The sequence below is a fragment of the Bombina bombina genome, unplaced genomic scaffold (genome assembly GCF_027579735.1).
Source record: "Bombina bombina isolate aBomBom1 unplaced genomic scaffold, aBomBom1.pri scaffold_695, whole genome shotgun sequence".
NCBI lineage: Eukaryota > Metazoa > Chordata > Amphibia > Anura > Bombinatoridae > Bombina > Bombina bombina.
Genome location: NW_026510701.1, coordinates 36,256 through 180,434, shown reverse-complemented (window position 1 = coordinate 180,434; position 144,179 = coordinate 36,256). Strand labels below are relative to the sequence as shown.

General features: G+C 37.3%; 1 protein-coding gene across 1 annotated transcript; it reads left to right on the top strand.

Annotated features, from left to right (window-relative positions):
- Positions 1 to 29,915: 29,915 nt before the first annotated feature.
- On the top strand, positions 29,916 to 131,556 carry LOC128643326 (claudin-15-like). The gene is made up of 5 exons (XM_053696260.1): positions 29,916 to 30,132; positions 67,047 to 67,211; positions 76,553 to 76,634; positions 125,543 to 125,656; positions 131,197 to 131,556. Exons 1-5 carry the CDS (start codon positions 29,916 to 29,918, stop codon positions 131,288 to 131,290), a joined length of 672 nt encoding a protein of 223 aa, XP_053552235.1. The 3' UTR covers positions 131,291 to 131,556.
- Positions 131,557 to 144,179: the final 12,623 nt, after the last annotated feature.

Genomic DNA, 144,179 nt, shown 5'->3' with positions numbered 1-144,179 from the left:
ACTGAGGTATACCTCATCCAGCTTTCTCCTGTTTGTGCAAAGGATCTTTTCATATGCAGAGGAAGGGGGAGGGTCTGCTATTTTTGCTATATAGCCACTTTCAGTGGGTGTTCCAGCTAGCCTTTTCAACAGAGCTAAACTGGGAGTAAGTTTAAAAACAGTTTTATACTGGATTTTTATATCAGTATCTGTGCATATTATTATTTATAGTAGTGTATTTTACATGGAGTTATATGAAAATTGGTGTATACTCTCCCTTTTTACTTCCTCTCACCTAGATTACGAGTTTTGCGCTATACCGGAACGCAATATAATGAGCGGTCCCATACTCTCCATAGCGCTGCCATTACTAATTACTGAAAAGCCTCCTTGTGCTGTGCGTTATGGTGCGTTAAGCTCCATACCGCACAAAAGTCAAGGGCTGAGTTTACGTGCTTGCACACGCTTTCCCCCGTAGGGTTATGGCGAGCTCCATAACCTGTCCGCCTGCTCTAAGGAGGCGGACAGACATCGCCGCAATTCAACCCGATCAAATTGATCGGGTTGATTGACACCCCCTGCTAGCAGCCAGTTGGCCGCGAATCTGTTGTGGGTGGCGTTGCACCAGCAGTTCACAAGAGCTGCTGGTGCAATGCTGAATGCGGAGAGCATGATCCGCAATGTCGGATCATGTCCGACAGGCCTTTCATAAATAGGCCCCATAGACATCACTGGGGAGAGAGTGTTAGAAAAAACTAGCACCTGCGATCGCTGAATGGAGATCACTGTAACGCAACCCCATTGATGTCTAAGGGGAAAAGAAAGTTACGTTTAAACCTAACACCCTTACATAAACCCCAAGTCTAAACACCCCTAATCCGCCGCCACCCGACATTGACGACACTAATAAAAGTTTTTAACCCCTATTCCGCCGCTCCCTAACATCCCTGACACTAATAAAAGTTCATAACCCCTATTTCCCCGCTCCCCGACATCGCCAAAACTAATAAAAGTTATTAACCCCTATTCCGCTGCTCCAAGACATCGCCGTCATTAATAAAAGTTATTAACCCCTATTCCGCTGCTCCCTTACATCGCGACACTAATGAAAGTTATTAACCCCTAATCTGCCGCCCCCAACATCGTCGACACCTAAATAAACCTATTAACCCCTAAACTGCCGGCCCCCAACATAGCCAACACTATAATAAAGTATTAACCCCTAACCCTCCAGCCCCCCACATCGTAACTACTAAACTAAACCTATTAACCCCTAAATTTCCGCCCCCCACATCGCAAAACACTAAATTAAAATATGAACCCCTAAACCTAACACCCCCCTAACTTTAAATTAAAATTACAATATTACGGGGCGGAGCTAGCTCTTGGACTGAACGGTCGCATATTTCAACAGCTCGGACTATACTATAGGTAAAAAACAAACTTTGCGACCGTTCAAGCCCAAAGGTTCTATCATTATCATGGGTCAGAATGATCAGTAAGCTTTGATATTCTATATTGGTAAATCTGGAAGGGGAGAAATTTGTCAGGAGGGACCTTGCGACATTACAGTGTATCCAGCCTTCAGCGATTCTTAGGAGCGGCCATTTTTGATCCCACGCGGTACCTGAAGTGAAGCAGGGAACTGACCACTGTCCTCCCCTATATCTTTACCTTCGGTCCCAACTACACTGCCTTATGATGGATGTCACAGAGGTTATTAAAGTGGAGATACAGAACTTTCTACAAAGCTGCCGCGCCGTGTTGGAGCACACATTTACTATGGCGTCCCAGTAGGCAGAAGTATTATCTACAGGACATGATGCTACTGTACCCGTCTCCACAGCTACTCACAGAGATGGTGACGCTTTGGGGCCCCGGCGATCACCGCTTACCTGGCATGACTTACAACATGCTTTGGAGACGGAGGTCAAGAAGGTTACAGGCGGCATGAGTGAGTCGGCCGAGGGAGGCGAGGAGCCCGCAGCAGGGCGCTCAAATGACACGGAGGCTGTTGAGACTCATCACAGCGCATACACTTGGGACATGAGAGATGCAATCTTTGCGGCACTATGTGGGGCTAGTAAGTCAGGTATATTAGAGCTCATGACTTGGACCGCTTTCAAGAGGAAGGCGACATTCCCCTCTGTGGCCCGTATCGGCTTGAAGGAACAGCATCAAACAGTTCAGATCGGCAGAACGGCAGTTTGGGACAGTCCGTGCCCATTATTATTTGAACTCCCTTTTCAGCTAGACGATAATATCCAGCTGGGCTCGTATGCCACATTCCAGAATTTTTCCATTGTTTGTGTGGTGGTGTTAACTGTCACTGGAATTGGTTAAACAGAGACAAATCTAATACTCTAACGCCACTTATGGAACTATAGTCATCTTTTGTTTCAATGAGAGACTATCTTAGCATCAGTTGTGTTAAGCTGCACATTCTATTTTTCTTTACCCTGTTGTGTTTTCAATTTCGAGTTATGTTGCTTTTAAGTTGGTTAACTATATGAGTTCAGCTGTTTGCAATGCCATATGTTTACAAACCCCTGCTCTTTACTGATCCCCATATACCTTTTGCAGTTGTGTATTATAGCACAATCCACATATCCAAGGCACTTATTAGCCAATTTTAAGTGAAAAACGCTGTTGCTTTATGTGTATGTACTCCAATGTTGGTGCTGTTGTATAATACTACTGGACCTAGGTATAGAACATTATAGAGATATTTTTTTACTCATTCTGCTGGGCTACCTGCGGCCGAGGTGACCCAGCAAATACACCATTTATGTATATATGTATACTTTAGGGCATTTTACATACAAAACTGAAATATAGTCTCTTAGATCATCTATGTTAGGGTAAAAAATAGTAGTATGCTGATCTCTACTTAAGATAGAGGTCTATATCCCAATGTTGTAGATATAAACACTATGGTAGGCTCCAATATTAACCTATTATTAACCGACTTAGCTATCTGCTAGGAAAACTACTGAGCTGAGGATATTTAAGTGTTGACCACGCACGGTAAGATGTTAGACCTTGATGCTATATACCTGTCTGTAATTGCTTATATGGCCTAGGTGTTTGCAAATTATTACCTAAAGTATGTTTCAAACATTTATGAATATGCTTATACTGTGCTTTGTATGATTAGTACTGTATAGGGGAGAAACATATACTTTCTTATATCTGTAAAGGTTCTTTAATTACTATTTGCACTGAATTGCTAAAATGGCTTTATTTGTTCTGATTGGTTGCTAATGCACCAGCTAGGTTAGACGTATATTAAAGCTTATGAGGATTTGTTGAAATATGCTTATATATTTACTGCAAAAAGCTAAATTCCTACTCTAGTATCTAACTCACAACATTAATAGTAATTGAGAATAGTTTGTTTGTTCATAATAGAAATTAAAGTATTATATTTTTATTGTGACAGATAAATATTAGACTATCTATTCATATCTCCACGTGCTCATAGTTATTAGAATTCTGGCTCCGCCCTCCCTCAGACCTCGTTTACTGAGTAAACATAGGAACGTAAATTCCCTAGAATTTCCCCCAATTATTTATTGTATAGTTGTTGCAATATAGCGGCTTTGGATATTCCCCACCCCTAATCCTTCTCTATGGCTAAACTAAATTGGATAGTACTATTCCCAAGTGTTTATATTTCTCATGGGTTTTTTTTTTCTTCTCTAGTCCAAAAGTGACTATCTACTAGTCTGGGAAATAATGTGTCATAGACACAAAAGAGGTCAGCAATCCAATACACACGACCTGTTTATATATTTTCAAACACATGCGTTTATTCTTTTTCCTTCATTATAGTTATGGTTGATAAACCTTTTTATAATATATGTACATGTTTACAGTCTGAAGGACCCAAAAAGGGCCCTATATGTCGTTAATCTAAAAAACATGAGGTCAGTATTTCTGTTTCTTAACCACACAGGAAGCATTACAATTTTATATATTATCTTTGATTATTGGTTCTATAACACCTATTGTTTTTTAAATGTAAATTACCATTAATGATTCAAAATATGGCTTGTCCTGCTTATTGTATTGGCAGCGTTGTATACTTTTGACAATTGCCCTTACGGGTTAAGGGCCTATATCTGTGGTTACTATGCTCTGTACTATTTTATTATTTGCCTCAATAAAAATGTTTAAAAAAAAAAAAAATTACAATATTACTATCTTTAAAAAATTAAAAACTTACCTGTGAAATAAAAAAAACCTTAGTATAAACTATAAATTAACTTAACATAACTATTCTAGTAAAATAAAAAAACTACCAATTAAAAACTAAATTACAAAAAATAAAAAACTCTACGAAAATAATAAACAAAATTATCACAAATAAAAACAATTACACCTAATCTAATAATCTAATCTCCCTACAATAAACTGCCAATAGCCCTTAAAAGTTCCTTTTGTAGGGCATTGCCCTAAGCTAAACAGCTCTTTTACCTCAAGTCCCCCTAAAAGTAACCCCCCAACCAACCCCCCAAATTAAAAAAAACAAACTCTAAAAAATTCTAAACTACCAATTGACCCTAAAGGGGCATTTGTATGGGCATTGCCCTTAAAAGGGCATTCAGCTCTTTTACTGCCCAAAGAAGTGCATTCAGCTCTTTTACAATTGCCCAAAGCCCTAATCTAAAAATACAAAAAAAGACCCACCCAAAAAAATAAAATAAAAAAAAATAACACTAACCCCATAAAATCTACTCACAATTCCTGAAGTCCGGACATCCATCTTAATCCAGGCAGCGAGTAGTCTTCATCCAGGCGGCGACACCTTCATCCATCTCGGGGACGTCTTCTATCTTCATCCCGGCGGCGGGGAGCTATCCTGGACAGCAAAGATATCCTGCGCGGAGCGTTCTCTTCATACGGTCACCGCCGTACACTGAAGTTGATTGCATTGTAGCCGTTTCAAAATGACGTACCTTGCATTCCTATTGGCTGATTTGATTCTTCAAATTGAAATCAGCCAATAGGATGAGAGCTTCCGAAATCCTATTGGCTGTTCAAAACAGCCAATAGGGTTAGAGCTACTGAAATCCTATTGGCTGTTTAACCTGTAATACAGGCGCTATGAAAATCCAGCACTTAAATGTAATTTTTTTGAGTGCGGAATGGTCATTGCATTACAGGCTAAAATGCTTGCATTATATCTATACCACTGCAACTAGTAATATGCGTTCCCGGCCATTCAACGCACAATGGCCAATTTTTCAGCGGTATAGCTATACGGCAAAACTCATAATTTAGCCATCTATCAGTTAAACATGCTATACTTGCGGGCATGTACTTTACTCTGACCATCATGTCGCAGCATAACAGGGCACACACAGTCATGTTCACCACTGCTAATGTGAAGGGTCTCAATGTTCCACAAAAAAGAAACTTAATCCTGACTGATTTATGCAAACAAAAAAGCATAATTCTCTTACAGAAGACACACTTTAAAAAGGGCAAAGAACCTAAACAAATGCATCACAAATACCCATCAGCTTACTTTTCCTCGGGCCCCACTAAAAAAATGGGGTATGTATACTTATTAGAGCAGATATTCCCTTCCAGATGTTACACATAGAATGAGAAACCAAGGGCAAAATACTTATACTGACTAGCCTTTATACGGAAGACCTATAACTATAGTCAACGTATACTTCCCTAACCAGGCACAAAAAGCGTTCATGCGCCAGGTTTCAAACAAAATAATAGACAATAAAAAAGGCTTGCTATTGATAGGGGGGGGGGCGATCTAAACACTCTGCTAAATCCTGACATTGACACACATGGAGGAACTTCTTCCATCCCCAAGAGGGACATAAAAAGTATCAACAATCAACGCTGCGACCTTACACTACTAGACGCATAGTGCGTATTATATCCATCTAAAAGGGACTACACTTTTTATTTGCATCCACATAACACCTACTCATGCATCGACTACATACTGACTGATGCACTATGTCTTGCCTTAATAAAACATATACATATCCACTCTAACACTTGGTCAGACCATGCCCCAGTATCATGCTTGCTAATATTGTCCGACAAACCTATATCCCTTTTCCAGTGGCGACTGGATGACTCACTTGTGGATCAGCCGGTGGTTGGGGCGGACATAGAAAAGGCATTGACTGAATATTTCCAAATTAACGATAAAACCGAAACAAAATATTCCAACATCTGGGAGGCACACAAATGTGTGATTAGGGGGGGAATACTTAAAGCATAAGGCTAACATCAATAAGCAGAATAGATTAAAATATGAAACCCTTGTGCAGGAAGTACAAACCTTAGAACAATCCCACAAAAGTACACCTAAAAATATCCTGATTTTGAATAGCCTCACGGAGGTCAGAACGGAATTAAATAAATACCTCAAACATCACCAACAGAAACAAGCATTCATACTATGACAACGTTACCATGAGCAAGGTAACAAGTCAGGAAGACTATTAGCCAGAACCATAAAACGTAAACAACTCAAACAACTAGTATTCCTCTCTCTACAACCTGAAAGGAGGCACATCATACCCACAGGTAGATGAAGCAAAATTAAGACATATCACACAATACCTAGAAAAGGTAAATACCCCTAAGTTAACGGAAGAACAGTCAACAAAATTAGACCTGCCCATTGAAAGTAAAGAAATAATAAATGCAATACACAACCTACCAATAGGAAAGAGTCCAGGCCCTGATGGCTATTGAGCCAAATACTACAAAAAATATGGACAAATCTTGACACCTAAATTACTAATATTATTCAACTCCTTAGAAAACACCGGGGGTTTCAGCAAAGCAATGCTAGAGGCGTACATCGCAGTTTTGCCAAAGCCTGGCAAACCTCCAGATGTGCCACAAAACTTCCGTCCTGTTTCCCTGCTGAATACGGACGTGTAGATATTCGCAAAAATATTGGCTGAAAGATTAAACCCACTACTTGGTACTCTGATCTCCCGCAATCAGGTGGGATTTGTCCCAGGCAGGGAGGCCAGGGATAATACCCTAAAAGTAATACAACCGACAACATATGCTCAGAATAACAATATACCGGTGTCCCTCATCATTACGGACGCCGAGAAAGCCTTCGACAGGGTGGACTGGGATTTCCTAAGGGCCACCCTGTTGAAGATAAATATCGGAAAGGCTTTCATAGACAAGGTGAATACAATATTAAAGTGAATACAATATTATCCGAGCCCTTTGAGATAAAAAAATGACACTAGGCAAGGATGTCCTCTGTCCCCCATCCTCTTCGCGATCTCAATCGAAATCCTGGCCCAGAAAATCAGACTAGACCACCACATCAGGGGCATTAAAACCATAGAGTTGGAATACAAGTTGGCGATGTACGCCGACGACATATTACTCATCATAACTGACATAGAGAACTCTCTTCCTCCCTTACTCAGTACTATCACAGAATACGGTATCCATTCAAATTTTCACTTAAATCTTGCCAAGTCAGAGATTCTAAACCTGATGCAGGTGATTGACAACATTAAAAGAACATGCCCCTTACAGATACAACATTCTCACCTTAAATACTTAGGGATACTACTGACGGGAGACTTTACAACACTGTTCACAGAAAACTATAAGACCCTACAAACCAATATCGTTCAGGACCTATCATGCTGGAAAAGCAAACCGATCTCATGGATTGGTACAATCCATGTAATCAATATGATTGTTCTACCCAGAATACTTTATCTATTTCAGACATTGCTAATACCACTACACAAGGACTTCCTAGCTCAACTACAAAAATGTATAGATCAATTTATATGGGGTGGGATAAAACCAAGAGTGTCTAGACAGACCCTGCTCAGATCAAGGGATATGGGGGGGCTGGGCGTGCCGGACTTAATAAGATACAGACTAACCACCATCATTCAGAGACAAATAGATTGGAGCCACAACTCCGTTGACAAACAATGGATACAGCTGGACAGAGAATTGTTCCAGGTAAACAATATGAGTTGGCTGGGGTGGATGCAACCAGACCACAGACCCCTATTGCCCAGACCTACCCCATAGTCAGATCATTTTTTGTCCAATGGGACAAGCTATTAGCGACAAGTACCCATGTCTCATCCAGACCAGCCCCACTGACTCCACTACGTAATAACCCTGACATATCATTTATAACTCCCCTAAAATACACAGCACACTACGACTCGCAATTACCAAAACACACCTGGAAAAACATTACAGATCAGAGTACGCTGCTCACACAACAGAACTTCAAGATAACGAGGAGGGAATGGCCTCCTCATGGCTCACGTATATGCAGCTGTCACATTATTTACGCACACACAAACAAACAAATCCACAACCTCGTCAGACCCTTAACGAGATTTGAGGTCCTGTGTACCACCCCTATCGCTCCCAGACACACAATTTCATCCCTATATGGGATTCTAATGGAAACAGGGCCGGGCTCCCTCCCTTCATACAGTTATAAGTGGCAAATAGATTTGGGTACAGACATTACCACCACAGAATGGAACAAAATTTTCGCCCACCATAAAAAAGCCTTGGTATCCGCAAGAATTCAGGAAATTAAATATAAGTTCCTATGTAGATGGTACATAACCCCCAGAGATTACAAAAAAATTACAGACATGCCAGCAGCAGGTGTTGGCGAGCCTGTGGGGAGTCCGTGAACTTGCTGCACATATGGTGGACATGCCCTAAACTAGGCAGATTTTGGGACAATGTAATTACACAAATAAATACAACCTTGTCATCACAAATTCCACTCTCCCCTGGTATCCTATTATTCCACAAGTTACCGAACCTGCAAGATGAAATTAAAACCACACTGCTTTATGTTATGATAAACAGCGCAAAAATCCTGATTCCCTAGAGATGGAAATCTCAAGAGACACCTACACTAGCTATATGGAAGACCCAAGTAGACAACCTATTAGCCTTAGAGAGGTATCACTTTTTCCAGATTGGAAAGAGTGGCACCCATAAGCTGATGCTGATGAGATGGAACGCCACTAAAAATAATTGAAGTAGTATGCCTGTATATGCCTTCTTGCTAAGGCAGAAATGTAAAACTGCACACCTTTAAAATCTCCTTTAACCCTCCCACACCACTTCTTTCCTCGCCTCACCCTTCCACTCCTCTCTTTCCCTCCCTCCACACTCTCCCCCCCTGTTTACAACATTAAGCAACTATATGCAACAACTTGCGGGGCGGTAAAATGAAAAGATGGCACGGTCACTGGTTGTCAATATTCCCTCATCCATATTACCACTTAAACCATCATCCAAATACTCCTTTTTTTCTGTTTTGTTGTTTCACTACAACAGTATACAAAGTCCCAAGGTATGTTTATATGTTACTATACGTTATATCTGTGTTATAGCCCCATTCAGTATGACTAGAGGAGGCCATTCTCCTAAAAGAAACGGATTTTACACACATCTTTGGACTTTTTGCACGCCACATTGAGATATATGGACTGCACTGTGTACAATTCCATTTGTTAAGGTTATATACAAATGGATTACTGTGTTGCAACACAGACTGAGCTCTTACTCTGTATAGTGATTTTTCAAAGATTTTCAATAAAAATTTTGAAAACAAAAAAAAACATGCTATACTTTCTTCTTCCTGCTTTTATCTCATCCTCCCTCCTTAAAGTCACAGCTCCTCCTTTCACAAACAGCACTCAAGACTATTTATATCTCTCCTTCTCTTGTATCCTCTCCCCACTACAACAAACTTGACCTCCTATCTCACATCACTCAGCCAACCACTCCACTCCACTCCACTAATAATAAGCTTAGACACAGAAGACACAATCCCATCTTCTTTCTCTTACCATCTTTCTTCTCCTTGCAGCTGGGGATGTCTCACCTAGCCCAGGTCCACCCTCTGCCTCTTTCTGCTCACTACCATGACTGACACCTCCAAAACATTGCCCGCGTAACCCTCTCAATCTCATTAACTGCACTTCTGTTAATACCCCACAATTCTCTTGTGCACTTTAAATGCACACACTGTATTAGACATGTGCATGGCAAAAAAATTGCTTTGTTTCGTTTTGTTTTAGTTAGTTAAATAAATCATTTCATTTCAGAAAATTAGTTAAGTTAAAAAAATAATTTGGTTTTTGCAAATGAGTTATGTTAAGGTAAATCGTTTTTCAGATCCATTTGTTATTTCGGATCCATTTGTTATTTCGGATCCATTCTTTATTTATATTCATTATTTTATTCTAAAGTTTACAATAGAATAATTAATATGAATAAAGACAATTTAACTTAACATAAGAAATATGCCGATACCAAACGATCTAAACCATCGTTTCCTGACATCGCCAAAAACGAAATAAAAAGTTATTAACCTCTAAACCGCCACCCCCCCCCACATCGCCAAAACTAGCTAACCTATTAACCTCTAAACCACTGCCCCCCACATTGCCAACACTAAATAAAAACCTATTAACCTCTAAACCGCCGCCCCACATCCCCAACACTAACTAAACCTATTAACCTTTAAACCGCTGCCCCCCACATCGCAAACACTAAATAAAATTATAAACCTCTAAACCGCCGGCCGCCCAAAACGCAAACACAAAGTAAAATTATTAACCTCTAAACCGCTGCCCCCCCACATCGCAACTAGCTAAATTAAACTATTAACCCCTAAACCTAACACTAACCTAAAACTTTAACATAATTAAAATACACCTAAAATAAAGTTACAATTATTAACTAATTTAAAAATAAATACAAACTTACCTGTGAAATAAAAATAAAACCTAAGCTAGTTACAATATTACTATTTACTAACTACCTAGTTAAAATAAATACAAACTTACCTGTGAAATAAAAATAAAACCTTAAATTAAAGGGACAATAAACACAATTTTCTTCTTTCGTTATTCAGATAGAGCTTGCAATTTTAAGCAACTTTCTAATTTACTCCTATTATCAATTTTTTTTTGTTCACTTGCTATCTTTATTTGAAAAAGAAGGTATCTAAGCTTCTTTTTTGGTTCAGAACTCTGGACAGCACTTATTTTATTGGTGGATGAATTTATCCACCAATCAGCAAGAACAACCCAGGTTGTTCACCAAAAATGGGCCGGCATCTAAACTTAGATTCTTGCATTTCAAATAAATATTCCAAGATAATGAAGAAAATTTGATAATAGGAGTAAATTAGAAAGTTGCTTAAAATGTCATGCTCTATCTAAATCACGAAAGAAAAATATTTGGGTTCAGTGTCCCTTTAAACAAAAAAAAAACCTAACATTTTTTGTTTAAAAAAAATATACTAATACAAAAAATAAAAAACCTAATGTTACAAAAAATAATGCAAACCAGTAAATTGAAGGGATCTTTACATCAAAATACAGTAATAATGTTAGTTGATTTAATCAGAGGTGCAGACCCTATAAAGCTAAATTATTTTATAAAGTAGAGAAAGAAAATACAAGGATCAGTATTCCTTATATATAAAAAGATAGGGATTGCAGCACACTCAAAAAACAGAATTATTTCCAAATGGAAAAATCTATTTATATTGTTGCACGTGTAAGACTCATAATAACACTACCAGACCAACCATGTGATTTAAACCAAAATAAATGTATTAAATACAAAAATATATAGCCAAAAAAAGAGAGAAAAAAAAGAAAATAATCAAATACTATGAGAGACGTCTCTTTAAGGGGATAACAAACAAACAAAGGAGCTAGCTAATATATTCGTTTCAAAAGAGGAAACTTACAACACCTCCATCAGAGGGCAACCCCACAAACTTTTATAATGGATGTGTTGTCATGAATTCCAAGTGAGGATCTATGTAATAACCTCAGAAACTAAACAACATATATATTTAGTTCATATAGGTCCAATGCACATGCGAAAATGCAAGACACATTCACGGATTTGGTTATAGAATAACTAACTACAACATCTTAATCAGCGGACAACCCCAATATAAAGGGTATTGTTGTCATGATATAAATTTGTGAGGATCTATGTGGTAGCTATAATTATAAAAATATAGAAAGAGACACGAGCTGTAGTTAGACTATAAGGGCAACAAAACAATTTTGCAGATACAATGAATCAAAATGTGAAACACTGTGTTAAATCACTTGTTGCAAACGTCCAATTTGAAGTCCTTATGGTGCTTGGTATAGCATAATAGGCCCACAGTAATCCGGCCTTGAGGAGCTTATTCAAACCCCTTATGATTCGTTAGATTTGACTTCGGAAAGTAATTGCGTCAATCACTCACAGTCTCTTTCAATTGTAGTACAGTCCGTGAATCCCAAAGCTTAGCGGCACGTCAAGATGCCATCAGGCCACACATCACATTTTGATTCATTGTATCTGCAAAATTGTTTTGTTGCCCTTATAGTCTAACTACAGCTCATGTCTCATTCTGTATTGTTATAATTATAACTACCACATAGATCCTCACAAATTTATATCATGACAACAATACCCTTTATATTGGGGTTGTCCGCTGATCAAGATGTTGTGGTTAGTTATTCTATAACCAAATCCGTGAATGTGTCTTGCATTTTCGCATGTGCAATGGACCTATATGAACTAAATGTATATGTTGTTTAGTTTCTGAGGTTATTACATAGATCCTCACCTGGAATTCATGACAACACATCCCTTATAAAAGTTTGTGGGGTTGCCCTCTGATGGAGGTGTTGTAAGTTTCCTCTTTTGAAACGAATATATTTGCTAGCTCCTTTGTTTGTTTGTTATCCCCTTAAAGAGACGTCTCTCATAGTATTTGATTATTTAATTATTTTATTTTTTTTCCCCTTTTTTTGGCTATATATTTTTGTATTTAATACATGTATTTTGGTTTAAATCACATGGTTGGTCTGGTAGTGTTATTCATGGCCTCTATGAGTCTTACACATGCAGCAATATAAATAGATTTCTTTCATGTTATTGGCAAGAGTCCATGAGCTAGTGACGTATGGGATATACAATCCTACCAGGAGGGGCAAAGTTTCCCAAACCTCAAAATGCCTATAAATACACACCTCACCACACCCTATGGAGGTGGTGAAGTAAGTTTGTGCTAAGATTTCTACGTTGATATGCGCTTCTCAGCATTTTGAAGCCCGATTCCTCTCAGAGTGCAGCGAATGTCAGAGGGACGTGAAGAGTATCACCTATTAATTGCAACGGTTTTCCTAACGGGATCTTTTTCATAGGTTATCGGTCGTAGAGATTCATCTCCTACCTAATAAGCTTGAGGAGCTTATTCAAACCCCTTATGATTCGTTAGAAGATTTGACTTCGGAAAGTAATTGCGTCAATCACTCACAGTCTCTTTCAATTGTAGTACAGTCCGTGAATCCCAAAGCTTAGCGGCACGTCAAGATGCCATCAGGCCACACATCACATTTTGATTCATTGTATCTGCAAAATTGTTTTGTTGCCCTTATAGTCTAACTACAGCTCATGTCTCATTCTGTATTGTTATAATTATAACTACCACATAGATCCTCACAAATTTATATCATGACAACAATACCCTTTATATTGGGGTTGTCCGCTGATCAAGATGTTGTGGTTAGTTATTCTATAACCAAATCCGTGAATGTGTCTTGCATTTTCGCATGTGCATTGGACCTATATGAACTAAATGTATATGTTGTTTAGTTTCTGAGGTTATTACATAGATCCTCACCTGGAATTCATGACAACACATCCCTTATAAAAGTTTGTGGGGTTGCCCTCTGATGGAGGTGTTGTAAGTTTCCTCTTTTGAAACGAATATATTTGCTAGCTCCTTTGTTTGTTTGTTATCCCCTTAAAGAGACGTCTCTCATAGTATTTGATTATTTAATTATTTTATTTTTTTTCCCCTTTTTTTGGCTATATATTTTTGTATTTAATACATGTATTTTGGTTTAAATCACATGGTTGGTCTGGTAGTGTTATTCATGGCCTCTATGAGTCTTACACATGCAGCAATATAAATAGATTTCTTTCATGTTATTGGCAAGAGTCCATGAGCTAGTGACGTATGGGATATACAATCCTACCAGGAGGGGCAAAGTTTCCCAAACCTCAAAATGCCTATAAATACACACCTCACCACACCCTATGGAGGTGGTGAAGTAAGTTTGTGCTAAGATTTCTACGTTGATATGCGCTTCTCAGCATTTTGAAGCCTGATTCCTCTCAGAGTGCAGCGAATGTCAGAGGGACGTGAAGAGTATCACCTATTAATTGCAACGGTTTTCCTAACGGGATCTTTTTCATAGGTTATCGATCGTAGAGATTCATCTCCTACCTCCCTTTTCAGATCGACGATATACTCTCATATACCATTACCTCTACTGATAACTGTTTCAGTACTGGTTTGGCTATCTGCTATATGTGGATGGGTGTCTTTGGGTAAGTATGTTTTTATTACTTAAGACATCTCAGCTATGGTTTTGGCACTTTATGCATTTATATAAAGTTCTAAATATATGTATTGTACTTATATTTGCCATGAGTCAGGTTCATGTCTTTCCTTTTGCAGATTGTCAGTTTCATATTTGGGGAAAATTAATATTAAGAAATATTTTACTCTTACCTGGGGTTTAGTCTTCTTTCAATTGACTACTTTGTTTCAAATTGCGGGCTGACTTAGGTTTGCGGGTGCGCCAAATGCTACACTTTATCCGGCGTCGTGATTGACACAGAGGTTTCATTCAGGGATTGCGTCGATAGTGACGCGAGTTTGTCATTTCCGAACATGGCTGGCGCCAAAAAAAATGTAAGTTACGTTGTGCGTCATACTTGGCGCCAAACTTTTTCATTATTTATTTGCCTAATTGCTGTTTGCCTCTTATCTTTTTCTATGTCAGAGTGCTATGCTATTTGCATTTTTTCCCATACCTGAAACTGTCATATAAGGAAATTGATAATTTTGCTTTATATGTTGTTTTTTCTTTTACATTCTGCAAGATGTCTCAATCTGATCCTGCCTCAGAAGTATCTGTTGGAACTTTGCTGCCTGACATCGGTTCTTCCAAAGCTAAGTGCATTTGTTGTAAAATTGTGGAGATCATATCACCTAATGTCATTTGTATTAGTTGCCATGATAAACTTTTACATGCAGATAGTGTGTCCATCAGTAATAGTACATTGCCAGTTGCAGTTCCTTCAACTTCTAATGTACATGATATACCTATGAATTTTAAAGAATTTGTTACTGATTCTATTCAGAAGGCTTTGTCTGCATTTCCGCCTTCTAATAAGCGTAAGAGGTCTTTTAAAACTTCTCATAAAGTTGATGATATTTCAAATGAACGACAACATAATGAATTATCCACCTCTGATGAGGATCTATCTGATTCAGAAGATCCTTCCTCAGATATTGACACTGACAAATCTACTTATTTATTTAAAATGGAGTATATATGCGTTCTTTGTTAAAAGAAGTGTTAATTACTTTGGATATTGAGGAAGCTAGTCCTCTTGATATTAAAACCAGTAAACGTTTAAATTCTGTTTTTAAACCTCCTGTGGTTACTCCAGAGGTTTTTCCTATTCTTGATGCTATTTCTGATATGATTTCTAAGGAATGGAATAAGCCGGGTAGTCCTTTTAATCCTTCTGCAAGGTTTAAAAAATTGTATCCTTTACCAGCAATTTCAAAAGAGTTTTGGGAAAAGATCCCCAAAGTTGATGGGGCTATTTCTACTCTTGCTAAACGAACCACTATTCCTATGGAAGATAGTACTTCCTTTAAAGATCCTTTAGATAGGAAGCTTGAATCTTATCCAAGGAAAGCCTATTTATATTCAGGTCATCTTCTTAGGTGTGCAATTTCTTTGGCTAATGTTGCAGCTGCTTCAACTTTTTGGTTGGAGAATTTAGCGCAACAAGAATTGGATTCTGACTTATATAGCATTGTTCGTTTACTACAACATGCTAATCATTTTATTTGTGATGAGATTTTTTATATTATCAAAATTGATGTTTGATCCATGTCTTTAGCTAATTTGGCTAGAAGAGCTTTGTGGCTTAAATCTTGGAATGCTGATATGGCATCTAAGTCTAGATTACTATCTCTTTCTTTCCAAGGCAATAATTTATTTGGTTCTCAGTTGGATTCTATTATTTCAACTGTTACTGGGGGGAAGGGAGTTTTTTTGCCTCAGGATAAAAAAACCTAAGGGTAAATCTAAGGCTTCTAATTGTTTTCGTTCCTTTCGTCAAAATAAGGAACAAAAACCTAATCCTTCCCCCAAATAAACTGTTTCTAATTGGAAGCCTTCCTCAAATTGGAATAAATCTAAGCCTTTTAAGAAACCAAAGTCAGCCCCTAAGTCTGCATGAAGGTGCGGCCCTCATTTTGGTTGCAGCATGTCGGCACCTTCAGTCTCAGTCATTCCTTTCAGTGTCTATGTGCATAGAAGTTTTAGGCCTCATGACTGCAGCATTTGACAAGATTCCTTTTGCTTGTTTTCACATGAGACATCTCCAGCTTTGTATGCTGAATCAATGGTGCCAGGATTATACAAAGATATTACAATTAATATCCTTAAATCCCAATGTTCTACTCTCTCTGACGTGGTGGTTAAATCACCAGCGTTTAGTTCAAGGGGCCTCTTTCGTTCAGCCAACCTGGACTGTGATCACAACAGATGCAAGTCTTTCAGGTTGGGGAGCTGTCTGGGGATCTCTGACAGCACAAGGGGTTTGGAAATCTCAAGAGGTGAGATTACCAATCAATATTTTAGAACTCCGTGCAATTCTCAGAGCTCTTCAGTTTTGGCCTCTGTTGAAGAGAGAACCTTTCATTTGTTTACAGACAGACAATATTACAACAGTGGCATACGTCAATCATCAGGGTGGGACTCACAGTCCCCAAGCTATGAAAGAAGTATCTCGGATACTTGTTTGGGCGGAATCCAGATCCTGTCTAATTTCTGCGGTTCATATCCCAGGTGTAGACAATTGGGAGGCGGATTATCTCAGCCATCAGACTTTACATCCAGGGGAGTGGTCTCTCCATACGGATGTGTTTTCTCAGATTGTTCAGATGTGGGTTCATCCAGAAATAGATCTGATGGCTTCTCATCTAAACAAGAAACTTCCCAGATACCTGTCCAGGTCCAGGGATTCTCAGGCGGAAGCAGTGGATGTGCTGACACTTCCTTGGTGTTATCAACTTGCTTATATCTTCCCGCCTCTAGTTCTTCTTCCAAGAGTGATCTCCAAAATCATCATGGAACAATCATTTGTGTTGCTGGTGGCTCCAGCATGGCCCACAGGTTTTGGTATTGGGATCTTGTTTGGATGTCCAGTGGCCAACCTTGGTCACTTCCATTAAGGCCGGACCTACTGTCTCAAGGTCCATTTTCATCAGGATCTCAAATCATTAAATATGATGGTATGGAAATTGAATGCTTAGTGCTAAGTCATAGAGGTTTCTCTGACTCAGTAATTAATACTATGTTACAAGCTCGTAAATCTGTCTCTAGGAAGATTTATTATCGAGTTTGGAAGACTTACATTTCATGGTGTTCTTCTCATAAATTCTCTTGGCATTCTTTTAGAATTCCTAGAATTTTACAGTTTCTTCAGGATGGTTTGGATAAAGGTTTGTCTGCAAGTACTTTGAAGGGACAAATCTCTGCTCTTTCTGTTTTATTTCACAGAAAGATTGCTACTCTTCCTGATATTCACTGTTTCGTACAGGCTTTAGTTCGTATTAATCCTGTCATTAAATAAATTTCTCCTCCTTGGAGTCTTAATTTGGTTTTGAGGGCGTTACAGGCTCCTCCATTTGAGCCTATGCACTCTTTGGACATTAAACTACTTTCTTGGAAAGTGTTGTTCCGTTTGGCCATCTCTTCTGCTAGAAGAGTTTCTGAGCTTTCTGCTCTTTCTTGTGAATCTCCTTTTCTGATTTTTCATCAGGATAAGGCGGTTTTGCGGACTTCATTTAAGTTCTTACCTAAGGTTGTGAATTCTAACAACATTAGTAGAGAAATTGTTGTCCCTTCCTTGTGTCCTAATCCTAAGAATTCTATTATGTTGAAGCTACTAAAGATTTCAGAAAGACTTCTAGTCTATTTGTTATATTCTCTGGTTCTAGGAAAGGTCAGAAGGCTTCTGCTATTTCCTTGGCTTCTTGGTTAAAGCGTTTGATTCTTCAAGCTTATTTAGAGTTGGGTCAGGCCCCGCCTCAGAGAATTACAGCTCATTCTACTAGATCAGTCTCTACTTCGTGGGCTTTTAAGAATGAAGCTTCAGTTGATCAGATTTGCAAAGCGGCAACTTGGTCCTCTTTGCATACATTTACTAAATTCTATCGTTTTGATGTATTTGCTTCTTCAGAAGCAGTTTTTGGTAGAAAAGTTATTCAGGCAGCTGTTTCAGTTTGATTCTTCTGCTGATGTTTTAAGTTTTTCTTTTCTTCATGAGAATAACTTATATTTTGGGTTGTGGATTAATTTTTCAGCATATGGCTGTTGTTTATTTTTATCCCTCCCTCTCTAGTGACTCTTGCGTGGAGTTCCACATCTTGGGTATTTGATATCCCATACGTCACTAGCTCATGGACTCTTGCCAATTACATGAAAGAAAACATCATTTATGTAAGAACTTACCTGATAAAATTTCTTTCATATTGGCAAGAGTCCATGAGGCCCACCCTTTTTTATGGTGGTTATGATTTTTTTGTATAAAGCACAATTATTTCCAGATTCCTTTGTTGATGCTTTTTACTCCTTTCTTTATCACCCCACTACTTGGCTATTCGTTAAACTGAATTGTGGGTGTGGTGAGGGGTGTATTTATAGGCATTTTGAGGTTTGGGAAACTTTGCCCCTCCTGGTAGGATTGTATATCCCATACGTCACTAGCTCATGGACTCTTGCCAATATGAAAGAAATTAATTTATCAGGTAAGTTCTTACATAAATTATGTTTTTTCCATTTGGATATTGTTCTGTTTTTTTAGTGTGCTGAAATTCTTATCTTTTTATATATAAGGACTACTGATCCTTGTATTTTCTTTATAAAATAATTACAAAAAATAATACACACTAAAATTAAAAAAAAATTAAAAAATTACCATTACAAAAAACATAACAAATGAAATTATCCAAATTAATAAAAATTAGTCCTATTCTAATACCATGTTTAAAAAAAAAAAAACTACTACAAAATAAAAAAAACCCTAATCTATAATAAACTACCAATAGCCCTGAAAAGGGCCTTTTGTAGGTCATTGCCCTAAAGTTAACAGCTCTTTTGCCAAAAAATTAAAACAAATATCCCCTAACATTACAAACCCCACCCCCAACCCCCCAAAATAAAAAAAAAAACCTAACTAAAAAAAACTAATCTACCCATTGCCCTGAAAAGAGCATTTGTATGGGCATTGCCTTTAAAAGAGCATTCAGCTCTTTTACAGCCCATTAAAAATAAAAAAAGCCCTTATCTAAAAAAAAAAAAAAAAACCACCCAGAAAACCCCCCCAACACTAATAGCTTTATTTAGAGTTGGTGATGTGGGGGGGGGGGCGCGGCGGTTTAGAGGTTAATAGCTTTATTTTGCATTTTATTTAGTGTTGGCAACGTGGGGGGGGCCGGCGGTTTAGATGAACAATGAAAAATTCCGAATATGAATAAAGAATGGATCCAAAAATTCGGAAAAATATTTATTCGTTTTCGTGATTTTAGTTATGGTGCCGATTTGGAAATTCAGATTCATCCGAATCTCCGAATCCGCCAAAATTTGGCAGAAAACTAAATTTGGCTGAAACAAATTGCACATGTCTACTGTACGCATGCTTTGTAATTTTTCTTTCTCACAATCTTTTTTATAAGGCTTTCCTCTTGTACACATGTCTTTTTTTGCTATATTTAGTCTGAGAGTTCGGGGTCTCGAGAGTCTAGGGCTTATCAAATTTTAATCTGGTGTGTTCAAGAGTAGCTAGAAGAAGAATGAAAGGTGGTGAGGTGACTAAGATAAATAATAAGAGGGGAGAAATACAAAAGTCAATGAAAGAGAAAAATGTAAATGATTGAGACAGTCTGAAGATGGGAAATGAGATATACAATATATATATATATATATATATATATATATATATATATATATATATATATATATATATTTTATTGGAAAACCAAACACCAAGGAATAAAGAAAGGGTAATCATGGCAAGAGAGACAATTATCAGGAGTAGAATGTGAAATGGTGGAGTAGTTCAAAACAATGATCACAGATATGTCTGTGGTAGTTAATATATCTGTTATGTAATACAATGATTTAAATTATTAATAAAATAGCACCCCTTCAAGACGGTACATAGTAACAGTGTGTAAACCTATCAACTCTTGTAGAATGGTTCAAACAATAGAGTGCATGTCGGGAACACATTTACATTGTCCTTACAGAAATGAACTAACATAAAAAAAATAGAAGTCAAACTAAAAAAATTGAATTTGTTATATCTTGGATTGTACTCACCAGTGAGAGACACCCCTTCCTAAAGGACAAAATTGTCTACCCGCCCTTTTACCTCATTAAAGGTGATCCTCCTTGCTAACCCCTTCCTTTCTTAGTGACTGTCCAGCACAGAATGGAAAATTGCTGAGAATTATCTACAATAGGGTTTTTCCACCTCCATTTATCAGGACCTACTAAAAGGCCACATTTTCAGGATGTCTGATTGACAGCACAGGTGATATAATTAGCTTCCCAGCCATCGTGATTAGCTATCTTGTTCTAATTAAAAGTACAAATAATGATTTTGCATCTCAATGGGTCCAGAGAACTGGAGATTGAAAACTGTAATCTAGGTATATGAGCTAAAATATGGAATATTTTAAGTTTTACATATAATTACTAGTTTAGTTGGTTCCTCCAGCAAGACAAATATAAAGCAATGCAAAAACTTGGCAGGGAATTACAAAATGTGTGCGATCCGTGCCACTCTAAACCCCTTTTCACTCACGAGCAACAGTTAGCACACCACACATAATCTAGCCCTTAATATTGTTATTCCACTGAAAGAAAGTAGGTTTATGGTAAAACACCATAAAATGACTTCATGTAAAAGCTCAAAAATGTGCAGCATCAGATTGCTAAGATAGATCCTAAGCTGGGGTAATAGATCTTTTTGATAGATGGATGTAAGCTTGTTTCTGGAAAAAGAAGTATAATCAGAGCCTCTTGTGCTCATTTTATTCCTGTAATTGGACTTTCAAAGTAGAGGAATATTAATGTGGAGAACATCCCTCATTTATAAAAGGGGCGTTTCTTCTTTCAAATACATTCATGCCCTTTTAGCTGGCAGGAGCATACCATAGTAATTACCTTAAACTCATTTGGGTGTTATAGTGATTTGAAATAACTTGCTTTCCCACTATTCAGTTAAAGGGACACTCAGGTTTTATTAAATTTTCATGATTCAGATACAGCATGTAATTTTTAACAACTTTCCAATTTACTTCCATTAAAAAAAATGTGCACAGTAATTTATATTTACACTTTTTTTGAGTCACCAGCTCCTACTGAGCATGTGCAAGAACTCAAACTATACGTATATGCATTTGTGATTGGCTGATTGCTATCACATGGTACAGGGGGAGTGAAAATATACATAACTTTTAAATGTGTTAAAAAAGAATTTACTATTTATTTGAAATTCAGAGTAAATGCTATTGTATTGTCTTGTTATCTTGCATTTGTTGATTATGCAAATCTGCTGTGTTTACTGGTCCTTTAATTCAATAGTGCTTTTATAACAGTCATGTAAGTCATAGTAATAATAATAATTGCCTGACAGATGATGTAGAATTTGGCATTTGTGGAGCTCACTAGTAGTCATATTTGGGTGTGACACATATATGTATATAAAAACGTAAATAATATGTGGGGGGTCACAGGGAGATTTGGCAACATTTGGCCTGAAACGTTTTCCAGTTAACTAGCCATGGTTCTGCTAAGGGAATACACTCTCTTGACATTCTTTAGATGTTTATTTAATAGAAAAATTAATTAGTCAAATACAATTAAATCAATATGATTTGCCAACCATTTAACAGTGAATTAGACAGGCTGAGGCAGAAATACAGAACACATGGTGTATATTCTTAAGTTTCTTGAGTGATTTAATACTTTACTGATTTTACAGTGTAAAGGATAGGAATATACCATAATATGTTGTACAGTGCAGAACAGACTGAGTAGTGAGTTAGACTTTAATGTGGAAAGAGTCATAGACCGTAAGGAACTAACAACCTGAGGGAAAAATAGGTTCTTACAAATAACAAATGAGACTTTGGGGCCTATCTATCAAACTCTGAAAGGAGCTTGACGGCCCGTGTTTCTGGCGATTCTTCAGGCTCGCCAGAAACACCAGTTATGAAGCAGTGGTCTAAAGATGGCTGCTCTATAACCTGTCCGCCTGCTCTGAGCAGGCGGACAGACATCCCCGCAATTCAACCCGATCGAGTACGATCGGGTGGATTGACACCCCCCTGCTGGCGCCGATTCTGCAGGGGGCGGCGTTGCACCAGCAGCTCTTGTGAGCTGCTGATGCAATGCTGAATATGGAGAGCGTATTGCTCTCCGTATTCAACGAGGTCTGGCGGACCTGATCCGCACTGTCGGATCAGGTCCGCCAGACTTTGATAAATAGAGGCCATTGTGCATAACAGATATGCAGTATGTATTTATAAATGCTGCAGCCATATGAAGTCCCAATATAAAGTGCCCAGCATAGAGCTAGATTGCAAGTGGAGCGCTATTTATCGATTTCATGAAAGCAATATTAGCACTCTACTTTGTAATACTAGCACACGATAATGTGCGCTGATACTAAAAGTTCAGAGTAATGCAAGGCGACCTCGCATTCACATCGCTGGGAAGCATTGCACTCACAAGAGTGCTCTTCCACAGGCTCTTATGGGAGGTGCGTTATTTTGGGGGCATTTGGAGCAGATTTATAAAATTAACCAGAGCGCTAATTGCTACAACGAGCTTACGATAGCAATAACCATCCACTTGTAATGGCTGGTTAATTATCTTGCGATAATTTAGTGCTCCACTTGTAATCTGCCCATAGTGGAGGATATATTTCTCTTGTTGTTGGATTTGTAACTTGTGATCTGTTTCCAAACAGGCCTTGTCACATAACTAGACAGTAAAATAAACTATGACAGAAATTATTTACTTTGGAATTAGATCAGTCCAACTGGAAATCAATAATCTGTCAAATATTAATTGCTTTTACTGTTGCTGTTGTCATGCGAGGTTTAGTGAAGCTTAGTAAAGAAAATATATACAGTTGTTTCACTCTTCTTAATTAAATTCTGTAAGTTAAAAGATGAAGCTTAGTTACATATTGATTTTTGTTTGCTTATTTTTTGCTATTAGTAGAAAAACTGATTATTTACAGTCAAATAAGCAGGTTGGGAATATCACATACAGTATACCCATTAAAGAGACATTCTAATTAAAAAATGACATGCTCTTATTCATTTGAGCAAGTAATTTTTGCATTAATGACCCACAAAGGGGTTAATAAACACATAGATAAAGTCCTGGTTAATAGCAAGCATTGAAGCTTCCAAGCTGGAAACTGCTAGTGAATGGAGATTATTCAAAACTATAGGGCCCATTTATCAAGCACCGAATGTGGGCCCGTGTTTCTGGCGAATCTTCAGACTCGCCAGAAACAGCAGTTATGAAGCAGCGTTCTAAAGACCGCTGCTCCATAACCCTGTCCGCCTGCTCTGATGAGGCGGACAGGATTCGCCGGAAATCAACCCGATCGAGTACGATTGGGTTGATTGACACCTCCCTGCTGGCGGCCGTCAGCAGGGGGCGGCATCTTGTGAGCTGCTAGTACAATTTGAAATGCGGAGAGAGTATTGCTCTCCGCATTCAGCGAGGTCTTGCGGACCTGATCCGCACTGTCAGATCAGGTCCGCAAGACCTTTAATAAATAGGCCCCTGTGGCTCCTCTACTCAGAATAGGCAATGCTTGAAGCTCCCAAGTAGGACTTTATATATGTGTTTATTATTATCCTATCCATTCTACGACTAGAACAGATGGGGCACGAATTGTCCTCTATGACCTGATTATTTTTTTTTATAAACAAAAATAAAAAAATAATCTTCCAATTGTGTATATTAAAATTACTCCTATGTATATATGTATTATTCGAAACTACGGCTTCTAACTGGCTCACAAACATTGTTCTACTCAAGAGAGGCAATGCTTGAAGCTCCCAAGCAGGACTTTACATATGTGTTTATTATTATTATTATCCTATCCATTCTATAACTAGAACAGATGGGGCACAAATTGTCCTCTATGACCTGATTGTTTTTAACAAACAAAAATAAAAAAATAATCTTCCAAGTATGTATCTTAAAATTACTCCTATGTATATAAACTTAAACATATTTTATAAATGAATTACCAAGCACAAACATATCACAAGAACCACCAAGATATGTGTATCAATGATAAAATAATTTACACTAGAATATCTCAGATTAGTCATCAACTGTTTAAGGGGACAGGAAACCCATTTTTTTTCTTTTAATGATTTAGATAGAGAATACAATTTTAAACAACTTTCCAATTTATTTCTATTATGTATTTTGCTTCCTTCTCTTAGTATATTTTGTTGAAGAAACAGGAATCTACATGGGTGAGCCAATAACATGATGCATATATGTGCAGCCCCCAATCAGCAGTTCCTGAACCTATCTAGATATGCTTTTCATGTCCCTTTAGACTCTAAAAAATGGGGGAACAACCACCATTGAGCAATATGTCATATCAAAAACAGGAGCAATTTTATGAAATCCACTAACTCAAATAAAAAGTACGCTTCTTGATGCCCTCACATCAAACAGGATTTAAAGTGCGGGCAGAGAGGCCTAGTTATCAACGTGTCTACTTACCTGAATTCGCCGGCCCAATACGCCCGCCTAAGCTCTCCTCACATCGCCGCCGCAGACCTGAATAATCTCGCCAAAGTTATCAATAAAGCTGTCAAAAAGCCGCGCACCAAGTACGGGGCGATGAGCAGCGAACTGTGATAGATGTCATTCATCCGATCTCGCTGCTCTTCGGCTTTTTCCCAGCTTTATTGCTAGCCTGTCACTAAGCACCCACACTAAACTACACTGTTCTACCCCTATACCGGCGCCCCCAGAGCCCCCCGCAACTAAATAACGTTATTAACCCCTAAACCGCCGCTCCTAGACCCCGCCGCAACTATAATAAATGTATTAACCCCTAAACCGCCGCTCCCGGACCCCGCCGCCACCTACATTATACCTAGTAACCCCTATCCTGCCCCCCCTATACCGCCGCCACCTATAATAAATTTATTAACCCCTATCCTGCCCCCCCCACACCGCTGCCACTATAATAAAATTATTAACCCCTAAACCTAAGTCTAACCCTAACACCCCCCTTACTTAAATATTAATTAAATACATCTAAATATTATAACTCTTATTAACTAAATTAATCCTATTTAAAACTAAATACTTACCTTTAAAATAAACCCTAATATAGCTACAATATAAATAATAATTATATTGTAGCTATCTTAGGATTTATTTTTATTTTACAGGCAATTTATTTTAACTAGGTACAATAGCTATTAAATAGTTATTAACTAAATAGAATTAGTTAATAGAATGCGAGCTCAATCTGATTGGATCAGCCAATCAGATTGAACTTCAATCTGATTGGCTGATTAAATCAGCCAATCAGATTTTTCCTACCTTAATTCCGATTGGCTGATAGAATCCTATCAGCCAATCGGAATTCGAGGGACGCCATCTTGGATGACGTCACTTAAAGGAACCGTCATTCGTCGTTAGTCCGTCGGTAGAAGAGTATGGCTCTGCGTCGGCTCATCTGAAGATGGCTCTGCTCTGCTACGGATGGATGAAGATTGAAGACGCCGCCTGGATGATGACTTCAATAGGATGGAAGACCTCTTCAGCGCCCCTTGGATGATGACTTCAATCGGATGGAAGACTTCTTCACCGCCCCTTGGATGATGACTTCAATCGGATGGAAGACTTCTTCAGCGCCCCTTGGATGATGACTTTGGCCGCTGCGGATGTCCTCTTCTGTTCCATCGGTGGTCGGCTGGCTGAAGACGGCTAAAGGTAGGATGATCTTCAGGGGGATAGTGTTAGGTTTATTTAAGGGGGGTTTGGGTTAGAGTAGGGGTATGTGGGTGGTGGGTTTCAATGTTGGGGGGGTTGTATTTTTATTTTACAGGCAAAAGGCTGATTTCTTTGGGGCATGCCCCGCAAAAGGTCCTTTTAAGGTCTGGTAAGGTAATAGAGCTGTTAACTTTTTAATGTAGAATAGGGTAGGGCATTTTTTATTTTGGGGGGCTTTGTTATTTTATTAGGGGGCTTAGATTAGGTGTAAGTAGCTTAAAATTGTTGTAATATTTTTGAAATGTTTGTAACTTATTATTTTTTTTTTCTTTGTAACTTATTTTTTTTTATTTTTTGTACTTTAGTTAGTTTATTTAATTGTATTTAATTGTAGTTATTTGTAGGTAATTTATTTAATTAATTTAATGATAGTGTAGTGTTAGGTTTAATTGTAACTTAGGTTAGGATTTATTTTACAGGTAATTTTGTATTTCTTTTAGCTAGGTAGTTATTAAATAGTTAATAACTATTTAATAACTATTCTACCTAGTTAAAATAAATACAAAGTTACCTGTAAAATAAATATAAATCCTAAAATAGCTACAATGTAATTATTAATCACATTGTAGCTATCTTAGGGTTTATTTTACAGGTAAGTATTTAGTTTAAATAGGAACAATTTATTTAAGTATAGTGTACTGTTAGGTGTAATTGTAACTTAGGTTAGTTTTTATTTTACAGGTAAATATCTCTTTATTTTAACAAGGTAGCTATTAAATAGTTAATAACTATTTAATAGCTATTGTACCTATTTAAAATAAATTGAAATTTGCCTGTAAAAATAAATAAATCCTAAGATAGCTACAATATAATTATTATTTATATTGTAGCTATATTAGGGTTTATTTTAAAGGTAAGTATTTAGTTTTAAATAGGATTAATTTAGTTAATAAGAGTTATAATATTTAGATGTATTTAATTAATATTTAAGTTAGGGGGGTGTTAGGGTTAGGGTTAGACTTAGGTTTAGGGGTTAATAATTTTATTATAGTAGCGACGGTGTAGGGGGGGCAGGATAGGGGTTAATAAATTTATCATAGTGGTGGCGGTGTAGGGGGGGCAGGATAGGGGTTAATAGGTATTATGTAGGTAGAGGCGGGGTCCGGGAGCGGCGGTTTAGGGGTTAATCAGTTTATTAAAGTGGCGGTGGGTTAATCAGTTTATTAGAGTGGCGGCAGTGTGTGGGGGGGGGGCAGGATAGGGGTTAATAAATTTATTATAGTGGCGGCGGTGTAGAGGGGGCAGGATAGGGGTTAATAGGTATTATGTAGGTGGTGGCGGGTTCCGGGAGTGGCGGTTTAGGGGTTAATCAGTTTATTAAAGTGGCGGTGGGCTCCGGGAGCGGCGATTTAGGGGGTAATAAATTTATTTAGTTGCGGCGGTGTAGGGGGGGGCAGATTAGGGGTGTTTAGACTCGGGGTACATGTTAGGGTGTTAGGTGTAGACAGCTCCCATTGGAATCAATGGGATGTCGGGCAGCAGCGAACACGAACTTTTGCTATGGTCAGACTCCCAATGATTCCTATGGGATCCACCACCTCCAGGGCGGCGGATTGAAAACCAGGTACGCTGGGCCGGAAAAGTGCAGAGCGTACCTGCTAGTTTTTTGATAACTAGCAAAAGTAGTCAGATTGTGCTGAACTTGTGTTCGGAACATCTGGAGTGACGTAAGAATCGATCTGTGCCGGACTGAGTTAGGTGGATCAAAGCTTACGTCACTAAATTCTACTTTTGCCGGGCTGTAGTGCTTGATAACTACAGCGAATCAGCCTCGCCACAAATACACTGCGGAATTCCAGTGTATTTGAGGTTGACGGCTTGATAACTAGGGGCCAGAGTGTAATCACAGAACTCAAAATATTACTGAGGGACAGAAGTGTGAAGTGAGTGAGAGAGAAAGACAGATAGGGAGAAGAGAAAAAGACAAACAGAAAGAAAGAGACAGGAGGTAAGCAAGATAAACAGCGGGGCCCTAAAAGGGTCGCCACTAAAAATTCTGTGGCCCCTCACTAAACCATTGGTCGCACCCCCCCCCCCCCCCATTTGATCTGTGAAATTTGTGGCCAGGTGTCTAAAATGTGACTCAAATGTGTGCACACTTTAATCTTGATTGTTGTCAAACCTAAAAATGCAGTAATGCACAGATAGTCCAGTATGTTGTATATACCTGTATGTGTTTTATTTCCATACAGTATGTGATGTACAGGGTTTACTAACCCTGCAACATTCACCAGTTTGTCACAGAAAGGGTTAACCAACCCATATGAAAAAATATTATACATATGTAAAAGATTCTACATTATCCATAGAATATATCTATATTTTTACAGAATGTATAATACTTTTTAATAATTATCATTAATATTTTTTAATAGTTTATATTTAATTTTTCAAGAATGTGTATTGAAGTTAGCAATTCTTCACATTAGCTAACCCGACTGCGTTAGACCTAAATTACGGACCCAATGAGCGTTACACATATTTTACATTCCTTTGTTTTTTACATACAAAATAATTTTATTTATATTATTAAATATATATTTCTATATATATTTGGTACTGTTAATATAAAATAGATATCTATACCTATATATCTATAGTAATAGATATATAGGTTTTAGATATATAGGTATATACACATATATATAGAAATATGCATTTAAAATGAAAAGTTCATTGTTCTAGAAGTGATGAACATTGGAATGTTAAATATGTACAGTAAATATACAGTGAAACACATAAATAGATAAATACATGTATACACACATATATACATATATATACTGTATATATATATATATTTAAATATATAAATACACATATTTAGACATATCTATGTATGAATATATATTTTAAAGCCTTTTGCAGACCTTTTTTTTTTCAAACACCTTATACCATATATCCCTTATAACTTTTTTTATATATATTTTTTTATAAATATTTTTTTTAGATACTGTTTATATGAGTATAACTGTACTTTTAGGTTTATTTATGTTGTGTTCAATGCATTTTTTTTATGTTGACAGCTTGGACTATTTTGCCGTCTTGCTCAACATTGCGCCGGCACTTTCAATCATCAGGGCGATGGAGAGTGCTGCAAAACAAAACTGACTACAAATAAGAATGCTCTGGGTTTTGTTTCCTCAAAAACTAAAGAACATTCAGACAACCCTAAAAAAAAGCTATAATATTTTTGTTGTACTACACATTGCCACTTATCTGGGGCGGTGTGTGGTTGTATTGTGAGTCCCATATAATATATTTGACACCCCTTAAATAATTCTATATAATTAGGGTCAAGAGCCTTACATTGAAATAGTACCAATTTTATTTGATGGGATGTTCTACAAATCAAGCATTTGCATACACATAGTCCTTATGCATGGGTGTTGGCAACTAGTGTGCTTTAGATACAACATATTGATGATATTGCTCATTTATAGTGTATAAATGAACATACAGCATTTATCTAATGGTAATTACTGTCTCGTATTAATGATATGCATATAAAAGCTTATCATATATGGTATTGTTATGTCTCAGAGCAAAGAGCAAAGGTGGAATGACACTATCTAACAGGAAAGCCCATGATGGAATGTCAGTACTTTTAATTGAAAAATCTTTAGTTGAGTTTGCTTAAACATTTCTGATCACTGGGCTGGTAGAATGTCTGCAGCGTTGGAAATCACTGGAGTTCTAATGAGTTTGGCTGGAAGTGCAATTACTGGAGTAGCTTTGACACACAATGAATGGAAGGTATCCACTGTGCTTGGTAGTGTTATCACATCCTCCAACTTGTATGAGAACCTATGGAAGAGCTGTGCATCAGACAGTACTGGAGTTACCAATTGCAGGGACTTCGATTCCATGCTAGCTTTACCGGGTGCGTCTGCTAATTTCCAACTGTATGCTCAGGTTATCAATTAATACATCTGGTGCAAGAATTTTCTGAAAAACACACTTTTCAAATATGTGTGTGCTGTGTTATACACAAATGAATGTATTTTGGCTATGTGAATGTGTGTGTGTGTTTGGTGTGGGGGGAAGGATTCTCTATGTTTCTGTTAAATATTATATATATATATATATATATATATATATATATATATATATATATATATATATATATATATATATATATATATATATATATATATATACACATATATATATATATATATATTCCATTTATTGTAGAGGTAGGTACACATGTTCCATTTATAGTAGGGGTAGTTTAACCACCAGTAATCTTATTATCTTTCATGATTCAGATAGAAAATGCAATTTTATGCAACTTTCTAATTTACTCCTATCATCAGATTTTCTCCGTTCTCTTTGTATCTTTATTTGAAAAAGCAGGAATGTAAGCTTAGAGCCTGACCATTTTTGGTTCAGTACCCTGGGTAGCACATTTAGCCACCAATCAGCAAGCGCAACCAAGGTGCTGAACTAAAAATGGGCTGGCTCCTAATCTTACTTTCCTGCTTTTTCAAATAAAGATACCAAGAGATCGAAGAACCCAGGCTTATATTCCTGCTTTTCAAATAAAGAAAACATTTGGGTTTCATATCCCTTTAATAAAGCATGACACAGAGATTTCAATGGGCATATAAAATTGTGCATTTCTAAGCTAGCGCACTTCTGAATGATGAATGCTCAGAGCAGGCAGACAGGGTTATGGAGCAGCGATCTTTAGGCTTGATAAATGGACCTCAGTGACTTTAATTTTACTATACAATTTCCAAATATATTTTTGTTTTAATTTTATTGTTGCACAGATAGGTGTTCAATGGCAAGTGTTTCTTCAAATTATCATAATTTTAAATATAGCACTGTAACTGCAGTGTGTCCAGTCCTTTCCAAAAATATTAATCAAATTAGTTCTCCATTTTTAAGAATGACGAGAGAGGGAGAGAAATGAGAAAGACAAACATATTAAAGTCAGCTTCATTTGTTTTTTATTACCCTGAAAGATTATTAAGCGTAAGGTATGCTGTGAATTAAAACCTATTTCTTTATAATATGAGATTCATAAATTTGAAATTTAGAAGACTTAAATGGGGGATTACAATATATTTTGCACATAATTGTTGCTCTAAGAAATATCTAAGGAAGATCATTTGCATACAGAACTTGTTAGTGGACAGATTTCATCTGTGTCTAAGATGCACAAATGATCTAAAATGATGTCATTATGAAATGGGATTTGCAATAAACTTGATCATAAACCAAGACAGCTTAGAGTAACACACAAGGGGTGTATGGCTGATCTACCTTAGGGTAGAACCCAGGCAGGTAAAAGACCCATAGCACTTTAAATATTGTGTCACAGAAGTCTGGGTTTGGCATACGCTGTCTGCATTTATCATTGCACCAGCAGTTCTTGTGAACTGCTGGTGCAATGCCACCCCCTGCAGATTTGCGGCCAATCAACCGCTAGCAGGGGGTGTCATTCAACACGATCGTATTCGATCGGGTTGATTTCTGTCTGCCGCCTCAGAGCAGGCGGGCAAGTTATGGAGCATGATAAATATGAAGTATTGAAATGGAATAGATTGCAAAATATATGTGCACGTATATGGTATATGCTTTGTGATGTAGAGTAGCTTGACAAAATTATAAGGAAGTCACAGAATGTCCTATATAGTACGGTCTAGCCTATTTTATTTTACTCACGTCAAATACAATATAAACTAAGAAGTCAGCCAACTATCACAAAAAGAAAAGTTATGGACCCCTGCAACATAAATGCATCTCAGTATAGTTAACTTTGAAATAAATAACCTGCCAAAAATATAAAACAATTCCCCATATATTTTAAAAAAATATCAAATACTTACCTCCTACTAAAATATGGCAGCCACTATTGGACCACTGAATGCATGATAAAGAAAATCTATGGGGAGATGTGGGGAGTATGTACACTACTAATACTAAATAGAAATTGAGTAATAGGGATAATGACTATGTGTAAAACTTATATAATAGGTTATCTGAAATATGGAAAAGGAGAAAAATTGGAGGGACACTTTTGGACCTAGTACACAAAATGCTATTGAGTGATAGGGATAAAGAGTTTAGTGCATATAAAGATTACATGAAAGGCTATGAAAAAGCTAGACTTCCAACCTAATATTGAGAAGTTGATTGATAAATGAAAAACTAGTGAGGGTGAGAGTAAAAACTGAAGAGCCACTATGAATTATTTACAGAACATTGCAATGTTAGTAATACTGATCAATTAGACCTCCCATTTCTCACTATTGTCAAAGGAACTAGACAGCAAAGGTGATACTATATAAGCACTCAAATGAGACTCTAGACGTATATTGAAACTGGGGTATTAACATCATAGAAGACTTAAAACATAAAACTTTATTAGAACAAAATTAAAACAATGGGTAAATTAAAACTAAATTGCTAGCAGCAATAAACCCTGGTTATGTATACCGGCTGTAATAAGAAAGTCGCGGAGTGATTAGTAATTATACCAGCTAGTAAATATAAGCAAATTGGCTTTATTTATTGCAAGATCCACTATAGTAGATGGACAGATGACAATATTGAGTATCTATCACTGAATAGTCATTTCCTATAGTATAGTAGTAAATCAATCCTCTAAGAGTAGAGTTATTGTTTAATGAACGAAATAGAGGTGTTACGTGATGTTCATTGTAGTACCTCACAAATTGGTTTATTCACCAGGCTGATGTCACTTATTATTTATTGTGTGACTAGACATAGGTAATACTGGCCTATATTAGGTGTAAATTACACTATTGCCAATGGTCTATATGGATATTAAATTATCACTATATATTCAGCCCACTTCTGTATAAGTTAATGTGAGGTTTCTATGGTTATGAGTTCAAATGATCTATTAGCAGATTTTCTGTAGTGAAGGTCTTTATAAACGTCCTGTTAATAACATTCATTATATTCCACTTAAATATTTGTTAGGCTGTGCCACCATACAATAACATTATCCGTGGTAGATAAATAATGCACCTATCGTTTCTAAAGTACTTGATATTATTGCTAATTAAAGAGCAATATTAAATGCGACCATAAAGTCACTATTACCCAACAGCCCTATCAGTATAATAATAGTAGTAAATAGATCCTCTTAATATGTATTTATGGCTGTTACTAATGAACAGACTGAAGGTAATGGATAATATTCACTTTAATATCCCATAAAATAACTGAATCCTCTTGCTGATATGGATTGTTACATTAGTGTAAATAGGTACTGATAATATTGCTATGTGCTCAGTGTTATGATACACTGTTGCCACCAGTTGCCGTATTAAATTATCGATACATGGGGGGAACTTCCGGGCAGCAGCCATGACTGGTCGCACTTCTGCAAGCTGCTCCAGCTTTCCTGTATCATCAATCAGATATCACCCTTTATAAGAAGCATCTAATACGGAGCTTGGCATATTTAAATTACACTAAAGAAAACCTATCCACTGAGATCACTTTTGCTGGGATTGCAGTTGGCTTCAGAGCCTGGAGCTAATTTAAAGCTGTGGCCTACAACATCAGCCACGTGTAATAACCCCCCAGCAGGACGCTCTCCAGCTCCTGTCGTTAGTTAGAAGTGTGAGTACATCCACACCATCCTATTCAATGTGCTGAATTACCGATTGTTATAGAGTACCAACATGGACATGAAGGGTGCCACTACTTTTTTAAGAGCGCTGAACAATCTTCTCTCGGATCACCATGCTGCTCTAGAAGAAACACTAACTACAGCATTTAAACCTGGAGTTCTCAAAGTACCCCAACAAACTACAACAACCAGGCCTGTTTTGGCGATGCATCTAAGCGGTAGCGCTTTGGGGCCCTGGTGCTACATACCTACCCTGGCTGAAAAGGATAAGGCATCCGCTATCACGGGTCCAGTAACAGGTGATGGGGCGATTGCAGAAGTGAAAACCGACCGAGCTATCATCAGAGACGCAACCTGTGCAGGGATTAGTAAAAACGGAATAGCAGCGGTCCAATCAAAGGAAAGCATACACAAGAGAGCCCCTGCTGAGCACTCGTCCCGGGACCGGGAAGACATATGGCCAAGACCACAGTGCCCCTCAGTGACTTTGCAGCTTTCAGCGATCCCTCTGTGTACAGATCAGCTGGTGTTTAAGTGGGTCATTATCTGGAAGCAGGGATGCTGCCCTTCGGCCATCATATACTTACGGCTCATACTTTTGGTGATCCTGCAACTGGCTGGTAACATTGACTTTTACAGGGGGACTCGCACTGGAGTTGGTTAAATTCAGACCTTGCCACGAGTAAACAGACCCAAGTTAAATACTTTATTTTTATTTACAGTTCCGGTTGAGAATTCCTTTGTCACAACCCTTTATGCTAATAATGTGTGATACAATCTACATCTCTTAGAGGTCCTTTGACCCTGTTATTGTTTTACCTCTAAAGTCACATAGGTTTTGTATTCTCCCTAATTGTACTCTTGCTTGTATGGGTATGAAGTTCCACATAGCATGCTTATCCTGACATAGAGACTCCTCCACAAAACCTTAATCAATTACAACTTGCTATCTTAAACTATAATTATGTTTGATTTCAATGTGTTTCACTACCCTTTTCTCTCCCCTATTGTAAAAACCGGCAAGTTTTTTTTTTAACTATCAAACTTTCAGGGAGTACTTCATAAACAAAGCTTAAATGTATATTAAGCAGGGTTTAGTTAAAATTTTTATATATAATTACAGGACAAACAAATATATTTATAACGTTTCTGATGCATAGCCCATAGTTACATTTTCTATATTCTGATGTTTGCAACTTTTATAACTATTTTGTGCCTACCAGTTTGAGTCCTTATAAAGCAATTGGAGCAACAACTGAAGATAACTATCTTACAATGACCTGCTGGTTATAGCAATAGAAGTTGAATGTGTATTTAATGTATTCTCTGCAGGTCAAATATAGCAATGTACCCAAGCCGGGATAAAATTTATATATGTGTTTATATAGCATCTACTAGATTGAGATTTGAAAAGAGAGATAAAGTAGCGAACCAAGGATATTGGATGTAAATATAACTAGTTGCAGAAATTTAACCCCTTTCTATATATATTTGCAGGTCAAATATATTTACTCTCTTTCACCTTGAAGTAACAATTTTGCCAATGTTTTTTCTTAATCTGGTTTCCTGAGTTGCATCTGAAAGCACCTATCTCTTTTTTCCTATTAGCATGTCCTGGGTCTCGCTGTCTGCGGCTGAGATGGCGAGATCATATACTTGTCTAGAAGCTAGCAGATGTCTCATACCTGGATTTATATATATATATATATATATATATATATATATATATATATATATATATATATATATATATATATATATATATATATATATATATATATATATATATATATTTAATAGCTGTCTTAATAATAATACCTACCATGAAACCTCAACTTAGTTTAATAATAGGGTAAGCATGTACAGGCCTATTTATCAAGCTCCGTATGGAGCTTGAAGGGCCGTGTTTCTGGCGAGTCTTCAGACTTGCCAGAAACACAACTTATGAAGCAGCGGTCTAAAGGCCGCTGCTCCATAACCCTGTCCGCCTGCTCTGAGCAGGAGGACAGGAATCGCCGGAAATCAACCCGATCGAATACGATCAGGTTGATTGACACCTCCCTGCTGGCGGCCGATTGGCCGCGAGTCAGCAGGGGGCGGCGTTGCACCAGCAGCTGTTGTGAGCTGCTGGAGCAATGTTAAATGCGGAGAGCGTATTGCTCTCCGCATTTAGCGAGGTCTTGCAGACGTGATCCGCAGTGTCGGATCAGGTCCGCAAGACCTTTTGTAATAGTTTGTATTTGTAGCAATTTGAACAAGCATTTAATTTTGTTTTATAAATAAGAACCAACAATTTCCTCAAAAGTAGGTTTGTAACATAAAAGAAGCTTGATGAATTCGTTGTCAGTGCTTCATATAATGTATTACTATTTGCCCAATAAGTGACAGTTTATTAACTTCATAAACTGTATTACTTTCAGGGCATTTGATAATGCAAACAGTTCAAATTAAGCAGTAACGTAAAATATAGTATTCCTTAATTAGGCAGGTAAAGTTCATCAAATTAAGTAAGGATAACGATTAATAATAAAATAATTAGGTCTGACCTGAGAACACAGGAATTGTACTTGTCCGTTTGTTATGAACAGCAGCGTGGTACTCAGAGGGAGAGCGGTTGCGGCTGCAGCTGATGACGTCACCGCTACTTGCTGTGCTGTGTATGAAGCTGCTTGAATCCTGTTACCTTGTAAATGCTTCAGGGTTTGATGTCGAGTTTGTTTGATTTCCTTATAGTATGAAATATCTTCCAGTGTTGAATTGAGTAGAAGAGCTGCTAGATGTAGGAATGAAAAATAGGAGATGTTATCAGTAACTCTTCAAATAAGAATTTATGAGGCTGTTGGAGAGTGAGGAAAACTCTCAGTGTAACGCTTGTGCTGTGAATCCTTTCTCAATTAACCAGCAATGAATGCTGGGGGGAAGTGCTTGATATAGGAGGCTCTTAAAGGGACAGATCATTAGCAAGCAGTAACCCTGACAGAGCCCCCCACAAAAAGAACCACAGCGAGGTTCAAGGCCTAGGACGATCAGGGTTACGTCTATGGAAGAGGGAAATCAGACGTGGAGCAGATATGTTCGAGGCAGGCTCCCAGGAATCATCCTCATGGCCAAAACCTTTCCAATGAACCAAATAGAAAAGATTCCCACGACGTAGTCTAGAATCCAGAATGCTATGAACCTCATACTGGCAATCAAGATTAGCAGAAGGTATTGGGTCTTCTGATGTAATATTTGTTATGGGTAGGTTGCAAGGTTTGATAAGAGACACATGGAAAGTTGGATGTATCTTAAAAGTTGATGGTAGTTGGAGTGTAACTGTTGTTGGACCATTTACCCTGACGATAGGGTAAGGACCCAAAAAGAGTTTACCTAGTTTCCTACAAGGATAAGGTATCTTGAGGTTCTTAGTGGAGAGCCATACTTGTTGTCCTACGGAATATTGAGGACTAGGTCTGTGGCGAAGATCGTAGTACCTGCGTTGTGATGCCTGTGCCTGAAGAATATGTTCACGAATTGAAGAAAAGTTAGCAGAAATGTCATTAACCAGATCATTCACCTGAGGACATGGGGTGTCAATCTTCGGAAGTAGTGTGAAATTTGGATGTAAACCATAATTTATAAAAAATGGTGATGTGCCAGTTGTAGAACTCTTATTATTATTATAGGCAAATTCTGCTAGGGGCAAGTAGGTGGCCCAAGAATCTTGTTGGCGAGAGCAGAAACAACGTAGGTATTGCTCTAGCCACTGGTTCACCCTCTCCGTCTGCCCATTCGTCTGAGGATGGTAAGCAGTGGTGAGTTTTTGTTCTATATGCAGAGCAGCACACAAATTTCTCCAGAACTTAGATGTGAATTGGGTTCCACGGTCACTAAGGATGGTTTTAGGTATTCCATGCAGTCTTACAATGTTTTGAATGAACAATTCACTGGTGAACTTGGAAGTGGGTAGGGAGGTAACCGGTATGAAATGTGCCATCTTTGAGAATAGATCGGTGACAACCATTATAGTGGTATATTTGTTAGAGACAGGTAAGTCCACGATAAAGTCCAGGGATACCGCCTCCCAGGGTACTTGAGGTACAGGTAAAGGCTGTAAAAGACCCACAGGGAGTTGTTTAGAAGGTTTGGAGGTTGCACATATAACACATTTAGAAATATATTCTTTGAGATCGAGGTTAAGAGTAGGCCACCAAAAAGATCTCTTAAGTAAATCCAAAGTTTTATCCCTTCCCATGTGTCCAGCAAGGGGGGACTCATGAACTGTTTTCAAGATTGAAGATCTAAGATTTGGAGGTATGTATAGCTTCCCGTCCTTATAGAGTAAGCCATCAGAATTGTAAGTAAGATCTGTATGAGGTACTGATGGATCAATAGCAGTAGCATCTTTTATCACTGTAGTTAGACTTGTTATAACTCCAATGATAGAGTCCTTAGGAACAATAGTAGTAGGAATGCATGGTATTATAGGTTTAGGACCTTGTCTAGAGAGGGCGTCAGCCTTGCCATTTTTTGTACCAGGCCTGTAGGTAATGATGTAATGGAAACGAGAGAAGTAAAGACTCCAGCGTAATTGTCTGGAGGATAGAGTTCGATTAGACTGAAGATATTGCAGATTTTTGTGGTCAGTATATATGACAGTTGGTTGTGTTGCACCCTCAAGCAAGTGCCTCCAGTGATCGAAGGAACACTTTATTGCAAGTAATTCTTTCTCGCCAACTGGATAATTTAACTCTGCTGGTTGCATCAATCTAGAGAAGAATGCGACCGGATGTAAGGGTTCTTTGAATGATTTCCTTTGAGAGAGGATTGCCCCTATTGCGAACTCAGAAGCGTCAACTTCCAGGATGAATTGCTTTTCTAAATCCGGGTATTGGAGAATGGGTGCTGTAGTGAATTTATTTTTTAAAAGGTCAAATACCTGTTGAGTATGGCTTGTCCACCTGAAAGGATGATTCAATTTGGTGAGTTCAGTAAGAGGTTTGGTAATAGCAGCAAATCCAGGAATGAATTTCCTATAATAATTTGAGAAGCCAAGGAAACGTTGAACATCTTTCTTACATTGAGGAGTCGGCCAATTATGAATGGCCTGAACCTTGTCATCTTGCATCTTGATTCCTTCAGGAGAGATGTTATACCCCAGAAAAGAGATATTATTTGATTCAAATATACATTTTTCTAGTTTAGCGTATAGGTTATTTTTTCGTAACCTAGTGAGAACCTCTCTAACATGCATTCTATGTTGATCTAAATTTTGTGAGTAAACTAGAATATCGTCCAAATAGACAACAACATATACATCCAAAATATCTCTGAAAAGATCATTGATTAAGCATTGGAATGTTGCTGGGGCATTGCACAGACCGAATGGCATCACTGTATATTCGAATAGCCCATATCTAGTCCGAAAAGCAGTGAGCCATTCGTCGCCAGCTCTCATTCGTATAAGATTATAGGCACCTCGAAGATCCAATTTAGTGAAAATTGAGGCCCCCCTTAATCTTTCAATTAATTCAGGGATTAAAGGTAGGGGGTACCTGTTTTTTCTGGTACGCCTGTTCAATTCCCTGTAATCAATGATTGGTCTTAACGTGCCATCTTTATTGGTAACAAAAAATATGCCTGCACCTGCAGGAGAGGTACTAGGTCTTATAAAACCTTTTCGGAGGTTCTCATCGATATAATTTTTAAGGTGTTCTAGTTCTGGTTTAGAAAGGGGGTAGATATGTCCATAGGGAATTGAAACTCCTGGGAGTAAATCAATAGGACAATCGTAATCCCTATGAGGGGGCAAACATTCAGCTTCTTTTTTATTAAAAACATCTGAGAAGTCTGCATATTGTTTGGGTAAAATATTATCCTCAACCTGTAGCATAATTAAATCTGATGATGTCTCACTATTTTGAGTGAGATGAGGAAAAGATAAACTGAGGTCATTCCAGTTTATAGTTGGTTTGTGTTTACAAAACCAATTTATACCAAGGATTACATTAAACATTGGTGAAGATATGACATCGAAAGTGAGTGTTTCTGTGATGTGTGTGCAAGATATTACCTGTAATGGTGTAGTTTGGTGTGTGACAGGACCTGATTTTAAAAAAGAGCCATCAATGACCTTCACAGAGACTGGAGTTTTCTTAGAGACCAGAGGTATTTTATTCTGTTTCACAAAAGAAAAATCAACAAAATTTCTACATGAGCCGGTGTCCAGGATAGCTTCAGTTGTTATCCTGATTTGATCCCACTGTAAAATAATAGGGATAGTTAAATATGATGGTTTAATGGTTTTCATCAACAGGGATTCAGAGATGTTAGGCAACCTACCCTTCTTATTCCTAGCCAGAACTGGGCAGTCCTTTACTTCATGTGTAGGGCAGGCACAATACATGCACAAACTATGCAACTTCCTCCTAGTCTTTTCCTGAGAGGAGAGGGGACCCTTTATGAAGCCTATGTCCATAGGTTGTGGTGATTCCTTAGTTTGATAAACAGGTGTGGAGAGAAAGCTTTTTGTACCGCTAGCCTTTTCAGAGCGGCGTTCCCTAAGCCGTCTATCTATGTTAATAGTGAGAGAAAAGAAATCTTCCAATGAATCTGGAATACCTGTGCGTGAAAGTTCATCCTTTATATCCTCAGACAATCCTAAACGATATTGAGTTTTAAGGGAGACCTCATTCCATCCCGAATCACGGGCAGAAATTTTAAATTGTGTGATGTAAGACTCCACTGGGTTCTTTCTTTGTTTTAAAGATCTAAGTAAGTTTTCAGCTGTGACCTGTTTGAAAGGGTCATCATATAATGCTGACATTTGATCAAAGAATTCATCTAGAGATCCCAGTATTGCATCATCATTTTCAAAAAAAGAGTCAGCCCAAGCCCTAGGTTCCCCCCTCAAATATGATATCACAGTGAGCACTCTTGATCTTTCTGTGGGATAAGTACGTGGCTTTAATTGAAAAAGCAACAAGCAGGAGTTTTTAAACTCTCTGAATCTTGAACGGTCACCAGAGAATTTTTCTGGGGGGGAGACCATAGGTTCAGGGATAGAATCTGCACTTGCAGGTTTAGGTGCCAGAGTCTCTCTTAAGCAGGCCTTCAAAGCCTGATTTTCCACTTGTAATTCATGGAAAGAACCTGATAGAGCTTCTAATCTGTCTGACAGGACTTGAACTTTATCACTTAAAAGATCTTGTTCCATAATTGCTGTTGAAAGTATATGTTTAGTATAGGATAATTCTGTGTACACAAACACTAAATCCTTTCTTCCTTATGGCTGGTTAATTCTGTAATAGTTTGTATTTGTAGCAATTTGAACAAGCATTTAATTTTGTTTTATAAATAAGAACCAACAATTTCCTCAAAAGTAGGTTTGTAACATAAAAGAAGCTTGATGAATTCGTTGTCAGTGCTTCATATAATGTATTACTATTTGCCCAATAAGTGACAGTTTATTAACTTCATAAACTGTATTACTTTCAGGGCATTTGATAATGCAAACAGTTCAAATTAAGCAGTAACGTAAAATATAGTATTCCTTAATTAGGCAGGTAAAGTTCATCAAATTAAGTAAGGATAACGATTAATAATAAAATAATTAGGTCTGACCTGAGAACACAGGAATTGTACTTGTCCGTTTGTTATGAACAGCAGCGTGGTACTCAGAGGGAGAGCGGTTGCGGCTGCAGCTGATGACGTCACCGCTACTTGCTGTGCTGTGTATGAAGCTGCTTGAATCCTGTTACCTTGTAAATGCTTCAGGGTTTGATGTCGAGTTTGTTTGATTTCCTTATAGTATGAAATATCTTCCAGTGTTGAATTGAGTAGAAGAGCTGCTAGATGTAGGAATGAAAAATAGGAGATGTTATCAGTAACTCTTCAAATAAGAATTTATGAGGCTGTTGGAGAGTGAGGAAAACTCTCAGTGTAACGCTTGTGCTGTGAATCCTTTCTCAATTAACCAGCAATGAATGCTGGGGGGAAGTGCTTGATATAGGAGGCTCTTAAAGGGACAGATCATTAGCAAGCAGTAACCCTGACACCTTTGATAAATTGGGGCCATAGTGTGAAGTGTTTTTTCCCTATGTCCCTGCAAAATACTCCTTCCAATAAATTGTGAACTATTTCATTGGCCAAAGCATTTGCCCTGAAAAATCTATAGCTCACAATATATAGGTGCATGTCCTTTATGCTCTCCTAATCAGCACTTTATAATCATAACCCTGTGCGCCTGAGTCATATGTTCTAACTTATATCTTTATGGAGCTCAGCATGTCCTTATATTCTAGACTCCTATGGTAAATCCATTCCATTGAAAAGAAATTACATTTTTCCCCTATCTAGCAAATATATAGTGCAATAAAACTAAAAATCTGCGGTTTTCATAATGAGGTCCATAAGAGGCCTCTTACCTTTGGGGTAACCTTCCGCTATAGCTGTTTAATATGTTTTGTTATGAGGTCCAAGAGTGGCCTCTTAGATAGATAAGAAGGTTCAAAACTTTTATTGGCATTTTCTTGAATTGTTGTTTTACCTCTTTTATTCTTGCAGCAGGTGATTCTGTTTTTCGCTTTGCTTAGTGCAACTGAGATCACGTGTAATGTCTATCAATATATAACCTACACATTGTAATATGTCATAAGCAAATTTAGATTTATATTGTATACTGCTGCAATTTTGTGTTTGCATGCCAAATTATTACCTCAATAAAAATAATAAAAAAAAAAATTATTGCTACATAATTTCTTCTTAAAGGGACACTGTACCCCAAATTTTTCTTTCACGATTCAGATTGAGCATGACATTTTAAGCAACTTTCTAATTTACTCCTATTATCAAGTTTTCTTCATTCTCTTGGTATATTTATTTGAAATGTAAGAATGTAAGTTTAGATGCCGGCCCACTTTTGGTAAACAACCTGGGTTGTCCTTGCTGATTGGTGGATAAATTCATCCACCAATAAAAAAGTGCTGTACAGAGTACTGAAACCAAAAAAAAGCTTAGATGCCTTCTTTTTCAAATAATGATAGCAAGAGAACAAAGAAAAATTGATAATAGGAGTAAATTAGAAAATTGCTTAAAATTGCATGCTCTATCTGAATTACAAAAGAAAAAAATTGGGTTCAGTGTCCCTTTAACACTTTGAGTGCTAAGCTGAATTCTATATTTTTCTGTTTTTTACTATTTTAAAAAAAATATTTTTTTAACTTTTTTATATTTCCCCCCAGATCCCCAAGACTTATACCATTGGAAAGGTTAGGCGATTACCTTTCCAATGGTCTTGGGGGTCTGTAGCTGCTTAGATCCCTGAGATACAGGTTTCTAAGCAGCATGCCCCCTTTCCCTATACTTTGTATGGACAATTTTAAATAAAGTTGCGCAGTGACGTCATCACGTCATTGCGTGTGACGTCATCTCAAGTAACAGGAATCCCTGGCGATGCCTGTCACTATGCAGGCCCGATCGCCGGGGTAGGAGCTGGTGGGGGCCCCCAGATTGGAAAAAAGTAGTTGAGATATGAGATTACTATGTGGCTGTGAGTATGAATGAACTTTTCAACAGTATTTTATTGTGAATCCTTCTGCTACCCTGTTAATAACACTTCCTCCGTTCCACACTAGATATCTATTCTGCTATATTGCCACACAACACCATTATCTGTGGTGGTAAGTGTTAAATATTAACTGCAGGTATCAGTATCAGGTTGCCAGTTAAAGTCACTGGTGTATTATCCGGTTTAAGTCAAACTGTGACTAAGTATCATCATTTAAGTAAATCACTGCTGCAAGTTCATTAAACAATAACTCTACACTTAGAGGATTGATTTACTACTATACTATAGGTATAGGGAATGACTATTCAGTGATAGATACTCTATATTTTTGTCATCTGTCCATCTACAATAGTGGATATTGCAATATATAAAGCCAATTTGCTTATATTTACTAGCTGGTATAATTACTAATCACTCTGCGACTTTCTTATTACAGCCGGTATACATAACCAGGGTTTATTGTTGCTAGCATTTTAGTTTTAATTTACCCATTGTTTTAATATTGTTCTAATAAAGTTTTATGTTTTAATTATTCTATGATGTTACTACCCCAGTTTCAATATACTGCTAGAGTCTCATTTCAGTGCTTATATAGTATCACCTTTTCTGTCTAGTTCCTTTAACTGACAATAGTGAATATTGTTTCATTTATACTCAGCACCTTATACCACAGTATATATAATATGAATAGGCCAGTTACCATTCAATCTGAATGGTAATAGACCCTAATATCATAACAAGTGGTGCCATCAATTTCTTTTCTCCAATTAGACCTCCCAAACAGGAGTTCCTGATGAGCATAGTGTCATTTATGTATATTGTAGGTTAAAACTACACATGTTTTCAAAATCTGAGTGAAAACAAGCAGTATTACAATGATTGTTACTATACAAGCTACCATCTTTGTGCTAAAAGAAATAATCATAATTGGTAATTCAATGACACAGTGTTAAACTAATATTATAGACATTTTAAAGCTTGCCTACTGGGAGATGACAAAGTAATCTCTAAGGGACTTCTGTACAAGAGGGTAAGCATAGATGCACAGTAGACTATAGAAAATAAACCTCTAAGTCTGTAAAGCAGCAAAATAAGTATGAAGCTTAAACCAGATCATATTATAATACTGTTCAAAGATAATAGCTTTCTTGGTTTAGGACTAACTATATAGCCAGTATACTCAGTTATTGACAATACTAGACAAATCTTCTTGTGATTAGCCATCATAAGGTCTAGTGTTCATCTGTTTAAACAATACACTGCATGTGTACTAGGAAATATATACTACTGAAGAACATAATAGTGGTCGGCAGGGTAGTTTAATAAAGCAAATTTAAAGATCACACTAAGTAAAAACCAACATTGCAGGGATGGCAGTCATGTAAGGCATTTCAAATGGGTTAGTTTCTTCAGTAGGATCCGAATCCCAAGCCTGCAAAACAGATACGGAGTGCTTTCAACCTACTCCTATCCTGTAGAGATGATGCCATGACGCAGCAGACAAGGTAAACCATACCATAAGAAGTTCCCCATGGAAAATTTTAGACAGAAGGGTCCGGATCATGCTAAGCAAAGCATTTCAGACACTGTATAGGGGCACTTACCGAAAAGCATACTTGTGCTCCTTAGCTGGATAGGGCGATGTGCCCTGTACTGCTGCTCACACAATCCGGGAGTAAATTATGTAATAAAGACATCCCATGATCTAGGGACAAGCTCCCTGCACCATTACAAATAGCTGACTGGGCAGAGAGCGCAGTAGTGTCCCTTCATTTTACCAAAATCATCCTAATCTAATCTGTTCTTAGGGACATGAAAGACTAATATTTTAATCTGTTGGCTATTTTACCTTTATCATCCGCTGTTACATAATGGACCTCAATGTGGACCACTATACCTTTACTAGCCGGGGCAGACAGAAATGTATCCAGTTTCCACTCTCAATCTGCCCGACTCTGCTCCATCTCACATCATACGCTGTAGCCTATCATGTCTGATAGACATCGCTGAATGCCGACAGCATACGCTGTCAGCATTTAACATTGCACTGCTTTTGCAATGCCGCCCCCTGCCGATTTGCAGCCAATCAGCCACTATCAGGGGGTATCAATCAGCTCGATCATATAGGATCGGGCGGATTGATGTCTGCAGCCTCAGAGGCAGCAGAACAACTATGGGGGGATATTTCTCAAAGCCTCAACTATGCTGTATTCACCGGCACCAATACGCTCGCCTAACATCACCTAACATTGCGGCTGTGGACCTGAAAACGATCTCCATATTTATAAAAAAAGCAGACAAAAAGATGTGCACCAAGTACGGGGCGATGAGCATCAGACTGTTGTTAACTAGCAGTCATCGATTTTGCGTCTATTCGGCTTTTTACCAACTTTATTTATAACCTGTCACTAAACGCCGCCACTATACTAAATTGTTTAACCCCTATCCTGCCACTCCTGGACCCTGCCGCAACCTAAATCAAGCTATTAACCCCTATCCCGCTGCTCTCAGACCCAGCTGCAACCTAAATAAAGTTATTAACCCCTATCCTGTCCCTCCCGGACCTCTTTTTTAGACCTCCATTACTCATGCTTTCATCGAACCTGAAGGCTCATGCGGAAACAGGGGTATCAAGCTCCATTCGTAGCTTAATAATTCAGCCCTATTATCTGGAGACTCAAGATCATTTTAGGGCACTGCCCTGCAAAATGCCCTTATCAGTGCAATGTTTAGTGTAGTTTTTTTTAATGTTTTTTTTGGGGGGTGTGGTTTTAGAACAGGGTTTTCTTTTGCAAATAGCTATTCACTTCAACTAGGGCACTGCCCGACAAATGTTCTATTCAGGGCTATTATTAGGGTATGGTTTTAGTGTTAGTTTCGGGTATTTCTAGGGGAGAGCTTTTTAAGGGGAATTTATTTTTAGCAAAGATCTTACTGGTTGTTTTTTTTTATTTTTGGTAAAAAAAAAATATTTTCTGTAATGGTAATTTTTTTTTCTATTTTTTGTAATGATTATTTTTTTTTTAATTAATAGGTGATATGTTAGGGGTGTCAGCTGTTAGGAGGTTAGCGGGTACTTTGCCATGGGGTGTGTGGCGATTAGGGGGTTAATTGGTTAGGGGGTACTTTGTGATGGATGAGTGGTGGTTAGGGGGTTAATAGTTTAATAGGTTAATAATTTATTTTTTTATCTTAATCTTTTTTATTGTGACTATAATAATTACCGTTACAGGGTACACAACATTGAGGATAAAAAGTGCCCAAAAAAAAAAAAAAACCAGAATGCAAATCCAGACACATTGATATGTTACATTAAAGAATTGAACATTTATATATTCTACTCAAAAACAAGCCACACCTTCAATGTTAATGTTCATATCTTAGTAACCCTTAACATTAATTGTCAGTATAATAATAACAAGCAGCAAGAAGACTGCTGCCTTCTCTTTTACTTCAGTAGCTTGTTGTTCTAAGGAGAGTTGAATATCATCCATGGTTTCCCCTCTCTCTCTCCTCCACCCTCTCCTCCCACTTTCACCCTCTTGGGTATTATGTCATTATATACATTCTTTTGCCGTTCCCATTATGTTTTAGTTTATACTTCAACACTATCCACATCTCCTACTATTTTAGAACTCCCTCTAAAACCTGCGTATATAGCCATTGTTGTGGAAGAAACTCTTCTACTATAAAAGTTATAAAGGGTAATGAGTTTGTTAATGGGGAGATAAATTGTAACTGTATCGGGAGAGGCCAGGCCAGTATAACTGTCTTCCATTTAGAAAAAAAGATCTAAATTGTTTTTCTGAAGTTGGATTCAAATCTTGCAATTCAATGGTCATTTGAAGTTTCATCATATTAGAAAATTCAGCCAAACCAGGGGCATCAGGAGACCTCCATCTCTAAAATATTAAAGTTCATGTCGCGTAAATGGCCATATTTATCAATCGTTGCTCTCCGGAATCTGTACTATCACTCAATAGGAAAAAGCTATGTTGTGATGTAATCCGGAATTTTTCATGTAAAAAAATTATTTAACCAAAAGTTTATCTTTCCCCAATATTGAATAATTTTTGGGCATGACCACAAATAGTGTAACAGGTCTGCTTTCTCTTTACTGCATTTAACACAGTTGCCCATTTGCTTTTCTTTTGACCATTTGCTCATTCTATATGGCATTAGATAGTAATTATTAATTAGAAACAAAAAAGAGGGCGCCACATAGCGTAATATTGTTGACTCAGAGCCAAAAATAGGAGATAGATGTTAAGGCTTACCAAAGGTAATGGCACTGTGTGACTGGTGCTGACAGGCAGGCTAACACTTTCAGTGGTTAGCACACTGGGTGGCCTCCGGCAAGCTGTACACAGGTGGTATTCAGTGTTTCCTTGATTAACGTCTGTGCGGCTGATGTCTAAGACGCTGCGGTATAGCAGATACTTTGAAACCTTTGCCAGGAAGGCTCAAAAGGAGAACAAAGGCAAGCAAAAGGACAACTTCCGTATATTTAAAATCAATAAGTTTTAATCCATACAAACTGCTACGCGTTTCTAGACCACAAACCGGTCTTTTCTTCAGGCATACAAACAATGGATATGCCTGAAGAAAAGACCGGTTTGTGGTCTAGAAACGCATAGCAGTTTGTATGGATTAAAACTTATTGATTTTAAATATACGGAAGTTGTCCTTTTGCTTGCCTTTGTTCTCCTTTTGAGCCTTCCTGGCAAAGGTTTCAAAGTATCTGCTATACCGCAGCGTCTTAGACATCAGCCGCACAGACGTTAATCAAGGAAACACTGAATACCACCTGTGTACAGCTTGCCGGAGGCCACCCAGTGTGCTAACCACTGAAAGTGTTAGCCCGCCTGTCAGCACCAGTCACACGGTGCCATTACCTTTGGTAAGCCTTAACATCTATCTCCTATTTTTGGCTCTGAGTCAACAATATTACGCTATGTGGCGCCCTCTTTTTTGTTTCTAATTTACAGATACCTTCTTCCCAAAGATCAGAGGAGCCTTGCCGCCTGCACATTTGATTGCTCCAGAAGATACAGTACCATTTCCTCATATGGACTAGTATGGTTTGTCCATAGACACTAAGTACTTACACTTGTTATTATTTCTGTCAGCGCACCCCGCTCACGGTTCCCCACGGGGTTCCTTCTTGTTCTATTGCTCAGTAATTATTAATTACTTTTACTTGCGTTTCTCTCCAACTGATTAGTGACGTGGCTTTTTCTGCAGGTTAATAATTTCTATGGTAAGGGGATGTCTGTATTTGCAATACCGTTCTGTTACCTCTGATTAAAATGGTATATACAAATATTATTTGTATTGCTATGTTATTAATCCTCTACTGGCTAAACAGACATAAAATTCTACCTCTTGTGCCCAACATTTGGTGTGTGTCTATATATATATATTATCCCCTTAAGGACCAGGCATTTCAGACTAAAACTTTCCCAAAAGACCAGAGAATTTTTAGCATTTTTGCCAGCACTCCATTTAAGCGGAAATAGAACTTTTTTTATTTTTTATTTATCTATCAAAACTATATTTTGTTTTTAGTAGACAACCCAAAGTATTGATCTAGTCTCATTTTGATATATTTCATGCCACCATTTCACCACCAAATGTGATCAAATTAAAAAAAAAAGTTTTCTTTTTCACAAACTTTAGGTTTCTCACTGAAATTATTTACATACCGCTTGTACAATCATGGCACAAATGGTTGTAAAAGCTTCTCTGGGATCCCCTTTGTTTAGAAATAGCAGACATATTTATATTTGCCATTGCATTTTGGTAATTAGAAGGCCGCTAATTGCAGCTGCGCACCACACTTTTATTATTCCACCTGATCCCTACATGATCCCTCCAAAACAGCTCTCTTCCCTCCCCCACCCCCCACTGGTCACCCCCATCTTATGTACTGGCAGACAGTCTGTCAGTATGCAGTTTTAGACTTTTTTTATTTTATTATTATTTTCTTTAGTGTAAGATTACTCCCTTACCTTCCCACCTCCCTGATCCCTCCGAAAAAGCTCTTAAACCCTTCCCCCTCTAACTAGTTTCCGCCATCTTAGATACTGGCAGCTGTCTGTTTTCTATGATTTTTCTTTTTTATGGAATAATAATAAAAAACAGGCAGAGAGAGACCCAGGACAGCAGCATCGTACAGGGTATGACACTGGTCTTTAAGGGGTTATATATATATATATATATATATACATATATATATATATATATATATATATATACTGTATATATATATATATATATATATATATATATATAATTTAAATATAATTAACTCCTACTGGAATATTGTTATTATTATTGAATGGGTTCACATATTATTTGTCTGCCTAATTTTGATGCTGTGTTGTGGCAATAACCATATGCCCATAGTGGTGCACTAACAGTTACGTGCATGCGAAAATATGTTTATCACAGGTGTTTGCGTGCATTGGATGTAATGCTTGTATTACAAGGTAAACGCGATCGCTTAAGCAAAATTGAAGTTAATGCACGTCGGGATCATAAGTCTTCAGTTTTCTGGTTGACTGTTTGGCGAAACAAAAAGTGACACAAAACAGATCAAAAATACATTTAAAGGTACAGTTACACTCATTACAACACTAATAATATATATTTTTTTAAACTATTGCACAAAAAAGTTATAAGGAATCAAAGATATGAGGTCTCAGGTGTTAAAGAAAAAAAAGGCAGGAAAGGGCTTTAACATACATATACATACATCAACATGTATAAGTATATCTATGTATGTCTGTATGTATGTATATATATATATATATATATATATATATACTGTATAGATACTGTATAAATATATATATATATATGTTTATATGTGTGTACATATGTATTTATTTGTGATATATGTATTTACAGACATATATACACATATATATACATAAATACATATGTACACACATATAGGCATATATATATAGGTGCATTGGAGCCCTTTGCAGTTATGTAGAGGAAGAATATAGAAGAATATGTTCTATGTATTTCTAAATAGATATACCTACATATATTTGTATATATCTATACCTATATATAATCATTTATATATATAGTTATAGATATATATTGTACCAAACAACCATCAGATATATGAAGAAATATGTTTTTATAAATAAATAGAACATATTTTGCAATGTGAAAAACAGTGGAATGTGAAACCCTTGAGAATATGTGATTGGGATTGCACGCAAGTAGGTTGTTAGTTTGTTTTTTTCTAACTTTTTTACTGCATTGTCTTCTATGGGAAAATATGTTAATGCAATTGCAATATTTAAAGTTTGGCTTTTGCGTGCATTGCTTTTGCGAGCGAGCAAAACCTTTTAACTTTAAACTTATAATACAAGCGCCACCCAACACACAAAAAAACTTACTTCTAGAGGAGTTAGTGCGCGAGCGGGAGCAATAAATCTCCACAATGTGTTATAGAGACTGGTATTGTCAATATTATGAAGTAAGTGTAAGAGCTTGGTGCTGTAACCTGTATAATAATATGGATACGTCTAAATTATACTATTACTAATAAATGGGTGTGTTTCGATTACAGAACTGAGTGGGGAGAGCAGTTGAACAGTAGGTTGTCAGTACTCCGGTAACCTGCTTGCTTGCTTGCTCTGGTGCAAATTGTCCCTGGAAACGTTTTTGAAATGTTATCAACTATGAAACCCTGATACAAAGTTTGAAACCCTCACTGTCAGGGTCAATCCCAGACAGGTAGCTAGCAACCCTAGATATGTGGTGGCCTACGTGAGGCTGATTGTGTTAGACATTTTATATCACATTTGTACTTGTTTTTCAGTTTAGAGATGTCATTTTTTTAGACTTTTTTTTGTAATACACATACACTAATGTGATTAGTTTGTAAGTGTAAGTTATATGTCCAGAAGTAGCAAAACCCAAGTCCTTCGCAAAAGTTTTTCACTCCAGCTACAAGGCGTACAGCCTCATTTTCCTTTTGTTAATGAGTTAACATCAAGTAAGTTTGAAATTTGCAGTCATAATGCCTTCAGCAGCATTTGGGTGTCATAGAAATAATGCAGGCCAACATTAAAGATGCCATATTCAGCACAACCTAGAACAGAATAAGCGTAAGCATGACACCCAGCACTAAGCCATGGACACTACTAATCCTCACTCTCACTCGTTCTCCCTCAGGAAAAAAAAGATAACTAATGAGGCAGGTGTGTCTCATGACTAAGTATCTTTAACAAATACTTACAACAATATATCAAGCTATAAATAACCCCCATGTTATAGAATGTAATGGTTTTCTAAACAGGTCTATGATTACGGTGGTTTGACAACCAAAACCTGTAATACCAAGTCTCCTACTCTTAGTTGTATTTAATCATGTGCTGTAGTTGTTTTATCTGATAACAGAGGATAACGTTGTTGCTTTTATACCATTACATCAACGCCTGTCTATCAATGTTAAGTAAACAAGTCAAATGCAAGAGAGAGCTTTACAATGTGTTTAAACACTCTCTGGCATCTAACAGTTGGTTTAACCCTTTGAACAACAAGATGTTTCATTACCTGGTTTACTAGGGCCTGTCTAGGTTGTTTAGTAGGTAGATGTAATATTCTCCACTCAGGGCTAAACAGCAGCAGGTAGGTAGGTAGGGGAATATATCATATTCGGCATACAGAGAGTGGTAATAAGCAACATGGAGGTTGGTGAGTGGTAATTGTGTAATTTTCTAATTGAACAGGGCTAATCAGTAACAGAGAGGTAGGTAACTATATCATAGTTTGCATGCACAGGGTATATCTGCATATATGTTAGCTTAGGGCTACTCAGCAATAAATAGGCAGATGAGTGTGAAACTCTTAATGTTCAGGGATAAACAACAGCAACTAGGTTGGTGGCTTTTGTGTTAGTCTAGTTATTCTAGTGTTGGTCAGCAGTAGGTAGCTGCCCAGTGCCTATGTCATGTTTCTCTGGGCAATACGGTATACAACTGAGGGCGTATCTGTGTGAGAGGAGCAACAGAGGGGAAACTTGCAGACTCATCCTTCAGGTAGAAGCTTTGTGCTGACTTGTGAGTCAGAGTTAGGAGGATGCTCAGAGAGTAGCTGTGAGTGAGGTGTGAGCACTGGCTCTTTGTAGCGAGGAGCTGTGGCATGATGTGTCCTAAAGGGAATTGATGTGAATACATGGCCCTCATGTCCCGCCGTTGCTACTGTTGCAGCTGCTCACAAAGTGGCTGTCTCTGTAGTGCCCTGAGGGCTCCAAATCTATAACCTCCCCCTGTGATGTGCGGCCTTAAAGGGACAGTCTATTATAAATTTAACTTATTCAGATAGGACTTTTAATTTTAATCAACTTTCCAATTTACTTTTATCATCAAATTTGCTTTTTTCTCTTGGTATTCTTAGTTTAAACTAAACATAGGTAGGCTCATTTGCTAATTTCTAAGCCTTTGAGGGCTTCCTCTTATCACATGCTTTTTTAAATCTCTTTTCAGCACAAAGGGACAGAAAGTACACGTGGGCTATATAGATAACACTGTGTTCAGACACAGGGGGTTATTTAATATTTAGCAAAAAACAATGCTAAATTTAAGACAATAGATAATAAACAGTCACAGTCATGTGATCAGGGGGCTGGAAGAAGGTTCCTAGATACAAGGTAATCACAGAGGTAAAAAGTACATTAAAGGACCAGTCAACACAGTACATTTGCATAATCAACAAATGCAAGATAACAAGACAATACAATAGCATTTACTCAGAATTTCAAATAAGTTGTAGATTTTTTTCTAACAAATTTCAAAGTTATGTATATTTCCACTCCCCCTGTACCATGTGATAGCAATCAGCCAATCACAAATGCATATACGTATAGTCAGTGAATTCTTGCACATGCTCAGTAGGAGCTGGTTACTCAAAAAGTGTAAATATAAAAGAATGTACACATTTTTTTTAATGGAAGTAAATTGGAAAGTTGTTTAAAATTACATGCTGTATCTGAATCATGAAAATTTAATTTGACTTGAGTGTCCCTTTAATATAACTGTGTTGTTTTTGCAAAACTGGGGAATGGGTAATAAAGGGATTATCTTTCTTTTAAAACAATAACAATTCTATGGTAGACTGTCCCTTTAAAATGTGCATGGGGCCTACAAAATCAATGAGTGTCTGTTTATAGGGAACATTGGTTCACACACACACACACACACACACACACACACACACACACATATATACTGTATATATACACCCACACACATAAATACACTTAAATACACATGTATTATATATTGAAACATTTAATATAATTTTTATTCATTTTTAATGTGTTTTAATGTATTTTTAATATAAATAGGATAAAAAAAGCAAAAACGGGCGCCAACATAGTGTGAATCAGTTTACATCAACTGAGAGATAAAGTGTAAGAAATATACTCACAAGTGGAGTGGCACCTTGAATAAACAAGGTGCGTGCAGGCAGACTGACATTCAGAACCAGCAGTCAGTACGCTGGAGGTCTCACCCGGGAAACCTATGGATTGGTGAAGAAGGGTGAAGCTTGCGTCAGCTGTAGGTCGTTTGGGAAGCCGGATCACCAGTGGAGAGGTGCAATCAGCTGTCTATAGTTTCCCCAAACAATAATGTTTCTGTAGTCAGATTTGAACCCAAATTAACTGATGATAGTCCATATAAGGAATAATGTTTAAAATCCAGCAAGATAAAAAAAGCATTATAGGCAGCAGTATAAGATAGCAAAGAAACCGGGTCTGTATAAAAACAGAATGTTTTATTTGCTACGCGTTTCTCAGTCCATAAAGGACCGTTTCCTCAGGCATATACAAAGATGTTTCACAGGTGACTATTTATACCTGATAATGACCCGGAATCTAATCTGGAGGTCATCTCCAAACCATTAACATTAAAAAATTATTATTAAAAACAATACAATAAAAAGTGTCATATTAAGCAGTGTTCAGAAAACATATACATGTCATGAAATTTCAAAATAAAAACTATACAAATAGCTATTTCAGCGCATGTTTGCACTAATAGATATAACCTGTAATACTGTTTCTGAGAGTGCATCGCCCATATTTGTATTCTAAATAAGTGATCATTTCATAAAATATATAGTTAGGCAATAACATAACAAACAATCCCAAAAGAGAACAGTGCTTTATCTGTCTTAAAAATAATTTGAGCTACCATAAATTTCTAGGTTGGGCTCGAACCCTTGACCTTATGTGTACTAGGTTTGTGCTTATCCAAAAGAGCTAATCGGATATGATAACAAATGAGGTAGTGTTGGTCTAAATATACCAAAACATGCCAAAGTCATAGTAAGAAACAAAAACCGAAAATTATTAGAGTACCAATTTGTTGAACAATTGTTATAACGAGGCATCATGTCTTGTTACAGAGATGCAGGAATAGTAATAAATATTAGATAAATGTTATTAAGTTCTAAATAAGACTGAAAACATTGTTCACTATGTATATTATATATTGAGCGGTAATAAGAAAAAGTTTGTGTATAATGTATAACGGCCACATAAATTAATTTGGATAAACTGTGAAAATAAATGGTGGTGATAATGTTGTATTTGAAATTGATACGAGGACTGATGTGAGGAAAACATAAAAATGAACGATAATGAATTTCTCACTAGTTCTGGGGTGGACACGAACCCATATCCTTGTGTATGGTAAACCTATACTAGGTCTAATGAGCTATCTATGAATAACAGAGTTTGTGAGGATCTTGGTTTAATTGATTCTAAACCAATGGGTGAATCCTTTATAATACTATAGACTGATTGCAATGCTTGATCTGATTGATTCTCTTAGTATATATGTACCTAAAGTAATATTTGAGTGATAAGAGTGTATTTAGAAAACCGGTGAAGTCTATTAATATGTACTAAATGTAGTATTTAATAAATTCTCTATGTTTAATGATGATGTAAACAAATTTAAATGAAGGCTGCCAAATCAACATTGGCGTTCAAACCCTGGGGATACAGTGTTTTGAGTTTGTGTATCCAATAAGTTTCTAATTGTCTAAGTTTAATTAGACGATCATAATCAGTCGATGGGGGTACATGATCTATCGGAATGATTTTGAAAATGTCTGATCTACCATCATGTATCATTTCACAATGATTAGGAACACTATGGTTAATTTTACTTTTCTTGCAATGTTCACCCCAACGGGTGCGTATGTTTCTGATGGTGCGTCCAATGTATTGGACCCCACATACACAGATTAAAAGATAGACAATATACTTCGATTCGCAAATTAAGACGATGTGAGATCTGATAGGTGAGACCGGTGGTATTGGATTTAAATGTTTTTTGGGAACTGATAAATTTGCACATATTACATCCTCTTTTGCCACATTTATAAGAACCATGTAATCTTAAAAAATTCTGAGGTTTTTTCGGATTATTTAGAGAGGATTGGCAATGTTTGACTCTTTTACTTGGTGCTAGTTTGTTCCTAAGGGTTGGTGCCCGTCTGTAGACGATTTTTGGTCTTTCCTTAACTATATTTTTCAATAAAGGATCCTTTTGGATAATGTTCCAATGTTTGTTCAGTATGTTGCAATTTTTTTTGTAATTACTATTGTATTGTGTTATAAGGAGAGGTTCGCTGTCAGCCTTAAAACTAGTTGGATTACTGGAATTAGTTGTTTTATTTTCAAATTTTTTGAAAAAGAGATTTCTGTCTAAATCTTGTGCTTTGTTAAGGCATCGGTTAAGTAGGTCTATAGGGTATCCCTTGTCTAAAAAGCGTTGATATAGAATCTTACTTTGTAACACAAAGGTGTTTATATCTGAACAATTCCTATGTATTCTTTGGAATTGACTGAAAGGGATATTTCTTTTCCACCCAATGTGGTGGTTGCTGGAAAAATCCAGGTAACTGTTGCTATCCACCTTCTTAAAGAAGGTTTAGGAGACAACATTCCCTGTACTATCCCAGCTCAACAGTAAATCCAAATATTCTATGGAACAATTTTGAATGTTTGCTGTAAATGTAAGACCCATATGATTGGTATTTAGGTGTTCAACTATGGAATTGGCTGATGTGAGATCCCCTCTTAAAATAAAAATGAGGTCGTCAATGTAGCGGCCATAGAATACCAGGTTTGCCCAAAAGCCTGCAGAATAAATATATTGATCTTCAAAAATTCCCATAAAGAGATTGGCGAAGCTTGGGGCGAACCTGGTGCCCATGGCCGTACCCTTGACTTGCAAGAAAAATTTGTCCTGAAAAATAAAATAGTTGTGTTTAAGTATATATTCTATCCCTTATAAAATGAATTCCTTTTGGAGATCAGGCATATATGGATCATTATCCAAAAAAAACAGAGATCGCATTGATTGCCATGTTATGGTCGATGTTAGAATAAAGAGAACCGTCACAAGTGATCCATATTAGATCATTGTTGTTGCAGACATTTTTGAGTTGGTATAAAAGATGTGTACTGTCTTTAATATAAGAGGGTAAATTGACCACATATTTCTGTAGAAATTGGTCTAAATAAAAGGATAAATTGTACGTGAGATTGCCTATGCCCGCTATGATAGGGCGCCCCGGTGGATTAACTTGGTTTTTATGTATTTTGGGCAAATGGTAATAGTGTGCCACACTCGGATTGGTTACTTTTAAAAATTCTTTTTCTTCTTTATTCAAAATGCCCGTTGCAATACCTTTCTGTATCAGATTACTATATCCCTTTAAAAAGGCACTAGTGGGGTTAAACATGATTTCTCTGTAGTATTGGGTGTCTGTTAGAATTTTATTCGCCTCTAGTAGATAATCACCAATATCCTGTAAAACAATGCTACCGCACTTGTCGGCATCCCTGATTATCAAATTTTCGTTATTAACTAAAGTGCATAGAGCTATTTGTTCACTTTTGTGAAAATAATATTGTTTCTTTTGATTTTTGGATAGTTTTTCTAAATCTTCAATGACTGATCTTTGAAATAATTCAATGTAATGTTTGGTGGATAAAGATGGTGTAAATTGTGATTTGACCTTTATATCTGTATGAATGTAATCATCAAACAGATGAGTGGTTAGGCCCTCTGTGTCAGAATATATTACTTGCATGTTTTTGTTTGGAGTCATATTGTTGACTAAAATTGTCTGTGTGTTCTCCGTGTGTATATATTTTTGTTGTTTGAGTTTCTTTTGTGCAAAAATTTTTTGCAAAGATAATTTCCTTGTAAATTTGTTTACATCAACAAATAAGTGATATAAATTGTGAGGATTTGGTGGACAATAAGAGAGACCTTTATGGAGTACTCTTTTTTCATTAGTGGTTAAAATGTGTGATGACAAATTGAATATGCCATTTTCTAATTTGGATAATTTCTCTTTTTGGGCTGAAAGACCCCTTCCTCTTGAACCTCTTGGTCCAAAAGGAGTGGTCTTTTTCTTTGGTTTTCTAGATTGGTGTGTGGAAAAAAATAGTCTGTTTTGGTTGTGGCCGTTCTCTAAAAAAGATGATGAATATTCATGTGAAGTACTGGGGGTGTTTTCTCCATCAGAAATCGATGCTAAAGCGCCATATCTATTCTGGTGTTCAAAAGAGATATTTGGTTTAGGTATCTGGTCATGTGGTATTTCTAAAAGAGTTTTATGGTTATGTTGTGGATAAAAGTCTTGTACGCCCTGGTTGTGGGTGTTTTTGTGTGTGTTTGAATGCGAATGAGGCATAGGGCCTTGGTAAGGTGAGTTGTAACGTGGCTTAAAGGTGTTATTCTTTCTCTCTTTAAATTGACTTTGATAGGTCCCATGGGAATAATATTGTGTATTTCTGTTTGTATTAGGTTGATACATTCTTTGTCCATAGTTACTCTGATTTTCTGAGTAGTATGGTCTGTGGGTGTCTTGATGACCATGTCTATAATTTCCACTGTAATTATGGTGTGTGTTCCTCTGACTTCTAAACTGTTCTCTTTGTTGACTTCCATTTTGGACTATAGTCCAATTCTGGCCTTCTGATTTCTGTGAAACAGAAGAATTTTGGTATACCCTAATATTTTCCTTGAGTGAGGGTAAAGACTTCTCTTTCTCTATTCTATTAAAAGTGTATACTTGATCATTGTTATAATCTATTTGGTCCCTTTGTAATTTTCTGCTTTTATTTAAAACAATTTCATCCTGGTATTTATCAGTATGATCATTGATTTCTTTAGTCTTTTGGTACTCAGGATTATTGGCATGTACCTGTAGATCTTTCTGAATTTTTTCTATATTGTGACTGCATTCATCAGTAAGTTTTTGTCTATGATCAATTAAAATTTTAATTAGACTGAAAGAACACTCATCTAAGGCTTTGTACCAACTGTCTAAAAGATCTTTGTCTTCCTTAAAGGAACAATGTTTAAGAATTTGCAAACCTCTAGGAATCTGTTTAGTTTCTAAATACTTTTCTAAAGTTTTTAAATCCCACCAATGGCGGTGCTCTTTCATTAGTTCCTCTTCAAGCAGATGGAACAAATCTTTCATGGATTTTTGTACATTGGGATTTCCATGAAAGATTTGTTCCATCTGCTTGAAGAGGAACTAATGAAAGAGCACTGCCATTGGTGGGATTTAAAAACTTTAGAAAAGTATTTAGAAACTAAACAGATTCCTAGAGGTTTGCAAATTCTTAAACATTGTTCCTTTAAGGAAGACAAAGATCTTTTAGACAGTTGGTACAAAGGGCACCATGTACTAAGCTTCTAAGTGACCGTCCGTCTGTATTTCCGCGTCAAAATTCGCTCACGATCTGCTTCTCGTATGTACCAATCTGCGATCTGGTCGAAAAGCCACTATTTTCATCAGCGATCGTAATTTTACGCAACTGATCTTCCGAAGCCTTTTTCCACTTACTACATGTTCGATCGCACGTAAATTTGCTGTAATCGGAAATTATGAATGTTACAACTAATCCGTCCGCTCCAACTTTCACTGTAACTTCGCGTGATTTGCTTCACGACCATTTAGGTAGCGAATACAATAGAAAACTATAGGGCGTCTCAACCTGACGCCAGGTAGAAGTACTTAAGTGACAGGACTAGACTACTATTGTAGCATTATTGGTTTTTGGATCACTGAATGAAGATGGAGACACTTTTACACATGTTTCTTTTCCGATTAATTCAATTACGAGGAAGAAGGGCTATACAGGCACCGGTTGACAACTTGCAAAGAAGGAGAGGTAGAAGAATCAGAGTCCCTAGAGTTTTCCTTCCACGTATGGGTTTGGAAAGCATTTCTGATCGAGAGATTATCCAGAGATTCTGTTTGGACAGAGAAGCTTATGACACCTAGATCATCACATGGGTAAAAAAACTAAACCAATCAGGTCGCAGACTGCTTCTTAACTTTGCTCTTTCGCGCCGAACGAAGCTTCAAAGTTATCAATAATCCGATTGTCTTCGACACACAATAGACGCGAAATTTTACGGCTTGGTTTTTAGTACATTCATGTAACGAAGTGCCATCCGCATGGTGCGAATGCCGGCGGGTTATTTCGATACGGTCTGTGCGAAAAAATTGACGCCTTAGTACATGGCGCCCAAAGCCTTAGATGAGTGTTCTTTCAGTCTAATTAAAATTTTAATTGATCATAGACAAAAACTTACTGATGAATGCAGTCACAATATAGAAAAAATTCAGAAAGATCTACAGGTACATGCCAATAATCCTGAGTATCAAAAGACTCTTAAAGAAATCAATGATTGTACTGATAAATACCAGGATGAAATTGTTTTAAATAAAAGCAGAAAATTACAAAGGGACCAAATAGATTATAACAATGATCAAGTATACACTTTTAATAGAATAGAGAAAGAGAAGTCTTTACCCTCACTCAAGGAAAATATTAGGGGTCACCAAAATTCTTCTGTTTCGCAGAAATCAGAAGGCCAGAATTGGACTATAGTCCAAAATAGAAGTCAACAAAGAGAACAGTTTAGAAGTCAGAGGAACACACACCATAATTACAGTGGAAATTATAGACATGGTCATCAAGACACCCACAGACCATACTACTCAGAAAATCAGAGTAACTATGGACAAAGAATGTATCAACCTAATACAAACAGAAATACACAATATTATTCCAATGTGACCTATCAAAGTCAATTTAAGGAGAGAAAGAATAACACCTTTAAGCCACGTTACAACTCACCTTACCAAGGCCCTATGCCTCATTCGCATTCAAACACACACAAAAACACCCACAACCAGGGCGTACAAGACTTTTATCCACAACATAACCATAAAACTCTCTTAGAAATACCACATGACCAGATACCTAAACCAAATATCCCTTTTGAATACCAGAATAGATATGGCGCTTTAGCATCGATTTCTGATGGAGAAAACACCCCCAGTACTTCACATGAATATTCATCATCTTTTTTAGAGAGCGGCCACAACCAAAACAGACTATTTTTTCCGCACACCAATCTAGAAAACCAAAGAAAAAGACCACTCCTTTTGGACCAAGAGGTTCAAGAGGAAGGGGTCTTTCAGCCCAAAAAGAGAAATTATCCAAATTAGAACATGGCATATTCAATTTGTCATCACACATTTTAACCACTAATGAAAAAAGAGTACTCCATAAAGGTCTCTCTTATTGTCCACCAAATCCTCACAATTTATATCACTTATTTGTTGATGTAAACAAATTTACAAGGAAATTATCTTTGCAAAAAATTTTTGCACAAAAGAAACTCAAACAACAAAAATATATAAACACGGAGAACACACAGACAATTTTAGTCAACAATATGACTCCAAACAAAAACATGCAAGTAATATATTCTGACACAGAGGGCCTAACCACTCATCTGTTTGACGATTACATTCATACAGATATAAAGGTCAAATCACAATTTACACCATCTTTATCCACCAAACATTACATTGAATTATTTCAAAGATCAGTCATTGAAGATTTAGAAAAACTATCCAAAAATCAAAAGAAACAATATTATTTTCACAAAAGTGAACAAATAGCTCTATGCACTTTAGTTAATAACGAAAATTTGATAATCAGGGATGCCGACAAGGGCGGTGGCATTGTTTTACAGGATATTGGTGATTATCTACTAGAGGCGAATAAAATTCTAACAGACACCCAATACTACAGAGAAATCATGTTTAACCCCACTAGGGCCTTTTTAAAGGGATATAGTAATCTGATACAGAAAGGTATTGCAACGGGCATTTTGAATAAAGAAGAAAAAGAATTTTTAAAAGTAACCAATCCGAGTGTGGCACACTATTACCATTTGCCCAAAATACATAAAAACCAAGTTAATCCACCGGGGCGCCCTATCATAGCGGGCATAGGCAATCTCAAGTACAATTTATCTTTTTATTTAGACCAATTTCTACAGAAATATGTGGTCAATTTACCCTCTTATATTAAAGACAGTACACATCTTTTATACCAACTCAAAAATGTCTGCAACAACAATGATCTAATATGGATCACTTGTGACGTTGGTTCTCTTTATTCTAACGTCTGCCATAACATGGGAATCAATGCGATCTCTGTTTTTTTGGATAATGATCCATATATGCCTGATCTCCAAAACGAATTCATTTTATAAGGGATAGAATATATACTTAAACACAACTATTTTATTTTTCAGGACAAATTTTTCTTGCAAGTCAAGGGTACGGCCATGGGCACCAGGTTCGCCCCAAGCTTCGCCAATCTCTTTATGGGAATTTTTGAAGATCAATATATTTATTCTGCAGGCTTTTGGGCGAACCTGGTATTCTATGGCCGCTACATTGACAACCTCATTTTTATTTTAAGAGGGGATCTCACATCAGCCAATTCCATAGTTGAACACCTAAATACCAATCATATGGGTCTTACATTTACAGCAAACATTCAAAATTGTTCCATAGAATATTTGGATTTACTGTTGAGCTGGGATAGTACAGGGAATGTTGTCTCCCAAACCTTCTTTAAGAAGGTGGATAGCAACAGTTACCTGGATTTTTCCAGCAACCACCACATTGGGTGGAAAAGAAATATCCCTTTCAGTCAATTCCAAAGAATACGTAGGAATTGTTCAGATATAAACACCTTTGAGTTACAAAGTAAGATTCTATATCAACGCTTTTTAGACAAGGGATACCCTATAGACCTACTTGACCGATGCCTTAACAAAGCACGAGATTTAGACAGAAATCTCTTTTTCAAAAAATTTGAAAATAAAACAACTAATTCCAGTAATCCAACTAGTTTTAAGGCTGACAGCGAACCTCTCTTTATAACACAATACAATAGTAATTACAAAAAAATTTGCTACATACTGAACAAACATTGGAACATTATCCAAAAGGATCCTTTATTGAAAAATATAGTTAAGGAAAGACCAAAAATCGTCTACAGACGGGCACCAACCCTTAGGAACAAACTAGCACCAAGTAAAAGAGTCAAACATTGCCAATCCTCTCTAAATAATCCGAAAAAACCTCAGAATTTTTTAAGATTACATGGTTCTTATAAATGTGGCAAAAGAGGATGTAATATGTGCAAATTTATCAGTTCCCAAAAAACATTTAAATCCAATACCACCGGTCTCACCTATCGGATCTCACATCGTCTTAATTGCGAATCGAAGTATATTGTCTATCTTTTAATCTGTGTATGTGGGGTCCAATACATTGGATGCACCATCAGAAACATACGCACCCGTTGGGGTGAACATTATCGTAATTACAAGAATTGCAAGAAAAGTAAAATTAACCATAGTGTTCCTAATCATTGTGAAATGATACATGATGGTAGATCAGACATTTTCAAAATCATTCCGATAGATCATGTACCCCCATCGACTGATTATGATCGTCTAATTAAACTTAGACAATTAGAAACTTATTGGATACACAAACTCAAAACACTGTATCCCCAGGGTTTGAACGCCAATGTTGATTTGGCAGCCTTCATTTAAATTTGTTTACATCATCATTAAACATAGAGAATTTATTAAATACTACATTTAGTACATATTAATAGACTTCACCGGTTTTCTAAATACACTCTTATCACTCAAATATTACTTTAGGTACATATATACTAAGAGAATCAATCAGATCAAGCATTGCAATCAGTCTATAGTATTATAAAGGATTCACCCATTGGTTTAGAATCAATTAAACCAAGATCCTCACAAACTCTGTTATTCATAGATAGCTCATTAGACCTAGTATAGGTTTACCATACACAAGGATATGGGTTTGTGTCCACCCCAGAACTAGTGAGAAATTCATTATCGTTCATTTTTATGTTTTCCTCACATCAGTCCTCGTATCAATTTCAAATACAACATTATCACCACCATTTATTTTCACAGTTTATCCAAATTAATTTATGTGGCCGTTATACATTATACACAAACGTTTTCTTATTACCAATCATTATATAATATACATAGTGAACAATGTTTTCAGTCTTATTTAGAACTTAATAACATATATCTAATATTTATTACTATTCCTGCATCTCTGTAACAAGACATGATGCCTCGTTATAACAATTGTTCAACAAATTGGTACCCTAATAATTTTCGGTTTTTGTTTCTTACTATGACTTTGGCATGTTTTGGTATATTTAGACCAACACTACCTCATTTGTTATCGTATCTGATTAGCTCTTTTGGATAAGCACAAACCTAGTACACATAAGGTCAAGGGTTCGAGCCCAACCTAGAAATTTATGGTAGCTCAAATTATTTTTAAGACATATAAAGCGCTGTTCTCTTTTGGGATTGTTTTTTATGTTATTGCCTAACTATATATTTTATGAAATGATCACTTATTTAGAATACAAATATGGGCGATGCACTCTCAGAAACAGTATTACAGGTTATATCTATTAGTGCAAACATGCGCTGAAATAGCTATTTGTATAGTTTTTATTTTGAAATTTCATGACATGTATATGTTTTCTGAACACTGCTTAATATGACACTTTTTATTGTATTGTTTTTAATAATAATTTTTTAATGTTAATGGTTTGGAGATGACCTCCAGATTAGATTCCGGGTCATTATCAGGTATAAATAGTCACCTGTGAAACATCTTTGTATATGCCTGAGGAAACGGTCCTTTATGGACTGAGAAACGCGTAGCAAATAAAACATTCTGTTTTTATACAGACCCGGTTTCTTTGCTATCTTATACTGCTGCCTATAATGCTTTTTTTATCTTGCTGGATTTTAAACATTATTCCTTATATGGACTATCATCAGTTCATTTGGGTTCAAATCTGATTACAGAAACATTATTGTTTGGGGAAACTATAGACAGCTGATTGCACCTCTCCACTGGTGATCCGGCTTCCCAAACGACCTACAGCTGACGCAAGCTACACCCTTCTTCACCAATCCATAGGTTTCCTGGGTGAGACCTCCAGCGTACTGACTGCTGGTTCTGAATGTCAGTCTGCCTGCACGCACCTTGTTGATTCAAGGTGCTACTCCACTTGTGAGTATATTTCTTACACTTTATCTCTCAGTTGATGTAAACTGATTCACACTATGTTGGCGCCCGTTTTTGCTTTTTTATCGTCACAGATTCATTGATCCATCATACCGTGGACACAAGCGGAGCAAGCCTTTTTGTCACAAACTATTGATTGCCACTATATCCTTTACTTTGAAGCGGACTGTTTTTTGTTTGTTTTCACTTACCCCCTTTTGTAGGGCTTGGACTCTTTAAGTATATTGGACACTGGGAGTTTCACTTATATATATATATATATATATATATATATATATATATATATATTGTCAAATTGTACACCTGTTTTGTTATACGTTTATGTTATTTTAAAGCAATATTTTATCTTGCCTTGAACACATTATAGTGGTCAGAATTACCACACACTAAAATAAGTTGCCAATTTGTTTTTCAACAAATTTTATATCTATGTTTGCACAACATTCACTCTTTATCTAAGCAGACACACCACGATTTTTACACTTCTACTTCTTTCTTTAGTAGCGCGTCCCCTTAGTTTTTTCTTTTTAGAAATCACATTAATATCACCTTGAATATAAATACTTGAAATTCCTGTTCTTCACTTACCAAAAAAATGTTTTTTTTTTCATTTTTAAATATATATTTCTATACATATATCTGTATATACAATATCTATCTATCTATCTACCTATATTTCTATCTATTTATATTAATCTGCTGATATAGTGCATAGTCATGGGAAGCCATCAGCGGGATGTTGCTTATCTGATGCACAATTTCATAGTATAGGCTATGGCAAATATTATAGCTTGTTTAGAGATAGAACTATTTACAGTACCTAGTGTAAACATATTTTTGCAGGGAAAGAATCTTGAGTCTAGAGGGGTAGATTTATCATATGCCGGGAGGACATGATTCTCTGTAGTGAATCATGTCGGCCCGACATCACTAAATGCCGACAGCATACGCTGTCGGAATTTAACATTGCACAAGCATTTCTTGTGAAATGCTTGTGCAATGCTGCCCCCTGCACATTCGCGACCAATCTGGGGTGTCAATCAACCGCTGCTTCTTAACTTAGGTTTCAGATGGACCTGAAACCTGGGGCAGAGACAGCAGCATCCACTGCTTGTTAAATCTGGCTCTATAGCTTAAAGAGCCATTCTAGTGTGGGGGGGGGGGGAATCACATGCTCAAACACTGTAAGACTATTTGTTTAAGCCCCGCAAATAGGTTAAACACCTAAAGTAGCACTCAGGGAACTGCCTGTAAGTGACTCAGCAGTTGCACAGCTGGGTCGTTCCACTACAGCTGCTGATTGGGTCAGTGGCAGTTTTCTGTGGCATTGCTGCCTTTAAAGGAACTTTCCAATTTAATTATCTTGTGAAATTTGCTTCATTCTCTTGTTATCCTTTCCTAGAGGATCAGCATTGCACTACTGGCAGCTAGCTGAACACATCTAGTTATCCAAACACAAGAGACAAATGTGCGCAGGCACCAACCAGCAGCTAGCTCACACTAGTGTAGGATATGTGCGTATTAATTTTCAACAAGGGATACCAAGAGAACAAAGCACATTTGAAAATAGAAGTGTCTTAAAATGTCATGCTCTGAATCATGCAAGTTTCATTTTGACTTTCCTATTGCTTTAAGCATTATTCCTTTAATGCACATTGTACATAACTTTTTTAAATTGCCACATACAGTGTTACCTCTATATAAATAATAGGCATGTGCATTGGGAGGTTTCGGATGCCAATGCAGAAGAAGGCGGCCACTCGCGGCATTCGGCTCTTTTCGGAGTAAGATTTCTGCTTGTGAAAGTGCAGCACTCTAAGATCTGTGCTAATCCAGATCTTAGTGTGTTGCACTTTCACAAGCAGAAATCTTACTCCGAAAAGAGCTGAAAACCACCTTTTTTCTGCATGGACATCTGAAACCTCAGAATGCACATACCTAATAAATAAAGCTATTTGCAGAATATATCATAATGGTTTGTATCCAAATTTATGTTAGTGTCAATCTATATAAAGTTTTATTTCTTAATAGTTAAAATAATTCATTGAAATGACCTTTGCTCTTTCACACACAGCTTATATACAAGTATGTCGAGCGCTAATGATCTTTTCACTCGTCTTGGGATTCTTCGCTTGTATATTGTCCTTGCTTGGACTGAAATGCACCAAATTTGGAAGCAACGATGAAAACAGCAAAGCTAAAATAGCGCTATCAGGAGGAATTTTGTTCATTATAGCAGGTATTTAATAAGCATAGAAATTGTAATATTATATATCTTTTTTTCTTTTTAGTGTTGAAGCAACATCAGTTATGTATAAGAGGTACATTTAGCTATATGAAAATGTACTAAGCATTATTTATCTTAATCTCTATTAAAGAAAAAAATATATTGACAGCAATTTCATCTATTTAAAGGGACATTCCATACAAAATTGGAATCCTCATGGGAGCATTTGAGTTTTGAATAGAAGCATTTTTGTAATGTACATGTATTAGCAAAAATGCTTCTAATAAAAGTTATAGCTGTTACAAACGTCTATTTAAGTATGCACCATCATTTAAATACAACACTTGCTCAGAGAGCCTAAGGTGATTGTACTATCGGGTAATGACTCAATTTGTTAATTGCTGACAAGATAAAGCCCCACTGGCACTCTGAGCAGCTGCAGTAACTTGCAGCTGGTGCACTGAGAATATCTAGCTATATTCACATGCACGTGCAGAGACAAATGTTAACACTAAAACAGTAATAACTTTTACTAGATGTGTTTTTGCCAATACATGTATATTGCAAATATGTTTCTATTCAAAGATGTAATTCATCTATGTGCATTTAAATTTTGACCAGAATGTCCCTTAAAGCTGCCATATATCACACTACGCAGAGCCATAATATTAGACAGGGCTGAGCTGCCCACAGGTTACCAGGAGTTCCTCCAGGGGGCTACTATTATTGGGACAAGGGAGCTTTGGTGCCTCCCCATCTTCCTCCTGTACATGGGCACTTCTATTAATTAAGATGCAACTGCTTGGTCTTACACTCTGAACTTCCTTCTCTCCATTTTGCTGGACCCATTTGAAATGTGCTGCTTCACATGACTCTCCAGCCTAAGCTACACAAGACAGGGGGAGGAAAGGTAGGAAAGGGTACCGAATATGGCATCCATGGGACACAGCAAACAGTCAGTTAGGGAGCGGGGTTAAAATAGAATGTAAGGGGGTGCAGAGCATATGCAATTGTGTCATGAGCATAAAGGGGCTGCATGGAGCAGGATGAGCAGGTCAATGTAATAATATAATAATATCTTATTACCGGCCTCCATTATCCAAACATCTTTGTCTAGATATTTGCACAAATAGTGGAGATAAAGGGGCAGATTATCTATGATAATTGTTGTACAAGAACAAGTGCTTCCATCAATATTGTTATTGCTAATTTATATAATTATAATTGAAACCTAAGTTTTATCCAGTAATATTATTGGTTCCACTGTAACCTATATGCTAATAATCCTTCTGTTTTCAGACATCACTATAATCTTAGTTAGCTATAGATATTGCATGCATTACAATGAAGGTTACATGTCTGTACACCATAAAATCAATATCCTTGCCCCTGAGTGCACCCATTTACCTGCTATCAGTTTTCCCTCTTAAAGAGTCAGGTGTGATGCCCATCTCAAATCTAAGCTTTAGTGAATGCTCTAAGAAACATCATTTGAGCTCTGCTAACCTTTTTTTTTTAAAGATAACTTGAAAATATTAAATGAAATCTGATGCCAGCAGCAAAGTTCTAGTGAGATCTACGTGAGTCTAAATAAATATTGAACATCATAATGGAGATAAGAATAAGAATTTACTAGGAACATAACAAAGTCCATATTCTTATTTGGCACAATATTGTAATAGTGAAAATAATAATAATAATAATAATAATAAATATTAATACATAGGCATCTACTTATCAAGCTGTCAACCGCAAATACGCTGGAATTCCGCAGCGTATTTGTGGCGAGCCTGATTCCCCTTAGTTATCAAACCCTACAGATCGGCAAAAGTAGAATTTTGTGACGTAACATACGATCTGCCGGTCTCAGTCCGACACAGATTGATGCTTAGATCACTACAGATGTTCCAAATGCAAATTCGGCACTATCTGACTACTTTTGCAAGTTATCAATTTTCTACCAGATATGCTCGGCACTATTCCGGACCAGCGTACCTGGTTTTCAATCTGCCGCCCTGGAGGAATCAATGGGAGTCTGAAAGTAGCAAAGCTCATGTTCGCTGCTGCCCGATATCCCATTGATTCCTATGGGATAATAAATGTAACGTATACACCTAACACCCTAACATGTACCCCGAGTCTAAACACCCCTAATCTACCTCCCTGCCACCGCTGCCACCTACATTATACTTATTAACCCCTAATCTGCCGTCCCCAACATCGCCACCTACATTATACTTATAAACCCCTAATCTGCCGTCCCCAATGTCGCCACCACTATATTCAATTTATTAACCCCTAAACCTAAGTCTAACCCTAACACCCCTAACTTAAATCTAATTTAAATAAATCTAAATAAAATTACTATCATTAACTACATTATTCCTATTTAAAACTAAATGCTTACCTGTAAAATAAACCCTAAGCTAGCTACAATATAACTAATAGTTACATTGTATCTAGCTTAGGGTTTATTTTTATTTTACAGGCAAGTTTGTATTTATTTTAACTAGGTAGAATAGTTACTAAATAGTTATTAACTATTTAATAACTACCTAGCTAAAATAAATACAAAAGTACCTGTAAAATAAAACCTATTGACCTAAGTTACACTAACACCTAACACTAAAATAAAATTAAATAAATTAACTACATTAAATAAAATTATCTAAAGTACAAAAAACAAACAAACACTAAATTACAGAAAATAATAAACAAATTAATAGCCCTATCAAAATAAAAAAGCCCCCCCCAAATAAAAAAACCCTAGCCTAAACTAAACTATCAATAGCCCTTAAAAGGGCCTTTTGCGGGGCGTTGCCCCAAAGTAATCAGCTCTTTTACATGTTAAAAAAAATACAAACAACCCCCCAACAGTAAAACCCACCACCCACACAACCAACCCCCCAAAAAATACTAACTAAAAAAACCTAAGCTCCCCATTGCCCTGAAAAGGGCATTTGGATGGGCATTGCCCTTAAAAGGGCAGTTAGCTCTTTTGCGGCCCAAAACCCTAACCTAAAAATAAAACCCACCCAATACACCCTTAAAAAAACCTAACACTAACCCCCTGAAGATCGGCTTACCGGGAGACGTCTTCATCCAAGCCAGGAGAAGTGGTCCTTCAGACGGGCAGAAGTCTTCATCCAAGCCGGGCAGAAGTGGTCCTTCAGACGGCAGAAGTCTTCATCCAGACGGCATCTTCTATCTTCATCCATCCGGCGCGGAGTGGGTCCATCTTCAAGACATCCGACGTGGAGCATCCTTTTCTGACGACGTCTTCTTACTGAATGAAGGTACCTTTAAGTGATGTCATCCAAGATGGCGTCCCTTTGATTCCGATTGGCTGATAGAATTCTATCAGCCAATCGGAATTAAGGTAGAAAAATCAGCCAATAGGATTAAGCTCGCATTTTATTGGCTGATTGGAACGGCCAATAGAATGTGAGCTCAATTCTATTGGCTGATTGGATCAGCCAATAGGATTGAACTTCAATCCTATTGGCTGATTGCAGCCAATCGGTAAGTCGAATTTCAGGGGGTTAGTGTTAGGTTTTTTTAAGGGTGTATTGGTGGGTTTTATTTTTAGGTTAGGGCTTTGGGCCGCAAAAGAGCTAACTGCCCTTTTAAGGGCAATGCCCATCCAAATGCCGTTTTCAGGGCAATGGGGAGCTTAGGTTTTTTTAGTTAGTATTTTTTTGGGGGGGTTGGTTGTGTGGGTGGTGGGTTTTACTGTTGGGGGGCTGTTTGTATTTTTTTTAACATGTAAAAGAGCTGATTACTTTGGGGCAATGCCCCGCAAAAGGCCCTTTTAAGGGCTATTGATAGTTTAGTTTAGTTTAGGCTAGGGTTTTTTTATTTTGGGGGGGATTTTTTATTTTGATAGGGCTATTAGATTAGGTGTAATTAGTTTAAATTTCTGTAATTTGTTTATTATTTTCTGTAATTTAGTGTTTGTTTTTTGTACTTTAGATAATTTTATTAATTTAGTTAATTTATTTAATTTAGTTAATTTATTTAATTATAGTGTAGTGTTAGGTGTTATTGTAACATAGGTTAGGTTTTATTTTACAGGTCAATTTGTATTTATTTTAGCTAGTTAGTTATTAAATAGTTAATAACTATTTAATAACTATTCTACCTAGTTAAAATAAATACAAACTTGCCTGTAAAATAAAAATAAACCCTAAGCTAGCTACAATGTAACTATTAGTTATATTGTAGCTAGCTTAGGGTTTATTTTATAGGTAAGTATTTAGTTTTAAATAGGAATAATTTAGTTAATGATAGTAATTTTATTTAGATTTATTTAAATTATATTTAAGTTAGGGGTGTTAGGGTTAGACTTAGGTTTAGGAGTTAATTTAATATAGTTGGGGTGACGTTGGGGACGGCAGATAATGGGGGTAGTTATCAAGCCGTCAACCTCAAATACACTGGAATTCCGCAGCGTATTTATGGCGAGGCTGATTCGCCTTAGTTATCAAGCCCTAGATACCGGCAAAAGTAGAATTTTGTGATGTAAGCTTCGATCCGCCGGACTCAGTCCGACACAGATCGAGTCTTACGTCACTCCAGATGTTCCGCACAATCTGACTACTTTTGCTAGTTATCAAAAAACTAGCAGGTACGCTCTGCACTTTTCCGGCCCAGCGTACCTGGTTTTCAAACCGCCGCCCTGGAGGCGGCGGATCCCATAGGAATCAATGGGAGCCTGACCAGTTCATGTTCGCTGCTGCCAGATATCCGATTGATTCCTATGGGAGCTGTCTACACCTAACACCCTAACATGTACCCCGAGTCTAAACACCCCTAATCTGTCCCCCCTACACCGCTGCAACTAAATAAAGTTATTACCCCCTAAACTGCCACTTCCGGAGCCCACCGCCACTCTAATAAACTTATTAACCCCTAAACTGCTGCTCCCAGTCCCCGCCGCAACTATAATATATGTATTAACCCCTAAACCGCCACTCCAAGACCCCGCCACCACCTACATGATACCTATTAACCCCTATCCTGCCCCCCCTATACCGTCGCCACCTATAATAAAGTTATTAACCCCTATCCTGCCGATCCCGGAACTCGCCGCAACTAAATAAATAGTTTAACCCCTAAACCGCCGCTCCCGAACCCCGCCGCAACCTATATTAAACTTATTAACCCCTAATCTGCCCCCCTACACCGTCACCACCTATAATAAGTTTATTAACCCCTATCCTGCCGCCCCTACACCGCCGCCACTGTAATAAAATTATTAAACCTAAGTCTAACCCTAACCCTAATACCCCCCTAACTTAAATATTAATTAAATAAATCTAAATAATATTTCTCTTATTAACTAAGTTAATATTATTTAAAACTAAATACTTACCTTTAAAATAAACCCGAATATAGCTACAATATAAATAATAATTATATTGTAGCTATCTTAGGATTTATTTTTATTTTACAGGCAACTTTCAATTTATTTTAACTAGGTACAATAGCTATTAAATAGTTATTAACTATTTAATAGCTACCTAGTTAAAATAAAGAGAAATTAACCTGTAAAATAAAAAGTAACCTACACCTTACAATTACACCTAACACTACACTATACTTTAATAAATTATTTCTATTTAAAACTAAATACTTACCTGTAAAATAAACCCTAAGATAGCAACAATATAATTAATAATTACATTGTAGCTATTTTAGGATTTATATTTATTTTACAGGTAACTTTATATTTATTTTAGCTAGTTAGAATAGTTATTAAATAGTTATTAACTATTTAATAACTACCTAGCTAAAAGAAATACAAAATTAGCTGTAAAATAAATCCTAACCTAAGTTACAATTAAAACTAACACTACACTATCATTAAATTTATTAAATAAATTACCTACAAATAACTACAATTAAATACAATTAAATAAACTAACTAAAGTACAAAAAATAAAAAAAGCTAAGTTACAAAAAATAAAAAAAATAAGTTACAAACATTTTAAAAATATTACAACAATTTTAAGCTATTTACACCTAATCTAAGCCCCCTAATAAAATAACAAAGCCCTCAAAATGCCCTACCCTATTCTAAATTAAAAAGTTCAAAGCTCTTTTACCTTACCAGCCCTTAAAAGGGCCTTTTGCGGGGCATGCCCCAAAGAATTCTGCTCTTTTGCCTGTAAAAGAAAAATGCAACCGCCCCCACATTAAAACCCACCACCCACATACCCCTAATCTAACCCAAACCCCCCTTAAAAAAACCTAACACTACCCCCCTGAAGATCATCCTACCTTGAGTCGTCTTCAGCCAGCCGACCATCGATGGAACCGAAGAGGAGATCCGGAGCGGCAGAAGTCATCATCCAGGCGGCGCTGAATAAGTCTTCCATCCGATGAAGTCATCATCCAGGTGGCGCTGAAGAAGTCTTCCATCCGATAGAAGTCTTCATCCAGGGGGCGTCTTCAATCTTCATCCATCCAGAGCGGAGCCATCTTCAGACGAGCCGACGCGGAGCCACCCTCTTCTTCCCGACGACTAACGAAGAATGGATATTCCTTTAAGGGACGTCATCCAAGATGGCGTCCCTTCAATTCCGATTGGCTGATAGGATTCTATCAGCCAATCGGAATTAAGGTAGGAAAAATCTTATTGGCTGATTGAATCAGCCAATCAGATTGAAGTTCAATCCGATTGGTTGATCCAATCAGCCAATCAGATTGAGCTCGCATTCTATTGGCTGATCGGAACAGCCAATAGAATGCGAGCTCAATCTGATTGGCTGATTGAATTTGCAGGTCCGCAACGGCGATGGTAGGCAAGCTTAGGTGGGAGTATAGAACCGGCGAAGGCAGGTAAAGTAGACGGCTTGATAACTACCCCCCAAGGAGTTAATAAGTATAATGTAGGTGGCGGCAGTGTAGGGGGGGCAGAATAGGAGTTAATAACATAATATAGGTGGCGGTGGTGTAGGGGGCAGCAGATTAGAGGTTAATAACATAATGTAGGTGGCGGTGGGCCTCGGGAGTGGTGGTTTAGGGGTTAATAAGTTTATTTCATTGTGGCGGGGTCCGGGAGTGGCGGTTTAGGGGTTAATAACTTTATTCAAGTTGTGGTGGGCTCCGGGAGCGGCGGTTTAGGGGGTAAACAGTTTAGTATAGTGGCGGTGTTTAGTGACAGTATACAAATAAAGCTGTGAAAAAGCCGAAGAGCAGCGAGATCGATGACTGTTAGTTAACAACAGTCCGCGGCTCATCGCCCCGTACTTGGTGCGCGGCTTTTTGACAGCTTTTTTTATAATTTTGGAGAGCGTATTCAGGTCCGCGGCAGCGATGTTAGGCGATGTCAGGCGAGCGTATTGGTGCCGTCGAATGCAAGTAAATTGACGGATTGATAAGTAGATGCCATAATGTCAGATAAATAATGAAAGCGTATGGCATTTTGCATAATTAAACATTTTGGGTTGGATTACAAGTGGAAGGCAAAAGATAACACAGGGCGCAGTATTCTTCCTGCAATCTAACACAAATAATAAAGCGCAAATCGTTATTACAAGTGGTTAAAAATTGCAAACAAAGCATCTAAACACATTTTTATCACTCCCTATATTTTAATGAATATCAAAGGGAGCTCTGTTAGTGATTTTTTTGCACTTGTATCACAAGTAGTAAATCGCGATTGAGAGCAATATCAAAGCGCTTGAATGATATCCAACATATAATGCTTGTAGGATACTCCTCTATCAGACCGAACTCGGCCAGTAGTCTTGTTATCCCGGCATCGAGCCAGAATGATAGGGAATATCCCAGAGCAGAGAAAGTTAGTAAGATGAGGAAGGCGGCACTCACCACAGGCAGGACAGTCCCCAGCGGCAACTAGAATTGTCAGGCAGGCAGGGTTTGGCAACAGCAAAACAGTCCAAGGGCACACCACTAGAATAGTCAGGCAGTCAGGATTTGGCAACTGTAAAGCAGTCCACGGGCACACCACTAGAATGGTCAGGCAGGCAGGCACGGTTCGGCAACAAAGAGGCAATCCAGAACAACAGGGGTTAATAAACAGATTAGTCAGACAGGCAGAGTTCAGCATCAGTATATCAATGCAGCAGTTAAGGGGTATAGCAGGCAGAGTAGTCAGACTTGGAGAGTTCATACACAAAAAGGCAAAAAAATACAATGATCTGTCACACCCAGGAGCACACAAAGTAACACCTATACTTGGGCAATGACAGATCGCTGTAGTCACACTTACATAGGTGCAGGATTCACGCCAAAGAGGTCCAACCAGCATCAGGAGCGTGCAGCGATGACGCCAGCGCCGCACACATCCGGGCCCGACAAAACCGTGACACAACAAGAATGTAACTATTTAGTACAGCCAACACTATCCAACATGCAGATGTCAGACCGTCCTAGACTATCGATAAAAAAACATTTTGGACTATTTAATATGAGCACGAAATAGAAGCGTTCTTAATTGCGCTCGAGTGGTGTTAACTCACAATAATGTTAATATTTTTGTGCTCCATTTGTAATATATGCCTATATAGGAAATTATATTTTAAGCTAAATGTCCCTATTAATCTGGGTTCCAATTTCTTCACATTTAAAGCTATAGATGCTCATCTTTACCAATAACAATTGCTCCCGCAGTTGTACTGGGAAGCATTGTTCCTAAACTCAAAGTGTTTGTAGTCGAAGCCCCTCCTCATAATCTCTTGGTGTAGTATATAAAATTCTTCAAAATTAAAAGAACGTTTAAGATAACTCAATAAAAAAAACCCTTTAAGGGGTCAATTAATCAAGCTCCGTAAAGACCGCTGCTCCATAACTTGTCCGCCTGCTCTGAGGCCGCGTACAGAAATCAACTCGATCGAATACGATCGGGCTGATTGACACCCCCTGCTAGCGGCCGATTGGCCACGTATCTGTAGGGGGCGGCATTGCACCAGTAGTTCACCAGAACTGCTGGTGCAATAATAAATGCCGACAGCGTATGCTGTCGGCATTTATCGATGTGCGTAGACATGATACGCTACATCTTATCATGTCCGCTCGCACATTAATAAATATACCCCTTAATGTCAAAGATCATCTTGTCCCATAAAAAAAATCAAGAAAATGATGTATCTACAAAGTTACACTCATCATAGTAGTTCAGTGCACCCACTGTTCAGCTTGTCTGTGCAACAAATAGTGCATTACTATACTGTTCAGCTTGTCTGTGCAACAAATAGTGCATTACTATACTGTTCAGCTTGTCTGTGCAACAAATAGTGCATTACTATACTGTTCAGCTTGTCTGTGCAACAAATAGTGCATTACTATACTGTTCTTGTATTAACACTAGCATTGTATTGCCATAGGTCTCTGCTGTCTCATACCCGTCTCGTGGTACGCTGCCATGATCACCGCACAATTTTTTGATCCACTCTATGGTGGAACTAAGTAAGTAAATAAAAAAAAAGTAGACTAATCAAAATATGAAAATCTAATATTGTTATAAATTGTGATTTTTTTTTGCATTAGTATTGTTGCTTTGTGCTTACGTAATAGAAATTAATATAACCATAAACTATAAAGCAGAACTGTTACTTCAAAATGGCTTCACATTAGCCTAATTTAGAAGCTAATTATGCATCTCCATGTAGTTGGGATGGGACTTAAATGTGTATTTAAAGAGACAGTGTACTGTAAAATTGTTTTCCCTTAGTGTGTTTTCAATTACTTTTTATACCAGTTGCACAATAGATTTACGGAAAATTGCTCCTTTAGGTTTATTTTGTATATGTATATGTATATATATATATATATGTATAATTGTTGTTTTTGCTTGTTAAAATCACAGACCAAACATGGTATTAGAAGAAAACCTGTTCTGTACAGCGAGAATGTAAAATTTTATGCGATTGCAGGGTCTGAATAAATACAATTGCTAAAATATGTTTTCTTTGAAAAAAATGCAATTTACATAGTGGCGCAGTATTTATTTATTTTTTGCGATCTTGAAAACTCTGCTAGTGTTAAGCTTTTTGCGCTAGTCTGGTAGCGTTTGTATTACAAGTTTGAAAAAAAAAAACATATTTTATGCTAGCAGTAACCTGTATAGAGTGAAAAAATAAAAAGTGGGGGGAAAAACTAAAACCTGAGTTCACGCAAACTACATCGCATTTTTACATTCTCCATAGAAGTTAATTGAGAAAAAAAAATTGTTGAAAAAAACCACCCATCGCCCAAACAACAAAGCTTATTCGCATTAGCAAATGTGAAATATTTTCAGTAAATACATAGTTAAAATCTTTATTCAAAGTGAATATTGCATAAATATGTTTTATCATGTTTTCATCTGCTTAATGGCAAAGGGCTCTCATGAACTTATATATATATATATATATATATATATATATATATATATATGTTCATATCTGTGTACAAATATATTAATGTGTTTATATGTGTATATATGACAGTGAATACATTTAAACACATACAAAAACATTAATATATATGTACACATATATAGACACAACTTTAACAGGTAAGTCCAGCACCTTTCTTAATGCTATTTTTTCAGCATTTTTTCAGCAACCTTTTTTCAGATTATAGCAATGCACGACCACTGAGTGGGGTCTGCCAGCCCACATTTATGGATATGATAAAGTAAGATAGCGTCAGCACTTCTTCATACAAAATTCCACTTTATTGAGGTTTCAGACAAAGATAAAAACAGCGACGTTTCGAGTCAACACAGACCCTTAGTCATGCAATGGATTATGGGAAAAATCACCTTCTTTTATAACACCTGTGTATCAATTAACTTGATTTACCTGCATACATTCAAATTACCATTTTGGATTTTTGACCCCTAACAGGTCAGAATGGTCAGTAAATAATCTTTGTATCTAAATCACAGTTTTTCATTATACGATAGAGAATTCCTATCTAGTGATTCTAGCCCAAGACTATGTTACAACACATATGATACAACACATATTATTAAAAACATATCATACAAAATTACAGGATTACTTTACATTAATACTTATAAAAACAAATGAAGATCATAGTCTTTGTTTAGACCATTCGGACTAAGTGTTTTTAGATGCTGTATCCACCATACCTCTCTTTTCTTTAACAGTAACTCTCTGTTACCCCCTCTCCTTTGTTTTGGTATGTGGTCAATTACTTGGAATCGTAACTGGCTAACTGTATGTCCAGCATTGATAAAATGGGATGACACGGGTAGTGTCATATCCTTACATCTAATGGAAGATTTATGGGCACTTATCCTATCTTTAATGGGGTTAATGGTCTCTCCCACATAGCCCCGCCCACATGGACATTTCAGGATATACACTACATGATCAGTGTTGCATGTATATAAGCCTTTAATTTCACGTTGAAACTGACCATTCTGACCTGTTAGGGGTCAAAAATCCAAAATGGTAATTTGAATGTATGCAGGTAAATCAAGTTAATTGATACACAGGTGTTATAAAAGAAGGTGATTTTTCCCATAATCCATTGCATGACTAAGGGTCTGTGTTGACTCGAAACGTCGCTGTTTTTATCTTTGTCTGAAACCTCAATAAAGTGGAATTTTGTATGAAGAAGTGCTGACGCTATCTTACTTTATCATATCCATAAATGTGGGCTGGCAGACCCCACTCAGTGGTCGTGCACTGCTATAATCTGAAAAAAGGTTGCTGAAAAAATGCTGAAAAAATAGCATTAAGAAAGGTGCTGGACTTACCTGTTAAAGTTGTGTCTATACTTTCCTGCTACAAGTTATGTGCACCTGGGAACAGAATGGAGGTAACAGATGAAGACACGGATGTTTTTTCATATTCGGACTTAGATACTTCACGAATTACGGCTTTAGCCAGAGGTCCAAGAGACTTTTTGAAAGGAATATCGAATGCCAGCATTGTCAAAGTGTGGGAAAAGGCAAGGAAAAAGCTTTTGTCATATGAACTACATAGTGTCACCCTTGCGGAATATTTCCGTGTGAGACGAATTCCAAGGGGCTTAAGAATAAAGCTGAGACCGACAATTATGACCAACAATGATAAATATAAAAAAAGATTTGAATGTATACTCAACAAGTGTTCATTCAATATCATTGTTTGGACAGTGGAATGCCTGCAGGAAGAAATCGAGATACAAAAAAGAGTGGTATCTGAAAGTGAAAACAAAGTAAATACTCACTTCTCTGCTGATGATTTGCTAAAAACAAAGAAAGAGATAGACAAGATCCTTGACGAATACCAGAAGGAGTTAAAAGATATTAAGAGAAATAAGTTCAATCGAGACGACGAGGATTACAAAGCAAATCACGTGTACCGCTGGACCAATGAGGAAGAGGTTCATGACGTCGGAAGGAGGCGACCAGGAAGAGGACGCGGAACATGGCGAGGAAGGAGACACACGATGGAAAAGATAACGACAGCCACAGATTCATCCTCATCGGAGGATTTTTTATACATGGGCACAGACACCGATACCGGAGGGGAGGACGGAAACACAAGAGCTGGAAACCCCGACAATCCAACAGGTTGAGGAACAGACGGTTCCCGAAGGGCCGCAAGAAATAAACGGGACTCTCGATGTATTACAACAACCTTCCGGGAGTGGTAACGTATATAGTATAACATCAAATGATACGATATGCAATGGCACTAATCAGTGCGAGACGCCAGTCCCGGCAGAGACATTAGTCATTAATATTTCCAAATATGAACTCACTAAAGATGAACTAAGTGTCCTAAATAAAGGGTTATCCTTTTGTCCAACTGTATATGCTAATCAATTTACCATAGAGAAGGATTTATATCGTTTTTTTAGAAACTTAAGGTTGAAAGCATACTTTGGTAATATTGTAGACACTGATAAGGATAAAGTATTTAGTAATACAGTAAATGAGAGGGAGACATTTGACACCAGACCATTAGGACTGACAAATAAATCTAAGTATGTACCCAGTACTTCCAACTCTGGAGTAGAAACATATATTAAGCTAGTTCAAGAGGATATTCATAAATTGTACACAACACCTAAACATGGAATGAGTTCTAATGTCACCATAGCAGAACGTAAAGCTCTGAAAAAGTTATCTAATAATAATCTAATTGAGATAAAAAATGCAGACAAGGGTGGTGCGGTAGTGGTGCTCGATAAGGAATATTATATACAGGAAATTTTGTCCCAACTATCAGATGGTGGAATATATTTAATATTAGACCATGATCCTTTACCTGATATCAAAAAAGAAATAGCGGCAGTAATTGACAAGGCTTTAGTAAATAAAGTTATTACTAAGAATTTAGCCACATTTCTCATAAAAATAGATCCTATTACACCTGTATTTTATACAACCCCGAAAATCCACAAAAACCTAAAGGAACCACCGGGTAGACCCATAGTGGCAAGTACGGAATCAGTCTTTGCAAATATAGCAATTTTTCCAGATAAAATTTTGAACCCAATAGCGGCAGGTCAGCAATCATTTCTAAAAGATACAGGGGACTTCCTAACTAGAATAGATGAAATAAGAGTAAGTGAAAATGATATACTATTCACACTAGATATAGTGAGTCTATACACTTCAATCCCACATGAATCAGGAGTACAATCTGTATTGGATCTTATCAAAAAAGATCAGGTATATACTAATGCTCAATGTGACTTCATAGAAGATATGCTGAATATAATATTACACCTTAACTATTTTTTGTTCCAAGACACATACTATATACAGAGGAAGGGAACCGCCATGGGCTCCAATGTGGCCCCCTCATACGCCAACATATTCGTAAGTCAATTTGAAAACAGATATGTCTATCTAAGCAATAAATATCAAAGCCACTGCAAGATATGGCTACGTTATATAGATGATATATTTGGCGTATGGGGGGACACATTGGAGACCCTTGAGAACTTTGTGGAGGAATTAAACAATTGTACAACAAGTTTGCAATTTACTATCAGTCACTCACAAGCTAAAGTAAGTTACCTTGATACTCTGGTATATAAAAAAGATGACTGTTTAGTAACAGATCTATACTGCAAACCAACAGACCGCAATACATTGCTTCATTTTGACAGCTACCATCCAGATAGGGTATTTAACGCCATCCCTAAGAGCCAGTTCCTTAGAACGATGCGTAATGTAAAAGAAAAAGATCTGCAAGAAGTAAGATTAAAGCAAATGGGAAAAAAATTTACTGATAGGGGTTACCCTCAAGCTGTCATAACCACTAATGAACAAACAGTTAAATTAAAAACTAGAGAACCCAATGATCTAATATCAAATAAGAGTAAAAATAAAAATCAGATTGATAAAAAACAACTTATCTTTTCTTCAGTATATAATCAATTTAGTAATAACATCACAAAAATTGTTAAAAAACATTGGTATATACTAAATAAAACGAATCCACATATTGAGGAATTTAGTAAACCACCAATTAATTCCTTTAAGAGGGTCAAAAACATTAGAGACCTAGTAGTAAAATCAGATGTGGGTACTAGTAAGAAAGATACTATAAATTACCTTACAACAGCTAATAAAGGATCATACTCCTGTCTCAACTGTGCTCAATGTAATTCCATGATCAAGGGGAAATACATAGCACAGATAAATGATAATAAAAAACGTGAAATTAAAGGCTTATATACATGCAACACTGATCATGTAGTGTATATCTTGAAATGTCCATGTGGGCGGGGCTATGTGGGAGAGACCATTAACCCCATTAAAGATAGGATAAGTGCCCATAAATCTTCCATTAGATGTAAGGATATGACACTACCCGTGTCATCCCATTTTATCAATGCTGGACATACAGTTAGCCAGTTACAATTCCAAGTAATTGACCACATACCAAAACAAAGGAGAGGGGGTAACAGAGAGTTACTGTTAAAGAAAAGAGAGGTATGGTGGATACAGCATCTAAAAACACTTAGTCCAAATGGTCTAAACAAAGACTATGATCTTCATTTGTTTTTATAAGTATTAATGTAAAGTAATCCTGTAATTTTGTATGATATGTTTTTAATAATATGTGTTGTATCATATGTGTTGTAACATAGTCTTGGGCTAGAATCACTAGATAGGAATTCTCTATCGTATAATGAAAAACTGTGATTTAGATACAAAGATTATTTACTGACCATTCTGACCTGTTAGGGGTAAAAAAATCCAAAATGGTAATTTGAATGTATGCAGGTAAATCAAGTTAATTGATACACAGGTGTTATAAAAGAAGGTGATTTTTCCCATAATCCATTGCATGACTAAGGGTCTGTGTTGACTCGAAACGTCGCTGTTTTTATCTTTGTCTGAAACCTCAATAAAGTGGAATTTTGTATGAAGAAGTGCTGACGCTATCTTACTTTATCATACACATATATAGACATATACTGTATATACAGTATATATATATATATATATATATATATATATATAGTATATACACAATTACATCATTAGCAATGTATATGTATGTGTCTCTCAATGTTAAACCATTTACCTGTCTTTTTTTTCCCAGAGATCTGCTATCTTTGAGCTCTTATAACTTTTCTGTGCAATATTTTCTTAAAATAATTTTGATTACACAGTGTTAATATGAGTCTAACTGTACTTTCTAATGTATTTTTGAGATGTTTTGTGCAACTTTTTGTTTCGGAAAACAGTTAACCACAGCTCTGAGATTAAGTAAGAAGTGAAGCGTAAATGTCAATAGCGCTAGCACAATTTTGATTTTGCTTCACTTGTAATATCAGCGCAATGAAAATGGCTTGCAAAAACACTTCTAATCTAGCCCATAATGTCTGAAAAACACAATATATTAAACCGAAAAACTTGCGTCCACTTTCTTCTGCGGGACATTAATATCCTGTGTACAAAATATTGACCTTAAAAATAAAAAAGATGGCAAAATTAAAAACCTGTTTAATAACAAACTTAGTTGAAATACTGCGGGCACATCTATCAAGCTCTGTGTTTCCATAACCTGTTCGCCTGCTATGAGGAAGCGGACATAGATTGCCGCAATTCAACCCGATCGAATACGATTGGGTTGATTTTACACCCCCTGCTAGCGGTCGATTGGCTGCGAATCTGCAGGGGTCGGCGTTGCACCAGCAGTTCACAAGAGCTGCTGGTGCAATGCTAAATGCATTCAGCGAGGTCTGTCCAACAGGCCTTTCATAAATAGGCCCCATAGAGTTATATTACAAGGTGTGCGCTACTGTGAGCATGTCGTTATAACCAATATCGCACTTGTAGTAGCTTGCGCGCGTATTACAAGTTAAAAGTAAACGAGTTTGCTCAAGTGCAAACTAAATTAGCACTTGAGCAAACTCGTTTACTTTTAACTTGTAATACGTGCGCAAGCTACTACAGGTGCGATATTGGTTATAATGACACGCTCACTGTAGCGCACACCTTTAAATAAAGTGTTACACTCATATATACACTGTTTAATAAAAATGATTCATAGAAAAAATAAATGTATTAGGGTTAAACGGTATTTGGTATATGACAAGTTATTTGACTGGAAAGGGCTATAATGTGTGTATACAGTATATATATTTATATTTCATGTAAATATTTTACATTCTAATGTTCTTCACATAGTAGAAAACTTTCTTTTTATTTTTTCATGTATATATATATATATATATATATATATATATATATATATATATATATATTTTATATATATTCATATAGATATATAAGTATAGACATATATTTTACAAAAACAATAATTATATATAAAATAAAAATAACATTTTATTTTTTCTATGTGAAGAACATTGGAATTTAAAATATTCACAACTACCTTTAGGTTAAGCGCCTATAAAGAGTTTCTTACTCCACTCAGGTTTTGCGCACATGCATATGCACTACACCCAAACGGAGTTATATTAAGGTGCATAATGTATGTATTTCATATTAAAAATATATATTTTCAAATTATTAATAATTATTACTTAATATACTTACATATTATGAATATCTATAATACTTTTAAAGAACCTCTATAATAATTATTCATTTTTATTAATAATATTTTATATATTTTATATAAATAAATATATAACGCACCCTAATATAACTCCTGTAAGGTTTAGTGCACATGCACTAAACCTGAAGCAAATTATTAATATTTCCCATTCCAATGCTCTTCGCATAGAAGAACATGTTCTTTTTATTAATACACATATATATATATATATATATATATATATATATATATATATATATATATTCTATCTATCTGTGTAAATATTCATTTAGATATATATATCTGCATGTTGCAGGGTCATGGGATGTGTACCCGGTCCGTTCTGAGAGTGAAGTCCCCTTCCGTGTTTTGTATATGTCTAGGGTGATTACATAAGCCTGTGCACCCTTCACTTGTTCCGTTTGTTGGACTGAGAGCTTGCATTGTGTGGCTGTTTATGGACTTTTTTAGAAGAGACCTTGATGTGGTACCTTGGCTTATCCCATTTTGCCAGATGCAGTAACTAACTCTTCCATTTTTGCTTTTAATCTTAGCTGAGACCTTGTGAGTGCTGGACTTTCGCTGTGTGCTGTATTAATTTGTTTTGTAATTTTCCCTATGGGCCTTGCACCCAGGTTAACTGCCTGTGGCTCTGAGAGTGCTATTGGGCATCCAGGGCTGTGCATGTTACAGGGTCATGGGATGTGTACCTGATCCGGTCTGAGAGTGCAGTCCCCTTCCGTGTTTTGTATATATATATATATATATATATATATATATATATATAGAGAGAGAGAGAGAGAGAGAGAGAGAGAGAGAGAGAGAGAGAGAGAGAGAGAGAGAGAGAGAGAGAGAGAGAGAGAGATTTAAATAAAAAGAGCATTTTCTTCTATGTGAAGAACATAGGAATGTGAAATATTAATAACTCACTTAATTTAACGCAGTAGGTCTAAAATGGTCGGTTACCGGGTGAATGCTGTGTTAGTTGTTTTTTTGTTTTTTTAAAGTGAGCTCCATTGAAGTCCATGGGGCAAATGTGCTAACATGATCGCGATATCTGAAGTCCTGAAGTTAGCGCACGTTGGGTTGTGCTGAGTGCAAACAATTTGTAATACTCCTACTAACCCACCCATATTAAAAGTTTACTTCCAGCGCTGTTTGCGCATCAGCCAAATCGCTAAATAAAGTGGCACTTGTAATATAGCCTATAATATACTATTTTACAATATATATAATGTGTATTTGTAACACACTATAATATATATAACACAATATAATATATATATATATATATATATATATATATATATATATATATATATATATATATATATATATATATATATATATACTAGTCCTAAACCCTGTGCACACGGGCCCATTTTTTTTAAGTACCACGGTTCCAACCCTTGCTCCCTCTCTCTCCCCCCTCTCTTTTGCACTCTCTCTTCCCCCGCCCCTCTTCTGCTCTCTCCCCCCTCTTTTGCTATCTCTCTCTCCCCCTCTTTTGCTCTCTCTCCCCCTCTTTTGCTTTCTCTCCCCTATTTTGCTCTCTCCCCCCTCTTTTGTTCTCTCTCCCCCCTCTTTTGCTCTCTCTCCCCCCTCTTTTGCTCTCTCTCTCCCCCCTCTTTTGCGCTCTCCCCCCTCTTTTTTGCCCTCTCTCAACCCTCTCTTCTGTGCTCTTTCTCCTCTCTTTTGCTCTCTCTTCCCCCTCTTTTGCGCTCTCTCCCCCCTCTTTTGCGCTCCCTACCCCCTCTTTTGTGCTCTCTCCCCCCTCTTTTGTGCTCTCTCTGTCACGCCGCGCCGTTGCTAGGGGCGCAGCGTCTTCCCCATGCTTGTTGCCTAGGGCTGTGTCAGCTCAGGATGCATGCGGCGCTGACGTCATAACCGCATGCTCCTGATGCCGGCCGGTCTCTTGGCGCCAATCCACCAGGTACTTTAGCGGGCAGCAGACGATCTGTCACTGCCCAAGTATAGGTGCTACTTCCTGTGCTCCTGGGAGTGACAGATCGTCTGCTGGACTGATACTTAGTTGCTGAATCCTTGCCTGTCTTACTACGCTACTTGGTTAACCCCTAAACTGCTTGACTGATACTTTGTTGCTGAAACCTTGCCTGTTTTACTACGCTACTTGGTTAACACCTAAACTGCTGGACTGATACATTGTTGCTGAAACCTTGCCTGTCTTACTACTCTACCTAGTTAACCCCTAATCTGCTGGACTGATCCTTGTTACTGAACCCTGCCTGTCTCACTACGCTACTTGGTTAACCCCTAACCTGCCGGACTCACTTCTTGTTGCTGATCCCTGCCTGTCTCATTACGCTACCTGGTTAACCCCGTGCAGAGGAGAGAGTATTGTTGTAGTGGGTTATGGCAAGGTCAGGGAAGGATATTGTGGAAGTGTGGGGAAGGCGTATTTGAATAAGGTTGGAGAGTTGGGGAGGGTCAACAGTGTGCAGATTTCTACAGGTGCGGGGGCAAGGGGGGAAGTAGGTTTAGACTGTATATTAAGATTAAAGGTGAGCAGATGGTGATCTGAGATGGGAAATGGGCGACAGTCAACATCTGGGAGAGAGCAGAGATAGGAGAATACCAGATCAATAGAGTGTCCATCACGGTGGGTAGGGAATAGGGTGGATTGTAATAGGCTGAAGGAGTTTGTGAGTGAGAGAAGTTTAGAGGCAGCAGGGGCAGATGGGTTGTCAATGGGGATGTTGAAGTCCCCCATAATTAGAGTAGGTGTATTTGTAGAGAGAAAGTAAGGAAGCCAGGCAGCAAAGTTGTCGAGGAATTGGGAGGGTGGTCCAGGGGGGCGATAGATAACTTCCACTCTAAAAGAAAGAAGGGGGAGAACAGGCAAATGCAGTGGACTTCAAAGGAAGAAAAGGAGAGAGATGGAAATGGAGATAGGTACTGATAGGAGCAGGAGGGGGAGAGTAAGATGCCAACGCCGCCACCGTGTCTCTCACCTGGCCTAGGTGTATAGCTAAAGTGAAGACCACCATGTGTGAGAGCAGCAACGGAAACAGTGTCAGAGGAAGATAGCCAGGTTTCAGTAGTAGTTTATTAATAACAATTTTTAATAATATTACTACACTAGATAGTATTTAGGCGTTAAAGTTGGTGGGGGTGTGGTGTTAGAAAAAGAATGCACTGAAAAGTGCCTTTATAATGGGGTCAATGCGAACTATAAGTTCCTAGTAAATATATATGTATATGCAGCTTCTTATATACATATATATTTATGTGTTAATATGTGTATATACACATATTAACACATAAATATATATGTATATCAGCATATACATATATATTTGATTGCTGCCATCGCTGCGGGACTTACCCCCTTCACCGGCACTGAAGTTCTGATGCCGTCAGAGAATGAGGCTCCTATAGGATCCTATGAAAGCGCGCTCTTGTGAGCGCAATGCTTCCTAGCAATGCGAATGCTAGCTTGCATTCGCATTGCGGCTAACATGTAATACCAGCGCACATTATCGTGCGCTGGTATTGCAAAGTGGATTGCTAATATTGCTTTCATGTGTTTGAGCCCTTTGCAGAGGTTAAACACATAGCATTGCAGGGTTGCTAGTAGGGCTGTGCAATTAAACTCTTGATGCAATAAATCGCAATATGAGACTACACAATATATAAATCTCATGAGGCTCCAATTTTTAATCAGAACAAACATCAACAACAAAAAGTCTGATATGGATTTCTTATCATGTCATGTCAGTCCCACAAACCATTCAGCCCAGCCCAGCACTAATCACTTCTCCAGAGGGTCGGACCAAGAAGAAAAACATCTGTGTCACAGCACATAACACAGTCCTAAGGTGTGCACAGCCATAACAGGTGGCAAAGGGAACAGGCCACTGTTTTGAACAGTTAAAGGGACACTGAACCCAAATTTTTTCTTTCGTGATTCAGATAGAGCATGACATTTTAAGCAACTTTCTCATTTACTCCTATTATCAAATTTTCTTTATTCTCTTGGCATCTTTATTTGAAATGCAAGAATGTAAGTTTAGATGCCGGCCCATTTTTGGTGAACAACCTGGGTTGTCCTTGCTGATTGGTGGATAAATTCATCCACCAATAAAAAAGTGCTGTCCAGAGGTCGGAACCAAGAAAAAAAGCTTAGATGCCTTCTTTTTCAAATAAAGATAGCAAGAGAATGAAGAAAATTTGATTATAGGAGTACATTACAAAGTTGATTAAAATTGCATGCTCTAGACATGCCCTGAAAATTTTGTGGAGAGGTTCCGGAGGAGGAGCTTAACGCAGGTGCTGAGCGTTTGGCACTCCAGTCCTATTGCTGCTGGCGGAGTTCTCCCGCGCCGAGCCTGGATTCTGGGCTAGCTAACTGGACAGCTTTCTACACCGCTATCGGAGCCTTGGCAGTGGAACGACAACCCACTGCAGTGATACACCTTCAGCTTGAAAGGACCTTGCATTAGTGTTTTTTACTATAATATCATTCTGGGACAGTCTTTAAAGGAATTCTGCATCTGTCTCTCCGTCCTCTCCCACCGGTGCTGCGCGAGAGGAGGTGAGCATCATATACACTTCCCCGACCTGTGCTGATTTCACTTCTATAATTACACCCATTTGAAAGCACCATAAGCCGGGATAGACGCCAGCCTTCTATTTTTTTTTTCTTTTCACTTTCAGGAGGCTTGTAACAATCCCTCACCCTTCCTCCCCCCCGTCCTCAGATTGGAGTACTTGGACCGTTAAAGTCGGGTCGGGCTTACCTCCCTCACTGCAAGGGTCTGATCCTGTGAAGCCGCCTGAAGACTACTCGGAGCTCTCTTTCTTCTCCCCCCCTTCCCCACCGGTGCTGCGCGGAGGGAGGGGAGCATCGTAGCCTATCTTCCTCTCTGATCCTGTCCGCGGCTGACTCTTCCCCCTCTCCCACCGGTGCTGCGAGAGAGGGGGCGGGCATTGATCTAAACCCGGTAAAGCCGGCGGAGGGATATGATACAGGCTCTGTCTGTCTCTTGGGGTTTGTTCGCCTTCTGCCTCCTTCCCGTCTTCCGTGCTCTGGCTATGTGAGGAGCGGTGGAGCCATCTGAAGTTACGGATTGAAGGTTGGACTGAGGCGACGGGTCGTGGAGTTGGTGACCGGAAGGTTCGCGCCCCTTCTGAAGACGAACGGCGGCCTCTGTAGAAAGCTCCCAGAAGTGCCACGGCAAATAGGCAGCAAGAGAGAGAGGTGAGTCCCATACACATTTTCCATGTACATGGTGATCAGAAAGATAACTTTTCTTTCGTTATAAAGCTTCTTAAAAATATATATAAAGAAGAAGAAGGACAGTGCTTGCTAACTGGGGAAAAATAATTTAAACAAAAACTAATACTCCGTGAAAATACCCAGGAGTAACTTCCAGGGGATGCAACCTCTTTTGAACTGTTTAAACAATTATTTACAAAGGAACCCAGGTGAAAATTAAAGATTACAGAGAGGGGTTGAGGAAGAGGTGAGGAAAGACTCAGGAAAAGGGGGGGAAAAAAAAAGAAAAAAAGAAGGGAAAGAAAAAAGGAGATAATTAACAAAGAACTGCTTTTTTCAATAATGTATGGATATCGGGTATAAGTTGGTAACTTGATATCCCTCAAAGAAGGACATGTAGCTAAATAACATTGTTTCAACTAAAAATTCAAAACATGTCTAAAAATAGGATATAACATGCTATTAGTTAGGGATTGACTCTCTAATCAGGTTGCATGCTGTGTTTGCTCCATGATTTTCTGTTGCTGTCTGTGTGGTTGTTGCTATCAACAGCAACAACAAATTGTAGAACAAATAGAACAAATTTCTGGCTTATTCCGCTCAACTAAAATTGATATTTGAAGTGTTACCATAATCTATATAACTTAGAGAAAATAATACTTTATGTATAGCTTTCACTTATGGTTATTTAATCAATCTTTCTTTTTACACATACTCTGAGAGACAAATTGAACAGAAGAGGTTAATATGTTTGGCACATGGTACTAATCCCCTATCAGAACTTGTTGTTTGCTCTTTTTTGCAAAAGGGAAAAAGGGAAAAGGGGGAAAGGTTCAGAAGGGAAGAGGGAAGGAAGGAGGAAGATTTGAAGGATATTGTTTCTGTTCATATTAACAAACTAATATTTTCTTATGTTATATGTATAGTATTGTTTCCCCTTGAAGATGGGTACACAGGTCTTGTGATTAACTTGTTGAAGGTTAAATAAGGCACCGAATAGCTGCTGAAGTTAAGACATAGTGACAAATTATAGCTTAAGTGCTAAAGTGTATTTCCCTCTGTGTTTTTTATTCTAGGAGGGTAGCAAATTTCTGTCCCAGTATAAACATAAATAGTTGATAACCTAGGTTGTGATACACATACAAAGCTGGGTACAGGCTAGACTTAAATAATATCGAATACAAAAGTGGAGTATATTTTTGACCTTCTATGTACCACATAGTATACTTAACATAGAAAAATAGAAAGACACTATATAAAAATTGTCATTTACAGGTGAATTTCAAGTTCGGGGGTGATTATTGAAATAAAAATATTTACTATATAAGTAACAGATTGTGAAGAGATACACACAGATACTAAAGGGGGTAAATTAATGTAATAATTCTCCTGATTTCATATACTGGCAAGTTAAATGTGATTACATATAAAACCTAAATAACTGAGTATAAGGTATAAGCAAATTGGATACTGTTAAAGTATAGCTTAACCCTCTAGGAAGCAGGAGCGTTGCAGTAACCAGAAATAGGAGAGAAGAATAATTCGACACATAGGTTAAGCTGCTTGGCTTAACTTTCTCCCTCCCTGTTTTTTCCGGGATTAAGAGCCTTATAGTGAGTAAATAAAGCCATTATCAAACAGCTAAACAAATGCACTAAAAGATAAAAAGTATCACGATATTTAGAAAAAACTGAGTGAACTTTTTTAAGGACACAAAGTAACATACCGCCATAATTTAAAACACTTTAACTCACCTTTTTTTTTTTTTTTTTTTTTTCTCTCCACATCCTCACTGAACACCCTCACAACTCACTCCCTCACTCCTTTTTTTTTTTCTTTTTTTCCCCTCAATAGATAACACTTTAACCCACTATTCAGCACTTTAGGTGGGGGAATTCACCCCCCCCCCACCTTTTTTTTCTTCTCTTTTTTTAAGCACTTAATTAATTTATGGATAAATTCGTACACACGCACACCAAGAAACACAGGTAGACATTCACTCACTCTCCTCTAATCTCTCCTATAACAAAGAAAGTGCAGATACTCAAACATTGGTATCCAGTATAACTGAAGCACTTGCCCCAAGATTTGAATCTCTCAAACTTGAGATTAAACAAGATATCGCATCTCTCACTAATGAAAACCGACAATTTGCAAATAGACTTCAAGAAGCTGAATAAAGAGTGTCAGACTTGGAGGACATTAGCTCAATCCATAGCTCTAAATTAGAAGCTGCAGACATAATGCTATCTAAAATACAAGCTAAAATAGAGGATCTTGAAGATCGCTCGCGGAGGAACAATTTAAGAATAATAGGGGTCCCAGAGGGGAAACAACATGAAGATTTGGGAAAATTCATATCTGAAACCTTAGTACAAATACTAGGATTACCTCCCTCCTATCCTCCAATAATAGTTGAAAGGGCCCACAGAATAGGGCATCAATCTGATGAAGGAAGAGGGAAGACTAGAGCTAGACCAATAATAGCTCAATTACTAAATTTTCAGGATAAGATGGTACTATTCCAGTACTACCGAAAGAATCAACCTATCTCCTTAGGGACAAATAATATACTATTATTCCAGGATTTCTCAGCTGAAACAGCGGGGAAAAGAAAAGAGTTATCCCCTACCTGTACGAAACTTATTAAAGCAGGTTACCGCGCCACCATAATTTACCCAGCTAAATTAAAGGTTACTCTTAATGACGAAGTTCATTTGTTTGAATCTGTAGAAAAAGCAGAGAAATTTGCAGAAGAGCTAGGAAGGAACGATAATAGGTGAAAAACCAGCATTTTTTAATTTTATTTTTAGACTACAGTTTGAAACGCGATGCAAGGTGTAAGCTCTATTCAGGGGTTATGCAGGGCCCCTGGGGGAATGCCTGCATTAGGAGGGTATATAGCTTCAGGATTTATTTATTTAATTTTTTTTTTTCCTCTCTTTCCTTGTGTTTTTTTTTGGGTGGTTGAGAGATGGGTAGGGCAGATAAATGTAAAATAACCTCGTGGAACATTGGAGGTCTCACCTCCCCTATCAAATGAAAATCAGTTTTAGCTCACCTACAAAAAATCGGCACAGATATAGCTATGTTACAGGAAACCCACTTAAATTTGCAGGAAGTGCTAAAATTAAAGTCCTCTTGGGCGCAAAAAGGAAGAGAGGCGTGGCAATCCTGTTAGGGTAAAGAATTAATTATGAAACTTTACACAGTATTTCAGACCTGGAAGGGAGATATATAATTTTAAAATTAAAGATAGAAGGAATCCTATATACACTTTGTAATTTATATGCTCCCAATGTATTTGATCCAATGTTCTGGGATAATCTGCAATCAAAAATAATTTCTGAATCAACAGGATAAATAATTGGTGGGGTGGGGATTATAACATGGCCCCACACCAACCCCTGGACAGACTTAGACAGAAGTCTACAGTGGGGAAGAATAAGCGAGATAGCCTGGAAACTAAAATGTTCAAGAAAATCTCTCAACATTTGTTAGTCAGGGATATATGGAGACTCCAAAATCCAGACCTAAGAGATTTTACCTGTTTGTCTCGAGCTCACAAAACTCCAGAATAGATTTATTCCTTATAGATGAAAGGCTATGCAAAATGAAAACTATAGCCAAAATACTCCCTATCTGTATATCAGATCATAGCCCGATCACAATAGAAATGCAATAAAATTACTTCAAACTAAGATCCTCTCGCTTCTTTTTCCCCACATGGCTGACGAATGATTTCAAATTTAAAAATTGGTTGAAAAGCAAATATGAAGAATATGCCGAATTTAACAAAACGTATGTTGACCGCCCAGATATTTTCTGGGAGGATGCAAAGGCAGTCCTTAGGGGGGAAATGATTTCATATATTGCTAACAGAAATAAAACACTAAGAATTAGAGAAACAGAAGTGACAAAAGCTGTAACTAACTCATATAATCACTATTTGCTTGATAACTCCCCGGGAAATTGGATCAGATACATTAGAGCAAAAAATGAAAGAGACTAATTTCTAACCTATAGAGAGACTCAAAAGGAGCTTAAATTTCAGGCAAGACTTTATCGCTATGGCAATAAAGCTGGAAAGTTACTGGCCAATTTGATGAAAAGAGAAAAAAGATCTCCATTAATAGATAAGCTTCTGCATAAGGAGAAAACTCATACAAATGTAGACGATATCTCTAACATTTTCTCAGAATATTTCACAGAGATCTACTCTCTAAGGGATTCAGATAAAACTAAATCAGATGAATTAAGAAGCAAAATTACCCACCCTGTACTTGATGGTGAAAAAATGTTAATGGTTAACTCCCCAATTTCACAGGAAGAAATTCTAAAGATTATTCAGGATCTTCCATCAAACAAGGCTCCTGGTCCGGATGCATTACCAAATGAATTTTATAAAATTCTTGCACCATTCGTTGTTTCACCGTTAAGTAAACTTTTTAACCATATGTTTATCAATGGAAAGGTAGTCTCGCCTCAATTCTGTGCATCTCACACCACTTTGATTCTTAAACCCGGGAAGGATCCGACAAAAAAGGAATCTTATAGGCCCATAGCACTATTAAATTCTGATTACAAGATCTTGACCTCTATTTTAGCCAAAAGACTGCAACTGGTACTTCCGGAAATAATACATAAAGACCAAGCAGGATTTTTGCAGAAACGAAATTTAACAGCAAAGATTAGGGAAGTATTAGTCACTATAGACTATTTTAAATCTACTGAGTTGGAGGGGAAGAGGAGAGAGGGGGACTCCCCAGATCTAGCAATTGTTTCAATTGATGCAGAAAAAGCATTTGATTCAATCCATCAGGATCACCTGCTCTTGTCTCTCCACAAGTTTGGCTTCAGTGGGCACTTCCCTAAATTTGTGGAGAATCTATATAAAAATTCATTCACCAGGTTAATTGTCAATAATACATTATCTTCTGAAATACGACTGGAAAGGGGAACGCGTCAGGGATGCCCCCTCTCTCCTCTCCTCTTCAATATTTCAATTGAACCGCTGGCAATAGCGATAAGAACACAAATAGAAGGAATCAAAATAGGTAGAGCAGAGCTTAAAATTGCGTTATACGCAGATGACATCCTGCTTTATATTTCTAATACGCAAAATAATATACCTATACTTATTTCAATTACAGAACAATTCGGATCTTTCTCGGGTTATAGGATCAATGCGCTAAAATCTGAACTATTATGGATTAGAAAAAACCCAGACTCCTCAATAGAAATTCCTTTTAGAGTCTCAGAATCATTTAGATATCTAGGGATAATGATCACTTCCGACCTAGATAAATGCTATGATCTTAATGTAAAACCAGTACTGAGAGAGATTGAGGCGAGCTTAAAATTATGGCAAAATTTCCCTCTCTCGATCTCAGGTCGTATTGCCGCATTTAAAATGATCTTGCTCCCAAAGTTATTATTCATCTTACAGAACACTCCAATAATTCTTAAAAGGAAGGATATTGAAAAAATTAATAGTATGATGAGAATTTTTATATGGCAGAATAAAAAAACAAGAATTTCGTTAATGAAACTCTCACTTCCAAGGAAGTATGGTGGACTTGCATTGCTGGATATTCAATTCTACAACCTGGCCTCACTGGCCCGAATAGTTGTAGATTGGATTCTAAATAAAGATTATGTAACAAACAATGAACTTGAAAAAAATGTAAGTCTACCATATCTTCCCACAGCTTTAACACACTGCAATCCTAAGACAGTTCCCCAGGAAATTAAAATATTCAAAACATTAATCTATCCACTACAGGCATGAAAGAAGATATGTAGGTTGCTATCCATCAAAGGAAATGTCTCCAATTATATGCCAATTAAAGGGAACCCTAAATTCCAAGCGGGACTACAATCGGCACCTTTCCAAAAATGGCATACATTAGGTTTGAATAATGTCTCTCAGATGATAGACTGGAATGGCCATTGTATTAAAACATTTGAGAGTTTAAAAAGAGAATTCAGTCTTAGTAATAAAGAATTTTTTTGCATATTTACAAATTAGACACTTCATAACTAAGATGATAAATGAATCTGGTTGGAACTGGTCCTGGGGGAAGCTGGAGAATTGGCTGGTGTTAGCTAAAAATGGGTTTATGTCAATTTCACCATGCTATCAATTATTAATATCTAACAAAGGGGAGATGAATTTAGGAAACATAACAGTTGTATGGGATTCTATGATAACCCAACATCCCATAAATCTAAATAAAATCCAGGCTTCTATTTCAAAAGTATCACAAATTACTCTATCGGCCACATGGAGAGAATCCCATATTAAGTTACTGTATAGGACTTATTATACCCTGAAAAAAGGGACAAGATGTGGGAATATTAATTTTTGTATATGCCCAAAATGTTCATTACCATCGGCAGACCTTATCCATATGATTTGGGAATGCCCTAAGATTAAAATTTTTTGGGCTAAAACAGAATACTGGATTAATCAAGTTTTAAAAATCTCTCCTCTGAGGTTGGACATAGTTTCTGTAATCCTTCTATGGGAAGCAACGAAAGACCTCCGGAAGCATAATAAAATAGTAAATATGATTATTATGGTGGCAAGATATTTAATCTTCAAAAAGTGGAAAGGAAGGGCAAGTCCCAGTATAAATGAGCTTAAAAATTGCCTAAAAAAACAATATATGATAGAGCAAAGAGACACCAACATAGAAGAGAATGACATTGAAGGTTTCTTTAAAAAATGGACAACTCTCATTAAAATATTTCCATTGAATGAAAGAGAACATTTGATATACCCATTTAGGAACTCAGAATTGGTACTCCTGGGACTATGGTAGTCTCCCTTGCTCATCTCTTGGCCCCCCTCCCCTCCCACCTTTTCTTGTGGGTTTTTTTTGTTTGTTTCTCTCCTCTGTTGATGGTTATATGTTGTGTTTGATGTTAGTACGTCTAGTACTATTGGGTTGGGTAGGCCCTCCCTCCCTTAGTGGATTAGGTATGGTAGGTTGGCTGATTTTCATATGAATAATTGATTTAAGACGGAAAGGGAAGTAAAGGGTAAAATTTAACTATAATTTTTGCTGTTAATTTATAGTATGACAAAAGGATATAAATCATGGTATATGTTGCATTTGAAAGTTTAATTTACATTAGTATCCTGTGAAAAAGAATAAGCACTATATCATTATGCTTTACTTGTTTGATATGAATATCCCGAAGCTAGGGAAAAAATAGAAAAAATGAGGTTGAGACTATTTCTTTTTCTTTCTACTTTGTTTTTGTGATGCAACAATATGTTTTGTTATGATGTGTATACTGTTAATATTTTTCTTTGGTATTTATGCATTTTTGCTGATATATTACATCTATGTTGTATTGTGATCTTAACCTCAATAAAATAAAAAAAAAAAAAAAAAAAAAAAAAAAAATTGCATGCTCTATCTGAATCACAAAAGAAATAAATTGGGTTCAGTGTCCCTTTAAATGCAATTTGTAATACAATATATATGTTTAAATATATTTTAATAAAAAATGCAATAAAAATCACAATCACACTATTTAATCTAAATATCGTGATATTTGTTTTCCCATATCACACAGCCCTATTTGCTTGTGTTAAAAGAACTAACTAACCAATTGCCAAACTATTTTTGCATAAAGTGAAACTAACAGGCAGTGCCTATTGCTCATTGGCCAATAGGGACAACACCCACAGAAAAAAAGCTGGCTTATTATCGCAGTAATATACTTTAATACAGAATGGAATATTCTCTTTCAGGTGGCACAGAGAAAAAAATGAGTAGAATGTACCTTTAAATGTAGAACAAAAATAGCATACGTGCATTTTGTGAAGAAGCAGGATAATCGTGCACTGTATATATTTTTACAAAACTTTTGACTTATTAAACCCAAACATTTTCATTTGTGATTCAGACTGAGCATACAGTTTTAAAAAAGCTTCCAATTTACTTTTATTATTAATTTTGTTCCCATGGTATTATTTGTTGAAGAGATACCTAGATAGATGTCTGGAACACTATGTGGCAAGAAATATTGCTGCCATCTAGTGATCTTGCAAATGGATAATATTCTTACAGAGCTGCTGTTATATAGTGCTGCAGACACGTGCACGCTCCTGAGCTTACCTGCCTGATTTTTAACAAGAGATACCAAGAGAATGAAGAAAATTTGATAAAAGAAGTGAATACGAAGGTTGTTTAAAATTGCATGTTCTGTCTGAATCATGAAAGAAAAACTTGGGGTTTCATGTCCCTTTAATTCAAGTAGGTAAGAGCATGGTTGAGCGGCCTATGACACATTAAACTTGTCACTGAACTTAAAGATTTGCATTCCTATATTTAGATAGCGGCTTTAATTAATATTGATTTATACACTGATATTTTGATAAGTTTATTGATGACAAAGTGTAAGAGCTTAATTAGCTACAATAAATGCTTTGTCATACGCTGTGTAGCGATAATATATCACATCGTTTTACTCTGTGTCATTGTAAAACATTACATTTTTATGATGCAAAGATAAGAGTTTGCTTTGTTATTAAAGCAGAAAAGTCATAACTTTATAATATAAATTGTTTAATATCGGGAATACAGTGACAGACGAAAGAATAGCAAGAGGTGTTATATTTTAAAGTTCTATTGGCTAATTCAAATTAGCCAATAGAATTAGAGCTGCTTAAATCCTATTGGCTGATTTGAATAGCCAATAGGATTTTAGCAACCCTAATTCCTATTGGCTGATTCAAATTTTACTGCCAATAGGAATGAAAGGGTCGCCATCTTGAATTGCGTCCCTGGCATTGAAGGTTCAGTGTACGGCGGCTACCGTATGAAGAGGATGCTCAGCGCTGGATGTCTTCAGGATGGATCCGCTTCGCGCCTCTGGGATCAAGAAGATGCTGCCTGGATGAAGATTGAAGAGGCTGTCTGGATGAAGACTTCTCACCGCTTAGATCAGGACGTTGCCGCCGGGATGAAGATTGAAGAGGCCGTCTGGATGAAGACTTCTCGCCGCCTGGATTAGGACTTCAACTCCGCGATGAAGATCGTTCAAGCGGGACTTCAAAAACTGTAAGTGGATCGTCGGGGGTTAGTGTTAGGCTTTTTAAGGGTTTTTAGATGGGTTTGTTTTTTAATTTAGGGTCTGGGCAATAAAAGAGCTAAATGCCCTTTTAAGGGCAATGCCCATACAAATGCCCTTTTCAGGGCAATGGATATCTTAGGTTTGGGGGGTGGGGTTTGTAATGTTAGTGGGTCTTTGTAAATTTTTTTCACTAAAAGAGCTGCTATCTTTAGGGCAATGCCACACAAAAGGCAATTTTAAGGGCCATTGATTGTTTATTCTAGATTAGGTTTTTTATTTTGGGGTGTTTATTTTATGGGTATTAGAATAGGAATTTTTTTTTTTTTTTGATAATTTGTTTGTTATTTTGTGTAATGTATATTTTTATGGTGTTTTTTTTTTTTGCAAAAGAGCAAAATATCTTAGGGCAATGCACTAAAAAAGGCCCTTTTAAGGGCCCCCAAAAGGCCCTTTTAATGGCCCTTTGGTATTTTGGTATTTTGGGGGGTGGAGGTTTGTATATTTTTTGGAGCAAAAGAGCTGTTTAACTCAGGGTAATGCCCTACAAAAGGCCCTTTAAAGGGCCCCCCAAAAGGCTCTTTTAAGGGCCCTTGGTAGTTTATTCTAGATTAGGCTTTTTTATTTTGGGGGGTGTTTTTTTTTTGGATAATTTTGTGGGTTTTTTGTAATGATAGGTTTTTTAATTTTTGTAATGTTAGAGGTTTTAGTGTAAGGCAGGTTAGGTTTTATTTCGCAGTAAAGTTTGTATTTATTTTAACTAGGTAGTTAGTAAATAGTTAATAACTATTTACTAACTAGTCTACCTAGTTAAAATAAATACAAACTTACCTGTGAAAGAAAAATAAAACCTAAGCTAGCTACAATGTAACTATTAGTTATATTGTAGCTAGCTTGTGTTTTATTTTACAGGTTTAGTTTTAAATAGGTATTATTTAGTTAATAATTGTAAATTTAATTTATATCTAATTGCATTATATTAAAGTTAGGGGTTGTTAGGGTTAGGTTTAGGGTTATGGTTAGGTTTAGGGTTAGGTTTAGGGGTTAATATAGTTTAATTTAGGTTGTTGTGATGTGGGGGGCTGGCGGTTTAGGGGTTAATAGGTTTATTTAGTGGTAGTGATGTGGGAGGCCAGAGGTTTAGGGGTTAATAACTTTAATATAGTTGTGGTGATGTTGGGGTGTGGCAGAATAGGGGTTAATAACTTTAGTATAGTGGCAGCGATATCGGGAGCGGCAGATTAGCGGTTAATAATTTTATTTAGGTGGCGGCGATATCGGGAGAGTCATATTAGAGGTTAATAACTGTAGGCAGGCATCGGCGATGTCAGGGGCAGCAGGTTAGGGGTGTTTAGATGCAGGGGTTTAGCTAGGGTGTTTAAACTGTATTTTGTTTTTCCCCATAGACATCAATGGGGCTGCGTTACAGAGCTTTTGTTTCTGCGATCGCAGGTGTTAGACTTTTATTTTGCCGGCTCTCCCCATTGATGTCTATGGTTAAAGCGTGCACGAACACGTCAAAACACCGCTTGTTTTAAGTGCGGTATGTAACTTAAAATCTCCATAACGCACGCGCAAGCCAGGTTTTTCAAAACTTGTAATTGCAGCGCTATAGGGAATTAAATAACACCACTTTTGTTGCGTTCTTTACTTCCTCAAAACTCGTAATCTAGGTGTAACTGTTTTACTGTTACTGCTGCATGATATAGAAAGGGTGCAGGACGATATTTGCAGCTTAATCTAAAGTAAGACTTTAAGATGACTAAGGTATAGACTTTTCCTTTAATGCTACTTGTTAACCCCTTGTTAAATTTCCTTTACTTAAAGAGGCATAAAAATGTTAAAAAGAAAATGCTCTAATATGTTAGAGCATTTTATTACAGTACTGTTGCTGGCATATAACTATGGGCTAGATTACAAGTGAGGCACAAACATTTTTCGGCTAGCGATATCGTGTTTCCGCAAGCATTTTTAATTCCGTTGATAAGTGAGGAGAAATCGCTATTACACTCATATTAACACTGTCTAATTAATATTATTTAAAAATAATATTGCACACAAAAGTTATAAGGAATCAAGCATAGGAGATCTCAGGTGTTAGAAAATAAAAAGCTGACAAAGAGATTTTACATTGACATACACATACATTGATAAACATGTATTTGGATGTATAGAGATATGTTTAACTATGTAGATAATGAAAATATTTCACATTACAATGTTATGCACATAGCATAATATCTTCGATGTATTTACAAATAGATATTCACATATATATTTGGATATATCTATACATATCTATAGTGATATAGCTATATGATTATATATATATTTTTATATATATATATATATATATATATATATATATATATATATATTTGTTTTTTTTACATCAGATATATATATACAAATATTTATTTACAAATAAATAGAACATATTCTGTTACGAAAACAACATTGGAATATGAAATATTCAGATTTTTATGTTGGCTTAGCAACAAGGAGAATATGTCATGGGCTTTGCGCGACAGATTAGGGTGTTCACTTCTTTTAAATTGTTTTCTCCATTGATTTATATTGGGGAATACATGTACCGTACAAACTTGTAATCTAGCCCTATGTGTTTAATCTCTGCAAAGGGATTAAAGACGTAGTTGAAGTCAGCTCCAGAGCAGCAATTCACAACTGGGAGCTAGCTGAACACATCTGGTAAGCCAATTACAAGAGACATATGTGTGTAACCACTAGACATGTACATTAGTATTCTGACAAATCTGTTTTGGCAGCTTGTACGAATTAAAAGAATAAAGAATGAATGTATTAACAAAATTTGTTAATATTCAGATAATCGTTATTCTTTTAATTTAAAAAATTAAAAACACTACCACTAACCTACACAGATCTACTCTATTAACCCCTAAACAACCACAACCTCCATTGCAAACATCAGCTACACTAGACCTCCACAACCCGATCACAAAAACCCTACTACACTAATTAACCCTTTAACTGCAACAACCCCCATCGCAAAAAACTGCTAACTAAACCGTCACAACCCCCATTGGAAAAAAAACACTACACTACCTAACCCCTAAACGATTAACCCTGCACGATTAACCCCTAAAGTGCCACAACCCTCATCGCAATAACCCCTACACTACTTAACCCCTAAATTGCCCCAACCCCATCGCAAAAATGCTCTACATCATTAACCCCTAAACCACTGCAACCCCCATCACAATAAAACTCTACACTATAAAACCCCTAAACCCCCACAACCGCTATTGCAAACATACCCTACACTACAATCCCCTAAACCCCCAAAATCTCCATTGCAAAAAAAACTACACTACTTAATCCCTAAACTACCACAACCCCATCACAATAAATCCCCTACTCTATTAACCCCCAAACAGCTAACCCCCTAACACCCAAGGCCCCTAACCTAAAACCCCATAAATTAAAAAACCCCCACTAACAGTAAAAAACAAACAAACAAAAAAACACCTAAAAAATAAAAAAGCCCTATACTAAATCTGCCTAAAAAATCCTCAGTCCTAACACTAAAACCTTATACCAGAACCCCAAGATTAACTCACAATCCTTGAGTGGTCCTCTCCTTGGCGGTGGTCCTCGACAGTGTGTCTTCATGCTGTGTCCATAGGACACTGAGCTTTGAATCTCAGTTTTCTCCTTTTATAGGGGTGTCCTGGCATTTTTATTGACAGATTCAAATTCAAATCAGGCAATAGAAGGAGCTCTTTTCCTATTGGCTGATTTGAATTTGAAATCAGCCAATAGAAATGCCAGGACTCCCCTATGAAAGGGGAAAACTAACATTCAAAGCTCAGTGTGCTGCAGGGACAGCATGAAGACACATTGGGAGGAAGAAGAAGAGGACCACCAATGATAACTTCTCTGAGGACCGCAGCAGAGGACTGCTGCCGAGAAGAGGATCTCCATCATGGACTCGCCGCTGCCCTAAGGAACCTGGATTCAGGGATGGTGAGTAAAATTTGAGTTAGGATAGGGTTTTTAGTTGTTTTTTTTTTTTAGTTTTAAGGGTACTTTAGTTTTAGTAACGTTTTTTTTTTTTTTTTGTTTCCTTTTCTACTTTTAGTGGGGGGGGGGGATTTAACTGAGGGCCTTAGGTTAGGGGTTTTAGGGGATTAGGGATTTAATAGAGTAGGGGTTTATTGTGATGGGGGTTATGGTGGTTTAGGGGTTAATATTGTGGTTTTTTGTTATTGCGTTGATGGTTGTAGCACTTTAGGGGTTAAGTATTGTAGGGGGAGTATTGTGATGGGGATTGTAGCAGTTTAGGGGTTAATAGTGTAGTGGGTTTATTGCGATGGGGTTGTGGCAGTTTAGGGGTTAATAGTGTAGGGGTTAGTTTGATAGGGTTGTAGGAGTTTAGGGGTTAATAGTGTAGGGGGTTTATTGCGATGGGGGTTGTGGCAGTTTAGGGGTTAAGTAGTGTAGGGGCTTATTTTGGTAGGGTTGTGGTGGTTTAGGGGTTAATTGTGTAGGGGTTTAATTGCAATGTGGGTTGTGACGGTTTAGGGGTTAAGTGTACGTGTTTTTTGCAATGGGGTTGTTGTGGTTTAAGGGTTAAGTAATGTAGCAGGATTTTTGCGATGGGTTTGTGGTGGTTTAGTGTAGCGGCTCTAGCAGGCATTTGTGATGGAGGTTGTGGAGGTTTAGGGGTTAATAGAGTAAGATTTTTTGTAATGGGGGTTGTGGTGATTTAGGGGTTATATAATGAAGCGGTTAAATAGTGTAGGTAAAGTTTTTTTATTTTGGGCATTTCATTTGTTTTAACAAATTACATGAACAAACAAGAGTTTGTTAACCAAATTTGTCCGAAAACCAATGGAATGTGTAACAAAAGTCAGACAACCCGCAAGGATTTTGTCTAGTAGCCACCAATCTCAGCTAGTTCCCTACATGGTAGGATATGTACATATTAGTTTTAAACAAAGGATACCAAGAGAACAAAGTACATTTGATAACAGGAGTGAATTTAAACGTGTCTTAAAATGACATGGTCTATGTCATGAAAATGTTATTTTGACTTTCATGTCCCTTTAATACCTCACAATTATGGTTATTGCATTGGGAATATTTAGAGAACACACTGGAGCTGGTTTTTAAACATTTCCAGGGCTGGGCTGGTTTCTCAGTCCAGCCCACCACTTGCCATAGTAACCAATGACCACAATCCACCTTTATTTTAATGTCTATCCAATAGCCCACATTTTATTTGATAAGGTATATCTCTAAATTAGGTGGCTCTAGAACTAGTGAAGTCTTAAACAGACAGTACACTCTAAAACACTTACAAACAGCTTGAAGGAAACATTTTTATGGACAAAAATAGTGCTCTTTGATATACATTATATTTTTATAAGCTACCAGGAACTGCAAGCTTGTGTACAGCTGGGCCTTAGGGACTGATTGGTCACTGGCTCCATTAGTGGAGACTGAAATGCAAAACAAGCATAAAAACAAACAAAAACATTATCAGTAGAGGAACATTTGTTTAACAAAAACAACCCCCATAAAGCCATAATGTGTCTCTTTAAGTTTATGTAAACAAGAGGCCCTGTGAAAATTCACCTGATTAGTAAATGAGAGGTCACCATTTCATCACAATCCTGATTGTCTGATCTGATAATCAAATACTGAAACCAGGATTATTTAGAACATTTGGGGGTTTTATTAGTGTTTTTTATTTATTTATATATTTTGGGGAAATTTAACCTTTTAATGGCAGCGCCCTTAGGTGTTGTGAAGCTTTCTAGATGTTGGGATTATTGCTATGGGGTGTCATATAGCAAGTTATTAAAGGGTTACTGCACTTGGGTCATTAAGAAGGGTATATGGGTAGGAGAGGTTGCTTAGGATGACTAAAGCAGACTATATTGGACTTGGTCAGGTAGATATAATTGCGGTGCAGGCTGGGTAGGGAATAGGGTTAAATTAGCTTGAAGGGAGGATATGTAGTGGCACTGGGTTGGTTAGGGTTAATAGTGGTGATTTTGAACAGGATTATTGGGTAGCAGCACTAATATCTAGATGATTTAGACATCAGTGTGTGGCTGTTGTCAGCAACTCTTCCTCAGACTGCTTAGTATAACAAACTATAAGGAAGTGTGATAATTTAGTGACCAAGCTGGTACTATGTATTATTACCTTTGTGGGCCAGTGTGAGTACAGAGTCAGCAGACATGTCAGATAGTGACTCTGCAAATTACTCAGTACAGATCCAGCAGACAAGTCATTGCATAAAATGTCTTACAAGGTATATGCTTTGGAATGCTTACAGATGCATCTTTTCTAAATGTTATTAACACAAGGTAGTTAACCCACAGGTGGACGTGTAACTGGCCCACAAAGGTAATAATATTTAGTACCAGCTTGGTCACTAAATTATCACACTTCCTTATAGTTTGTTGTGTACTGTGTAATGTGCAGAGTCACTATCTGACATGACTGCTGGCTCCGTACTGTGTAATGTGCAGAGTCACTATCTGACATGACTGCTGGCTCTGTACTGTGTAATGAGCACTACATTTAGCCACCATTCAGCAAGTACTACCCAGGTGCTGAACCAAAGATGTGCTTGCTCCTAACAGGGCTGGATTGGGCAGCCAGGATACCGGAAAAAATCCCGGTGCGCACAGCGTCAGTGCAGCAAGAAGCATCTTGAACTTAGACCAGTTGAGTTGAACTTGTGTGAGGGCTCAGGGAGTCGACACAGAATAGATAGGCCCGCCCAGGGGAGCTCTTAGCCCGGGATCATGTGAGAGATGGGGCTGCCGATGTGGGAGGGGGGGAAGAGGCCGGTCGAGGCGAGGAGGATATTTGCGCGCTCAGTCAGAGTCAGACAAACAGCAAAGAGAGTGCTGGCCAGGCCGTAGAATTCACACCGATCTATTTCAGTCTGTGAGAGTGCTCACTGCTCCTCAAAGGTAAAATAACAGTATTTACCAGAAATCATATTAAATAACAATATAATATCAACTTTAATCGCACTGTGCTTGATAACAAATGCCTAGGCTAATGCTGTAGTGTTACTTTACTGTCTAATGTGTGGTTGTAACTCACTATATATTATATATATATATATATATATATATATATATATATATATATATATATATATATATATATATATATATATATATATATATTAAATATATATAGCAAGCTTCAACAAAGTCAGAGGCAAACCAGGTTTTCTTCAAAGCAATTAGTCACATTTTTTGACGTTTTGGGTTTTGGGGAACAAAACTCCCCTTCCTCAGAACACAAAAAACACACACAAACCGTGCTTAAATAGAGTGAAACACAAACAGGTACCTCCTTCTTCCTGTCAAAAAAGGAGCCAAAATGACATCATTTCAGGTTTAGGTTAATGCAGTGGTTCTCAACCAAAGTGAGCTCAAGGCCCGGTAAATTTTAGCTAGACATGTCCAGGGCCCGGTAGTTGTATATATATATATATATATATATATATATATATATATATATATAAAGTGAGCAGCAGGGGCGGGCTGATCAGCCAAGCAAATAGGACCTGGGACAAGCTACCAGCAAGTAGGGGGGCCCACAAATGGCATATCCATAGATCCTGGTGCATTCCTTAAGCTGGAGTTTTCAATTGCCCTATCAGTAACTAAGCAAGTAAGTGTGGGTTTAGTGGGGGCCCTGGCGGGGGTCTGTCGCTGTGAGGGCCATGGAGTGTGGGGTCTGGCCCTGGAGGTTGGGTGCCCTTTCTCTGGACCCTAATGTTGGGGGGCCTGGCTCTGGAGGTTGAGGGGCCTGTTGTGGGCAGGTCAGGGAGGCTACCATGTTCATTTGCATAAAATTTAATACATTTTGGTCAGTGTGAGACAGTGTTCCTGGGGCCTTGATTGGTCTCAGTCTGCCCCTGGTGTGCAGTGGTGTAAGAGTGTGCAGTGGGGGCATGACAGGTCGGGGCCCACCAGCAGGGCTATCACGGCCCGGTACTGGGCCACGGCCCGGCTGTTGAGAAACCAGGGGTTAATGTGACCCTGGAAGTTTACAACATCCACTTCCGGGTTATAATAATCTTTATACGTACAACAATTGTGAACAAAAAAGGGATCACTAGTGTCTCCAGTGGCCCCGTGTATTAAAACAACTCACCATTAATAAACCTAGTTCTACATTGTATGTTAAAGCACAATTTACAATGTACCTCGTTCCATATATTTCTTATATGACGCACAGTGTGTGCAGTGCCTAACTATACGTATTTACTTATACTTATGCCGGAAGTTGCGTCACTTCCAGTTGCACTGGAACTCTACTATCGTGACGTCACTTCCGTGACAAATATTTACAATATCACACGTGCAATGCGGTGTCAGTGTTTACATGACAAGTAAGCCTAAACCATAGCGATGTCAAACGACAATTAGAACAGCCAGTAAGAATATACCAACAAACATTGCATGGTCAACCATTTTAAAATGTCAAAAAAATGGAGAATACAACAATAAGTTAATGCTCAGAGGATTGGCAGCAGGGTTACATCTCTTAATCCACATATAATATTCTTCTTACAAGAGGGGGTTTAGTGCATGTCTATATATATACATCATTCTTTGTTACAGATAGTAATCAATCTGTCACATCCATCATTATAGCAATTTTATTGGCAACGGTGCATACCTTGTAATATCATTTCACTGTCATGTGTTAGAGCCACTGAACTGAGTACTTATAGGTGACTCTAACACATGACAGTGAAATGGTATTACAAGGTATGCCTCTGACTTTGTTGAAGCTTGCTGTATGTACACAGAGGGACCGGGTGGTTGACCCCAGGAGGGCGGATTCACATCTTGGATTGTTTGATATTAAATATAAATATATATATATATATATATATTTGTATATATTATATATATTATATATATATATATATACATATATTGTATATAATTATATATATATTTTATATATATATGTTGAAGGGAAAACCAGGGGTGTGGCTGGGCTGAATGGGGCGTGGCTAGACTGGAGGGGTGGGGCTGGGCCGGTCTATACAAATTTCCAGGGCCGGTCTGATTTCCCAGTGCGGCCTGGCTCCTAAGCTTGCATTCCTGCTTTTTCAAATAAAGATAGCAGGAGAACGAAGAAAAATGGATTATATGAGTAAATTAGAAAGTTGCTTAAAATTGCATGCTCTATCTGAATCATGGAAGGAAAATTAGGGTTCAGTATCCCTTTAAGCTTTCAGGCTGTGAGAATGTAGGTATTTTTTTTTTCCTTACAGTTCTTTTGTGTTATCCTGATTTGTTTCAGTGGATACTACTCACCATGGTATACTTTTTCCTCCTGCAGCTTTCTTCAGGGGCATTCTCTTGTATTAACTTTTATCATGCACACTAACCAGAAGTGCACAATACAACTGCCAAAAAGGTCACTGAACTGTGAATGTGCAACACTTCTGTCAGAGTGTACTAAATGTGCTGTGGTAGTTGTGCTCAATGTCTATTTAAATGCATGGTTTAACCCTTTAAGGACACAGCTTTCTGTTTGCTCAATTGTTTTATGACGGAAAAATTCCGTCATATGTCCTTAAGAGGTTAATAAGGAGTCTGTTTACTAATACTTTAAAGGGACGTGAAACATAAACATTTTCTTGTGTGATTCGCACAGAGCATACGATTTTATAAAACATTTGCAATTTACTTCTAATATCAAATGTACTTGGTTCTAATGATATTCTGTGTTGAATAGATATCTAGATAGGTAGAGTGCAGATTTCTTTTGCGGTATATGACAGGAAACATTGCCACCTAATGTTCTTGGAAATGTATAACATAGTTATAAAACTGCTGCCATGTATTGATCCAGTGACGTGCACACTCCTATATCTTCCTATCTGCTTTTCAACAAAGGATACCAAGGGAACAAATAAAATTTTATAATAGAATAGGAAAGTTTTCTTTTAATTTTACATGAATCATGAAATATTTTTGTGTGTGTTTAATGTCCCTTTAAAGGAACACAAGAGTAGAAATTAAACCCTCCTGATTCAGACAGAGCATGCAATTTTACAAATTTTCCAGTTTACTTCAATTAACAAATTGTGCACAGTGTTTTTATATTCACATGTTCTGAAGCACCAGCTGCTACTAGGCATGTGCAAGAGTTCACAGAATATACAGTACATATATGCATTTTGTGATTGGCTGATGGCAGTGACATAATACAGGGTGTAGGAAATATAAGCAAAGTTTGAAAATGGTCAGAAAAAAAAATCTACTGTTCTGTTATTGCATTGTTCTGTTATTTTGCATTTGGTAATTAGGCTATGCTACTGTATTAATGTTTTTTAACTAATAATTTCAGGTTGTTCTATGAGGCCACCTGCTGGACAGATTAAGCTACAACGTCACATTATTCACATTTATTATTCATACTCACCCAACACATACACAGAATAATTTGCCAGCTGTGTGGCATAATAAAGTAGCCAGGTGGGGGAAGTGTAATACTTTCTAATATTATAAGATTTTCTGCAATCCAAAGCACAAATTAATTGCATACTTAACATACATTTATTTACTGATAATTTCAGCAATAAACATTGAAAATTTTAATATTAACAAATTTAGTTAATTTTTGGATAAAAAAAAAATTCCCGAATGGTCATTACAATCAGCTGGGCGATGCACCCATTAAAAAGGTTCTAGGGAGAACACTGTGATATATAGTATAGCAGAGGTAAAAAATAATACATTTAGGGCTAGTTGAAGTGAGCGAAATCTTTTTATTTTTATTTTACATTAACATTATCAGATATATATAGAAATATAAATTTAATAATACAAATTAAACATAAATGAACGTAGAAATGTAAAATATGCGTATCGCGCTTCACGTTTTAGGTCTAACGCGTTGTTGGGTTAGCGTACATGAAGAATCAAAGCATTTTTTAAATATTAAATATAAAATATTAAAAATATGAATAATTATTCTTTAAAATTATTATACACACTATTCAGAGCATATATCTATATTTTGAACAGTATGTATAATAATCTTTACATTTTTAATATTTAAAATGTTATATTTCAAGAACGCTCTTTGAGAATAGAAATTCTTCATGTGCGCTAACCCTAACATGAGACCTAAAGCACAAAACGCAAAGCACAATACACATTTTTTACAATCCTATGTTCTTCACATATAATGTTTTTAAGTTTTATTATTAAATAAATATTTATATATATATGTGATAATGCTAATGCAAAATAGATATCTATACCTATATATCTATAGGAATAGATATACAGGTATAGGTATATACAGATATATATATAAAACCTCTTAATTACATTGTTTCCAATGCAGCAAAGGATTCTGGGTAAGATATGCAAATTAGGTTCACAATGACACACCTTTTTACATCAAGTCTGCTTTTCAGCAGATTCCCTTTACGCCAAAGCATCTCTGTTCACACAGCTTATAAGCTTAGATAGGGTTAGTGATTCATAACCATCCCAGGACAGACTGTTTTGTGGTTTTTGCCACTCATCAGCTGGGAGAAGGTTTGAATCACTGCTGGGTGAAGTTGATTTTGGGGCAAAATACAACATTTAAAATTAGGGGGAGGTAAAAGGTGAGTTTAAAATCCTCCACTACGCACAAAATATAGAAAAATAACTCATTGTGTAGTTCATTAACAAATCTAGAGAGGCCAGAAGTGAACCTAATTTGCATATCTTACCTAGAATCCTTTGCTGCATTGGAAACAATGTAATTCAGAGGTTTTCTGTGGGAAAAACAAGCCATCTGGCCTGTCACGGGTTGATTTCTGTCCGCCGCCTCAGAGCAGGCGGACAAGTTTAGACCGCTGCTTTATAACTTCTGTTGTCCGCCTCAGAGCAGGCGGACAAGTTTAGACCGTTGCTTTATAATTTCTGTTGTCCGCCTCAGAGCAGGCGGACAAGTTTAGACCGTTGCTTTATCACTTCTGTTGTCCGCCTCAGAGCAGGCGGACAAGTTTAGACCGCTGCTTTATAACTTCTGTTGTCCGCCTCAGAGCAGGCGGACAAGTTTAGACCGCTGCTTCATAACTTCTGTTTCCGGCGAGCCTGAAGGGGCCTCAAGCTCCATACGGAGCTTGATAAATATGCCCCAGTATGTGAACTACATCTAAAGGTAATTAGTATCCACACCTGGCTGCCTAATGCATATATATATATATATATATATATATATATATATATATATATATATATATATATATATATATTCAATGTTCACTAACTGATGTTTTGATATTTATCTATACGCCTTTTTGGCTTGTGAAATATTTTGTAGGTATTATTTTGTAGTATTCTTTTTAACATGGTATATATGAGGGTTCAGATATTGTTTGAGCTGAGACTTACTTGAATATATGACACTGATTAAACATAGTCAACAGTCAAATACTGGTATATGTGTGAATGTGCATATGTGTGTGTGCATGTATATGTGTGTATGTATATGCGTGTGTGCTCATGTGTGTATATGTGTGTGTGCCTGTGCGTGTGTGTATATGTGAGTGTGCATGTATGTATGTGTGTGTATATGTGTGTGTGTGCCTGTGCGTGTGCCTGTGCGTGTGTGTATATGTGAGTGTGCATGTATGTATGTATGTGTGTGTATATGTGTGTGTGTACCTGTGCGTGTGTTTATATGTGAGTGTGCATGTATGTATGTGTGTGTGTGTGCCTGTGCGTGTGTGTATATGTGAGTGTGCATGTATGTATGTGTGTATATATGTGTGTGTGTGCCTGTGCGTGTGTGTATATGTGAGTGTGCATGTATGTATGTGTGTGTATATGTGTGTGTGTGCCTGTGCGTGTGTTTATATGTGAGTGTGCATGTATGTATGTGTGTGTATATGTGTGTGTGTGCCTGTCAGTGGAGGCTCCTCCATTTGTGCACACGCGCACGTGCCCCCCTGTCAGATTGCTGAGCAAAAAAAAAAAAAATGTCAGATGAGAAAAAAAAAAAAAAACTGTCAGATGCTGAGAAAATTTTTTTTTAAAAATTATGCTGAATAAAATTATGCTGAATAAAATATAATTTTTTCAATGGCCCCCTATTGGAAAAATTATATTTTATTTTTAACCCCCAAAAATAACATTCTGCTGTTTTTTTTGTAAAAAAGTAAAAAAAAATTGTGTGTGTGTGTTTCTTTAATACAAAACCGCACGTGCAATAGGCATGATATAGGGCTCTGTCAGTGATGCCTACGTCAGTCTGCAGGATTTGGGCCAGCCTCAAGCAATTCTAATTGATGGCTTGATCGCACACACTGAACTGTGCGAGTGAGGAGGGACAAATTTCAGCCTGTGCTCTGATAGGCTGCACCAATGACATCACCAGTGACCGGCTCCTCCCCCGCATGATCAATCAACAACAGGGCCAGGCGTTCTAGAACAGACAAGTTCAGCCTGGCTGTGCCCACCCCTCTCGCTCTCAGCCTCTCTGATAGGCTGCACGGTCTGCAATGATGATGCCGCATCATGCCAGATACGTCATCACCGGCTCCAACCCGCATCAAGGGCGCGAAAAATTCAGTGTTGAGTTTGCTGTTGAGCGGAGAGGAGTGAAGTAGTCTGCAGCAGAACTGAACAATTATCTTGACTTTATCTATATCGATTCGATCGATACTACCAAAAAATTACTTGTCTGTCTGACCTGTTGAACAGTCTTGAACTTGAATTACAGACTCAGACTCAGTTAAACTTACACAGCAGCACTAATAGTATTGTGTAATGTACTAATATATTTTGAGGCTCTAGAGAGCCTAGATAGGGAGAGTTTAGTTAGTGGAGCTTTCACTGACTCACTTCACTTGGGCAGAATTTTTTTAAAAAAAACTAGCTCCAGCCTCCCCTCCTGCTGGACGGTGGACCTTAATAATTCTCATAATTTTTGGGGCCCTGTCCCCTGAACAGTTAGACAGTCAGTCAGTCTGTGTCAGTGTAGTAGAAAAAGACCTTTATTTTTTGAATTAGCAGCAGGCAGCAGCCAGATACTTAAATAGATTAGATCAATCATTTGATTATAGGACTAGGGAGTGCTACTTAAAAACAATTTGCTTGCCTTTATTCTTATCGTTTAAGTATTTAGCAGATAATTAATTATATTGCAAGTTTTGCATTAGTAGATTGCAAGTTTTGAGAAAAAATTTAAAAGTTTTTTTTTCTTTTTTTTCCACAAAAGCAGTTAACTGCTGCTGCTATATTAACTGTATGATTTATTATAAAATATAAATTATTATAATTATACTAGTTAAAACACTATTTTATTTGAGAATTATTAGCAGTTTGCAGAGAGTCTCAGAGTTTTTAAAACAAATAAACAATTATATATTTTATAACAGCTTCACAGCTACTTACCTACAAGTTATAAAAGTAGTCACGGCTGCTATCTGCTGTAATTATACTAGTTAAAACTTAAAACACTATTTTAGTTTAAAATTATTAGCAGTTTGCAGAAAATCTCAGAGTTTTTAAAACAATTATATATTTTATAACAGCTTCACCGCTACTTACCTACAAGTTATATATTTAAAGGGACAGTATACTGTAAAATAGTTTTTCCCTTAATGTGTTTACAATTACTTTTTTACCAACTGCAGAGTAAAACATGTATGAAAATGAGCTTTTTAAGGTGTATTTCTGTATATTAAAGCTCTGATTATGTGTTTTGAAGCCACAGCCTAATAAAATAGGTTGAGCTTGTAGGTATAATCAGATCTCATTACTGTATCACATTGTGCACATATACCTGCTTCTTTATCTTATATCTGTCCTTAAAACAATCACCAATACTTTGAAAGAACAATGGAAAATTAACATTTTATTACCTTATCTCTGCTTTATCACACTGGGGGTGTAATTTCTTCTGCTGGCTGTGTTTACAAAGCTTATCTATAGCTGGTACGCGCGGCCACAAACTTTCAGAATAGGTGGGGATACCACATGCTAAATTAACAATTTCAAATGCCATTATAAGGGTAAAGGAGCTACTTGTAAACAATTTAATACACTCCAGCAGGTAAAATGGATCATTGGGAACAAATTAAAGGGGAGAAAATTTTTGAGTAAACTGTCCCTTTAAGACCAACCACAAAACTACTTGCCTACTAGTTTTAGACTGTAGTTCACCTTGCCCGTTGACGGCTGTCACGGCTGCTGCCTGCTGTAAATTAATTATACTAGTTAAAAGTTTAAAACACTATTTCAGTTTAGAATTATTAGCAGATTGCAGAGAGTCTCAATTATATCTTTTATAACAGCTTCACAGCTACTTACCTACAAGTTATATATTTTAGAACAACCGCAAAACTACTTGCCTACTTGTTTTAGACAGCTGTCACAGCTGCTGCTGCCTGCTGTAATTATACTATTTAAAACACTATTTTAGTTTAGAATTATTAGCAGATTGCAGAGAGTCTCAGAGTTTTTAAAACAATTATATATTTGATAACAGCTTCACAGCTACTTACCTACAAGTTGTATAATTTATAACAGCTGCAAAGCTAATTACCTACAAGTTATATATTTGATAACAACCGCGAAACTACTTGCCTATTAAGTCAAGTTTTATATTTTATAACAGCAATACTACTTGTCTAAAGGTTATATATATATTATAACAGCAAAACTACTTGTCTCAAAGTTATATATATATATTTATATTATAACAGCAAAACTACTAACCTACAAGTTATATATTTTATAAGAGCCGCAAGGCAACTTACCTAGTTAAAGTTATATATTTTATAACAGCTAAGGACTGTTCTTTGTGTGTTAACTAACAGTTAAGATGGCACTTAGTAAAATCAGTGTGTCTGAGCTAAAGCAATTACATTTTTCAACGTTACCCATGGAAAGAAAAATTGAAATTAAAATGCTTAGGCCAACACCTAGGCTTAACCTTATCCAGGTGACAAAATGTAAAACTAGAGATTTCAAAAGAGAATTCAAACCCAAGGCATATGATAAATATCCATGGATTTGTGGCTGTGAATTATCTAACAGACTCTTTTGTTTTTATTGTCTCCTGTTTGCAAAACAAAGTGGTGAATCAAGCTGGGTGAGTTCTGGTGTTGCCAATTTATCACATTTAAATCAAAAAATAAATAAACATAATTGTTCACAATCACATTTAAACTCCACATTAGAGTTTAATTTGCTAGGAAGGGTTGATATGCGACAACAACTTGACAGTGCATATTGTTTAAATATTAAAAAACATAATGAGCAAGTAACGAAAAATCGTTATGTTCTTTCGAAAATAATTAATTGTATTTTATTTTGCGGCGCATTTGAACTTGCACTTCGAGGACATGACGAACGCGAGGATTCATTAAACCCAGGCATTTTCAGAGGTCTTATAAACTTCTCAGCAGAACTTGATGCATCTCTAAAAGAACATCTCGCTAGTGCCACTGTTTTTAAAGGAACGTCAAAAGAAATTCAAAACGATTTATTAGACTGTATGCTTACTGTTTGCCAGAACCAAATAAAAAAGGAAATCTCAAAAGCAAGTTTTGTAGCAGTGATAGCAGATGAAACTACTGATGTTTCATCTGCCTTCCAATTGGTTGTTGTTTTTCGATACATTATAGGTAACGGTCAACCGGTTGAGAGATTCTGGGAATTCACTAATCGAGCTGGACATGATGCAGAATCTATAGCTACATGTATCCAAAATACTTTGGAAAAAGTTATAGACAACCCCGAAAAATTGATATCCCAGAGTTACGACGGTGCAAGCGTGATGAGTGGTCAGCATGCAGGTGTTCAGGCTATAATTAAACGTACCTACAAGAATGCACATTTTGTGCATTGCTACGCACATCGACTCAATTTGATTGTTAGCCAAGCAAGTAGTCAGAATCAACAAGTTCGAGTATTTTTTTCTAACCTAAGTGACATTACTAACTTTTTTAGTAACTCGCCACAACGGATAGCTATTCTAGATGAAACTGTTAGAAGAAGGATACCTCATGGTTCAGCCACCAGGTGGAATTTCAAGAGTCGAACCATCAATACAGTGTTTGAAAACAGGGAACAGTTAATTGAATGTATGGAAAAAATAGAGTCAACATCGAAAAAAGAAATAGCAATAAATCAAGCAGGGGCTATTCGGCGTATGTTACAAGACTCGGTATTTGTGTTTTGGCTTTCAGTTTTTCACAATATTATGCCACATGTAGATGTGTTATACAACCAACTTCAGAAAACACTAACAGACGCGGCACTTATTCGAAAACATGTTAACACTTTCCAGCAGACAATGGAAAACGAAAGGAAAAGAATGGACACAGTGATCATGACGATATCAGAAACAGAGGAAACATCAAGGAAAAGGAAGAGAGAAAATATTCACATTACTCAGACTGTGGCAGCTAAAGAGATATGCGATGTTATCACGAATCAAGTAAAAGATAGATTTTCTTTTATAACTCACTACTCGGCTGTTTCTCTCCTCCAAGCTGAAAGATTTGCAGATTACGATAAAATTTTTTCCAAATCAGCTTCTTGAACAAACATCAGCTGTTTATGACATATTACAGAAAGATCGCCTGAAAACGGAACTAGGAGTAATTTACAGAAGACCAGATTTCCGAAATATGAATGGTGCCATCAGTCTTCTACAGTTTGTAATAGAAAATAACTTGGACAGTACTTTCTCTGAGACCTACAAACTGTTGCAAATTATTTAGACTATTCCTGTGACAACTGCTGAGGCTGAGAGATGTTTCTCAACTTTAAAACGAGTTAAGACATTTCTAAGGAGCACCATGACATTTCTGAGGAGCACCATGACCGAGGAAAGACTGATTGCTCTAGCCATGCTCACAATTGAAAAACAATTGATCAATGACATGCCTACATTCACCGAAAATGTTATTGATTTATTTGCCTCCAAAAAAGACAGGCGGATTGAGTTAATTTACAAAAATTGTACTTGAGTTATCAACATTCTGTTTTAATCTTTACCTTTGACGTTAATTATTAAGCACTAGTGTAATAGAAATAATCTTCTTTTGTAGAAAGTAAAATGTTGGTATATTTATCTTAATGTTGCCACAGCCTTTGGCTGCATTGCCTAATATCGAAACACTGGGGGCTAGGGCAACAATAATTGAGATGTGGTTTTATTTCTCTATCAAGTGGAAGGTTCTTTAATCCAGGAATTCCGAATATATATATTTTCATAAATTTACATTAAAGATACTTATTATTTCGCAACTTTGATTAATCATTTGGTTAATATATATGTTATTATATAATTTAACTGAGCATGTATATTTTAAGACTAGACATGGGTATACTGAAGAGTATGGATTCTTGTATATTAATTTAAATATTAGACATGGTCATAATATTAAATATTATAAATATATATTTATAAATATATATATATATAAATATATATATATATATATATATACTTACTACTGATAATATCTTAAGAGATTAACTTAATAGTCATTTTGCAAACAGGATCTTCTTTTTATTGTCTCCTGTTTGAAAAACAAAGTGGTGATTCAAGTTGGGTGAGTTATGGTGTCGCCGATTTATCACATTTAACTCCAAAAATATAAATAATTGCTACCAATCACATTTATACTCCCCATTAGAGTTTAATTTGCTATGAAGGATTGATATTCACCAACAACTTGTCAGTGCATATTGTTTGAATGTTAAAAAACACAATGATCAAGTAACCACAAATCGTTATGTTCTTTCCAAAATTATGAATTGTATTCTATTTTCCGGCGCATTTGAGCTTTCACTTCGAGGACATGATGAACGCGATGATTCATTAAATATTGGGAGACTTAAAAGGATTGTAATTTAATACTTAGTTAGTATGATACTAATAATCAGCTATACTATTAACTATTTGAAATCAATAGATTAATCATTTCATATTCTGATATTACATTGCATTTAATTAGAATTCTGTAGTGATTAATTTATTGTAACAATATTTATATTTCCTTATTATCCCACTTTAATATAAATATATTCCATATTTGAAGTCATTCCTTAATAAAGTATAGGAGTATATAAAACTATATAAAAATTAGGTACAAGTCATTTCATATGAAATTTTGTCTTCTATATGCTTGCATCGATTCTGAGCTAGAAAACTTTTCCAGATGTATATGTGGATTCACACCTTCAAAAGTATTGTTAGTCTCATCATTTGTATATCATACAAGGGATAATTACTTACTTTCCTGAAGATTTAGCATATCTGAACTAAAGTACAGTATTGTTTCTCTGTCACCCCAGAGAGGTAACATGGTTATCTTGTTTGTAGAGATCTAATCTCATTAAGCGATGAAGTAAAGAATCTTTTGAAGCTTAAACTTTAACAAATGTTCCCTTTGCATATTTTTTAGATATCCTGCCTGTGAGCTGTATTGGAGCATAGTATTTATATATAATTGATGTTACATTTCATAAAAATATATTTCATATCTGAGTACATTACTTTAATACAGTTTGTGTGCATGAAATCATATACAGTTGCATGCAAAAGTGTATGCACCTCTGACAATTTCCATGATTTTCAGTTATAAATAATTGGCTGTTTGGATCAGTAATTTCATTTTGATCTATCAAATAAATGAAGGACACAGTAAAAATTCAGTAGTGAAATTAGGTTTATTGGATTAACAGAAAATGTGCAATATGCATCAAAACAAAATTAGACAGGTGCATACATTTGGGCACCCTTGTTATTTTGTTGATTTGAATACCTGGAACTACCTAGCAATGATTAATTGGAAGACAAAATTGGTTTGGTGAGCCCATTAAGCCTTAAACTTCATAGACAGGTGTATCCAATCATGAGAAAAGGTTTTAAGGTGGCCAATTGCAAGTTGTTCTCTATGACTCTCCTCTTAAGAGTGGCAACATGGGGGCCACAAAACAACTCTCAAATGACCTAAAAACAAAGATTGTTCAACATCATGGTTTAGAGGAAGGCTACAAAAAGCTATTACATAGATTTAAGATGTCAGTGTCCACTGTGAGGAACATAGTCAGCATGGTGAGGATATGGAAGACCACAGGCACAGTTCTTGTTAAGGCCAGAAGTGGCAGGCCAAGTAAAATATCGGATAGGCAAAGGATGATAAGAACAGTCAAAAACAGCCCACAGACCACCTCCACAGACCTGTATTACTGGGAATATTGTTGAGGGTCTCATGAATTCCACTCAATATCAGCAGATACTTGAGAATAATGTTGAGGAATCAGTCACAAACTTCAGTTGAAGTTACCCCCAGGCCGGGGCTGGATATCTCAAGAAGACGATGACCAAAAACACTGCTGGTTCAAATGGGTGGGGCCATTTGATGGGCGTGACTTTTGCAAAGGGTGTGGCTTTTAAAAATGGGTGTGACTTGTTAAAAGGGGCGTGGTTTTTAAAAGGGGCGTGTTTTAAAGGGGCGTGGCTTTCTAATAGGGGCAGGGTCTTGTGCACCCGAATCCTAAAAATTCACCAGCCGCCACTGGTGCCTGTGCGTGTGTGTATATGTGAGTGTGCATGTATGTATGTGTGTGTATATGTGTGTGTGCCTGTGCGTGTGTATATGTGAGTGTGCATGTATGTATATGTGTGTATATACAGTGGATATAAAAAGTCTACACACCCCTGTTAAAATGTCAGGTTTCTGTGATGTAAAAAAATGAGACAAAGATAAATCATTTCAGAACTTTTTACACCTTTAATGTGACCTATAAACTGTACAACTCAATTGAAAAGAAAACTGAAATCTTTTAGGTAAAGGGAAATAAAAATAAAAAAACTAAAATAATATGGTTGCATAAGTGGGAACACCCTTAAACTAATACTTTATTGAAGCACCTTTTGATTTTATTACAGCACTCAGTCTTTTTGGGTATGAGTTTTTCAGCATGGCACATCTTGACTTGGCAAGATTTGCCCACTCTTCATTGTAAAAACACTCTAAATCTGTCAGAATGCGAGGGCATCTCCTGTGCACAGCCCTCTTCAGATCACCCCACAGATTTTTAATTGGATGCAGGTCTGGGCTCTGGCTGGGCCATCCCAAAACTTTAATCTTCTTCTGGTGAAGCCATTCCATTGTTGATTTGGATGTATGCTTTGGGGCATTGTCATGCTGAAAGATGAAGTTCCTCTTCATGTTCAGCTTTCTAGAAGAAGCCTGAAGGTTTTGTGCCAATATTGTCTGGTATTTGGAACTGTTCATTATTCCCTCTACCTTGACTAAGGCCCCAGTTCCAGCTGAAGAAAAACAGCCCCAAAGCATGATGCTGACACCACCATGCTTCACTGTGGGTATGGTGTTATTTTGGTGATATGCAGTGTTGTTTTTGCGCCAAACATATATTTTTGAATTATGGCCAAAAAGTTCAACTTTGGTTTCATCAGACCAGAACACCTTTTGCAACATGCTTTTGGGAAACTTCAGATGTGTTTTTGCAAAATTTAGCTGGGCTTGGATGCATTTTTTTTGTAAGAAAAGGCTTCCGTCTTGCCACTCTACCCCATAGCCCAGACATATGAAGAATACGGGCGATTGTTGTCACATGTACCACACAGCCAGTAATTGCCAGATATTCCTGCAGCTCCTTTAATGTTGCTGTAGGCATCTTGGCAGCCTCCCAGACCAGTTTTCTTCTCATCTTTTCATCAATTTTGGAGGGACATCCAGTTCTTGGTAATGTCCCTGTTGCACCATATTTTCTTCACTTGATGATGACTGTCTTCACTGTGTTCCATGATATATCTAATGCCTTGGAAATTCTTTTGTACCCTTCTCCTGACTGATACCTTTTAACAATGAGATCCCTCTGATGCTTTAGAAGCTCTCTGCGGACCATGGCTTTTGCTGTAGGATGCGACTAACAAAATGTCAGGAAAGACCTACTAGAACAGCTGAACTTTATTTTGGGTTAATCAGAGGCACTTTAAATGATGACAGGTGTGTACCAACTCCTATTTAACATGATTTTGAATGTGATTGCTTAATTCTGAACACAGCTACATCCCCAGTTATAAAAGGGTGTTCACACTTATGCAACCATATTATTTTAGTTTTTTATTTTTATTTCCCTTTACCTAAAAGATTTCAGTTTGTTTTTCAATTGAGTTGTACAGTTTATAGGTCACATTAAAGGTAAAAAACGTTCTGAAATGATTTATCTTTGTCTCATTTTTTTACATCATAGAAACCTGACATTTTAACAGGGGTGTGTAGACTTTTATATCCACTGTATATGTATATGTATACGTATGTGTGTATGTGTGTATATATGTGTGTATATGTGAGTGTGCGTGTATGTATGTGTGTGTGTAAATCTGTGTGCATATATGAATTTGTGTATGTATATGTATGTGTGTATACATCTGTGTGCGTGTATCTATGTGTGTGAGTGTATATGTGTGTGTATACATGAATGTGAGTGTATATATGTGTGTGTATGTATATTTGTGTGTGCTTATGTGTGTATATGTGTGTGTACACATGCGCTTGTGTATATGTGAGTATGCATGTATGTATATGTGTGTATATATGTGTGTATATGTGAATGTATACATATGTATATGTGTATGTGTGTGTATGTATGTGTGTGTATACATCTGTATGCATGTATGTATGTGTGTGAGTGTATATGTGTGTGTATACATGAATGTGAGTATATATATGTGTGTGTATGTATATTTGTGTGTGCTCATGTGTGTATATGTGTGTGTGTACACATGCGCGTGTGTATATGTGAGTGTGCATGTATGTATGTGTATGTATACGTATGTGTGTATATATGTATGTATATGTGTGTGAGTGTATATGTGTGTGTATACATGCATGTTAGTGTATATATGTGTGTGTATGTGTAGGTCATATGCTATACACAGCTTTATGTATCTGCAATTAAAAGAAAAAAGATTTTTTTTTAATTAGTTTCAAGCCATTTTGACAGAAACCACATAATGAGTTCTTTTTAATAACAGGACAGAAGTTAGTGTAACTGATGCATCGCTTACCTTCTGAGGATTAGCACTGGGTTGTCTCCTTTCATTACTTACCTTCATTGCTTTCTTCCAAATGTATTTGTCTTACAGTGGAATTTAATTTTGGAGTTATCAGTTTAGAATAAGCTGGGGATCAGACAAATGCCTGCTTGAACAAAGATGTGTGAATTATAGTTACTATCGGCTAGATTTAGAGTTTTGTCGGTAACGACCCGAAAAGCTAACGCTGGCTTTTTTCTGGCCGCACCATAAAAATAACTCTGGTATTGAGAGTCCACATAAAGGCTGCGTTAGGCTCCAAAAAAGGAGCGTAGAGCATATTTAACGCAGCTTCAACTCTCGATACCAGAGTTGCTTACGGACGCGGCCAGCCTCAAAAACGTGCTCGTGCACGATTCCCCCATAGGAAACAATGGGGCTGTTTGAGCTGAAAAAAAACCTAACACCTGCAAAAAAGCCGCGTTCAGCTCCTAACGCAGCCCCATTGTTTGCTATGTGGAAACACTTCCAACGTCTGCACCTAACACTCTAACATGTACCCCGAGTCTAAACACCCCTAACCTTACACTTATTAACCCCTAATCTGCCGCCCCCGCTATCGCTGACCCCTGCATATTATTTTTAACCCCTAATCTGCCGCTCCGTAAACCGCCGCTACTTACATTATCCCTATGTACCCCTAATATGCTGCCCTAACATCGCCGACCCCTATATTATATTTATTAACCCCTAATCTGCCCCCCACAACGTCGCCTCCACCTGCCTACACTTATTAACCCCTAATCTGCCAAGCGGACCTGAGAGCTACTATAATAAAGTTATTAACCCCTAATCCGCCTCACTAACCCTATAATAAATAGTATTAACCCCTAATCTGCCCTCCCTAACATCGCCGACACCTAACTTCAATTATTAACCCCTAATCTGCCGACTGGAGCTCACCGCTATTCTAATAAATGTATTAACCCCTAAAGCTAAGTCTAACCCTAACACTAACACCCCCCTAAGTTAAATATAATTTACATCTAACGAAATTAATTATCTCTTATTAAATAAATTATTCCTATTTAAAGCTAAATACTTACCTGTAAAATAAATCCTAATATAGCTACACTATAAATTATAATTATATTATAGCTATTTTAGGATTAATATTTATTTTACAGGTAACTTTGTAATTATTTTAACCAGGTACAATAGCTATTAAATAGTTAATAACTATTTAATAGTTACCTAGTTAAAATAATAACAAAATTACCTGTAAAATAAATCCTAACCTAAGTTACAATTAAACCTAACACTACACTATCATTAAATTAATTAAATAAAATATCTACAATTACCTACAATTAAACCTAACACTACACTATCAATACATTAATTAAATACAATATCTACAAATAACTACAATGAAATAAACTAACTAAAGTACAAAAAATAAAAAAGAACTAAGTTACAAAAAATAAAAAAATATTTACAAACATAAGGAAAATCTTACAACAATTTTAAACTAATTACACCTACTCTAAGCCCCCTAATAAAATAACAAAGCCCCCCAAAATAAAAAATGCCCTACCCTATTCTAAATTACTAAAGTTCAAAGCTCTTTTACCTTACCAGCCCTGAACAGGGCCCTTTGCGGGGCATGCCCCAAGAAGTTCAGCTCTTTTGCCTGTAAAAAAAAACATACAATACCCCCCCCAACATTACAACCCACCACCCACATACCCCTAATCTAACCCAATCTCCCCTTAAATAAACCTAACACTAAGCCCCTGAAGATCATCCTACCTTGTCTTCACCTCACCGGGTATCACACCGATCCGTCCTGGCTCCGATATCTTCATCCAACCCAAGCGGGGGCTAGACATCCACTGAAGAAGTCCAGAAGAGGGTCCAAAGTCTTCATCCTATCCGGGAAGAAGAGTAGATCCGGACCGGCAACCATCTTCTTCCAAGCGGCATCTTCTATCTTCATCCGATGAGGACCGGCTCCATCCTGAAGACCTCCACCGCGGACCCATCTTCATCCGGCGACGTCCAACTGAAGAATGACGGTTCCTTTAAGGGACGTCATCCAAGATGGCGTCCCACGAATTCCGATTGGCTGATAGGATTCTATCAGCCAATCGGAATTAAGGTAGGAATATTCTGATTGGCTGATGGAATCAGCCAATCAGAATCAAGTTCAATCCGATTGGCTGATCCAATCAGCCAATCAGATTGAGCTCGCATTCTATTGGCATTCTATTGGCCCGTTCAGGGCTGGTAAGGTAAAAGAGCTTTGAACTTTAGTAATTTAGAATAGGGTAGGGCATTTTTTATTTTGGGGGGCTTTGTTATTTTATTAGGGGGCTTAGAGTAGGTGTAATTAGTTTAAAATTGTTGTAATATTTTTCGTATGTTTGTAAATATTTTTTTATTTTTTGTAACTTAGTTCTTTTTTATTTTTTGTACTTTAGTTAGTTTATTTCATTGTAGTTATTTGTAGGTATTGTATTTAATTTATTTATTGATAGTGTAGTGTTAGGTTTAATTGTAACTTAGGTTAGGATTTATTTTACAGGTAAATTTGTAATTATTTTAACTATTTTAGCTATTAAATAGTTCTTAACTATTTAATAGCTATTGTACCTGGTTAAAATAAATACAAAGTTACCTGTAAAATAAATAGCTATAATATAATTATAATTTATGTTGTAGCTATATTAGGATTTATTTTACAGGTAAGTATTTAGCTTTAAATAGGAATCATTTATTTAATAAGAGTTAATTAATTTCGTTAGATTAAAATTATATTTAACTTAGGGGGGTGTTAGTGTTAGGGTTAGACTTAGCTTTAGGGGTTAATACATTTATTAGAATAGCGGCGAGATTCGGTCGGCAGATTAGAGGTTAATAATTGAAGTTAGGTGTCAGCGATGTTAGGGAGGGCAGGTTAGGGGTTAATAAATATAATATAGGGGTCGGCGGTGTTAGGGGCAGCAGATTAGGGGTACATAGCTATAATGTAGCTGGCGGCTCTTTGCGGTCGGCAGATTAGGGGTTAATTATTGTAGGTAGGTGGCGGCGACGTTGTGGGGGGCAGGTTAGGGGTTAATAAATATAATATAGGGGTCAGCGATGTTAGGGCAGCAGATTAGGGGTACATAGGGATAATGTAGCTGGCGGCGGCGTGCAGACGGCAGATTAGGGGTTAATTATTGTAGGTAGCTGGCGGCGACGTTGTGGGGGGCAGGTTAGGGGTTAATAAATATAATATAGGGGTCGGCGGTGTTAGGGGCAGCAGATTAGGGGTACATAAGGATAACGTAGTTGGCGGTCGGCAGATTAGGGGTTAAAAAAAATTAATCGAGTTGCGGCGATGTGGGGGGACCTCAGTTTAGGGGTACATAGGTAGTTTATGGGTGTTAGTGTACTTTAGAGCACAGTAGTTAAGAGCTTTATAAACCGGTGTTAGCCCAGAAAGCTCTTAACTACTGACTTTTTTCTGCGGCTGGAGTTTTGTCGTTAGATTTCTAACGCTCACTTCAGACACGACTCTAAATACCGGAGTTAGAAAAATCCCATTGAAAAGATAGGATACGCAATTTACGTAAGGGGATCTGCGGTATGGAAAAGTCGCGGCTGAAAAGTGAGCGTTAGACCCTTTTTTGACTGACTCCAAATACCGGAGGTAGCCTAAAACCAGCGTTAGGAGCCTCTAACGCTGGTTTTCACGGCTACCGCCAAACTCTAAATCTAGGTCTATCTAAATAATTAACCTACATCTGCTGTATTGTGGCAATTCTATTATATGAGTACAAAGATACCCAATGCAAATAGTACTAGATTATTTTATGTCATTTTTTAATCCAGGAAAGCTAATACAATGTGGCTTTTTAATACATTTAATAATATTTTTACCATTCTAGGTATGAACTTGGTCCTGCGTTGTATATCGGATGGGCAGGATCTCTTCTGGCAGTTCTTGGTGGCTCCTTGTTGTGCTGTTCATGCAAGAAAGTTAAAAAAACATCCATAAAAGGGTACGATCACAATGTTCTCTATGTAGCACTAGTTAAACACACTACATATGTAGGCAAATAATATAATCACAATGTTCTCTATGTAGCACTAGTTAAACACACTACATATGTAGGCAAATAATATAATCACAATGTTCTCTATGTAGCACTAGTTAAACACACTACATATGTAGGCAAATAATATAATCACAATGTTCTCTATGTAGCACTAGTTAAACACACTACATATGTAGGCAAATAATATAATCACAATGTTCTCTATGTAGCACTAGTTAAACACACTACATATGTAGGCAAATAATATAATCACAATGATTTAATGGAACATTGATGTTAGTTTACTTTTTTACCTATTTGCCTTCCTTCTTTCTTTTTCTCTCCTAATACAACACTGGCATCTGGCTTTTCTAGTGTCTAAGTACATTCATTAAAGAACCGCTCACTGCAGTAGAATTGCCTAATTAACAAGTTCATAATAAAAAGACAAACAGTAGATTTTTTTCTGACAAATTTATTTTTTCTCCCATTTTTTCCGGCCCCCTGTATCATGTGACAGACATCAGCCAATCACAGACTAGTATACGTATACCCTGTGAGGTTGTGCACATGCTCAGTAGGAGCTTGTTCCCCAGAAAGTCTGAATATAAAAAGATTGAGCAGAATTTGATAATGGAAGTAAATTGGAAAGTGTCTTAAAACTGCTGCTCTATCTGAGTCATAAAAGTTTATTTTGATTTGATAAATATGATAGATACGTATGTCTCAGCTTCTGATTTTTAATTTGGTGTTTACTCTCAACTAGATTACGAGATATGCCCGCTATAGGGAAATTAACGAACGCAACAAAAGTTGCGTTTTTTAACCCCCTATAGCACAGTCATTACAAGTTTTGAAACAGCCGGCTTGTGCGTGCGATATGGTCCATACAGCACAAAATTCAAGCACTGTTTTGACGTGCTCGTGCACGCTTTCCCCATAGACATCAATGGGGAGAGCGGGTCAGAAAAAAGCCTAACACCTGCGATCGCAGAATGAAAAGCTCCGTAACGCAGCCCCATTGATGTCTATGTGGAAAAATAAAGATATGTTTAAACACCCTAACATAAACCCCATGTCTTAACACCCCTAATCTGCCCCCCACGACATCATCGCCACCTACATAAAGTTATTAACCCCTATTCCGCCGCACCCCAATATTGCCCACACTATATTAAAGTTATTAACCCCTATTCCACCGCTCCCTGACATTGCCGCCACTAAATAAAGGTATTAACCCCTAAACCTCTGGTCGCCCACATCCCTACCACTAAATAAACCTATTAACCCCTAAACCGCCAGCCCCCCACATTGCAAAAACCTAAATTAAACTATATTAACCCCTAAACCTAACCCTAACACCCCCTAACTTTAACATAATTAAACTATAGCTAAACTAAAGTTACAATTATTAACTAAATAATACCTATTTAAAACTAAATACATTTTTACCTGTAAAATAAAACATAAGCTAGCTACAATATAACTAATAGTTATATTGTAGCTAGCTTAGGTTTTATTTTTATTTTACAGGTAAGTTTGTATTTATTTTAACTAAGTAGACTAGTTAGTAAATAGTTATTAACTATTTACTAACGACCTAGTTAAAATAAATACAAACTTACCTGTGAAATAAAACCTAAGCTGCCTTACACTAAAACCTAACATTACAAAAAATTTAAAAACACTAAAATAACAAAAAATGAAAAAAAACTACCAATACAAAAATACCAAATGAAATTATCCAAAATAATAAAAATTATTCCTATTATAATACCCTTTAAAAAAAAAAAACACCCCCCCCCAAAAAAAAAAAACCCTAATCTATAATAAACTACCAAGGGCCCTTAAAAGGGCCTTTTGGGGGCCCTTAAAAGGGCCTTTTGTAGGGCATTGCCCTAAAGTTACCAGCTCTTTTGCTACAAAACAAAACAAACACCCCCTAACAGTATACAAAACCCCACCCCCCAAACCCACAAAATAAAAATAAAGTAAAACCTAATCTACCCATTGCCCTGAAAAGGGCATATAGCTCTTTTTCTGCCCAAGCCCTAATCTAAAAATAAAAACCCATCCCAAAACGAAAAAAATACATTACACAAAATAACAAACAAATTATCAAAAATAATAAACATTATTCCTATTCTAATACCCATTTAAAAAAAAAACACACCCCACAATAAAAAACCTAATCTAGAATAAACTACCAATAGCCCTTAAAAGGGCCCTTTGTAGAACATAGCCCTACATTGACCTGAATTTTTATTTAAACCCCCCCCCAACCCCCAAACCCACAAAATAAAAAAAACTATCTAAAAAACCTAATCTACCCATTGCCCTGAAAAGGGCATTTGTATGGGCATTGCCCTTAAAAGGGCATTTAGATCTTTTGTTGCCCAAACCCTAATTTAAAAAAAAAAAACACACCCAAAAACCCTTAAAAAACCTAACACTAACCCCCGACGATCCACTTACAGATTTTGAAGTCCCGCTTGAACGATATTCATCCAGGTGGCGAGAAGTATTCATCCAGACAGCCTCTTATATCTTTATCCAGCCGGCGAGAAGTCTTCATCCAATAGAATGAGAGCTGCTTAAATCCTATTGGCTGATTTGAACAGCCAATAGGATTTTAGCAGCTCTAATTCCTGTTGGCTGATTCAAATTTTTCAGCCAATAGGAATGCAAGGGACGCCATTTTGAATCGCGTACCTTGCATTGAAGATTCAGTGTACAGCAGCGACCGTATGAAGAGGATGCTCCACGCCGAATGTCTTCAGGATGGACCCGCTCCGCGCCGCCAGGATCAAGATAGAATATGCCGCCTGAAGAAGATAGAAGAGGCCGTCTGAATGAAGACTTCTCACCGCCTGGATGAAGATAGAAGAGGCCGCCTGGATGAAGACTTCTCGCCACCTGGATGAAGATAGAAGAGTTCGTCTGGATGAAGATTTCTCTCCACCTGGATGAAGATCGTTCAAGCAGGACTTCAAAAACTGTAAGTGGATGGTTAGTGTTAGTTGGTTTTTTTTTGAGTGTTTTTTTTTTAGATTAGGGTTTAAGCAGCAAAAGAGCTAAATGCCCTTTTAAGGGCAATGCCCATACAAATGCCATTTTCAGGGCAATGGGTAGATTAGGTTTTTTAGAATTAGTTTTTTTTATTTTGGGGGGTTGGTTGGGTGATGGGTTTAACTGTTGGAGGGTCTTTGTATTTTTTTTCAGGAAAAAGCCCCACAAAAGGCCCTTTTAAGGGCTATAGGTAGCTTATTGTAGGTTAGTTGTTTTTTTTTTAATTTTGATAGGGCTATTAGATTAGGTGTAATTCTTTTTATTTTGGATAATTTCTTTTGTTATTTTTCGTAATTTAGTGTTTGTTATTTCTTGTTAGTATTTTTTTATTTTTTGTAATTAGATCGTTTGTAATTTTTAGAGTAGTGTTAGGATTTTTTAAATGTGTTTTACGGTTTTATTTAATTGGTAGTTAGTTTAATTTTAGTTTAATAATTATATTAGTTTAATTGTTAGTTTAAACTTAGTTTTTTTAATTTGACAGGTAAGATTTAATTTAAGATAGGGATATTGTAATTTTAATATAAAGTTAGGGGGTGTTAGGTTTAGGGTTATGTTAGGGTTAGGGGTATGGTTAGGTTTAGGGGTTACTAGTTTAATTTAGTTTATTGCGATGTGAGGAGCTTGCGGTTTGGGGGTTAATAGTTTACTTTAGTATATTTTGTTGTGGGGGGCTTGTGGTTTAGGGGTTAATAGGTTTATTATAGTGGCGGCGGTGTAGGGCTTAATAACTTTAGTACAGTGGGGGCGATGTGAGCGGACAGCAGATTAGGGGTTAATAATATTTAAATAGTGTTTGCGATGCAGGAGGGCGGCAGTTTAGTGGTTAATAACTTTATTATAGTGGTGATGATGTCGGTGAGGCGGAATAGGGGTTTATAATTATTTTTAGTGGCGGCGATGTCGGGAGCGGCAGATTAAGGGTTAATAAGTTTAATATAGTATTGGCGATGTGGGAGGGCCTCGGTTTAGGGGTTAAAAGGTATTTTATGGGTGTTTAGTGTACTTTGTAGCAGTTTAGATATGAGTTTTATGTTACAGTTTTGTAGCGTAAAATTCATAACTACTGCTTTTAGATTGCGAAACGGTTCTTGTTGTTTTAGGCTGGAACGCAGGTTTTTTAGCCTCACCTCAAAACCCGTATTGGCTGCGCTATGGAAGTCCCATGAAAAAACGTAATTTTTACGTGTGCGGGACTTACGTTGCGTTACAGGCTAAAAGGCTTGCAGTACAGCTATATCGACAAGACTTGTAATGGCTGCGGTGCTGTTTTAACGCAGAAATGACTATTTTTTCAGCGTTAAAACACGAACGAAAAACTTGTAATCTAGGTGTCTGATAGTAATGATATCACAATGACTTGAAGAGAGTCATTATATTAAAAGGAGTAAAAATATTGTAACAATGAGAACTCTGATCCTGATCTCCATTAAGATAATACTCAGAAAATATTGTAACATCTAACCTGAGGTTTCATGTAATGTTTTCATTAATTTCAAGTAAATGTGAAGAAAACATGAAACTACCTGTTATGAATTTGTCTGTGTCTAACAAACTGATGTAAAGTCTTCAAGGCAAATAATCCTGCACCCCCCCCCCCCCAATCTGACCACCCCATGTCCTCTAAACTTAGCTAACTGCTAACATCTCCAACACCTATGCAGTCCCCCCATACATCACAAAAGACACCCACAGCTTACTCAGTAATATGCAAGAGACCCTGTGTGGACATAGTTGGTCTGTGTCTAGATAAGACCATGAAAATTAAAGTTAACTCTTTTATTACACAGCCATTGCAATTTAGCTGTGTCTTTTTAACTGTGGTAGCATTAGTCTTATCTTTCATTGCCTGAACATGTCCTTGCCACTGTTGTGTGACACACAATTCTTGTCTGTTGTTGGGTTAGCTTGGGTCAAGAAGGGAAGAGGAGGGTGTGGTGTCTGGGTCACAGTACTTCAATATCTTCTACAGAATGGCGAAAGTATGAAAAAAGAGGTTGTTAAATTTAAGGGTGTGGCCTCTCTCAAGCTGTGCAAGAGAAAGTTGAAACTTGTAGAATTTCAGTTTCAAGGAAGGAAAGATAAATTTTTAACAAACGTTAGATATGAAGAACATTACAAACTACTATTTACCTAATATAATGCACATAACAAAGTCCATACAACAAAATCAGGTTAAATACCCGCTGAAATAGAACATATCAACTGGAAAAATGTTTTAAAGAATTCTTTGTATTTTTCCCCCAATTGATGCTATTAAAGCGCGGCCAGTGCTTGTGGGGGTAGAATGCTGGTTAGTACATCTTTCAATAACAAATTTTGCAGTAACCACTTTTTGCCCTATTACTCCTATAGAAAAAAAAGTTTAGAATTTAACAAAAACTTGTCTCATACAAGTAATATTTGCTTTCATCTTTTTTTCTTTTTTTTTTTAGAGCGTACAAGTACAACAATTCAGGACCTGAAAGTGAATTTACACAGTTCAGAGAGAGAAAGGAAATGCCTCTGTCCGCCAAAGCTTATGTCTAACAACTGTCTGGTCGCTACCGTTAGTGGATGATAAACTGTGAACAGTCTAGAGATATACCTGTTATTAAAAGAAAATGACAAAAAATGAAGTAAAGGTCTTTATTGTGTAAAGACTGCACTGCCATGCTTCTCCTATACAAAATGCAGTGCTTCATGTATGCTTAATCCCCTGTTTTATATATTTCATGTGTTTTTGTAATGCATATCTTTATTTTGTTACGGAGCCTGTAACACAAAGAAATGTAAATGACAATAAAAGCAATTTATTAAAGATGCTAACATTTCACATTTAGATTTAGATTTGTGTAAATATTTAAAGTAATGTGCTATACATGGGGGCATATTTATCAAGCTCCGAAAGGAGCTTGATGCCCCGTGTTTCTGGCGAGCCTGGAGGCTCACCAGAAACAGCAGTTATGAAGCAGCGGTCACAAAGACCGCTGCTCCATAACCTGACATCGCCGGAAATCAACCAGATCGAGTACGATCGGGTTGATTGACACCCCCTGCTGGCGGCCGATTGGCCGCGAGTCAGCAGGGGGCGGCGTTGCACCAGCAGCTCTTGTGAGCTGATGGTGCAATGCTGAATACGGCGAGTGTATTGCTCGCCGTATTCAGCGAGGTCTGGCAGACAGTCGACACCAACATTGTTATTGTTTAAAAATATAGCTAAAGCCTTTCCTACCCATTCCCCAGCTTTGCACAACCAACATTGTTATATTAATATACTTTATAAGCTTTAAACCTTGAAATTTCTGCCTATTTCTAAACCACTACAGATACCCTCTTATCACATGCTTTTTTATTAGCTTTTCACACAACAGGCGACTGCTAGTTCATGTGGGCTATATAGATAACATTGTGCTCACTCCTGGAGTTGTGCACAACACAGCACTAATTGGCTAAAATGCAAGTCAATAAATAAAAAGTCATGTGACCAGGGGGCTGTCATAAGAGGCTTAGATACAAGGTAAACACAGAGGTAAAAAGTATATTAATATAACCATGTTGGCTGTGCAAAACTGGGGCATTGGTAATAAAGGGATTATCTTTCTTTTTAAACAATAACAATTTTGGAGTTGACGGTCCCTTTAATTAAAGCAGCTGAGCTTGATCTATTTCGGACAACTAAGAATGGTTAAGGATAAGCGCCATGTTTCCTCAAGGGGTGATGCCCCTTCAAGCCTAGTCCTGGTAAAATGCCCACATTGCAACAGAGAAAGAAAACTGTAATGTCCTTTCCCATCACCATCTGCAGTAGGAAGTCTCTTGATAAGACCATATATGTATATGTTGTTACTGAAGCTGCAGGTGTGGGGGAGCTTTTAAAGCCGAAATCTCAGCCCCTGGACCACTTTCAGGGACATGAAACTAATTTAAAAGAGGGGAGTATATCCTTTCAAATTAGTAGTTTCATGCCTCTGTAAGGTGCAGGTGATCACCATAAAAACACCAATAACTTTCAGCAGTAGTTAAAGTGCCATTTTCCTTGAGGGGAGGTGGCTCTAACAAAGATTCTATCTTCCACCCTGTTTGTGCTAAATGGACAAATGAGACCACATTTGAAATCAGAGAATGTCCTCTTTTAAATGAGGGGCACCGTTGGATGAAGATGATCTGTGTCACTACAAACCAGCTCATTTCTAATGGTAGTGTAAGGAGTTATTACAGAGCTCCATTATATTTAATTACAAACTTATGAGGTCCCTTATATGTAAAAATAAATGTAACACTTTCAAATCAGGGTTCCCTCCCTCTAATTTTCAGGTAATCACCTTGGTACTGGTAATTACCTATCCCAAATATGCAACTGTACAGTGTGAGTGATCTCATGTTTATTCAGGTAGCAAGTGATTGCCATAAAAATACAAATCACCTGTCTACCAGGTACATTTTATTGTGGGGTTTTAAAAGGGAAAATAATAACTTATAATACAATGTAGCATATGAGCTCTGTTTTTCAAATGAGGGGTCAGATGCCCAGGTGGCAACAGTGATTACCTTATAGACCCATAGGCTTGTGAAACAACATCAGGGGGTTGGGGCATTCCCTTTTATGCCCCCTATAATACATAGAGGAATGTGATACCCCTGTGAGACACAGCATGTAATAAGCATACCAGGGTTTGAGTGTTTTTGTATGTTTGTCTGGTGTAATTGTGGAACAGAGTTTCTGGGTTGGAACCTGTGTTTCCTGGTCTTTAGTTCAGCACGCTACCTACTAAGATATTCAGAACCTGATTGCAGAACAACTTATTTGGGAGTCTGCTTAGTAGAGCACCTGATTGTTGTCTGCGCAAACTTGTTTTTACCAGGTGCATCTCATTACCATTAAGTTGCAATATACTCAAGTATCTGTGCTCTGACATTGTGAAGTTTGTGTAATTTTAAATGTTTCTAATGTTTTGACTGTTATGCTGATATTAACCATGTATATCATAAAAAAATGACACTTTATTTTTGTGGTGTTTTCACATATAATGGTATTTCTGCAAACTTAACTAAACTGACTTAAAACAGCTAAGGCAGCCCACCGGCAGATCGCTATTTTCCCTATTTGGCTGAGAGGTGACGTTTCCACCTCTTAGCCAATAGCTGTGCAGGAAATCCGGCTTAGCTCCGCATTTTTTTTTATTTTTATATTTTTTGTAGGTAGTGTAACCCCCACCTCCCCCCCACCCACAATCTTTATTTAGGGGGCCCCCACACCACCAGATCCCCTTTTCTGTAACGTAGCTGCCCCATCCCTCCCTGTCCCTTTATTTCAACTTTTATGTAGCATAGGGCCCCTCCCACTTCCTCCCGTTCCCTCCTACCTCCTCTGCTGGGCTGCCCACCCACCACCCGACTCACGCCCACACCTCCTGTCGACTCCAGCAGAAGATCGTTACAGACGGTGATACACACAGTGTCACCGTCTGTAACGATCAAGCATCTGCCCTCATATGGAGGCTTATATGGAGGCTTCAGGAGCTCCAGATCTCGGCTGTAACTTAACAGCCGAGAGTGCTGAAGCATCCTGAAGCGACGAGGTATATATACGTGGTGCGGTACAATAGCCAAAGTACCGCACAACGTATATATATGTCGGATTGGATGAGGGGGTTTACATGTGCCAGTCCTAATATGCTAAAATTAGACATGGGCATTCAGCAGCTTCGTTAGCTGTCGAGTGCAGAAGTAGGTGGCTCCTCATTGACTTTGGCTCTTTTCAGAGACAGATTTATGATTGTGAAAGATCACCACATTAAGATCTGTGCAAATCCAGATCTTAGTGTGGGGATCTTTCACAAGCATAAATCTGGCTCTGAAAAGAGTCAAAGTCTATGAGGAGTCACCTACTTCTGCATTCGACAGCATGTCTAGCTAAAACACTCCAAATATAAATCACCAACGCATTTCAGGCTTGTATTAGTGGACCTTTATTAAGCATTTTAGTTTTTGTGTATGTGTGTGTGCGCATGCATATATATGTACATATGTAGTATCGGTGTGCATGTATATTCACAGAGCAGTTGTATATTTTTTAATGTTATGAGACATTTTAGTTGAAGTGGTTGTCACCTAGGCTACATTTGAAGCCATTGTTTTACCTGAGGAAACACTTGCCTGCTACTGAAGGCTGAAATAAGCATTGTTCTATACAAAAGTGACATTTTATTGATATTTGAGCAAACTGACTTTTTGAACTGTGGATAACTAATCTCTTTAGGTGACATATGCAGTGACAAGAGATGATTAGTGCTCTACTTTGATCCTTCAGAGTTCAATATCCACTAACAACAGATAGGAATAGTCTAAAAGCACATCTGAAAGCTTAAAGGGGCAAATAGAGCAAAAAAAACATTTTTTTCATATGTAAAGAAGAACAGTAATATATGAAGAAGATATTTTACTTGAAAGCTGGTTATGTTATTTATACACTGTTTAAATTTAAACTATCAGGAAATATATGTTACATCCTGTAGGGGCAACATTCACTGCTGTATTGGTGAAGAGGGACAAGCCTCCACACGTAACAAAAAATACATTTATTCAGTATATGTGAATGTGGTTTTAAACTTCATTTATAATGTCCCTTTAAGACTACCAAAACATATAAGCATTGTAAAGCCAGCATGTCCCATTTACACTATTGAATGAACGCTTCTCCTTTTCCTAACTTCGTAATACAAGCTAAACTTTTAAATGATTTGTGGATGGTACACTACATTTGTACCTGTTTTCCTTTTTTAGCTAAGTCACTGTATGTATTAGATACATTTTATGTGCTTTTATTGGTATAACTCCAGGCAGGACAGCGGCAAGGAAATTTGCCCAACCAAGTGAAGACACATGTTGCCACCCCCTCAACAAATCGCATACCTTACCTTAGAGGTGATAGAGATGTGATAAAAATAGATGACAGCCGCACGTGAGCAGAGGGCAGCATTGTGCAAGCTGACGCTTGTGCAATGAGAAATGTGAGCAGTGTATTGCTTCCGGCTAGCTGCCAGTAAAAAGGCTCAGAATTGTCTGCCCTTGTCTGCCTGGCATTTCATAAATGAAGCCTATGGGGCCCATTTATCAAGCTCCGGATGGAGCTTGTGGGCCCATGTTTCTGACGAGTCTTCAGACTCGACAGAAACAGCAGTTATGAAGCAGCGGTCTAAAGACCGCTGCTCCATAACCCTGTCCACCTGCTCTGATGAGGCGGACAGGAATCGCCGGAAATCACGATTTCAGGTTGATTGACACCTCCCTGCTGGCGGCCGCAAGTCAGCAGGGGGTGGCGTTGCACCAGCAGCTCTTGTGAGCTGCTGGTGCAATGTTAAATGTGGAGAGCGTGTTGCTCTCCGCATTCAGCGAGGTCTTGCGGACCTGATCAGCACTGTCGGATCAGGTCCGCAAGACATTTAATAAATAGGCCCCCATGTGTCACCTATCACCTACCATCAAAGTGTACAGTAAGGAACCAGTCAGTAACCACCAAGGCTAGTTATGGATCACAGAAGCTGTGGATATTCATTCATTGAGAGCAAACAATAAACCACAATTATGATAACAAAAGGGAACAGTGGACGTTTTCTCTCTTTTTATCCCAGCCCGGCAAATGGCCAGACCCAATTCATTGGTTATATCTAGGCTGACCATATTGCCGCTTTAAGAAGGGACACATATGAAAAATGTCAGGGTTCTTATACAAAACATTTATTTAAACAGCCCTGACATATGTATTTTTCATATCTTCCTGGGACCAAGAACAAGAAGGTGGACGCCCTTTCCCGTCAGTTCCCTCACTCAAATGATTCCTCAGAAACTCCTATCGAACACATCATACCCCCCTCCTGTGTGGTTGCTCAACTCAATACCACCCTTCTGCAAAGATTGCAATGTGCTCAGTCTAGTAAACCTCCTGGTGCCCCCATGGCCTCCGATATCCTCTTTGTACCTCTGAACCTACGCATTCCTGTGCTAGCCTGGGCTCATGATAGCAAACTTTAAGGACATCCTGGTTCGACTAAGACTTTCAAGCGTCTTTCCCAACATGTATGGTGGCCTACTATGAAATTTGACGCTCAGGATTATGTGAAAGCCTGCACATCTTGTGAGGCCAACAAGACTCCCCGATCCTTGCCTCCTGGCTTGCTCCAACCATTGTCCATTCCCAAACGACCCTGGACACACATTACAATGGACTTCATTCAGGACCTTCCTTCTTCCAACCACCATACATTTATCTGGGTTGTGGTGGACCGCTTTTCCAGACTGGCTCACTTCGTACCCTTAACCAAACTACCCTCTGCTCAGGAATTGTTGTCCCTTTTTCTCTTGCATGTGGTGCGACTTCATGGCATTCCTGTGAATATTGTTTCCGACAGAGGTCCACAGTTCATCTCTGCCTTCTGGAGAGCCTTTTGTAAGTTGATTGGAAGCACTGTTTCCTTGTTGTCTGGCTACCATCCTCAGACCAATGGACTAACTGAGAGAACATACCAGAATCTTGAAGCCTACCTTAGAGCCTTTGTCAACGCTCGCCATACCAACTGGTCTGAATTGCTACCACTAGCTGAGCTGGCAAGAAACACTCATTGGCACTCTTCTCTTCGATGTTCTCCATTTCAAGCCACAGCAGGGTATCAACCTTGTGTCTTCCCTCTTTTGGCTCGGTCCACTGGTGTCCCTGCCGCAGACCGACACGTCGCTGAACTCACCACACATTGGCACCGTATTCACTCTCAGCTGTGTTCAGCTGCCTCTAGATATAAGAAGTTTGCTGATCATCATAGGGCTTCTGTACGTGCCATCCCAGTGGGTGAACGTGTTTGGATCTCCACTCGACATATTCGTCTACGTCAACCCTGTCACAAATTGGAGCCTAGGTTTATCGGCCCTTACAAGGTCCTGAAAAGACTGTCTCCTGTTGCCTACAAAGTGGCCTTGCCAAAAACCCTACGCTTACATCCAGTCTTCCATATCTCACTACTTAAACCGTACATCAAGAACAGATATACCTGGCTCCGAGCTCCTCCTCCTCCGCTCTTGGTTCGTGGTGACCCTGAATATGAAGTAGCTAAGATTCTGGACTCCAGATACAGGATTGGAAGGGTTACTCCGTGGCAGTTCGTTCCTGGGTTCCTGCCCGTGATGTGCATGCTCCATCTTTGGTCTCCAGATTCCATACTGCTCATCCTTTGAGGCCGACTCTGGTTCCCGGAGGGAACCCTTGAGAGGGGGGCTATGTCACGTCGTGCCGCTCTAGCCGTTGCTAGGGGCGCGGTGTCTCCTTCTCTGCTCGTTGTCAGGGGCAGTGTCGGCTCTGGATGCGTGCAGTGCTGATGTCATCGCCGCACACTCCGGATGCCGGGCGGACCTCTGAGGCGCGAATCTGCACCTATTTAAACCAGGTAAGAATGATCTGTCACTGCCCAAGTATAGGTGTTGCTTTGTGTGCTGCTGGGTGTGACAGATCTTCTTTCCTGTGCCTCATATCGCTGCTGAACTTGCCTGCCTGACTACTCTACCTGCCTTACCCCTTAAACTGCAGGATTGTTTGCAGTTGCTGAACTTGACTGTCTGACTACTCTACCTGCCTTAACCCTTACTCTGCTGGATTGTTTTCCTGTTGAAAAACCCTTCCTGTCTGACTATTCAAGTGGTTTATCCTTGGACTGCTTTACTGTTGCCAAACCCTCCCTGCCTGACTATTCTAGTGATTCCTCCTTGTACTGCTCCACTGTTACCGCTGGGGACTGCCCTGCCTGTGGTGAGTGCCACACTCCTCATCTCATTAACTTTCTCTGCTCTGGGATATTCCCTATCATTCCGGGTCGACGCCGGGATAACAAGACTACTGGCTGAGTTCGGTCTGATAGAGGAGTATCCCACGAGCATTACATTTTAAAGCCATATCTTTACCACCTTCTCATTCCTTAACTTATTTGTATAGTTTGTTCTTTTAGTAGCATTTCATTCTTTTTTATAGTTTATACTTAGATTATCATCCAAACAATCCGTATTTTCTACTACAGTTTTTTTCTTTCCAGACATTCAGTTATTTATTCTAAGGATTTTTAGAGACATCCATCTTAAAATATATTTTAAGTAATATCATAATTTTGTTACAAATTCATTAATATTTATATTATCAATTGTCATCTTATCAGCAAATGTCTAGAATAATTATACATTTGTTACCAGAGTTATTAAAATCTAATTTTAAGTTACTATTCTTATTGTCAAAGACAACCATCTCAGTCTTCAAGTATTCATTGGCCTACCCATGAGGATTTCATGTGGGCACAATTTGTGTTTGCAACTTAGGGTAGCTCCCATAGACATTAAGGCCAGAGGCAAAGCATCTGGCCACTTGAGATTTGTTTCCCCACAGATTTTTGCCAATTTGTTTTTCAACACACCATTAGCCCTTTCTACAGCTCCTGTGCTTTGGGGATGATGGGAGCCATGCAAATGATATGGTATGTGCAGTTTCTTTGCTACTTCCTGTACCACCTGCCCTGTGAAGTGAGTACCCTGATCTGAATATATGTGCTGTGGTAACCCATACCTAGGAACGAACTTCTGCAGCAGCCTTTTTGCGACTGTTTTAGCATCTGCAGAAACACAAGGAAAGGCTTCCACCCACCCTGAGAACGTGTCTAGTATGACTAGGATGTGTTTGTAATGTGTGACCTTTGGCAATTCTACAGAATCCATTTGCAGATTCACAAAAGGTCCCCACGGACAAGGTGGGTGTTTCTTAATTACAGGCTTAATGGGTTTCCCTACATTGTTCTGAAGATCACACAAGCAGGGCACAAGGTCTCAATTGCATGTCTGACTCCAGGGGCCCACCATTGTGATGTAATTATCTCATGCATGTTGTACCTGTTCACATGTGAGATTCCATAAGTGAGCCTCACTATGTATGGCATCAAAGATGCTGTGAGAGAAGGCAAATTGTTGGTGCCAACCACCTACCCTCCTCTTGTGTAGCCCCTAACTCACACCATTTGTAATTTTCCTTCTGTACCATACCCTCATATATAAAGTCTCCAAACATATTAGTGGACTTTCCTGGGAGTCTGCATGAGGTAAGGCCTGTATGACCCTGGACTGTGTATAACAGCTTGCTTTGAAGCTGGAGAAATTCCTTTGTATGTGGACATTTTGGCAGGCTTGGCTCCATATTCCTGTGACTTGTGAGTGCTGTATTCTATTTGTTTATTCAAGAATACATTTTAACTGGAGAAATACTTGCACCACTATGGTCTCAGAAGTATCTAATACACAAAAGGGTCCTAACACATTTGGCTACTCAGAAGAAGATTTACAATCCATTTTTTCCTCTGTAATGGGCTCTAGAGACTTTCTAAATATTGCTCCTAAAGAAATAACTAGCAAAGCTGGAATTGCAACAGAGTATGCCTCTTGATGAATATAAAGCTCTGGTTAAGAAAATATCTAAGTCTGTAAATGAATATAAGAAAACGCTGGAAGAAATATTCTGGGTAACGTCTATCGGTGGTCGCAGAAGACAGATGTGGGCGGCCATCCCAAACCATGATTCCAACATCAGCAACGCGACAAGCCTCACACACCCGGTGACATATAGAGTGAGTCAGAGTTGTCAGCGTGTTTTTTGACAGAGGATTCATATTCCTGTGACTTGTGAGTGCTGTATTCTATTTGTTTATTCAAGAATACATTTTAACTGGAGAAATACTTGCACCACTATGGTCTCAGAAGTATCTAATACACAAAAGGGTCCTAACACATTTGGCTACTCAGAAGAAGATTTACAATCCATTTTTTCCTCTGTAATATTGCTCCTAAAGAAATAACTAGCAAATGTTTGGAAAAAGATAGTGTCAAACAGATGTTTTTACAGCTGCATGCAGTCACCCTATCTGAATATTTCAAAATTCAGCGGATACCCCGAAGTTTGTGGATGTCCACAAGTCCCACTTTGTTTGCTGATAGACCAGAGTATTGTGAGAGATTTGAGAACATTTTGAATAAATGTTCTTTTGATATCATCACCTGGACTGTTGAATTTGAAGGAAATCGCAAAGCACAAAGTGAAAGTGGAAAAAGCAAAGCTGGAATTGCAAAAGAGTATGCCGCTTGATGAATATAAAGCTCTGGTTAAGAAAATATCTAAGTCTGTAAATGAATATAAGAAAATGCTGGAAGAAATATTCTGGGTAACGTCTATCCGTGGTCGCAGAAGACAGATGTGGGCGGCCATCCCAAACCATGATTCCAACATCAGCAACGCGACAAGCCTCACACACCCGGTGACATACAGAGTGAGTCAGAGTTGTCAGCGTGTTTTTTGACAGAGGATTCGGACGTCAATGCCGGATGGGCGGTAGGAAACACTGCAAGCATATAACCATCCATTCCAGGAGCCAAGAAAGCCAGACAAACTCGGTGGAACAACCAAAGCAAAGCCCGGTAGACGACATCACCCCAACGGAGAACCCGGGGAGTAATCCATCTCACTCACAAGAAGAGCGGGTTGTTGGCGGCATGTCTTCTACTTTTTCAGAGAGGGATTCCATCTCAGGGGTGGACCGTGACCAAATTATGACACATAATGCACACACAATAGATAAAATGGATATGGTTGACATGGTTATTAGATCTGTACATAAGGAGATGGGACACTCAGACGCACTTGATACATTTTTTTTAACTGGTGCTACTAATAATGCTAATAAATTCAATATTGTGCATAATATTTCTGGGGCAACTTTAGCAGATGCAGAACTTCTATTGCTAAATAAACGGTTATCCTATTGTCCAGTGAATAAAGGGAATTTATTCCAAATCAAGCAACAGTTACATACATTTTTTCGTACCATTAAATTGAAAAAGTTTTTTGGTAAAAATGAAAATGTTGAATGTGTTAAAGATACTTTGCCTTCAGAGAATATACTCACATGTAACTCAGTTGGTTTAAGAAACAGTAGTACATTCCATCCCAATACTACTGATAATAGTGTTAACACATTCTTTGATCTAGTGATCAAGGATGTTGAAAGATTGTTTCAAAAACCTTATTTTATGTTTCAAAAGAAACTATTGGAATACAAAACTGATATAGCATCCTTTACTTCGCTTAAATCGAGAAAGCAGTTAACCCTTAAAGGGGCAGACAAAGAGGTGGTGCCTTGGTGGTAATGGATGAGAAAGATTATGTGGCTGAAATTGAACATCAATTAAGGAATACAGAAGAAGAAGTATTTTGGCACAGGCTGTTAAAGAGGAGTTAATTTCTAGTGATCTAAGGGAATTTGTTTTTAAATATTAAACATCATATAAGACTTGTATTATACTGTCTGCCCAAAATCCACAAAAAATATTCAAAGCCACCGGGTAGACCTATAGTGGCTGGTTCCGGGTCAATTGTTACCAATATTGCTGTCTTGCGTGACAAGATTCTGCAGCCTTATGTTATCAGATCTTCCTCATATATTAAAGATACCTACGATTTCTTACAGAAATTACAAAATCTAGATTTACAGAGTCAAAAAAATATTTCATTCACACCTGACATGTTGAGTTGATACACGTCCATTAAGCTCACTAGTGGGGATATGTCAATGGCTAAAATGTTGGCAAGTGACAATAAATATAATGCTATCTAAATCCATTATTTTCTTTTTAAAGACACATACTATTTTCAGAGGAAAGGGACAGCCATGGGATCCAATGTCATACCTACCTATGCCAACATCTTCATGAACAACTTTGAAGAATTATTTGTTTATAAAAACATGTTGCTTAAAGAGTATGGTGCCACGTGGTGGCGCTTCATCGATGATGTGTTTGGCATATGGTATGGCGACATTGGATCCCTAACTGACTTCGTTGATTTTCTTAATAGATCTGTCAACGATATTAAATTTAACCTTACTTGAAATGAACATTCTATCCAGTTCCTTGATACTTGCATTTACAAAGGGGAGGGTGGTTTAAAAGCTGATATCTATTCAAAACCTACCGATAAAAACAACACATTGATTTTCAACAGTTTTCACCCACCGTCCACCTTTAAGGCAATACCTAAGAGTCAGCTATTGAGGGTAAGTCGTATTATGACCGATTCTGATTTAAAAAAAGTGCGCTTAGAACAAATGACTAATAAATGTATTCAAAGAGGGTATCCAGTAGGGATGGGCGAATGTGTTTATATCCGAATTCGAATGTTAGAACGAATGTTATTGTAGAAATTCGATTTACATATCAGAATGTTGATAAGAACGAATATTCTTAAAAATTTGATTTTCAAATGTTATTTACAGTTTTCGAATGTCACATTCGAATTCGAATGTTACATTCGAATATCACATTCAAATTCGAATATTACATTTATAAAACATAATTGTAGGCTAGAAACACTATTTCGAATGTCACATTCGAATCGAATTTTACATTTGAATCGAATGTCACATTCAAATTCGAATATTACATTTATAAAACACAGTATTAGACTAGAAATACTATTTCAAATTTGAATGTCACATTCGAATCGAATATCGCATTTGAATCGAATATCACATTTAAAACACAGTATTAGACTAGAAATACTATTTCAAATTCGAATGTGACATTCAAATTTGAATGTAGCATTCGAATTCGAATATTACATTTATTAAACACAGTTGTAGACTAGAAAATAGAAATACTATTTCAAATTTGAATGTCACATTCGAATTCGAATGTCACATTCGAATTTGAATATTACTTTTCAAAATTGAATGAATACATAGCTAAACATTCTATTATTCGAACGAATATTTTCGAATTTTATTGAAAAATTCAAAAACAAAAATTCGAAAATAGAATGTTAGAATGTTATATAAACATTCGAAATTCGATTCGAACGAACGAATGTATCAAAATTCGTTTTAAATTTTGAATTTTTAGAAACATTCGCCCATCCCTAGTATCCAGTCAGATTAGTTCAGGAAGAGAAACAGAATATTATCTCTATGCAAGTTTATGACTAGAGAGAAAAAGACAAGAGATATGACTGATAAATTAGTCTTTGTCTCCCAGTACAACACAAGAAGCAACCAGATTAATAAAGTATTGAGAAAATACTGGCATATTCTACAAAAATGCCATCCAGAAATAAAAGCATTTACAGAATTCCCTATGTCAGCTTATAAAAGGGGCCCTAATATTAAAGAGCAATTGGTCAAAGCTGACATTGGAGGCAGTAAAAGCATCCAGAAAGGTATTATGGGCGGGACACGAACAGGATGTTTTCCTTGCCTTTCATGTATTAATTGTAATTCCATGATCAAAGGGGATAGAATTGTTCACCCCTACAAAGGTAAAAAAATACAAAATAAAAGATTATTTTACCTGTAGATATAAATTTATAACTTATGCT

Bases quoted from the DNA above. Each gene is read 5' to 3' on its own strand.
- LOC128643326 (XM_053696260.1), top strand. From the start codon at position 29,916: ATGTCTGCAGCGTTGGAAATCACTGGAGTTCTAATGAGTTTGGCTGGA. The intron at 67,212-76,552 runs GTATTTAATAAG...GTATTGCCATAG, and splicing joins AATTTTGTTCATTATAGCAG to GTCTCTGCTGTCTCATACCC. The intron at 125,657-131,196 runs GTACGATCACAA...TTTTTTTTTTAG, and splicing joins AAAAAAACATCCATAAAAGG to AGCGTACAAGTACAACAATT.